General features: G+C 40.6%; 1 protein-coding gene across 2 annotated transcripts; it reads right to left on the bottom strand.

Moving 5' to 3' along the window:
- Positions 1–240: 240 nt before the first annotated feature.
- On the bottom strand, positions 241–81922 carry LOC104147831 (PI-PLC X domain-containing protein 3). Of its 2 annotated transcripts, XM_068925841.1 has the most exons (4): positions 81782–81922; positions 33967–34675; positions 6685–6821; positions 241–6487 (listed from the first exon to the last, which is right to left on the bottom strand). In XM_068925841.1, the coding sequence occupies exons 1-4, from the start codon at positions 81882–81884 to the stop codon at positions 6471–6473; spliced, it is 966 nt and encodes a 321-aa protein (XP_068781942.1). In that variant the 5' UTR covers positions 81885–81922; the 3' UTR covers positions 241–6470. The 2 variants fall into 2 exon arrangements, with proteins under 2 accessions (XP_068781942.1, XP_068781941.1); XM_068925840.1 differs by having other exon boundaries at positions 241–6821.
- Positions 81923–121896: the final 39974 nt, after the last annotated feature.

The raw sequence follows: 121896 nt of genomic DNA, 5'->3' as shown, positions 1-121896 counted from the left end.
CTGCGCCTGGGGCGGCATGAACACAATATCAGCGCTCTGCAGTATTCAAGGATCCCACAGCAACGATGCGGAAACAGTACTCCCTCCACAATGTCCTCATGGCGACAGTCCACGTAAACCTCTAACACAACAGCACAGCCTGAGTTTAATGTCTGACCGTAGCCCATTTTGCAAAACTATTTTTAAGACTCTTCCCCCGTGTAATGTCTTGAATGCAACAATGAAGCCATAAAACAGGAATATAGGTACCAGAGCTTTATTAGATGTTTCACTGGATACAAAGAAACTGCATTTTATATTACTTTCTTTTTTTATACATTAAATACACATTCTTGTCATAAAAATTCACATTTGTTATACAGAACTGTAGGCATTTTTTACACAACATTTATTAAAGTACCATTGAATAGATCCTAAAAAGAGAAGGTGCAGCTCTGTGAACCTTTGTGGGCAAAACACACAGGGAGCTCTATGTCCTCAGTGTTACATAATCATCCTTCCCACAGAAATGGAGTAAAGTCATTCAAATGCATTAATGCTCTTTTGGAATAATAAGGCTTCTATACAGAGAACCTGAACAGTGTCAGGAGGCAGTGCGGCAATAACATCATAATCATCACCTTGCGTGATTCTAAAACTACTCATGACTGAGGCAGTCAAAAACTTAACATCTGCCCTGACAAGCCCAGCTATTTCTTCTTTTAAGTTATATTTTTAAACAGGCATTCTTACTTTCAATAATAATAATTACACATAAAACCCAGGATTCTACTTTAAGGATTCCAGCTTCATAGCCAAACTGATTTGCCAGCTTCAAGCATTTCAGCTACTCTTGAAATCTTTGTAGATCAAATTGACTTTGGGGGGCCCCACACGGAGGGAAGAGACTAGAACATGTCATCTCACTAAAGAAAATAAGCCTAAGTACATCTCCCACTTGGACAATATTTATTGGCTTATCATCTAATCTGGTTTTAATTTGGAGTGGGAATGTTTGCAACTAAATTCTCATCAGCCAAGGTGAGGCCTAAGCAGTCACGCATACATAACTTGAGGAATGGAGGTAAACCATTATAGGATGTCAGATGTGGGAGTCTGCCCCCATCTCTTAGCTCTGTATTCAACGTAGTCTTATACAGAAGTTACAGATTTTGATGGTGTGCTGAAGACGACAAACTAACAATATTTTGAGCACAGTGTTGCTCACACCTCATAATAAAGGGATGAGTACGCAGAAGCACAGACTTAGATAAGGAGCAATGAGTAGAGCCAGTGGGCAGATGTTGTATTTTAACTAGACAAAGATAACAGAAGAGGGTCTGAAATCAGACTTTGGCTTTTCCTGAACCACTGCTCACATGGGACTGACGGAAGCCAACCTCACATCAAATACACCTTTGGACAGGCATGCTCTATCTGACCTTGTCCAACTGGCCAGGCATGAGGTAGACTCTTCCCACGTTCTGTACTTCTTTCGTAATTACCCTCTTGTCATCCAGCAGAGGCATCTCAGACGGAAACCAAGACGGGAGAGCTAGGCCTGGCTGTGAGAAAGGTAGAGGGGTCATATCCCTGGGCAATGCAGAGCACTAGCTCTTGCCAGCCTCTGGGAAATTATTATAATTTTTTTAATTAAAGCTGCCATGGCTCCTTAAAGCAGAATGCTGTACATGGGCAGGCCAGGCCGGGACACTAACCTCAGCCATCTGATTTTTACATAAGAAAAGAACCTGGATTGGAACAGAGTTCAGAGCTCTTCCTGTGAATTCACAGCTACATTCCAGCACGGGACATGAGCAATATTGCATAGCATCCAGGCACTTCTACAAAGCCAGAGTACCGCAATTATATCTCAATAGAGGAATTTTAGGCCCTTCATTACATGAACGCAACTCCCACTGGCATCAACAGGGGCTGTGTGTACACAGAACTGATCTCGCCTGATCACACAGGAAACCGGGTCTTTATCACCACATACAGTCAAGGTAGTTGATCATACAAACATACTATTCTTTATTTATCCATATATAAGTGAGCTCCAATTAAGATCAAGTTTAACTTCTTAATGCCAAAGGCAGCTGTACGAACAATCTTCAGCAACGTTTGAAATCTGAATTCATAATTATGGGATTTAAACAAGATTATGTGAATGCATTAAGGCAGGTTACATAACTGCCCTTTTCCTTTAGGATTAATTATTATTTCCTCGTACATTGTAGACAATCCATACTCCCATACATACACACATACACACACATACCTACAAAACAGCAGCACAGTAAAAACTAAATAGATCACTGAACTCCAACAAACTTGTAATCAATACATTGCACAAACTATACAGCATATTTTAACCTCATCATTGGGTAAACATATACAATTCAGAACAACTTCGACTGTATGGGACACAGAAGCTACCACTGAGATATGGCAAATACATGAGATATACTATTAGCTTTTGCTTCACTGAAAAGGAATTTAGAAGTTTAACAATGGTGTTAACTGAACTCCTGAAATCACCAAATAACCTATTCAGTCGCTAATGCCTAGTGCTCCCTATACCATATGTAGAATAAATAGCACTGGAGCGATGTCTTCAGGGGCACTCTACTTTTTTGAGGTTTCTCAATTAACTTCCAAATTTTTTAATTTGCTTTGCAACACAGCATATACTTACTATACAGTGACTCCCTCTCATCCCAGCGCAAAACTTTAGTAACTACCAAATTAGTGGAAAGGGTCTAGATTTCTATCAATATGACAGACAGACTTAGCCCAGCACACAGGATCGCACATTCCCTCTCACACACATAGGCGTATATATACACATGTATACTTCAAAAGAATGACTTGAAATGGCAGAACCAACAGAACTGTTAATGTAACCAAGAGCAAATAAATGCAAACAACTCACTGATTTTAAAGTTAGGCTCCTTTGGCCTGATCCTGATCTTTACCTTCTCATATAAGGTGGAAAACAGACTCCTGGGGCCAGCTGCTAAATTTTAGTTCAAATCAGTGTAAGCTGGATCAGTATCAAACATTACGGAAGAGATTCTCAGCTTTAATAAATTGAAATATGGAGCCACAGAGATTTACACCAGCTGAGAATCTGCTCTACTGCCATTCAGTTTGTGTTGCGCAATGCAGTTGCAATTTTTCAGGTATGACTGACAGAAAGCATCAAGTAATCACATAAAAATGTCTAGAAACTCGAAAAGACAGTAATACTTCAAGTGTGTACAATGAACATAACGAGGGGGGAAATGAACACAGGTGGAGAAAAAATATTAAGACAGAGAATAATATTACAGTATGACTAAACAGATGGTTATGAAGACCAGTAATGTGGATGGGTATTTTTCTGCTGTTGAACTGATTACAGTCATCTAATTTCTCATACAGGATTCCTCATAATACATGTGTAGAAACCTCCCCAGACAAATGAGGTCAGATAGCTAATCTGAACCAGTCCTGCAGAGCAATCCTGCAAGCACACTTCTGGTTGAAATCAACGAGAGTTTTAGCTGCATAGGGATGACCAAACTGGGCTCTAGAATGGCCCAGTTGTGCTGCATAGTCCTCTCCAGATTGTTCTCTTCTGGCAAGATTTCCCAGATTACATCAACTGAGAGTGTACCCCTATTAGGACAGTTCAATTTTAGTTTTGGTGCCTCAGAGATAAAATTGCCAGAAAAGTGTAGATAATACTTCCCTCCCTTTTTGTTTGAGTAATTAAGGCAAGTTTGTTTACCTGTCCCCTACAATAAATTGCTGTGCTTCTCCAACAGAAAGGAGATTGGCAGCTAAATAAAAACACAATTTTTCTAACTATTTTTGTTTAACATTTTGCTAAGATTTTTTTCCCCCATTAATGGAGAAACTACATGATTTGTCTATTATCCTTCTTCATAGAGGATTTTTTTTTGCTTTTATTTTCCAGCACCTAAATGACAATTAGAATATAACTGATGCTAAACAAACATTCCCTAAAAATGCCAATAAGCTCAAGATATGATATAGCATTACATATATATATATATACACACACACACACACAAACACACACACACACACACAGGCACACACTTTTTCTTAAATACAGTAAAACATTTGCTTTGAGCACACCTTCACCTAAGTGTGTAAGTGAAAAGCTTGGTGTGTTTAGTGTGTGCTTGAGCCAGCGGTTCCAGGAGGAACTCAGTGTTGTTGCTCTCAGACTCAACAGAATTTCAGTCAAAACCCCGAAAAAGAAATCATTTTTTGTCCACCCATGTTCAGTAATATTCAGATTATTTTGCCATCTTATAGGGAGCTTAAATGTTTTGACTATATTTAAGTAACTGAAGAACGACAGGAGAATCTAGAAGCAAACAAATCTAGCTAAGAAGAATGAAAAGATCTTTTCATGCCACATCTTCAACAAATAAGCAAACATTTTCAAGTTTCTATATAGGATACCCTAAATAGATGAAAAGGTACCGCTTCAGGAACTGTGCAAAATACACAAGTTTCCAGTCTGCACAAAGAAAACATATGCTCATGTTTCATTTATGTTTCATTTTGTGTGCCCGTTACATGAATTTTGCTTGGAGAGTATGTGGCAACTGAAAACCAAGTGCATCATCCCCATCCCCATCCCCTTCCCCCTCAAGGGGGAAGCCCAAGTCCTACTCCTTTTTCAGTGCAAAGATGGGGTGTGACTCCTGATGAATTTTGGGGCCACTTTGGGTCAAGTTTTTAATGCTGTAAAAAACCTAACTGGCTTGGATCACAGATTTCACTGAGGATGAATCTTACACTCCTAATCCCTACACAAAAAACTGCTACTGAAGGAGGCATCATAATGCTGTAACACCTGCACTGTTTTCTTTAACTAAGTTTATAATACCCTTGTCTAGAAACCACAATACCATTAAGCAAGTGTTGAATGGTTGTCTTCGTATCACGTACATACATGTAAATGTCTTTAGAGTTTACATACACACACACTTTTTCCAAGGCACCCTCCCTGTACAAAATAGCAGCAAGCGTTCATTTTATTCCACTTCTTCATAAAAAAGCCCCCCAAAACACAAAAAAAGAAAAACCCACCTCTTTGATAAGACCATTTTTGCTTGCATATGACCGGATGATCTTTGAGATGGTAGGCCTTATCAGCTGACCGAAAACAGCAAGGGATCATAAGATACCATTCTCTTCTCACTCAAGTAAGCGTTCTAGTAGTATCAATGGAAACTTAACCTTAGTCTTATCCTATAAAGCCTTGCAATACTTCAGGGAGCATTTTCCTTGTAAGACCTTACAGTATCTATCATTTTCCATAAGTGGAGTGTTTGGCTTTCAAAAGTTGTGTGCACACACACTGATATATCAAAGACATACGACTGCACTGTATCCTGTTAGGGGTCATACAGTGGCAACGCTCTCATTTTACAACTCACCACATTTTCCATATATTTGAGTTTTGTGTTCCATCAAAAGTAGGGTCATCAGAGATTCTGCCACCAGACCAGTGCCATGCAGTACATTTCCGACCTTTTGTTATGGTCTGTTATTTCTCATGAACAATGTAAGGAGTATAGTTTACTGTTGCTAGCTAGATATTGAACTACTCCACTCTTTAGTACAGCAATTGTTGACTGATGAAATTGGCACTGATTTTTTTCTTTGTAATTAGCAGAGAAGTTCTGCGTTCATAGCTGCCTTAAGGAGAACCTTAGACTGCACCTTTTTTTTTTTTGAAGCGTAGTTTTAATCCTGCAGAACGCACCTTTCCGCTATAAGACCAAATCCTGCCCACCTTACAGTGCACACAATTTTGTGATCCCAAGCCCAAGTCTTGCTAAACAAAGGAAGTTTTCATATTAAATTAACTGGACTTTGGATCAGACTCTTACATAAGATTAATCCTGAGAGGGAGTGGTGCTCCAAGCCAGCCTGACTTTGTTCCTGCTAAAACCATGGAAAATACACAACGGCAGCATTTAGTACAGAGTTAGGTTAGCACTACATAACTGCTGACTTTACACGGAGCAGAGACATTGGAAAACCCCATTGCAAAAATGAAAAGCAAGCAGGATTCAGGCTGTGCTCTGCGCAAGCTACATAATACATCACGTTTACTGTCCACTGATTATGTGAATGTTGGAGGCATGACTTTATATTTATTTTTCACAAAGGTATTTAAACCTGTGGCTCATTGATAAATACAATCGGTGACACCAACTGACAGATGAAGTGTAGTAACTCAAAATTTTAGGGCCGCAGTGGGGCCTTAGTCTCCCACCGTAATGCACGCACCTATGGGAATCCTGCTGTGGGCAGAGAGAGGGCAGTGTACATCTCACTGCTCTGAATGCAGCAAATTTCTTGGCACTGTTCATAACTGTAGAAGACATACGAATCACATTTGGTACCTCACGGAAAACATGTAAGTGGCCTTCTTTTATCAAACACTGTAAACATGTTTAGTTTTGCTCTTTACCTGAAACACAAATGTAAAAAATAATCATAATTGATTAAAACATTTCCCCTTTGCCCACCCACTAAAGCCCTAAACACCTCAGTGTTATAGGAAGATCAGTGTTTAACAAGATAATTCTTTAAAATGCAATCATTGTTTTTTAATTCTAAATAATGCAACAACAAACATATTATACTATCAAGTAGTGTCATCTTCACCTTCATCCAGGGCATAGTTGAGCTTTATGACTGTGCTGATAAAGTCACCGAGTTCTACAAAATCTGCAGTGATAATATTTACGCCACTTTCTCCTGGTTTCTGAGTTCGGACCCACTGCATCATTGCAGGAAGAGCTCTAAGGAGAAAACAGGAACAATAATTACTCATAAAGCATTGAGGCAAATGCATCGAGGTCAGATTTACCAAGAGTGACCTTAATTGATCTTACTTGGTTTCTAAGGGAACCTAGTGTGGAAGGACACAGGTTACCACTCAGGCCTTTGGAAAATCCTACTCTTTATAATTTTCATTATCTACAGAAAGAATATGTTGATTGCATTTCAGCTTCTCAGTAGAAAAGAATAAAAACAAACGTCATACAGTCCCACAGTGATTACTGATCTTGTCTTGGGGCAATGGAATGGACCAGATACCTTTTTGACATCATCCAGCCATATGATTTCATGGGAATTGTTCAAGGAAAAAGAAATCACAGAGAACTCGAGCCATTTGTAAAGTAAGTTTGACACATTCTAAGAAATTCTGAAAAAACATTTTTCGGGACAGAAGAGCAACTATGATTTCTGCAGTGTAAGTACAGCATATGCCGAATATAATTTATTTCTCAGTATCAATATCCCAGCTTTCAATTCTATTTCATCATAACACAGTGATTAGTAATTGAAATACAAAGCAGCGCAGTCATATTGACTTTTTTTCTTAAAACAGCATATTTTTATCATGACAGACTTCTAGCACTGGGATACTGGCATGTACAAGGTGTCTGCCTGTTTGGGTTTGTGAATATAAAGAAACCTTTTTGATACCATGAAAACAGAAAACAATTATCTAGAATCATCCACACAAGAAAAACCTACGGGAAAATAAAGGATTCTCTAGTTCTGCAGTAGAAAGTCAAGAAATAAGATACAACGTTCAGAAGATCGAAGTTAACAGCGCTCAAATAAAGTAAGGTACAGATTTTTCAAAGAAAGGGTAATTGACCATTGGAACAAATTCCCAGAGACTGTGATAAATTCTGCAGCATTTGGAGTCTTTAAATCAAGCCTCGCTGTCATTTTTAAAATACACTCTCATTTAACCACAAGTTGTTGAGTTAAATGCAAGAATCTATGGACTGGATAGCGCAGCAGTCAGTTTACGTGAATATCGTGCTCTTCCTTTGCCCTAAAATCTGTAAATCTGTGATTTTCTCTCGACCAGCACGTTGTATGGACATTTTCACAACAGCAAGATATATGTAAAAGGTTGGCCTGAGCCTATTCCCAAAAGCTTTGGGAAAACAAGTCTTAACAAAGAAGAACTTTTTCACTTTTAAGTGGCCAGAATCAGGTATTTTTTCTAAATAATTCAGTACTGAAAAAAATCCCAGTTATAACTAGACCCATGTGTAATATTACAGAAGAAAGCACAACACTAAGGTTTTGCTTCAGCAAAATGCTTGTCTGTGTGCTTAAGTCCATCATAAGATATAGGTCTAAGGCCAGCAAAGCATTTTACTTCAGGCATTGATTCAATGTGACTGAAGCATATGCATGTATCCATACCAGCTCATAAAACTGAGCTCAAGCGCTCTGCTGTATCACCCAACCAATGGCTTGAGATTAAAGCGTATGTAACCCTGAAAAGCTGCATTCCTTAGAACTATAATAGGCAGACGACGGGTGTTAAATATTTTATAATGCCTGGACTGTTCGAAAAGATTTGAGAGCAATCAGAACCAGGAAAGATCTTAGCAAAACTGTGGGGACCACCAAATTGGTGAAAGACAGCTTAGAGCAGCTGAAAACTCTACTGCATCGTCATACACAAAATATATTGCTGAACCCTGGAGAAAGACATGAGGGTGAACTTCTAAGATGGCAGTATGTTTCCTTTGTCTTTAATACCCTATTTAAACATAAAGAGTTTCAGGTTTAAGGATGAACTGATTGACCGTATTCAGGCGCAGATTCTTCCTTCCTTTTTTCAGCAGAAGTTGATAACCTTGATATTTTACTCCCCCTTGAGGCATAATTATCTTCTTTGGTGTCCTTTATTTGATCTGAATCTGATTCTGATGTAGTTCTGTCTTCAGACCATAGAGTTTACTCTCTATACATTTAAACATATACATTAAAACACTGTTTTCTTTTTCCTGCTGTGCTCTTATTAATCCAATCTTTCACAGATAGCCATGCTTCCTTTTGATTAATGCTGTTTTAAACTCAGTGTGCCCTGCCATGGAATTATCTCCAAATAGTCTTGGCTGTTAAACACAGATATTTACATTTCATTAATCCTTCAAGCAGAACTCAGTTGCACGACCCTTTGCCCGTACAAAAATTGTTAGATAAAGTCACAGATCTTTTGTTTAAGAGACTAGAGAACGTTCAAAGATAAGTTGCCCGTGAATCAGATTATCCAACAAAAGCTTATTTGCATAGCAAAGCCAAAGAACACAGCTCTAAAAATAAGTACATGAACAAAAAAGTCCACTGACCTTAAGGATTCAGTCTAGGCTATGCAACTCTGCTTACAAAAGAAATTCACAAAAAAAACACCATACACATCTTCCTCCCACAGTGCCACCTTGAAAGCTAGTGTATATGATGATTTTAAGACACCACGGATTGCTCAGTTTCAGCATAAATATCACACACACACTAACAGTAATTATTAGAATAAGCCTACTTTAACGTTCCTCCGGGTGTATTTGCGACAGCAACACAACCCTTGTTCACCCTTCCTTGTAATTTCCAGTCTCTGCATGCCCCAAACCAGTAATTGTTCTCATTAAGGGTTTTAGTCAGAAGAACACAGACCATGCTGTGCGACAGCCACCTACACGACTCCATGCTCATAGAAAGCCAGTAGATACCATGGTCTTAATGAATATTCTTGTGATCTTGATAAGCAGGATTTTGTGCATGAGCATATATGCAAGCCTCTCAGTCTGTAAATCCAGACAAATGGAGGATCCTGACAGCACCACTATGTCTGTGTTAAGGAGGTCTGGGATCTCCTGTGGGGGCTCTTGATGTCCACATTTAAGGGCTTCACTGAGGGTTTAGCACCGAGGGTTCTCATCCCAACACCAGAAGGGCTGAGAGCCATTTCAGCACAGGCTGCATTTGTAGACAGTCAAAGTTAGTGATCTCTACTTTTATGCAAAGGTAACTTCCGCAAATTACAGTGGTGTAGTCATACTGTAACTACATCCACAACTGCATTGTGCTAGTATAACAAGTTTTCATAATAAAACAGTATCACACTGGTGATAAGGACAGTGATGCCACTTCTGGAATTACCTATAGGACAGGCTCTAGCTCTCCTTATGGCACTAAGCAATCTTAAGCCTTCTAGCCTTCCCACGCCCGAGATGATCTGGCTGTAAAACGATGTGGTGAAAGCTTGATGAGTTAATCAGAAATCCTACTTGCCTCAGAGATATCAGAGGCAAGACTGTGAGATTTCAGTTCTGTGAATAAACGTTCTGAGGTGCATACAAGATGAAAAGTACTATGTTAGCACGAGTGTCACAAATTAATAGCCAAGTAGCTGAAAATTCTGACATATGCAGAATACTGGGAGCTCTTTAAAAATTATTTAATAAATAATTAGTCTGTTCTACCCCACAGCTGTGGAACCCAGGCCTTGCAACGGAATTACATGCCAGAATTGAAGTCTTCACAAAGAATACATTTCTAACTGTTAAGGGTCGTGAAAAACACCTTAAAACTTTTAACCAAGTACACAGGACAGTGCTGCTTGCCTCAGCCTGTAGCCACTTATGAGAAAAGGCATGTTGACAGCAAAATTTAAGTGAGGAGAAAAAGACAGAAGTCTCCTCCTCTCGTCTCATTAATTTACACACCCAGTCTCACTAACATTTTCACGTTACTTTAACTTCACTGACCTTGGGGGGCCTGGCCAGATTTTACACTGTGCCAGACCAGCATAAGTTTCTTTGCCAAGGCACAGCACTGACCTGCAAATAAGGATCCAAATTTGAGTCATTTTTCCTCTCCCTTGGCACTAGGGAAGCGCTAGCAGTTGGAGCAATATAAAGAAGAAAGTCACAAGTCTCAGAGCTTTTAGCAGTGGAGGAAGGTTACTCTGTGGGGAAGAGAAGAATCGCATGTTACCCGCACTAACTGTGGCCTGTGCTCATTAATCTTAGAGAAATATTTTTCTATTCTCACCTCTGTACCATGGCTGCCTCCTGGTCATTAGCTTCTCTCCTTAAGGAGGAACATATCATTTATTCATGCTTCGAGTTTCCTAGGAACAACAAGGTAACCATCTGCTGCTCCTCTCACTTCCACAAGGACAAGAGAACAAGAGAACAAAAGTGAGGTGAACAGGCTCGACGAGGAAGGGCCGGGTGAGACGGGCTGTAATCCAGCACCAACCCATCACCACAGCTTCTCAGCTCCATGGGGCAGACCTGTCTCCATTCCCCACGCTGCTCAGCAGCCTTGTCCAGAAGCACCCAAATAAGCTGAGAAGCCTATGCAAAACAGGGAGACTAGAGTACTGGAGAGTAAAGACATAACTGCATTGGACAATGCGATGTTGTACAGAGATATCTAACGTGGCTATATTTCTTCTGAGAGCAAAGCTTTTATCTCTAACTGGCACATCACTAGGTCAGTCTGACACATCAATCATTTCGGCGTGGCGTAGGTATCAAGATGACTTGCATCATGCAGTACAAACATGCCCTACATCGCTGTTTTCAGCTTTTTTTGTTGTTGTTGAAAAGCCACGTACTTTCTCACGTAGGGTTGCCACAGGGATTTTCATTTACAACCAAGTAAAATTGAGGCTCAGCTTTGACAGTTACTTTATTACCTCTATCTTCCCTGTTCTGCTTGTATGAACAGAAATGTGTGCAGACCTTTTTTCCAGCTTCGCTCTTCTTTAAGGAACCATGTTCTGATGTGTTTAAGAACTAAACGAAATACTGCCATAAACTACAAGACGTACAGCCATTTTCAAAGCTACTGGATATTCAAGGTCTCTCTCTCTCTCTCTCTCTCTCTCTTTCGGTCTATCAAAGATCTTAAGTGGACTCCCATGCTATTGAATTTTGTTTAAAAAATAATAATAATACATTCAATTAGCTTCAGTTGATGGAATAAAACTGAGAACTTCCATTCTGAGCTTTCATAAAGAAAATATTACTTAACTAATTGCATTAACATTTGCTTTAAAAAAAAAAAAGTGTTCTTAGGCTATTTTAGTTCAGAATGAGATTCTTCTTTTTTTTTAATGTCTGAGTCATCAAAGCCTGACAACGTGACAGAACATTAACGACAGCAGTATGCTAAGACAGGACCTCCCATGGCGAAACAGCCATTCCTCTCTGCAGAGCTTTCAAGGGAGGAGAAGGAGAAAAAGCAATGTTGTAAATATAAAACAAAAGAGCCGTTCACCGTTTGATAAAAGTTTGATCACTAAATGGCAGACAAGAGGTTTTCTTTCAGAGCATATGGAGCCAATGCAACCTAATCCAGAAAGGGAAACTGGTCTCATTTACAGAGTGCAAAGTAGTCTAGCATTACGTGCCCATTACCAGCAATGCCAGAGAGAACTGAAGCAGGTCCCCTTGCTCAGGTTAAGCGACACGTGGCATTTTTTTTCCCCCTCTCCAGCAAAGCACACTACCCTCCTTCCCTCAGTCTTCCTTAAAGAAGTGATACCATTCAAGAAGAACAGGACTCCTTTGCAGGAGGATGTACTCACACGAGCAGCAGTGCAGACTCTTGGGAACTCCTGCATTTGAAACCTTACAAAACCTTTTTCTGCCCATCCAATTCTATCCATGTTTGCACAAACTCTGATTAACTCTGGATCCATAATTCAGCACAAGCTGACTGTGGCCCTTCAAAGTTGCTGAGAATTCACTGCTCCAGTGGGAGCAGTGGATGTCTTGCGTATCACTGAATCATAAACATCACTACCGGAAAGAACCTTGACAAGTCATTCACGTCCACCCAGCCCATCCTAAGGCAGGATCAACTATACAAACATCAACTGTACAAACCATTCCTGGCAAATGTTCAACTTAATCAGCTTTTATAAACCTCCAGTGACGGAAATTTCATAATCTTCCTCTGTGTATTCAGAACATCCCTTCATAAATATCCTTATCCTTCCTCATTAGTTTCAACTGGAGCACCCAAAAATAGATGCTACCAGAATTAACGGCATTAAGGCATGCTATTCAAGAGTGTTCACCAAGCCCTCACTCTGCTGCCACTAAAGATTTACTACTAATAAATAAGCTTTCCTGCAAAACATGAAGCTTAGATACCATCCCACCGTATATCATTCTGCCATAATTTTTTTTGGTGGCAAAATCAGTTTAAAAGTTTCCCTTCCTTCATAGGCCAGCCATTTGTTTCTGTCTCACTGTCACCATTTACTGTCCTCTCTGCTGTGCTGATACACCTGTAGAAACAAGATAAAAAGCAGTACATAGAAACGGTCTGAATTAAAATAAACAAATCAACCTTTTTACTCTTCCCCGGTCCCAAACAGCCCCAGTTCGCTGAAGAGATTTGATTTACAGCAGGACCTCACAAATTGTTGAATTGGCACAGCCAGGGAACAAATGAACTGAAGTACAGAGATTTACATGACACAGGCATGGAAGGGATGGGAAGGAAGTCTTTAAATTAACTTCCTTATCACTCAAATCCTCTCTAGGCAGCAATCACGTGCATGGTCATAAAATTGGCACTAAAAAGGTCAGATTGACTAGAACCAGAGAATTTGGGCAATGCTGAGTGAAATTAGTAAATTTTATTGTTCATAGTTAGTCCCAAAGGGACACTGATGGGAATTAATTTTTCAGGATCCTGAATGGACATGTTTCACCGCCCCAAGAGTAGCCATGTTGCAAGTGCTATCTATATTAACATCCAACAGCCCTGAATTTATTCTTCTGAAATGCTTATCTATAATTCAGTTATCTCCAATTGCTATATAAAGTTTGGAAACACATCAAATGACACAGACTACAATTCTGGGGCCAGATGAATATTTTAACGTGATTGATCATAGCGCTGTACTCTGCAGAGTCACAAGGCACAAGATGTCTTTTGAGCTGTGGTTGGCTTTCTGGGTTTCTTTTTAAAAAGGAGGCAGAAAGGAGTAGAAAGCAGCCGTTTTGGCCCTCTTTTCAAGGAACATTTCAGCTGAATTTATTGAACCTGGACCTCTATGCTTGTACAAAAAGGTAACAGGATATTTAGTAGCAGCAAATGGATGGTAGAGGAGGTTACTGATTAATGTTCACCATCCTTTATTTATTCCTGATTCTGTTTTTGAGCCATTGCACCTACAGCATTATCTAATAGCATTAGAAATCCAGACAGCTGGTAAAGGACTCAGGAGACCCTGTATTATAAGAGAATTCACTAATGAGGCAACACTAATATTTCGGCTACTCTCTTGGTCAACATAGTGGGAAACTGAAGTGGAAAAGCCCAGAGCTACAAAAGTTTGAACCGCTACCACATGAAGTGGGGCTTTTAGCTTTTATGCCATGACTAAAGGATTTGTAACACATGCACTTATGCTAGTATGGACAAACACCCAATAGACCATGTATTAACAGGAAAACTACCGACTGCCAAGAGGATGGCAGTTTTCTAAACATGGCTATTTTTAGCGATCCAGCACATCAAGCCAGACAAACTCTTTAACTGTTTTTCTAATTTATTATCTCTGTGAAGATCACAGAGGGGTAAATCATCTCCCATCACAGGAGTGCTGTAAGTCTTAAGTTATGAAAACCAGGGACAGAGAATCATAATTATTTCTTAATTAACCTTCCAGCTGCGAGAGCTTAAATTGTTCAGATGTCATTCTTTTCAACATTTCATGGTTGAAACAGAGATAAGGCGGGACACTCATTTACTCAGGTGTCTGTACATGGTATAGTTTGTGTGCTTGAGACGGTCAGTTCTGGACCCACTTCCGAACAGAAGTGCTGAAGAAATGTTAAGAATTGCACAGAAATGGCAATAAGAACAGGTTACAGAAATAAGGACTGCAACTTTTTGCACTGCCCATTGCATGACTAAAGCCTCTGTCACCAGTCAAGGGAATAGCTATGGGTACGGGTTCCCCCTGCCCCCTTATCTTCTATTAAAAAAAAGCTGTGATTTATTTAACTCATTATACTTGATTCACTATACTGAAACCATTCAAATAAGGTGTTAGAGTTCACCACACACTGGGAACTGCTTTGTCACATGTGCATAATGTTTTTTGAATATTCTTTCTGCTTCATAACCCCAAATGTTCACCGACATTTGTTTTCAGTCCCCAGGCTCTCTATCATGTCCTGGTCTAAGTTGTCAAGCATTTTCTTGGCCAAGTTAGGGTTTTTTGTTCTTGTTGTTGTTGTTTGGGTTACACCATGGTTCCCTTTGCATAGAGTTAAACACAGAATTCTCTTTTGTTCACATTAGGCAAGTATTTCCATTTTACTGTGGCACCCACCTACAGAACTGATGTAGCTAAACAGAAATCTTGCCAGCTGACTCTAAGCTCCACAAATATATAACCCTAGCAATGCTGCTTAATGAAATGTGTCTTTTCACTCTTTCCAAGCTGCAAGAAATAAAGCGCTGATAAACCTCATTTGCACTGTTACAAATTAGGAATCACTTCGTTGAATCTTGCATGAGCAAACATCGCACAAAAAAGCAGACCCACATTGTCAGCAACAGCAAATCTCCATTCCCCAAATGTTTATTTCCCACTGAGCTTCCTTTCTGACACATCATTTTTTCAGTTCAAAGCTCTTGCCCGAGCCTGCAGCTGAGAAAGCTGTACTTAGTGGCAGCAGTCATCTTACACGAACTAAAGGCAAATGACTCTTAGGGCAGGAGGCTCTGAACAGCCAGGTGTCTTCTGAAAGACCCCTGCAGAGTAAAGTCCATCTTCATCGGCAGGGGAGAATAAATTCTTTCCTCCTGTGGCTACCAGGTAACCATGCAAAGTAACATAAAGCCATCTGTACTGTTAACACATGACTATATACATTAAAAATCCTGCCACTGCTTTCCTCGTCTTTATCATACTTTTAAAAGGAGTAAAACACAACGGGTTTTCTCCTAGCTTCCGAAGGGAGAAAGTTTAAGTTGGTTTATGCTGTATTAATGCTATTTTGGACGTTAATGAGGTGGAAGCCCAAACAGACAGTAGGCTTCAGTTGTCTGCTTTCTGGCAACTCCAGCTACTCACAACATGCTGTAAACGTGTCCCGAAAGCGTCGTTACCAGCATTCCCCGAGCCAGCCCCCCAGCTCCCATTGGAGCTTCCCACCTCCAGGCAGCCTAGGCACAACCTCGCTTCACTTATGAGATCTGACAAGCGCCTGGGGGGGGCAGAGCTGCAGGCAGCGATGGCCTCCCTGCTTGCAAGGTGCTTTGTGTATGACGCATCGTGTTCTTCCTCTCCAAAACACAGAGCATAAGTGTTCTCCCTTTTGCTAACAGATAGCAATACACCGGTGTGCCTTTGCAATTTCTGTGGTAGGATACTTAGTAGAAAATTGAGAACAAGAATAATACTGCCACGGTTAACCAGACAGGTAGGAGGAAAATTAAAAAAAAAAAAACACACAAATGCTGGCTTGAAACCTAATGAAATTACAATGAGCTAATTCTGGAAGCAGATTCTGCTGATGCCCTGGGTATCGGGCGACAGTCAGGGATACAGTGGAGGCGCCTGACATTACCACCCAGAACGAAATCAGAAGTGAGACGTCAGTGCAGGGTAGAACGACAGTGAAAGACGTGAGAATTACATCCAATGATCACAGGCTGACAGTGACCTCAAGAGGATGATCTGACATGGCACTTTCATGACTGAAAAAAATCTTTTTCTGTTTAAAAACTTCATATTAAAGAAATGTCTTACTTACAGCAAGTATGTGTTTCCGAAACTGCTGTCTTGAAAAATCCTGTCTTCTGGGTGTCCAGCCCCGACTCTGACAGAATAAAAAACTTTCTCCCTCCTCCCCTTGCCAACATGCGAGACAGGAAGGAAACGGAGTGACTGCATTTTGTACTAAGCCCAAAAGTTTTCTCAGCAATTTCCCAAAGTGTCATCTGGGACTAACTCTCATATTTTCTTATGGGTCTCCTGATAGATGGCAGTTTTACTGAAGCCTCACCGCTTGGAATTACATAATGTAAGAATCCCATATTTTTAGGAAGGAAAAAAAAAGAAAACACTGAAGTTATGGAAATGTGCCAGAGAAGATGAAACCTAAACAACAAAAATGAAATAAAATCAAGAAGATAGCTGAAAAGCCTCCAAACTAATTATTCTTAATATTTTTGTTCATTTCTATCCAAAATTTCAATTTTTTATTTTGGCAATAGTGTTCTTATTAATCATTTGATATCTTAAATATGTTAACAAAAATAGAAGAAATATAGTTAGATGCCATTTTGGCTTCAGAGCGCTTCTTTAAGCTTTAACATAGCAGACAACACTACGGAACAGTATAAAAGCGTATTAGAGTTGGTGCAGCTGCGCTCAATATTCACATTCAAGGAAACAAGCAATTAGAAGTACAAATGGCTTAATTCTTCTTTTTGAAATGAGAGAAGAAAGTATGCGTAAATATGAGCCCCTATATATAAACAGCATTGGCTTTACTGTGAAATAGAAGGATAAATTCTTATAATAGTTTTGGCCATCTACCTAGCAAGCCCAGCAGAGAATTCTGCAACTTTGATGACCCGGAGGAACTTAATGAAGACACTTAATGAAGGCGCCTCACTACGGCTCCACGTGCAGCAACCTTAGACTTAATTGGACCCTACCACACTGTGTAAGGGAAAGGACTTCGGGACTTGCTGTCACACTAGTCTCATCTCCTCCCAAGACTTCTGCCCCTCAACTTGACATAAGCCACCGTCAGGCTAAGGTTTTATTTCGTGTTAGCCTACTCTCCCCACACCCTGTCAACACATCCAAACCTCTCACCAAAATTTGTTACTGATATAAAATTGGGGCTAGCTAGCTGGGGTAATGATACCAGCTGGGGTTCAAAATTTCACAGAGGGAAAGGCCTGTGTCATATGCAGTAGGGATATAGGTTAAATAACTGGTTTGCTGAACGGGCTCCGCTGCTTTCCCAGCCATGTGCCCAAGAGACGGATAGCAGATCGCCTCGTTCTGCAAGGACATGAAGAACTGCAGCAGCTGCTTTCTGAAAGCCTAGTGACACAAACAGGAGCACAGACCACATACGAAAATACAACTTCAGAGGTACGGATTTACGGATTTACGGGTTGATTGCTCAGTTTAATCTGCAGTGAAGTTATAGCCAGTACTAGACTATTCTTGGTAGCCATGCAGGTAAAAGGAGTCAAGGTTGTCTCCATCAAACTCTGGCAAGGGCTTCATTCTCTCCCAGGGCTGCCCCATGCTCTGCCTGGGACCTTTCCAAGAGCTCTCCGGTTGAGGAATGCTTCCAGGGACTCCAGGTGCGGAGCTGCCCAATCACTCCCAATTCTCAGTTTTGCCCCTTTTGCTGGCAAGACAGGCTTTGCCCCTTGTCACATAACTCAAATTCTGGAGCATGACAAATTTCAATGATGCAAGAAAGAGATATTAAAAGGCAATGAGTACCAAAAAGGTTGTGGATGGAGGAAACTACTGAAATTGGATGTGAAGAACATTGAAATAGGGTCTACTGCAGAAGAGGAGGAGATTGTTACCAATATTTAGCCCTGCCCAGAATCTTGGAACACAGCCCACCGAGCAAAGAGATTCGGAAAAACCTCTTCTTAGTAACTGGAAAGAAGAACAAAAGGTACGTACTATTATCAGGGAAAGCAGAACAGCTAGGTGGAAGGCAAAGTTTATTTGAGAAATTTCTGGCTACCAGCAGTATCACTCCACTGTATGACCTGTAACAGAATTTCACACATGGTTGCACAGTTTCCCCTGAAATAGATACTAAAATAAATCTAAAGGACTTAATTAAATAGATAAAATATGTATTTTTCCAGTCTAATAGCGCAGCCTGCAAAATTAATGTTTTCGTCTTCCTAACTACTTGCAGATGCTTCAAAATTAAACTTAATCTCACCTATATTCGAATCCTTTGCTACTGAATACAAAGCAAAGCAATTTCCATTTCCTTTCCGACAGAACTAGACTAGGTGATTTTAATTTTTCGTTCCATCCAGTGGAGTTATAGCTAGAGTCTGCAGTGGCAGACAACCAGTCCAAGCGTACAAAACTGCATACAGCTGTTTACCACAATACCTTGCTCAAACATTCCACAATATGCTAGTAAGGGACACACAAACTACAGAGGAATTCACATTAAATTTAAAGTTGAAAAACCCACCCCCCAGCAAGGAAAATAACCAGACTTAAACCCTTCCAACTCAGCTGTCTTTCCAGAGAAAGTCACAGTAAAGAGATGGGTCTTGCAACATTTCCAGGAAGTTAATGCCTTTGGATTCTTCAGAGAGTGCAGAAATATGCTTCATTTGTGAAACATCAGTAAGTAGATCACAGCAAAGCAATCCACCCAGCAAGGTTGGAATGGAAAACTATGACAAAAATCACTGCCTTTAAAAAAAAAAAAAAAAAGGTACAGGGAAATAGTCATTTTTCATCATTTCTATCTGGACAGCAAGAAGCAGCAGAGACTAAAATAAGAGCTCCAGGCTGCACATCCAAGTAATAGAAATTGAGAATAACCACAGCTTTGATTTGAATGATGTCATGAACAAAAAATATAAGGAAGGGAGATAATGGTAGACAAAATAAAACGGGAACATATACAGTTTTTCAGTTAATTAAAAAAATTAAATGTCTAGTTAATGTTCAGCTTAGCCAATGAAATATTTTTTCTTATTTTTCACTTTAATTTTAAATTGTTTTAAATGAGGTGTCATTTTAAAAGAACATTATTTTGAAATTGTCAAAACATTTCAATATTTCTAAAACATTAAGTTAGAATATATGAAGATGAAATGTTTTCCTACATATTTGCCTCAAATATAATTACTCACCAAGTTTGACCCAATTTCACAAATAGTATGAGTGCTTCTCACAAAGCTGTTTTTCCAGCAAATTTCTGGTTATCTTCATCTGAAATAGCACCTCTTCTACTTTCTGCTGTTGTTTCCTTTGACTGTATCAGGAACCACTTTCTTGTGCAGACTGAACTTCCTCTACCTCATTCACCACCAAGCCTTCATATCCCAAGTTTGTTTTATCACTTAACTTGCAAGTTCTATATCAAATAGACAAACAGCACTGAAGACCCTTATTACATTGCTGACATTGCCACCTGAGGTGTTTTTCTAGACCACCTTTAAATACCTTATATACACAACAAGCAAAATGAAGAACTGACTCTCAGGCTGGGTCTTGGTTACAGGCTCTCACTGCCATGCTTGCTCACTCAGATCTATTAACACTACTGCACAGCTCTCTGGCATGTATCTGCCTAGGGTCAGCAACTGCAATTTTTCTTTTTGGGACACGAGTAAATGGTATGCGGCAGCCTCAGCCCAGCAGCGGTCACTCCGAATAGCAGGAAGAAAGGAAGCCAGAACAAAGGGCAGCCCAGCACCCCCAACCTCCAGCGAGTCTAGATTCTTCAAACACTGAGCAGCTCAACAACTGCTTAATCTCACAAAAGAGAGAGATTTAGCTCCTTATTATCCTTTTAAATTTTCTGGCTTCTAGCTCTGGCCTCACACAGCAAAATCAGCTTTGTTAATCAGCTGGATCTCAGAGGCAGAATCCTCCCAAATAGCGTCCAGGGCATTACTGCAAACCCCCACAAAGCATTTACCAGCATTAGCTTACCCTCAGCTGTTCATTCCTTCTGCTTGTTTTCCTCACAACCCAATATTAACCATCCCAAAGCATTCATACAGTAAACAGTGCAGCAATTACACCCAATACAGTATCCAGGAAATATCAGAGAATAGCCACTGCTCTTTCACAATGAGAAATGCTTGTTCTGGGTACAGCTGGAAGGACACTTACTGATCAGGCTACCTTCCTGCCAAGGCAGCCCCGATGGTCAGAAGTTACAAAGATCCGTCCCACTAACACAAACATGTCTGCCTCTGTCTTTCCAACAGCCACCCAGACTATGAATGAAAACTGCAAGGATGTCTTTTTTCCTAATAACCAGGAGATGGCTTCTAACGCGTCTGAAGAGCACAGGCTGTTCTTAGCCGAGCAAGAAAGAGGAAAGTTGTGCCTTGCTGTCCCGTACCTCCATCTCAGGTCACAAAGCAGGTTGCATGGTAAGGAAAGTGCACAGCTGCCTTTTGAAAGGTAGGTTAGCAGTCAGCCACTCTTCCCTAGAAACACAGGCCTGGGAGGAATCTGCTAATTAATTTTACCTGTTCCTCTTTCAAAAGCTGATAAAGCTCATCTTGAAAGCAGTCAGCTTTCTTGCTCCTGCTTTTCCAACCATAAGATCATTGCAAAACTTCACCGTTCTGATGGCAGGAAGCTCTACTCTCACTCACCTCCAGCCTAAATTTATCCAGTCAGTTTATAACTTTTGCTCTTGTGAGAACACTAGCCTTTGGCCTAAACTGTGCTTCTCCCTCCTCGGTATTTATGCCCCTCTGATATTTACAGACAGCAAGCACGTAGCCTCTCAGCCTTCATTGTGCTAGGATAAACAAGACAAGCTCTCTCGATGACTTCAGTAATTCATTCCCTGATTATCCTAGCAGTCCCTCTCTGCATCAGCTCCAATTTTGATCTGCTTTCCAGAACAAAGATGATCAGAATTGTACATGATATCCAAAAAGATATCCTACCAGCGCCTTGGTATGGTAACAGAATCTTTTTGTGCATCCTGGAAAACATACCGAGATGATACCTCTCTTTTTCCCAGATATGTTCCACCGAGGTTTCAGCTTTAGCCAGCCACTGGTCATACTGTGCCATCTATTTTGTCTGGCTTCTCCAGCTGATAAGAACCCACCTCTCCTGCTAGCGACAGATCAGTCTCTTAAAGGAATGCTACTATTACCTTCTCTTCAATCTGGTATTTCCAGTCCTTCTCAACTCCATTTCTGATCCTCAAATTCCATTTTATTTGGTAATTTCCTATTTAACACTTTACCAGCTACATTACTGAAATCCAGATGAGGTCAATTTTCTTGTAAAATTTCCATAAAATTACTTATAAAAACAAATCAAGATAGCTTGACACAATCCACCTTTGGCAAAACCTCATCAACGTTTATCTTACTTTCCATTAACCTCTGTATCGTTAATTATCACTTCCTTCCAATTATGCTCTACAGTCTTTGCCTTCTCCTGACAGCTGGTGGGGGCTCAGACCATTCCTCTGCCCTTTTTATATAGGAGTGTTACATTTGCTATTCTCCACTCTAAACCAGCTTCACAATTGTTTTCATAGGTCTACTTTAAAAGACATGCAATGCTTTAAAAGACATGTTAGTGCTTTAGGAATTCGGAGGTGGAGATTATACAGATTGGTCTCCTCTCTACTTGAATGTATTCATTTCTTATAGTTTTAATAAAACATCTACTCTACTGCTCTCTGGAGTCCCAAAGAAGGCTCCAAGAGGAATTCGGGCAATTCAAACATCGGTATCTCAGGCTGTAGTACGGCTCTTTCATACATCTTTCCAGGCTTCTGGCCTTGAGGGAGTAGGAATGCATCCAGTTGTGTGGAGGTCGTTCTCTAAAAGTTTGGTTAAAGCTGGAAACAGATCATTCAGCAAAGGAAGCTTGCTAATAAAGTCAAATTTTATTCTCATATTAAAGGTTGATTGATAAAAAAAATATTTACATGTAGTTTTTCTTACCTGCCGCATGAAAAATTAGCTTCCAAGCTCCACACGGAATAAACTAAGCAGAACTTACTATGATAATCAGCATTAATACAATTATTTTAGCAACTTCACACGGTGCTATTAAGGTAATGGTGCTATAGGTTATTTACTGTATTGTGCTATGGAATCTACTGAAATGACTGAAAATGGCTTACGTCACTCTGGTAGATATTTTTGCTGACCTTTGAGTCATCCTTTTTAACATTCTTTACTGGCAGATTTTGTAAGCACATGCTAACAGTCATCTTTTTTTAAATTCAACTATAGTCAACAATACTGTAGTGTCTAGATGATGATGGAATCAACATAACATGACTGAGAGCAAAAATCAGATCTCTCGTAAAGCTAAGTCATCTCCACTAGACTCTTCTATATTACATGTCACAAATTACTGACTCTAGATTACATCTACCATTATGCTGTCTGCCTGGGTTTCAAATCATTTTAAAATTTAAACAGGGCATTCAGGCCATTTCACTCTCAGCCACACAAATGAAGTTGAACTTTTGTACCACAAGAAAAAAAAAAAAACACACTCTGACTTATTTTTTCCTGGAAAAGGTCCTGGAAACATGCCACAGTATATTACTTAGATGATAGCCTTTCCCTGAAGAACTTTGTCCTTCTATAGGGTTTACTACTATGCACAGCGGATGAATTATTATTGTTAACAACACTGCTATTTTGCTTGAGCAGTAGTATTCACCCTATAGATGATGGGCAAGACTGCAATTTCCTATAGCCATAAGCCATATTAAAATGGAGATTTTGAATGAGAGCAAAGTACAGTAGTGTCTGCAGACTATCACCTGATCAACAATGATGTCCATGGGACAATAAGGGCTGGGCACTTTAGTGCTAGATGTTTACCATGGTTTTACACAGATCTAGTGAGAAACGAGAACTGCTCTTCTGTGATAAACTCCAGCATTTCAAAATGTGGCTTTGTTTCAAATTGGAAAGCAAATACAAAATGTTGGTATTTCTCATTAAATAAAGTTCAAATCTGTTTCTGAATACAAAAATGAAATGCTTTAAATATAGAAACAGCATTAAATATTACAATTAATACTGCAACAGAAATCTGAAGAAAAGATGGAATTACTAGAAATATAAAGCTGAAATATTTTGACAAAACAATAGTGTTAAAATAGACTTCTCTCTGGAGGAAAAATATTAAAAGATGGATTTCTGAAAAAGAGTAGACCTTAAGAAAGCTGCAGTTTTCAATTGAAAACTGTAGCAGTGGGAAAAAGAACAAACGATTTTGCAATTGCTTGGTTGAACCAAATTATGCAGACATGCACTTGCTGCCACATCTAACAAAACTAACTGCAGACCAAAATCTTAAAGAAGGAAATAAAATATTAACTAATATACCACCGATGTGATCTCAAATCAGCTTTAAAAACAAAAATGGCCAAGATTTTTCAAGTGCAAATAATGATTTGGAGAGTTCTTACTGGTTCTGAAATTCACAAGTTGGGTATTCAGCACTAAACGTGTTCAGTCATTGTAAGAAGTCTCACTTTTCCAGTAATGGTAACTTCCGAAATGATCTCATATTTTATTTAGTGACATCCCCACACTGATGAACTAGGGTTGCTATACCACAAATGAAGCAAACCACATCATAGACCATCAGGGAAAAAGTAGACTGAAAAATGCATTTTATAGATTGTAAAAATGTACCAAGGGATCGCAGAGGACACATCAACAATAAACTAAAATCCTTCTGGAGTAAAGCCAGGATAAATATTGGGTGGAGAGATGCCATAGCAAAGAGGTCACTACCTCCTCTTTCAGTGACACTGAGTTGTGCTGGATCACTCAGGGCCATCAGCACAAGAAAAAGCAGACCTGTCACATCAGCCATGAGTGTGAGAGTCACTCAGGTGGCTCACGCTCCTCTTGTGAGATGCAGGCTGAGTCACACAATTGCAATACAGCTGCGGCAGCCTGTTTCCTTCTGCAGACCCCTCATGCCAGAGGTGGCTGGTTGGCCTCGTCTGAGCAGCTGTCTTCCCATGAGGGGTCAGAAAACGGCGACGAGACCTTGCACTCCTCAACCCAGCACCAATTCAAATGGAGATCTGCTAGACAATACAGTCCACTACAGCCGTCAGTGTGACCCAACACAGGGACACCTTGTGCATCAGTGGACACATGATTTAAGAGATGACAAGAGTTGACAAGCAGAGGATTAGAGAAAAACACACATGCACACACACACATCCTGCTTTAAAAAAGCAAGCAATAACCTCCTAGCTAGCCACTGGGAGTCTGTGCCTGAGAACGGACATGCATACTCTGAGAAGAGCTGCTCAGTCTCCGAGCTGGCCAGCTGGTGTGGTCAGCACTGGTTGTCAGCAGGGCAGAAGCCCTGCAGAGAAGGTTGCTGAGAGCAACGGAGCCTTGTGGTCAGAGTTCATGCAGTGCATTCCCAGAGTTACTATGCAGTAAAGGAAAGTGCTGCCTGAGCTAGAAAATATTTTTCTAAGAGACAGCCTACCTATAGCTCTCATGAGAAACAGTTTGGAAGAAAAAAATCCAGATGTCGCTCATACGATTTACTATTCCCACAAACGTCCCTCAGACTGCAGAGCACAAAGAAAGCTTCCTACACAGAGGTTAACCGCTCTGTTGGATATCCATCTTTCCCACTGTAGTGTAGTGAGACAGCAATGGCATTGAAATACTGTGTTGGGGGAGAAGGAGCCAGCAGCAAATAAATGAGGTGAGGTGGACTGTTATTGACCAAACATTTTCTGAACTGAGATTAGCAACAGGCTGAAAAAGCTTACTGTTTATGGTGCTTAACAAGGAGGAGAGAGTGGTTTTCAGGGCACTTCAAGTGTCTTCATGATGACATTACCCACTCATCCATATCAGCTGACTTCTGTTCTTTAACTTCTATGTTAGGATGTTTAACAGATGGACAAAACTGGGGCCAGAGACTCACCACACCATGTAATAATCATACTCTTCAGAGAATAAGTACTAGCCTTAAATAACACACATTTACATTGGTACCTTCCAACAATGACCTTCAGGACTGTCTACCTAGTATCTGATGGCAGCCTGAAACAGCATTTCTGGACATGAAATACTCTTTCCCTTATTCTTCTCAGTGACAAAACACCTCAGCTTTTAACACCTGTGGTACCACTCTGGTTCCAGAACTCATTATTTGATCTGAAATAGTAGTAGAAATGAAGCTTGCTGGACTGACTACTTGCAACAGTTGAAAGGAAGAAAAGAAAACAAAGAAAAAAGAATGCAAGTGGAAGGGAGAAAGAAAGCTGTCGAAAGGATGAAATAATAGTGGTCCTGAACAGAAGCAGATTCTTCTTCTGAAACAGTAACTGTGCTAACAGCCTCGAACAACCAATGGCTCAGCTCAGTTACGGCAGCAGGTCCCATACAAGTCTCTCCGAAATATCCACTGAAACAGCTTGGGAAACAAGACAACGAATGAACTGGCTAAAATGTTCACTTCCTAGTTAATCAAGCAACACAGTACAGTATGACCTGTATGAATTATGTGCAGTGTGGCATTGTCTAAGAGATCTAATTTGAATGGGTCTCACTGGAACCAGAGACCTGGACTTCATCATATGACAGTCCCTGACGTTATAGTATATAAATCCAAGTAGGAAGGGAACAAAGGCCCATAGCTGTCCCCCATCACAGGCCAGTAGCAAAATTAAGGAGCTGTGTCACCCAAGATCTAGTTCAGTTTTTGATCTACTAAACAACAGTGCCTGCCAGCATAAGAACAAGCAATAATCGAAAGGGGCACTGCACTACTTGAAACACAAAACTAAGCAGGTTTTGCTATCACACAATGATATGAATGCTGGTAAGGTTTCTCCTTCATGCTATGGCTCAGAAAACAAATTTTCAGCGGGAAAATACCTGCCTATCACCATGGCTCCTACCTGACTCTCACCACTCAGTCTGCTTCATATCTTAATACAATTCTACGATATAATACATTCTAGATGGCAGTTGCTTAGCTACAAAAACTCTCAGATCAACAGCTACAATATTAAAATCTTGTCAAAGGTCAAATCCCATTGAATGATCATTCAGTGTCTTAAAAATATGTCTTTTACTATTTTTCTTAGTACCAGAAATAAATACCGAATGACATTTTACTATAATAGCTTGTGCTCTGTTGAAGCAACAGTACAACACAGGACAATACGTGCAATGCTATTATTACATTTATACACATCATCTTATTATAATCTCCCATTACATGAAGTTTATATCTTAGCCACAAAAAAATAATTCCTGGCAGAAAATGAAATAAAGAAGCTTTTGCCTACGAGTAAAGGTGCAAAGAAAAGTTCAGTAAAATGAGTTTAAACATTTCCAGACTTTCAGAACAGAAGATATCACAATACGCTTTATGTTGTATCAAAATAGTATCTTTCACAATGATTCTGGCTCCCCAGGAAAGAATTTCAAAGCTCAGACTGCAGACATTAGTGAATTCCTAAGAAGAAAACATCATCATTTCCGTTTTAATAGAAGGCAGTATGACAAACAGGCATTTTTCTAGCTTAATGCAAGTTCTGCCTCATATAGAACATGGTACATCCCCAAGACCTTCTGCCTGGCTGCCTTCTCTATTTACCAAGTGCTTTACCTTTCCAGCTGTTCCAGCTCTTTCTTTTGTACAAACATGGCAATAGGTTGCCAGGTTCCCATACTGCTTCCTTCCTCTGTACGTTATGTACTAACACGATTCTGGGTATATCCTGCATGCTTAACTGCTCATTCAGAACACAGGCTACTCGCTTATAAGCATGGGGAAGCATTTCATAAAATTAATTTCAGGCTTGGGTGTACCTCCAAGAAGACTCAGATCAGTCTGGCAGTCCACTTCATAGATGGCAGGCTCATCTTCCTCAATTGTAGCTGTTTTCTGGCGAGAAAGCCCTCTAACTCTTCCTCTCCCCTCCTAACCTCAGAGATGATTCAGATGTTTTATGATACATGTCAGTACCATCTCTCACCCAGTGTTACTGTGGGACATAAGTGCCCTACTCTCCTGATGTGCCCTTCAGACTCCCCTGTTAGCCCCATCTCTCCCTTCTTCCCTATCACAACAGAGCGTATAACCAGAAGTGACAGTTCTCCAGAGCAATAGATCCTGGCCGGGGGGATTTTCATAGCTAAGCCACACTTCTAACTGTATCCTCAACCTTTCTTCCTTAGAAGGCTGGTTCCTCACCCTGTGACACCCTGGGTGCCACCACAGCCTACTCATTCAACATTCACTCCCACATTTGCAGGCTACTACCCAAGGAGAAGACAGAAACTGGAGATATTCAGATGACTTCTCTAGAAAGACTGTGGATGTACTCTCTCTAGATGACGCCTCCAAAAACCTCCAGGGCCTTGGAGGAAGCTGTGAGTGGCTCAGATCCATCTGGAAGGATACAGCATGTATAAAGGTTTTTAAGAGCTGATAGGAAGTTTTTGACAACTTTCCATCCACATCTTATCACTCCAAGAACATAGAGCAGATGGACAGAGATGATTAAAAATTACAACTTCTAAACATGTAGTGACTGCATGTTAGTCAGTCCAGAACTACCCAGTTCTTTGCTTAGAAGTGACGCTTCTATAGATCTAGTTACTCACATAGTCCTGAACACAACGGTTTGCAGTATGCAAGCGCTAATACAACACAAACCTTGATGTTGCCATACCTGCTTAGTTTGTATTTGTCTGAGTTTGTCTTAAATGTCTTTGCGTTACAGAATGTCACTATCAGCTTGAAAGCCCTCTTGTGAATAAACCTGGAAAGGCTTCTTCATGCAGATCTCAGTGCTTGTCTTGTATCTTAGAAATGAAAAGGAGAAGGGCTAATCCATCAAGGAACCATTCCCTTCACAGGAAGCACAAAGCAGCTAGGCAGTCCCAGACCCTGTATGGACAAATACATTTCCCCGAGGGTCAGTATTTGTTACCATCTGTTGGCTGTAGAATTTCCATAGCAATCTAAGCAATGTCAGAAAGAACACCCAAATGACTTTATGACCCACTCGTAATTTCACTACAGCAGCTGCATGGATTGAAGCACGACATCTCTGAGACAAGTAGATGTGAGTGACAGCATACAGCAGCGGAGCTGCAGGAATTAAAATTTACTTTTCACAATGAAAAACACTTACTGCTTTCTATATGCGCAAACTCAATGCTGCTCAGAGAGTATGATGATGGGATCGCATGAAGTTATGAGTAGCCAGACAACATATACAGTAGTTGCAAATAAGTGTTTCAGCGCCTAACATAATCTACATTATGAGCATGCCACATACAGGAAAACACAGAACTGGTGACTGCCAAGTCAACTTTCCTTGTAGACTAAATCCCGCAGGCTGTTAGTATGTATTTAGATACATGCTTTTCCCTCACACAGTTATTAAAAATCCTGTGCTCTTGCATTTTGTGGTATTTTAATACTCTTCCAGGCTCAAGACCAGACAACGCCATGAGACACCACCAACTAACACTTCCCAGGGGAACACTATGCTGAAATCCTTGTCCACACAGATGCTCTCTGATGATGAAATGCCACTAAAATGTCTGCCAGTAAAATCAGACTGAACATCCACAAAGTCAAGGTCTCCCTGTGCACATTTGTGTAAAAATATAGCGATTGCCTCTTGTCTGGATGGACTAAAATAATAATTAGGATAGTTGACAGGAGAATGGAAATAGTAAGGCTTTACATCTCACGGTGTAATTTTAAAGTCCATAGTAATATCCTAGAATATTCAACAACAGTTTGCACCATGTGAAAGAAAGGATAGCAGCCTCCAAAGTCAAACGTAACGAGGAACAAGGGTGCTGGTACCATATACGTTGATGAGGGACCGAGCTTACACTTGCTTCTTGGCAGTGAAAGGCCTCACCCAGCACCTGCGCTGCGATGGCTACGCTCAGTCCCAACCCCTAACCAGCTCCTCTAAACTTGCTGCTCTCCTGCACTTCATAATGTAGATAGACAACAAGGCAGGCAGGCAGGATGCCTACCTAATTAGCAAAATATACTTAACATTTCTGCTGCTGTTTGTTTTTCCACATAAAATAATTTTAAAATGGCATCAGTACCAACTATGGATTAAGAAACATCACAAAATCCCACTCTTCCAGCATCACAGAAATTCTGAAAAACTAAGCCGGCTGAGATACGTCTTGGAGGAGGAGAGCTCCTTCACCCCAGTAAATGATTCAAAAATCTCATTCCTTGCAAGTTCTGGGATTATTTTTCCTTTAATATCCACCTATTTGCCAGCTAAATCTGACCCTGCTTCGTTTATGACTGCACCCAGCGATAGCTTTTCTCCAGACAGCTTCTCTGGCCTACTTACCACCCCTTTTGTTAATACTGTCTGTGTTTTGCCTCCACTTCAAAGCTTCTCATGTGCAGGATTTTTTTTTTTTTTTGGTTGCTAAGGGGGAAGCTTTAGTGTGGTGGGCAAGGACTTAGTCACATGTGAGCTGCCAGGAACATTATCCATAGAGACTAATTTGACAATAGGCTGGGTATCTGTTTATTTTCTATTCCTCAAAACCCTCAAAAAGTACTTCAACATTTCTGTGTCCTCTACATAATTCTGTATTATTCAACCTCAGAGACAACAAAGAGGAGAATATCATTATTGTCTCCAGTGTCATTGACCAGGCAGAGATAAAATTAGTGTTATCGCTGCAAATCAGAAAACAGACTAAATTAATATGAAGAACAGCTCTACACTCAAAAAGGTTGTTTCACAACCGTCTTTCAGATGTACTAAAGGCAGTTGCCTCACTGTGAAGCTAATTCAATAAGCAGAGGGAATGTAATTCATTTGGTGTGTATTGTTTGCTAATCAAAGAACGTTTCTTGGCATGTACACCGTGCATGACAGAATGTTAAGTCTGAAAACATACTGTTAGTCCTCAAAGTTTTCATCAAATCCACGACACACAACGCACGAGCATGTGACAAATTCTCCTCATTCCTACAGCGAAGCTAAAAGCCGTAGTATAAAGTTTTCTAACAGTGAGGTGGTGGCGCTAGGAAGAGCTTCTAAGAAATGGCTTTTTTCCTTTGTATTTGTGCAGGACAGAAAGCCGGATGACATTATAATTTCACCTTCTTTCAAATTATTATCCCACTGAGTATCATATGTGATAACAGCCGGAAAGCCAGTGAGCAATCATTATCAGTAAGAAACAGTCCTATCTGTATATATCTTCTGTTGAATTTAATCTTAGGAGGGTTTGGAACTCCTTTTATCTAGGTTACCATGGGCCTCCCATCTAGCACATCTGTCACCATGGTGTGGGGAACAAAGTTGGGAATAAAATCATTTTCCATTTCTGAAACGGGCTGATGAGCGTCACCAGCGAGCATCCGCTGCCCTCGGAGACTGCTCGGCTGCCACAAGGAGCAGCCTCGTGGACAGGCGATATTCCACTCACCACCTCACCGGGGCTGCGCAGGGAGATTTCACTACTTTCTTTCATGATGCAGCCCGCAAAGCAACAAGGAGGAGTATGGACTGCTGCACGGCGTCAGCTTTCAGTTTTCCTGGTCTGATGGACGCTGCAACTCAGAGAAACACTTTCCCCTCTCAGCAGGCCACTGCTCTTAAAAATCTTAAATAATTTCATGAGTAACAAAAACCTCAGAGATCAAAATCTGGTATGTCTCATTGGATCTAAAAGGATCCAAACTTCACTCTGTTTTCAGAACTAAGTTAAAACTGAAATGCAAATAAATCACTGTGTGGAGGGGAAAGAGAGAGACAACCAAGGGTTTTCTTTGAAAATGCCAAAAAGAACTATTTCTTAAATAAAATACGTAATTAGGGGCGGGGGGTAGACTTCTTTGATAAATAAAGCTTTATCCCACAGGCAGATCTTCCGGAACGATCCACGTTCAGATCTTCCAAAAATTCAATGAAGACCAAGTTTGCCAAAAAGAAAAAGGTGGGGGGAAGGGAAACCTGTCCCACTACAGTTACAAAACTGCTGCCAAAACCAACATGTTACATTCTCAGTGTGAAGCTGCTAGCCAGCATCTATTGATAACCAGTAAAATGGTATAAAAATCTATAAATCTATAAAGTGACTGCAAATAAAAGCATATGTTTTCTCTACCTGGACACAAGAACGGAATCTGAGCTATGTATTTATTATGAAAAGAACAAAAAAATGTTTTTACAAAAAAATTAGATGGTTCAAAGTAGCAAACAGTACAGCTGGAACATATGCCCTAGTTATTTTAGTATGGATTACATACTTTTACATTACTGAAATATGAATGCTGTGAAATTGGAGAGAATTTTGTAAATTCTAGCAATTGCTTGGCATCCTTGAATTGCTCATCTGTTTAATAGGATCTTCATCACATGAGGAATGATTTGGAGTATACTTGATGCTTACTTTCAGAGTAGCTATCTAAGCAAGCTCAATATATGAACTCAGTTACCCTGTAGATTAACATATATTCCAAGCCCATGTCTTCCTGCAGTGTATTTTTGTAGTGAGTAGCAGGCTTTCATAATGACACCGCACTTTGGAGGCAAAATACTAGTTCTGGAGATAGTTCTGAAAGTCTATGTCTTTTGTAATAGTTAAGAGCTAGGCAAAGAAAGAAAAAAGAAGTTTTTAGAATTTGTGAAAATCCCAGTTACAATTTCAAAAAACGATATTGCCAGGTATTCCTGCCCTATTATTTACTGACATTGCAAGTAAGTTGGTGAAAAACTCAAAATTTGCTGTAGACAAGAGATACACAGAGTTCAAAGGTTCAAGTCATTCAAAACTGAACCAAACACATCCAGAATCCTTTTGTAGTTTTTATCCCCCCACCCCCCCACACCCCCCAACAGCTCCAAGGAAGCACATTATGAGCTGGAGAGGAAAGAAGAAAGGGAAGGGGGAGGGTGTGACCAGCTAGTGTAAAAAAAAAGTAATTTCTCAGCTGTGCTACCTCATACTGTTAAGAACACACAGAGAGCTGTTTAGCAGAGAACACGATAGAAGAACAAGCTCTCCAAACCAGATGAGCTTTTAACAGTAAAATCCATAGTCAAAGTAGAATTTCAGTACAGGGAAGTGCTCTTCAGACCCACCAGTGAGGAAGATCCCCAGACAAATGGAGTCTATTAATACATAGGAGGAGGCTACATGAACAGCCAGAAGTACATTTGCACAGGCATTTCTGATTCATATTCAACTGCTTATAAAACCTTTTGTGTTGCTGTTTTATCATTTCAGGTGAAGTTTAACCCTGTTTTTTCTAGTCTACGCTCACTTGGGAAAGCCGTCATACAAAGGGTTAAGCACTTCTGAAAAAAGGCATGTTTTCTTTGCAGGGTGTAATGTCACAGTCATTGGGCCATTCATCATCTACCAGGAGATAGCATTCCCGATAGACCTTCCTGGCACAGGCACATCTATCCAGAGAACATTAACAGGCCATTGATCCCCATTATGAAATGTTCCACTTTGCAACTTTTGTTATTGTTGCTGTTGTTTAGAAAAAGATGTTATGCGTTGGCGTTAAATTTCAGGTTTCCCACAAAGTTGCCAAGAACATAATGCCTTTCAGCTGAAAATTTCCTCTGATTTTTCAAAGTCAAAATGTGTATCTTGCATGGACAGTGGTTTTTGTAACGTAATAACTAATGGCCTGTCAGCACAGTATTCCATCTACACAACCACTACAATGGTCTGCAGAGAGTCTTCCCTCAGGAAATCGGTATGATGCTGTTAGGAGGCAAATACACTCTAAGGGTGTCCTGACACCTTTAATATAGTGTGTGATGATATGTGGAGAAAGAAGTCATGTCTCCTTAAGCTACCCAGAGGTAATTAAGGATGGAGGTTCTGCACTGTCAGGCTTTGGTGAAGAGCCAAAACAAGTAATGATTGACCTAATACCTGAAACTTGCTGCATAAATCAAAACTTAAGTTCTAGATCTTTTAGATAGATTTGCCCACATCCAATAAGGTAACCTGAAGGAAGATGTTCAGTGCTCATGGTAAGAAACCAAATCTGAAACAAAAGAAAAAGCTGCATTCAGGAGAGCTTTAAAAAAATATATATATATATATATATAAAGCCAATCCTGTCAGATCTCATCAGGCTTTAGCCCCAGATTTTCTTTCAAGATACAAAAGCTTCCCCTTCAACATGCTTCTCTTTAAATACTTTCAGATTATGCCTAAATTCTCACTCTAACCCACAGTACCATGGAAGAAGGAAACACACCTGCTAGTTTCTCTTTGAAAAGAATTAGAAAAGCAGTGTTACCAACACAGATTCAGCACAGTAAAAACACACCTTACCTTCCAGAAACTTACCTTTCTGTGATTGTTTCTCTGAGACCACTAGCAACCCCCTTCACCACTGTACTAGCCTTTGGCGTCAGCACTACTTGAGATATAAAAAAGGAGCCCTTCTTTCTTCTTTCGGTGATTGATGCCTGGAGAAACTGAATCAGTTTTTCTGGGTCTGTTGTGTTTGCCCAGGGTGCTGGCATCATCTGACCTGGCCAAAGAAACGGTACCTCAAGAGCCACCGGACTGTGATAAAACACCAACACTTGGTGCTCCTTTTCCCAGAGGTACTGGAGGCTTACTTCGTGGGCAAATATAGCAGGACACATTTTGTTTCCGTATGTGTCTTTGAGCATTTGGACAAGCTTTTCATGATGATATTTCTGCATCCCATAGAAATGATTGAAGTCCAAGAAGACCACTTCTTTTGGGTGGTCAGTGAGAAATGCATTGATCTCTTCCAGGCCCTCACTGACTTTGGCACTGAATAAACCATGAGCAAAGTAGAGTTCATTGTCTGGGTCTCTGGGTTTAGTGGAAATTCTAAGATCAAAATATCGTATACCTGCCCCCAGCTGGCTAGTAAAGTTCATTGTCTGTGTAGCCAACCACTTCCTCATCAGTTTTTTAGCCACAGTCCCAAATACAGAGACAAAGTTCTGGACGGTTTCTGGCTGTTCAGGCCCAACTGGAGAGGCTTCATCGATGTAGAAGCTAAAGGAGTCATGAGACCCTGAAAAACACAACAAAAGAAAACAATCAACATTGTATTCATATATTAAAAGTTATTAATGATACTGATACTTTCTTAATAAACATAATATTCTGAGCTGCACAAACTCACCAACAGACTCCTCCCCCGACCTTTTACTCAATAATACTATGTTTGTCTGGCAGTATTTATTCCCCTAGCACTTCCCAGGAACTTGAATGAAAGGCAGTATCTATTTTAGAGCCTGAGGCACTCCTCCACTCTCTTTACCTCTTCCTTATGCCTTTAATCTAACTGAAGTCAGCAGGCTCTGAACCTCAAAATAAGCCAAGTGTAATGCCAGCAAAGCTGGTCACATAATAAGAAAGGACCCTAGCGCCAACACCAACAAAAAGAGAGAGGGAGAGAGGGAGAGAGGGAGAGAGGGAGAGAGGGAGAGAGGGAGAGAGGGAGAGAGGGAGAGAGGGAGAGAGGGAGAGAGGGAGAGAGGGAGAGAGGGAGAGAGGGAGAGACTCTGACCCTGCTGAACAACATCCCTGCCTCCAGCCCTTTATGGCCAGTTCAAATACTAAAATATTGGTTGAAAAATGCCAAGAACATGTAACCTTTCTGCTGAACTCCTCTTCAGCTCAAGTCTCATCTGGCCTGCAATGAGGCCACTAAACGTTGTGTGCCTTTTTAAATACACATCTGAAATCTTTGCATTCCATAGAGGAAACTACATAAGTTTAATAGATGCAGCCAAGAATAGCATTGATTTCCACTGCTTAAAACAGAGAAACACTATTGCATGCTTTTGACAAGAATGCGATATGCTGCTTAACATGCCTAGGTACAGAAGTTGCAATTTTTCACAATGCAACAGTCACATACAAATACATAAAACACTTCACTATGCAGAATTCCCTTTGCTTCAAGGTCTGTCCTTTTTTTTAAAAAAAAAAAAAGGAAATAAAAAAGAGAAAATGAAAATGCATACTTTTGACCAGCATGTAGACCTTTGGCATGAAAACAGCTGATAAAGCTAAGGGCATTTGCCATTATATGGTAAGCCTTCTGTAAGGGACTTTGTCTTGCTTTACTGACAGAACAACCTGAACTTAGGGGATGTTTATCATCCCTGTATACCATTAGCTTTCCAAATACCTCGTGGTAAAATCTGGCAGTAAATCTAGCACTTTATACAGCAAGACCGTCCAACTGCACTACTGCGTTTCCCCCATCCCAGCTGAGGTGGATACTTCTGGTCAAATTCCTTGCAGCAATGAGGTCCTGCACCTCCGACTAACTCATACAGCTTGCAAAGCTCTTTTGGGGCCAGCAGGATGTGTCTTTCTGAAACAGGATGTGTCTTTCTGCGGCACTGGGCCCTCAGTGGTCCAACTCCTAGCATCAAAATGAGTTCATAACACAAGTCCTGCCCTTCTAGTACTGATGATTTGTAGTGCTTTTGAAAACTGCTTCCCCAAGCATGATTTTTGTGGTAAGTAAGCATCACATTAATGAAATCCTGCTAGTCAGTCATTTCTGATGGTGATACTATTTTAACTGAGCTGGAACAAACCCTACAAACCGAAAGGGCAGTTATAAGATTTTCTTCTTAAACAATAAATGCAGTTACAACAAACCATCTTAAACTTTGGTTTGAATTTGGCTTTGTTTAATTTGAGAAACGTCTAACGTTTTTGCACACCCCTGCTTTTCCACCTTTGAACTGCATTTTACCCTAAATATTAGAAAAATTTTCAATTTTGATGATGCTTTCTACTGCTAAGTGTTGAAGCGATACTACAATCTTTGCAGAGCCCGATTAGATCATGGAGTATCTGGTTACCCAGTGATATCCCAGGGCATCAGATCTGCCTACCGAATTTTAATGATAAAACAAATGGTTAGAGCAGTGGCTTGTGTCTCAACAGCATTACAGGAAAAATCAATGGGATACATTAAAACGTTCTGCTCAGTGTAACCTGCACTAATCTAGAAATTAAAGTAAATCCAGTCTTGTTTAAAACAAGGCATAGTTATTGATATTGCCAAGGGATGGATCTTGCAAACCCTCACTGTGTGAATCCTTCATCCATTGAAGTCTCTTTGATTTCAGTAGGATTTTATGTCAGAATAAGGATATATGTATAAACATTATTAACCAATTGCAGCAGTGGGCCCAGGATGGTAGTAAGATTAATTAGACCTTTTATCCTTACTCACTAAATTTGCAGAAGAGGAAGTTAAACTTGATTACCACAGCCAATATGCAACACGGTGCCAACTGCAATTTTAAACTAATGAAGTCCAGAGAAGCAGCACAGTTCTTACAGCAGAAAACTAAGCTGAACACCTTGTCAGCAGATAGTTTTTAGCTATTGGTAATGCAAAACACAGAGAGAAGAGAGTGGGAGAGGGGGGAACACAGCATGGTTGAAAGCCATTGAACATTACAAGCAGGACAGTTTAGAAAAATAATTTTTCATTATTAAGGTCTTGAAGGGCAAAACAGCAGGCCACAGGCAATCTGGAGAGCATCAGAGAGAATTTTTTTCTGCAGACGCTCCTTCAAGTAGACAAGGTGCTCAGTAGGATCTGCCATGAATAAGGAAGAACTGGCTAGGGATGTGAAGGTCAATGGCAGCCTTAGCTAGAGTCACCATAAGGTGACAGAGTTAAAGATCCTAGGGAAAGTGAGGAAGGCAAGTAGCAGAATAAAGAGCCTGGACTTCAGGCAAGCAGTCTTAGCTTGTTCAGGAAATCAGTAAGCAGTATCCTGTGGGAAAATTACCTAAAGTGCAAAGGCAGTTAGGGAAAATGGCCCATCTCCCCCAGCGTACAAAGAAAACACGGAGTTAAGGCAGGAGGCAAGTTTGGCTGAATGGAGAACTTCTGACTGAGCTCAAACACAAAAAGGCAACGTACAAAAGGCGGAAGCAGGGACAGGCTACCTGGAAAATTAGAGGAGCATTGCCCCGGCATGCAGGGAGGGAGTCAGAAGTCCAAAATTTGACTGGAGTTGAAACTGGCAAGGGATGGGAAAAGCAACAAAAAGAGCTTCTGCAGATATGTCAGCAGCAAAATGAAGCAAGGAAAATGCTGACCCACTGCTGAATAGGGCAGGAGACCACATAATACAGGACAAGGAAATGATCAAAGTACTCAATGCCTTCCTTGCCTTAATCTTTATTGGCCAGGTCTGCTCTCAAGCACCCTAGTCATCTGCACCTCTTCCTGACTGCCACTTCTCACTACTAAAGGGTGACTTGAGTTTAGGGCTACTTATGTAGATTATAAACAAGTAGATGGAACCAGAAAGGATTCATCTGGACATGCAGAAGGAGCAGGCCAACTTCTCTGTGAGGCTGCCTTGTCTCATCCTTGATTGGTCATCATGACTGAAGGAGGTCATCCCTGTTTGGAAAAAGGCAAAAGTTACATCCATCTTCAAAATAGGAAAGCAGGATGATCCAGGGAACTACAGTCTATCAGAATCATTTCAATCCCAGGGAAGATTACAGCACAAGTCCTCAGAGAAGCCATCTCCACTTTATAAAGGACAAAAAGGTCACTGCGAACAGCCAACATGGATTTAGCAAGGGCAAATCATGCCTCACCAACTTGACTGCCATCTAGGACAAAATGACTGATTTGGAGGAGAGTTGTTATTTTTGTTTCCCTTTACTTCAGCAAGGCTTTTGACACAGACTCTCTTAACATCCTTATAAGCTAACTGGGGCGATAGGGACTAGAGCAAGTGCACTATAAGTTGTGTGAAAAACTGCCAGAGGATCATCAGGCTCAAAGTCTAACAGTCTAACTGGCAGTGATTACAAGTGACTCCTTGGGGATCAATCATGGGGCGAATTCTGTTTAACATCTTTATCAGTGACACACGTAATGGGATGGGGAGCCCTCTCGGCAAGTTTGCAGATGACACCAAGTTGGGAGAGAGAATAATACTCCGAAAGAAGAGCTGCTATTCAAAGAAACTTCAACACAGAGGAGGAGCTGGCTGACCTGAACCTTAAAAGGTTCAGAGAAGCCTTGGACCTGGGACAGAACAACCCCATTCAACAGCACAGGCTAGGGATCAACTGGCTGGAAAGCAGCTCAAGCAGCTCTACAGAAAAAGACCTGGAAGTCCTAATGCTCTAGTTAGGCACAAGCCAACAGTGTGCCCTTGCAGTAATGAAGGCAAAACATACAGCTCTGCATTATTGAGAGTGAAGCAGGCAGGTAAAGGTAAACAATTAGTCTATTGTATTCAGCATCTGTGAGGCTGCATCTGGAGTACTGCATCTAGCTTTTGGTTCTTCAGGGCCAAGGAAATACTGACAAACTGTAGTGAGCCCAGTAGAGAGCCCCCAAGATGCATACAGCTAGAGCACATCATGTGCAAAGAGAGCCTGAGAGAATGGGGTTTATTTGGCCTGGAGAAGAGAAGGCAAAGGGGGCTCCAGCTGCAGTCTTCAACTGCCTAGGGGATGGTCACTGAGAAGAGTTGGGCTCCATCTTCTCTGAGGTGCACAGACATAGCACAGGAGACAATAGTCACAAGCTGCAACAAGGGAAATTCCACTTGAACACAAGCGAAAAAAAAACATTCTTCCCCACAAGAGCAGTTAAGCATGGGAACAGGGGTCCAGAGGGGCTGGAGTCTGTATCCCTGATTCTCAAACCTCAGTTGGACAGCCCGATTTAACTTTGAGCTGGCTTCTGCTTTGAGCAGAGGCTTGGACCAGATGACTTCCAGAGCTCCTTTCCAACCTAAATTATTCTTTGTTTGCTCATCAATCCCCACCACCCTGCCCCAGGAAACAAAAGGTTTGTTTGTCTCTCAGCCTTAGAAGCAATTACCAAGATACACCAAAAGTGTTTGCACCGTGCATGAGCCAAATATTAAAGTGGTCAATTTCAACCACTGATACATTAAATTTTGATGAACTTAGATGTAGCCAAACACTATGTAGACATTCAGGAGTAAAACGTGTAGTATCGCCTAGACCGCAAGGAAAAGAGCTGCTAGTACTTTTACTGGGGAGAATAGTCTCCTGTTTTCCTTGCTGAATTCTGTTACTAGAACTATTGGGAATATACAGCCCACTACAGCTTCGCTATGGACATATTTACGGCTTCCCTAGAGGGCTAAACCCCCTATTTAAAAAATAATTGGACTCAGTGCTGAACAGAGTCCCTCAGGGAGAACGTGCTTCAGTTTAGAATTGTTTCTTCAGTTCCACAGAGATTTACGAAGAGGCACAGTGAAGGCACTGTTTTTGGTTTCTGAGCTTCAACATAGCATTCATAGAGAGGGCAAGTGTAGCTGGCCTTTGCACTGCTCTCCCCTTGCCTCACCAGTGGCTCTGATTTCGTAACAGAAGCGTGGTAAATACCAAGATAGAAGTACTGAAATGAACAGAGCTGCACAACATGCTCCTACCAGCAGCCATCACATTCTGAAGACTCACAAGTCACAGCAAAAACACAAACAGGTAGAAGCAAAGTTGCACGTTTTGAGGCATGGTTTGCTCTCCTCTCCCTCTCCCACAGCTTCTCTCGTTTTTGTGCTGGGAGTTATCCAACAATTACTGAAAATCACTGAAAGGGGACTCTTACTACTGGTTTGGGTGTCATTAAAAGCTTCACTTGCTGTTGTCCTCCAATATGTAGGAAAGGACATCCCTGGGTGACTATTGCTGAAAAGTCACAGACGGGGCAACCTAACCTTTTTTTGAAAACATCCTTGCCAATGAAGACTCTACAGTGATGGAGACCAGATCACAACAGATTTCTTGGACACCACAAAGGACAGCTAGGACAAGTTCCTTTGACCTCTGGTATATAGGAGACCAAAGCAGATGCTCTCACCATCCCATCTGGTCCAAACTCTTCCTTCCCCACCTCCTCCCTGAAAAAAATCCCCAAACCCACCTACACGCTATGAGTCTTTACCTAGCCAAATTGTGATTTCAAGAGCAAAGGCTGCGTGCACCTTGGTGCAACTTAATACTGTGTTTAACCTCCTTTTTAAGATGACTGAGCACTGTCCTCCTAGCCAAAGCCAGAGCACATCTAGGAACTCAAATGGTGCTGCCCATAGCAGTGTGATTCACAATTCGCGATCCAGTTATCTGCAGCATTTGAACTGCTTGGGTGATTCAAGCTTTGTTTGGTAAAAAAGATTACCCAAGAGAGGAAAACAAAAACAACTGAAAAGCATTAGGTGGAAAAAAACCAACCAAACAAAAAAGATTATAAATCATGCAGTGACCCAGCTCCCCCACAGATAACCGAGTGGCTGATCAGCTATTCATCCAGCGCTCATCATCGGTTGGACCTCCCTGCCACCAAACTGATAATCGCAAGGCTTAACTATCTGTGTACAAACAGCATGCCACTATCCAAGGCAATGGAAGGAGAGACATCAGAAAATGCAAACATCCAGAAAACTGACAAAGCCCAAACAGCGGGTTCAGAGTCCTTCGCAGAGTCCTGGCCAGCCAAACAACCATGCATTCTTGCAACTCGATCGCTGTGTGGAGATTACTATTTTTATTAAAAAAGAAAAAAAGAAAAAGAGTCAGACTTTCCTTTACAAGAGATTATAATATCAATATTTTTAATAGGTAAGCTATTACCTGGGATTTATAAAAGTAAATCATCTGATGGGAAAATAAGAAAATATTATTTTATAACCCTGCATGAAAAGATAATATTTGACTTTGTAGATACATAGCTCAGGTAAAACTGAATTGCCCCCTTCAAGTGGTGACAACAGAGCCACTATTTTACTTTTTATATATAAAGCCCTGAAGTTTCTATTGAAAAAGACATACAACAAAATAAATAAAGATATTTTAAAAATAAACTCATTAAGCTAACTTGAAATGTCTGGAAGATAACATGAACGTAAATCAATCCACTTTTTAAATTACATCTTTTTTCAGGTCACACACCACAAACAACCGTATATCCAGACAGTTAAATCTCTCAAAGTCAACAATTTAAACCTGTGAAGTAAGAATTTTAATTCTTTCCAAGTGTAACTACAGGGATGAACTAACTTTGGCTTTCTAATGGAAGATACAGTTCAAATCCAGAGCCCAATTCTAAGCACACTCAACTGTTTGAATAATTTTCATTATGTACACAGATGTCTGTGGGCAAAAAGACCCATTTTGCTTTAGCTTCTTCCAGAATAACAGAATTCCAAATTGCTTTGGAGATTCATGCAACACCAGGTAAATTGAAGTCCTTAAATATCTGGGAGCAAAAAGAGGTAGGCAGTGACAAAGGAGAAAATATATTCTCCTCATGCTTGAGAAGGTAAGCAAAAAACGCGACGGGTGTGACAAAGAACGAAGGTGTTGAAGCACCATTTTTTAGATTAATTTTTCGAAAATGTAGCTGCTGCTGCAAATACTGCACAATCAGAACATCCCCATCAGAAATCCTTTCTCCAGTCTCCCCATGCCTCCGGGCCACTCCTGTCAGCCCCAACATACTCTTCCTCCTCCTGTGGCCAATATCCTCTTCTGCCTTGGAGACCTTAGTGACAATACAGAAAAGGAAAAGGAGATATTTTCACCTTCCTACCCAGTTACCTCCTCGAACTGGTAGTCTGGTTACAGTAGAAATTAATCTAGAGGGCCTTTTTAGTTTAATTGGAAGTTTTTCTTATTTACTGTGGCTGTATGCATTCTCCTTAAAAATCTTAGGTCTCGGCCAAGGCGTTTTCCTAGGACAGAGCTGATTCACACACGAGCTTTTTCTCTGAGCATTCCCTTCTCTATTCAAACTTGGGCTGCAGAACTAGCTTAAAATTGATTTTAAACACATTTTCAGTATGCTGAGATTTTAACATTGTTTGTTGGCAACAGTGAACAGTCCTACATTGTGTTATAAACCTCTTCAAAAGTCCTATTCTATCAACCTCTGCCCGACACGATTTCTGAAACTCCTTCTACTGTGGGTAGACCTCTCTGCGTTTCTCAGCCACTATATCTTAGCTGGGGCACGTTAACTAACATTATTGAGCATTGGAGTGTCACAACACAAAGCAACAGACCCACCAGCTACTGTATCAGTGGCCGCAAGCCTCGAACTATACATGGCAGAGTACAAAACATTCAAAACCCAGCACAAAAAAGTGCTCTGTGATCAACATAATACAAAGAGAAAGTTTTTCCTTCCACTCTGTCCAAAGAGAAGGAAGTGAAAGATAGATGTTTCCACAGATCACTACAAATCATGAAAGACTGCTTGAAAAAACTCTCTGAACCTACTTATTTCTTATGTAGGGAGAAAGAAGAGCTGGTAAAGATGGTCTGCTGTCTACAGTCGCACCCCTACGTCTAGAAATGGCATCACGTATTTAGTGACCAACTGCTGGATCAGAAATGGGTCTATATTTTTGTTCCCATTCTAAGCAAGTTAAGTTTTCATGCACAAGAAATTGTTTCAGCAACAACTTACTATTGTTTCTCTGGCATGTCCCTATCAACTGTGAAATATTTATGAGGATCATGTTTTGGTTTTTTTGAACATCATGACAATCGTTTCCAAGGGCAGCCTTTGAATATTGATATTGCTAGGAATCTCCACAACCATGAAGAACAGCATGCTCTTGACCCGGCCAGAGGTGTTACCATTTTAAGCTTTAGGTTTTTTAAGAGACAGCTTGAGAACTATGACCAGTGCCTGCACTGGGGAATTTTTTCCAACATCTGGACCATGCCAAGCTGTTTCACATAGGAAAGAAGCAGTACTTGAGTGAGGATCTCTCTTCTAAAACCAAACCAGGCAGAAGACGGGGAAAGATCTACTTTGTTTTTAGGACAAAGATAACCGGTAGTTATCACAGCACTACATGCAAGCTGTGGCTAAAAATCTGATTAGGTTAATCATTATTCAATTCATACTAGCACACTTAGCGTGCAGAAAATGTGTCCACATTCGGCCTCTTCCAGCTCCCTCCTGCAGAAGCAAAGATCAGTTCCTTTCTTCTTAGAATGCTATGTCAATTAATGTCGTATTTCAAATTCTTAATGCTGTATTGTAAAGTAAAGAAATAGAAAAAGCAAACTGTAATTGTATTTCTAGCTCTCTAAACACTGAGAGCATGTGTCATAACTGTGGATGTCACAAGGCCAATTCTGCTAAAGAAACTATTCTTTAACAAAAAATTAACACCTGCTGCCCTCCTGCGAGCAGGCTTTCCCTCTCACTTGATAACTTCCTCACAGTCCTGTAATTATTTGTGTAGGAAGAGGCGTTGCAATGTTTTCTAAGACACTGCTTAGCCTCCCACCTTTTCCCAGTCAAACCACCTCCGGATAGATTTCAGCACAGACTTCGTGCCGACAGCATACAGAGACGACAGCATGGGGAACATTACTCAAAAGGCAGAGGCTTTCTGAGTGCCTCAAATGGTAAACTCAAAAAAGCTCACCATTAAGTGAATAATTAGTTTCACTGAACATAAGTTGTAAATGAGCCAGCCTTTACTTAGAAAAATGTAATATTAACATCAGTGGAAGCCTGAACAGGGGCTGCAAGATCCTGCCATATGCAGAGCACGGTAGACTAATTCCCATGTTTAATCAGCGCAGCGGAGAATTTGCACGACAGTAACACGGCGACAGCACGGCTTGCTCTCAGCAGCACTGCTCACAGCTTCCCCCATCTCCGCGACCGCGAAAGCCATACTCAGCTGCTCAGCAGAGCGCAAGCCAGGCGACCAGAACTCCTGCAGACATCTAAACTTAAAGAGCATGGGCAACATCTTTGCATTATAAATGTAGAAATTATAAATTTTGATCACGTTGAAGATCAAAAGAATCAGTCGGTGGTCTTTCCCCGCTACCTTTTTCAAACATGGTCTAAAGCTCTGGACTGTACACAGAGGCAGAGGAGGAAGGGGATGATACTGCCTGTCTGTACGCTAGCTGCAAAATAATAGCTGCCGGACGTGTGTGTCCTGTGCTGAACATTTTAAAAGGTGTAGGAATAACTTAAAACTATTAAAGCCTGCCCTACAGTAAGCAATTTAAGAAGCTATTTTTATTATGGATGTGAAATTGAAAGGCTGGCTTCACTATCATGCAAAAACGTAATAGGCAAAAACATAAACAGGATTCACGTAGCAAGAAATTCAGCTCAAACTGAAAGGAAAAAAAGTCAGTTCTTGTTTCTGACACCGCAAGATTAACTGCCAATTTTTTTGAAGGAATCAAGATTGACCAAGCATCTAAAACATAGAGTTTACGATCACCAGAAGTTATAAAAGCTTGACAGAAGAACGGACAAAACTCTGTGGCTTGCATGATGCAGGTCACACCCTGCAACAGACAGGCTTCCGTGACCTTATCGTTTATGAATGTAACCACACGTATGAGGACTGACTAGTACATTCTATAGCACAACCAACGAGCAGTCCATACACCCTTGTTTTTATGGACAGCTGTATCTGAGGACAGAGCACTTAATTCCTTGAAGCAAAATACCTGGGGCAGAGCCCTAGCTACTGTCTGCTCCACAAATGAGGATTCTTTCAAGTTTTTACTTCTTAGCGAACAGAGCAAACAAATCTACTGTTACTTTTTATTTTTGCCTTGAAAGCTCCCTGCCACTCGTTCAGATGCATCAGAAATTTCTATCACATCTGACATTCTAGTTAAATACTAGTCTCAGAAGTAAAGTACCATCTTAGCACTTTTTCTCTTAAATCAGGGAGTAGCATATAAAAACGTGAACATTTCACTGAGGAAAAAATAGCAAGAGGTATATCTGATTCTAAGCATAACATTACAGTGCCAGGAATAGTTTGGGGCATGTTTTATTCCAGCACCAGCTCAGTCAGGCTGAATATGTCATCAGCATCCAAGTCCTCTCCTGGGGCAATCAGCTACACTTGAATTGTGAACCAATAGCTTTGGGACTAGCAAGAAGCTGTGATGACCCCAGGCAGCTCTGCTGAGCACGCAAAATGGCATCGCCCTACAGTGTGTGCCTCCCAATCATAATTCTTGTTCATAACCCTAATGCTACCAGTGACAGGACAGCCTCGAAGGGCAGTGTGTGACTGGGGAGGTTACAAAGAGAACAGTCCCTTGATCCGTTCATATCCCTCCCTCTCCATGCACAGAGGAACATAAAGCACTACTTGTTATGTATGGCCACAAGTAATTTAATGTTCACACTCCAAAAAGAGGATCAAATCAGACAACCTCTGCTCCTTGTGCTTTTATTTATTTGATTTCTTTTCATGAACAACAGCCTTTAATACCCTTGGTAACAAGAGAGAAATTTTCCTTGAAATAATTGCTTCTGATTACATGGCTCTCACTCTTGCCAGTTATTACATCTTTTTGGCAACAAGAAGAATTTTGGATACTTGATTTCGCATTTTCCCCATCTCTTGCCTCTCCCCTCCTCTTAGATCTGCATTTTTTTTTTCTCTGGTATACATAGTACGGTCCATGGCTGCATTGAGGGCAGGTACTGGCCTCACTACAGTTCTCGCTTCATTGTGCTCTCTCTCTCTTTTTTTTTTTTTTTTTTTAATAATGCAATATTTTCTATTATACCTAAATACTGCTACTGCACAATTCCAGTGATCTCTTATATCTCATATATATTTTTTGCATCTTTACCCATTATTTTGAGGCTAAGAGAAAGAAAATCAGGTGGTATAACTGGACAAAATGAGGCTGCTTAAGAAAGCCAGTGGAAGACTGATGCCTTAAAACGTGCCTTCTGCAACTTTTAAGATCCCTATGAGAAAGCCACTCCAATCTGAAATGCACCACCACAAGAATTTTAAAGGCAAGACTTTTTCAACTGCTTGTACAAGCACCATACTCTGCTGCAAGGACACCTGTGATGTAGACTTTAAGGATTCCTCCTGCACTTTAATGAGTACACTGACAGCTACTTTATCAGCACTCCAGGATGGGCTGTCCTAAGGATAATATTGCTAGTTTTCTATTACCATGCAAGAAATCCAGGCTAGATTCATTTTCATTTTCTCAGTCACTGGGCCTGAAGAGCTGGGACAAATCTGAGCAGTTAATCCGATTCTTGTGGGCAAAAGCTGGGAAAGCAGGTGAAAGCACTATGTCGTCTTTCTTAAAGCATTTTTTCCTTCCAAAATCCAGAAAACAATCTTAAGCACTTGGAGCCTAAGCTTTATGAAGATATCATTTACGCATGTACAAATGGAGTACTGCTCTGCCATAGGTGGCCTCCTGCACTCAGTTTGCTTTGCTATAACTAAACAGAGTGCAAGAGAATGGGTAAGTGGAGCAGCATTACCAGGAGTAAACACCAACTCATTTTGCTGACCATAAACATGACCTGTCCTCCAAGTTGCAGTGACTGCCCCTCAGAGAAGGCTTAAAAAACTTCCAGATAGAGGTCTGGGATAATCTGCCATCCCATCCTTTCTTCCCCGCTAGCTTACAAACTGATTTTTAAACAAAAAAAGGCTAAACCCTAAAACATGAGGTTTAATATTCCTTCCAAAATGTTATTGCTTTTAATTATTACTCGGAGTAATCTTTCTATCCACTCAACTGACTGATTTCATTTCTGACCTTGAAGTAAAAGAGATATCACAAAAGAATAGAAGAGAAAACACAAAAAAACACTAGAGGCCTCAAGACAAGTCTCAATATCAACCAATATGCAAAAAACAGATGCATAGCAGTTGGATGCTATTTCAGGTGGTAGATCAAAAAAAAAAAAATCACATTGCCTTAGAGTTAAGCATTACCAGGGCTACTGCTGGAAGAATCTTAGCTAGGATTGTGAAATGAGTCAATCAGCTACATCACCTGGTGCACATCCTCTCTGGTCCAGAAACATAAGGATATTAATAATCACAGTTTCATTTTGCAAACAAAACAGCAACAAGTAAAATAACACCCAGAATACAACGGAATCAAACTGTCAATGCCTGTCTTTTACTCATTTCTTTTACCATCACTCTTCAGGCAATTTAAAGCCCTGCACAATCAATCAGCCTGCAGTCCTGCCAAACACTCTACGCCTAGCAAGCCAGTTCTTCCTTTATTATTTGTTGCAAACAGTGTGCCTGTTTGATTCAATATGGCCATCAAATAAGCCACTATACAATAGCAAGGAGTATAAGAAATGAATGAAACAAGTTATAAAATAACAGTATTCCATTTCCTAAATTTCCCCTTCACAGTCTACACCAGATTCCCAGTTGGTATTTATCAGTACAGCTTTAACAACCCGTTATGCCAATTTATACTGCTGCAGATCTGCCTGTGTTTACCATTTAGCATTAGGAAGTCAATGAAAAAGCACAGACTGTATTATTGATAAACTGAATGAACGCTCAGCTGATCTGCACTTTGTCCAGGCTCTGGATATGCTCATGACTTTACACTCAAGAATTAATTTAGCTATTTCACACTAACTCTACAGAAACATAACATTTCATAGTAATTTCCCCACATGTAATTGGATACTCTTGTTACCCTACCTCTAACACCTATCAGCTTTTTTTTTTAATCCCTCTGGCAACAGTCAACTTTGAAATAATGAAACTTGTAAATTAGTGAATGCATTTTAAAGACCTGTCAAAGCATCTGAATATAGAATACTTTCAGCATTGAACGTGCCCAGAAAATCATATTTTCTTGGAACACAGCAATGACTGCAGTGCACTCCACAGCAACTGTATTTTGGTTTTAACATGACACTTCCTCAGCTTAGAAGCCACAACACTGTTGTCTGCAATAACCTTACAGGTGGTGATATTGATAATGCCAACACTTAAAGTACTGTGCTGATTCCAGCATGAGTCCTTTCATTCTTCTTCTGAATTCCCCAGTAACTTATATGTCACCCTTTTCTTCTATACCAGCAGGTTTCTGCTTGAGTAGAGATTGCCCCCTATTACTTATACATGAATATCACAGTGCAAACTGCCTTGATACTCCCTTCCCCGTCGCCCTTCCCTTCTATCTCTATGCCATCCTGAATATCTATTTCAAGACACTTGCAAGAACTTGCTCAACGCTTGGATGGACCATTTCCAACTCAGTTTTGAGAGGACATGAGCTACTTGTGTGAAAGTAGACCCTTTGCTTTAAACCGTTAAGTTATTATTTAATAAATTGGCACTGACAGATGCTATCTTGTTTCTACAGTCCCACTCCACAACTAAACATAATAGCAGCTGTTCCACACTGCTATTATTGCCTTTTTTCAAGCAGGCTGTCAAAGCAGAGTCTATATCAGACAGAGGTTTTTTGTTTTTTTTTTTTTCCCCTCTGCCTTTCTTCTTCCAGTTATAGACATATGTATTAATTCAGGAATTTGACTAATTTTGAGTAACGGAGATCTGAAGAAGTGCTTCCTTGCTACTTCTTTCAGTAGAGTCTGCACTGGAGAAAAAGAATCCAGTAAGTGATTCGCAATTATCTAAAAGCGGATAAAGTTGGATTCAGACTTAGATCATCATATTTATTACATTTTCACAACCTGAATCACTCTCTAGGATGCAGATCTCCGGCTGGAGCCTCACCGATGCCATGGTGCACCCGGAGCCAAAGTTCCCAGGACTGCCTCCTCCCCTCAGACACACAGCTGTGACTAGGAGAGCTTTGTTTGCTTTGGGCTGGAGGACAAATTCAGTGCTTAGTTTTGATGGAGATCTCATCTCTCAGTTCTCTTTTCTGTAAAATGAGGATATTAATACTCTTCCTTCCATTAAAAGTCACCTAATAAGAAGCGCCAGAATTAGGTATTGTTGCTGAATTTTTAGTGTAGTTGAGGGAGAACCTGACGCAAGCAGATATTCAGTCAATGGCTTGACAACGTTTCTGTTAACACTAGTCACAGAACATAAGCATATTCTTCTCATCCACCAGAACGGTCATCTTGCTGCTGTGCCTATCACACTTAGGTGTCGTATTTGCCAGCATCTCCCATTAGCCAACAAGTCTCTTGTGTTGGACTTCACTCAGAAGAGAAATCCATTGCTGTCATAACCATATCAAGCTTGTCTGTAATCATGCTGTCATCTACCCTTTTCACAGAATCCTTCACCTGACGCCACCTGCCTTCCTGCCACCTGCCAGAAGGTATTTTGCACTGCAAAGAACCTGGGAGGCTGAAATCCAAAGAGACACTACACCATGGCAACACAAGAGTGACACTAAAAATTCCCCCAGTGGTGAATCACACATCATTGATGGTCACCTGAGAAACAAAGGGGAAAAAAGGATTCGGAGCAGTTAAGCAAACCTGGAAAAACCTGGAGGACCAGGCAACAGCCACCCCACTTCCAGAGCTCTACACAAGCCACCAGCTGCCCTCCCCTAACCACCAAGCAGGAGTTTGGGTTTTATGCATTTCCTCCCCCCACCCTGTAAGCCTGTGCATTACTGGCAGGCAGGCAGCAGCAGTGCGTTGTTGTCAGTTCACCAAGCCCAACACAGCCACAACGATAACTGCACAGTCTGTATTTCTTCCTTTGAGGCAGAGCACACAGTGCTCCAGATGGTGTTGATAGGAGGCCACTGTCCTCTCCCTCCTTGGTAACTCTACACCTGGATTGTCCCCTGCCTGACTAATACCACATAAAACACAAGAAGCCTTCTCACAGAAGTTAGGACTAGTAGATTATGCTGTGCTCATAACCGTAAAACATGAAGCCTTGCATACAGTGAAAATGTTTAGTATTTTAAGATGGAAGTATTAAAATAATTGCGTGCCATGTTATTTCTCACCTATGAAAAATGCCTAGTTTGCAATCTTTTGCTACTAACAGCACTGGCATATAAACAAAGAATAAATACGTTCTATCACAGGGTATGTTTTGAAATCCAAACATATTCATCAAAAACTAAAATTTGCACGAAGCTCCTAATTCTGTTTCTGTACTGGCAGTCAGCCATTTTGTACATTATGTTACTGACAAACTTTAATTAGCTCTAATTCACACATTATAATCACTGTCTAGAAAATTTGTGATGCATTTGTTATGAAGCAGATTTGCATCTTGATCAACACACAGTTGTTTTAATATTACAAAATTCACTAATGCAGCAAAAAAGAGCTCTTTTCATATCACAAACGCAGATTATTTATGACATTTATGTCTTCCAAATAAGTACTCACTTCCCCTCTGGTTTTTGAGAGACGTTTCCAAAATAATAGCTAAATGTATTAAAATTTCTCTTAACTGAACACAAGCTTAAAGAAGAAAAAAAGGAAGAAATCATTCCTTTAACATAGTGACTACTTTTTTTTTAAAATACATTTCATTAGCACACAAACTAACCTACTTCAGTTCTTTTGAAAAACCCTCTCTGCATATACTCATATCATTATGTTCCCAGACACTTTTGAAGAACTGACTCTTCGGAGTCTAACTACTCCTGAGAGTCAGTGTCATGTAGGCTCTTACAAGCCAGATACACAAACTGTTTTAGTCTGTGTAAGCACTGGCAGTGCTTAACTACAACGTGCAGTAGTTGCTATTGAAGAGGCAGAAATGCAAAATCTGAAATCAAAGATTTCTACCCTTTTTAATAATGACTTAGCTGCTGGTGTTACTAGGGTTCAGAACCTGTTACTACACAGTTCTTCAGCATCCACAGTTGATTTTGGCAGCACATTTACCAGCATTGTTCTGAGCAGCTTTAGTGCAGCCCAGTTATCAAGTGTGGCATTTCATGAATTTGCTGGACCTACTCAGTGAAGCATAATTTCCCCAAAGCAGTAAGAATAAAAAGCAGAGGTGCAGGTGAATGAAAGCCAAATAAATAATCAGTACAAAACCTTGGGAAGAAAAGCTTCTGAATTTGCCAGCTATTTGTCTGAACAGCTGTCTATGCAGCGATACAGAGCCACGTTAAACATGAACTGTTTCCTACATCCACAAATGAGCCTCCTTTGAAGAATTCCAGTAGTAAGAGAGTTCCACTATTTGCCTATAGAAAGCCAGATTTCACAGCACAGACCGATTTTCACCAGCCAAGCAGCAACAAAGAAGCACACGAGGGCACTGCACGGTGGACAGCAATGAAGCGTTCCAGGAACGCTAGTAGCAGGTACATCAGTGTGTATGACTCCAGAGGTAGATGCTCCACAAAGAGGAATAGGAGACACACATAGCAACTGATCTGTGCTAAAATCCATCCCTCTCCTCTGCACGTTCCAGTAATCGTGCTACAAAACAAGGGAAGGTCCTGCTGCACATCACCCAAAAACCTCTCATCTTGTGCAGCAAAAAGAGCAGCAGCTGAGGCAGAACTGGCCTCGCAATGTAGGAGGAAAACGAGTAGCGAGCAGAACAGCAGTCACCACCCTCAGGCCACCAGTTCACAGTTTTGCCAGTATGTGACCTTTTGTTTGCTATCAGATCATATCCTTAGCAGTCAAATCAGATGTTTGTCTATTCATTGGATCCTCTGAACATTCAAACCACCTGTTCACATACACAAAGGCTGTTTGGATCCTTCCTGCCCTCTATTGTGGCAGCTCAATAACTAAGACAGGGAGCTCCCAGCTGGGTATGAGCAAAGGAGTAACACTGCACAGCCAGAAGGGAAAGAGATGTCAGCACAGCGCATTTATATAGGGAGAAAATTAGAGACTGGAAACCTCAGCAAAAAGTCATCCCTTTTCTTGTGAGTGTCATAAAAGAAAGATGCTCAGAATAATTACTACAATAGGGATTTAAAATGTTAATTTGTACAGTACTCTGGGGAGCATGTAGTTCTGATTGACGTTTTGGCTGGAAAAGGAACCTTCCTTAGCAATCTCTGTTTGCTGAATTAAAGCACTAATAGAGGCAGTTTGATAAAAGTGATGTCACCCTATTGGAAAGCAAGCCAAAGGAAATAAATGCTTTTTATGACTTGGCCCCAGCAACGATGAAGTGATATTAAGACGTAGAGAAGATTTCCAGGATCTTGGTATGGGGTGGATTTGAATCGTTAGCACTAAAAATTAAGTGGAAGGAAATCTCTGTAGAATGGTAGCAGTGAAACTGTCCCCTTTGTAGTTGAATGCATGCTGTTCGCAGGAACTGCAACATATTGGATATTTCATCTCCTCACACAGGTGCACATCCATTAGCTGGCCCATGTTTATCACCCCCGACTCAACTGTAGCCACTTAAAATTAAGCCTCTCATCTCAACTGTCATCTAAATTCCAGAAGCAAGAGACAAAGAGAGGCTCCTCTAGTGGGTACTTCACCCTATCTGAATAGAGATGTCTAATAGAAATTGGGATGATTCACCTGTGGAGGTGATTCTTTTCCTTCACTCTTCAAATGAGACAAACAGCTCACTTTAGGCAGCTAAAATTAGGTGAGATGAATCCCACCATACATATCTCAGATATTAACGAACATATCCCTAAGGGGAGGGAAATATTATCCTTGTAAGTTAAGGTCTTGAGAGGCTGAAAGTCTTATCCTTTTAAAGAGTTTAAAGATTTTCTAGGTGGAATTTAGAAGTTTTAAGTCTATGACCCTGAGAACCCTTTCATATTCCTTGCCTGCCTGCCACAAAGCCTTACTTCTTACTGCAGACTTTCCCAAACAATTACAGTCATCTGGAAATGAACCAGTCTTAGTAGGGCTGAACAGCTCAGTGCCTAACAGGCATAAGCCCTGTTTGGATCCACAAACTGAAGGTGCCCTTCCTCTAAATCCCTTTGCAGCATGCCCAAGAGAACATCGCAGAGACCTGAAGGTGCTCAGTAACTGCAGACATTAAGCCACATGGCCCAGAAAAAGGGCACAGGCTAAGGGTTAGGGCATGCGTGTGGGGAGGGGGTAGGACACACTGCAGCTGGAGTGCTAGAAATATGATAATCCAGGCCCACAGTATTTCAAATTCAAAATGAAAAATCATCTTTTTTTTTTAACATACTCTCCCATATTCAGTCACATCTCAGTTTCCTTTCTGTCTCATCGAGGTGCAACTCTAGCAGTGACAGCTGTAATGGGACAGTGCAAGGAAGCCCTCATCAAGGAGCAACGTTGCCTTGCTCTAGATCTCAGTTAGAGAAACCTCTACAGAGACACATCACAGACAGCCCATATCTCTGCAAAGATCTAACCACGCAAGTACAAAAACAAGTGCATGAAGTAGAAGTAACAAGCAAAAGAGAAGAGCTGAAAGAAACACTAGAATAATTGTGAACAGCATAAAAAAAGGTCACAGCTCATCAGTTGCTTGCTAAGTGCTTCATACTTCTACATCATAAAAGAGCAGATTTTTCAGAAGAGACTGGAATGAGTCTTCCATTCTGAAGCAGCATTTCTCCCCTACAGAACTGAAGAGAAATGCATAAGAGAAAAGATGCCGGGGCCTGTGGGAAATGGTGACGCACATTCAAGAAAGGGACCCTTTACTCATGGAAGGTAGGCAAGAGTCAATACCTTCACGGCCCACCCAAGACTTGGCAGGCTGGGCTGAGCCAAGTTAGGGCATGAAACCAAGGATGAGCACTCTGTGTTTGATGTGAGGGGTAAGGCGGTCTGGGTAAGGACAAAAGAGAGGACAGCCTACAAGATCAGAGCCCTTGTTATGAGTCCTCCAAAAATACTTGCGGGAAAATGAACTGTTCTGTTTTAAGTGTGAGACATGAGTAGTGTAGAAAAAGGAAAATATGGAACAGCCGGCAGAGGAAAATAAAAACAAACGCTACCCAAACACTCTCTGTGAACTACATGATACAGACATCCTATGTCAAGGAACAGTGTATCATCGTACAACACTTTGTATTACACACACACAGTAGGGACAAACTAAAACTGCACAAGCAACTGTAATTCAAGCATTTTCTAATTTTGAGTGCTTGACTCTGTAGACATCTTTCTGGTATCGTTTTTACTTGTACTTACATACTATGGTTTGAACAGAAATCTAACATTTTTATAGTACTCTACCTCCTCACAGTATCAAGGACAACCAGATTTTTTAAAGTATTGCTCTATATTCCTCCGTGTCTCAGTTACCTTCATTCATCACAAAGATACAGTCATAACAAACACACAGACCTTAATATTTTTTCCACCGACTGTATGAGAAAAATGATGAGACAAATAGCTCTTGGAGTGCCAAGGAAAACCAGCCTTTGGGATACTCTCATCAAAAACCAGGCTAAACTCAAATTTAATATCCAGACACTGACAGTTTCATGCTCCACAGACTGAGCTGTGCAGACTGTGTTTATTCATAGACGGTGCTAGGATTAGATTAGTGTCAAGTTGTATTTTTATTCTTAGCTTGAAGACTGCTGTTTCCATTTCAGTCCTGAAGAACGGTTTACCTGAAAGTTTATCCGTTTTTTTCTAATTATTAATTATATATATAATAATTATTAATTCCACTGGTACTCATAAAAGATAACACATTTTTTACATGCCCGGCTCCTGATATTCTCAGGCTATCACAGCTACAAGGACACTATTTCAATATGGAAGATACTGAATTTGGTATTTGAATGGAGATTACTCAAAACAATGGAAAGGAAGCCAGATTACCATTTAATTTTCTAATTTATACAGGAACACATACATAATCCCCAGAAGATCTACTACCCCAAATCCTTTAAGTGTCACTCAGTGTTAACTGCACAATATAACTAGATAGAGAATTTCAGAATCAGTCAGAAACCATCTCTTTCATTCAGCTATTCAACTCAAAAGGAAATAAATGAAACAAAAAACATGCTCCAGACTAAAAGAAAACACTCCTGAAATAAAACCAAGTACTATACAGCAAACCCTAAAGTGCTGCCAAAATAATTTGATGACAATTAAAACAAGAAAAAATATGAAATCACTGTAACATGATGAAAATACCCACTGCCAGCAACATATTGACCTGGAAATGCTATGAAAACAGCCAGAAAAATAATATCTGATTGGACACCCTTGGACACAGATATAGAGCAAGATCCTTAATAAAATGTTATTTCTTGCACAGTGGGAGGCTAATAAAAACCCAGCCCTTTTCAGCTTACAATTTTTGGAATCCTGAGTAGTGTCTTTATTAAGCTAATCGTATTAACTCTTGATCAACAGGTAACAACCTCAGCTGCCAGCTCCTAACGGTACAGAAGACAGCACCTGGCAATCCACTGTTGTACTTCACCTTTTCCTCTGCCCAGGAAACAAATACTAATCTCAGAGTGCTCTAATAGTTAAGGCTCCTGTCATTAGGAGTAGACAGAAACCCCAGAAGCTCCGTGAACTGTCTTGCCCTGGAGGCGGCTTTTGCTCCAAGGCAAAGCCAGCAGCGCTGCTACTGACCTGTCCTTGCCTGGCTGCCTCCGCAACCCCACCCTGCACATGGGCACAATTTTTCCTTTTGACATGCTCAAGGCATTTGGCAAAGACAAACACATTAACATCCAGCTTATGGTCCAAGAGAAAGGAAAGATTTATTAGGAAAACTGTATGCCTATATGTAAAAAGGATTCCACAAGCAAATACGCTGATATGATGTGCATACCTTCATGGCACTGCACATCATCATTTTTAATTCGGTTTAAGGAATTCAAGAAAGGTCGGTTGCCTCTTGTGCTAGGGCTATATCACCTCATTCTATCATCAAACACAGTTTAATATTTTCCAGTGCAGTCCCTGAACATCCTTTTCTGAAGTCTCTTTTCTGAAGTACAGGGCTTGACATAAATTTCGTTGTCCTTGTTCCCCAAAACAATTATCTTTCACGGCACATTCCCTGACATACACTCTCCCCCCATCTCTTTCCACTCCCCCCAACCTTCTGTTAACAGGAAGGAGACAAGAGACAAGATGCTGTAACTACTATCAGGCACATCTCAGCTGAAGCCTATTATAGCATTTTGCCACAAAGCTAGCAGTTATTTTCTAATAATGCTTTTTTATGCATCTTTACCCAAGCAGGCTATAGCTTGTGTTAAAAGTGGTGCATAAGGTTGACAGAGGACTGTATGCTTTCTTAATAAGGCTGCATTCCTCTTACCAGAAGGCGATGAGCCTAGCAGGCACTGTTTTTGCAGAAAACATACAAAAGTATAATGCTTGAAGTGAAAGGTCAATCTGACCTTCACTTTGACAGATTTCAGACATTAAAGGTTAGCACACACAAAAGATGTTTGCTCCATCCCGAATATTGTTTTTCAAACACTCACTGTACTCACTGGTACAGAAGCAATGTTTCCGCATGAGTACTAGCGAGACCTAAAATAATATTTTAACTCGCTTTCCATAAATCAATGCAAACCTTTCAGAGGACACTTACGTTGATTTAAACATTGTTTAGATTGCAAGATTGCCAAAAGCTGGTTTCAAAGAGCCACAGCGCCCACGTGCTGCTGCTGCTCCAACCTGAGAGGACCCAGGGGAAGGCAGAGCAGGGAGCGACGGTGCTGCGCACCCCGGCCGAGCGGTCGGGGCTGCCGGGACAGCGGCACCAAAGAGCTGGCGCTCGACAGCAACCCGTAGCGCTGACGGGAGGTGCCTCCTGACCTCTGTGCACCCCCGCTGCGCGACACAGACCTTCTCATTAATGATGCATCATAATCTTCCTCAAATAGGGTCCGTCATCTTTCGACGGTGTGTCCAGTATTTAATTAATGAGGAGGAAGGGCCACTGTCAAAAGACTGAGTAGTAACACTGGGATTAGGATTGCAATGGACTGGAAACAAAGTAACCAGATTTCAAAACGTGAGTGGAGCCAAATAATCAGCGGTTTAGAGGGAGACCGCAGCTCTCCGTCACATTGAAAATTTCTGTATTGGCGTTGCTACTACAGAGTTGCTACATCTCTCTCAATGCCCCTCCTCTTCAGAAACAAACACATCAGAAGGAAACAAGAAGAAAGAATCAGTTTGCAGAGACAGGTGGATATTTAATTCCAGAAGCACAGAGAAATTGTGAATAGAGTATTTTTATCTAGGTAATATTTGTGAGCGAGAACACTGACAAGGACATATTGTGAACTGCAGACTCTAAAGAAAAATTCCTCCGCTAAAATAGAAGCACTATTTAATTACTTCACTGATTTCTCTTCAGGCAAAAGCATCTACTAAGTAAATAAAATATTTCAGTGTAGAGCTGTGATTTCTTATAGTTCTAGCTTTGGCCAGGTTGACAAATAAAACTAGCATAAACCTCAAAACCTGGGAGGCAAACAGTTATCTCATTAAAGTGCAGCACATTAACTTGCAGCCATCAGCTCTGCTGCATGCTGTGCTGCGAATAAATTAAATGTGAATTCAGAAGCATTCTGGCTGGCTGTGTCTGACAAGCTTTATTACCGTGCATACACGAGCGATTGCTTCCCAGTCTTACAGGAAAAAAAAAAGCATTAAGGAGGCAAAGGCAAAAGAGTCCAAGTTTATCTTCTCTGGCAGTGGAGTGCCTAAGCTCCTAACGCTCATATAAACGTTTTGATGATAAATACACAAACAGAACTGATCTTTTGGACAATGACCAGTGAGCCTGATATTTTGGTGAGCTACCATTAGTAGTTTCTCCTTGTGGCTGTATCTACCGAGTGGCTGTTACTTAGGCAAACGGAGTTCAAGCTCAGTTACAAGGAAACGTGATCTGACCACAAGTATGTTGGTTTGGGCTGTGTCAGGGACATATCACAGTGTCAGCCACTGAATAATGTATTTTCCTTGGGGCAGAAGGAAATATTTCTCCATGTTCTTCAGTCCTTTGCTACTCTTTCTCATGGTGTTAGTAAGCTCCTTTATCCTGGCACCATAAAGAGCCGGTAAGAGAAATGTTAGATATATTTCATCTATTTCAAATGAGACAACATTTGACTTCGGCAAACAGGGATTAAAATTTCCTTTTGACCACCCTTTACTAAGTTCTGTTATACTAATGAAAAACAGGGTTTGCGTCCATCATTCTCTATTCCTGGGTATGAACACACAATAGAAATCTTAAAATTTCACTTAGGCGAAACAATCAGACAATCAGACAGAAGTATGACAACCATCATCCTAGCTGTCTCAGCTATAAGCATGAATATGGGAGAACTACCAAAGCAGGCAGCCAAGACTGAAGCTGTAACTGTTCAGTGATCCAACATAAAGAAGGAATGCATAAATACACACTGACGAGTTTTATTCCTGTGCATAAAAGGTATCACTGTTCAAGCGGGCTCATATTAACATATTCATAATTGATCCAGCGTAGGAGTTCTTGAAGACCTTATGGCTGGATTAGCTCAATGGAAGTGGTATTACGTGAAGACAGTCAAAGAATAAGTAAGAACAGAATTTGGACAATTGACATAACCATAAACACAAGCTCACAAAACCATTTTCTTCGATTAAATCTAACACCTTGGCCTCTGGTAAAGTAAAACTCTATAGCTCTACATTTATTTAAACATGAAGGCACATTAAGTCGTACAAAGTCAGAAAGTCTCTGGGATAAAAGTACTTTGAAAATTCTAATTACTTCAAAATGATGAGGAATTAAAAATTAACCTTTTATTCATCAATATTTCAAAGCCCTATTAGTTTCCATTCAGTAGAGAATGTCCTTAGCTTGCATCCAAGAGTGTCTTACAGAATAATTACAGCAAAATTGGGGAGGAGAATAGGCATTAAATTTAAGAAAGTAGAAGGGCATGGAGTTTGCCACCATGCATATAGTTCCAAAGCCAGTGAACGTTTCACTGCCAAAAGTTTAATTCTACATCTGTATTACACACTTAGAAAAATCTACTTACCCCTAACCAACCCTGGCAAATGAGGTTCCTGCATCTATATTCTTCTGTCTAGACAAGTAAAACCTTCATTTCAAAAGTAGCATCACAGTGAAACGAAGTAAGACTTCTCCTTCAGTCCGACTGACAATATGGGCAGGTACAGAGATAGAATCAATTTCAACTTGATCTCACAAGGGAAAATATGCTCAGTGTAGCCTTCGCATGCTTCCGACCCGACACCTATTCTTCAGGGTATTGTCCTGGGAGAGGTCACTGCTCTCTCCACAACCATGACCGTTTCTGAAGCCCTTCAAACCCGCTAGGAGCAATACTACAACTGGAAACAAACTGTGGCACTGAGTGAATAACGGCAATCTGACTGCATCGAGTTATAATTCCAGTTTCATTTTAGAAGTGCTTTTAACTTTTACTCCAGACTCTCACCATGCCTCTTCGTTTCAAGAACAGAAACGAAATACCTTTGTGGGTGTCCAGAGGAAGTTATCACCGACCCTTGGCAATGATGACTCCTGGCCAAAGACAACTTGCTAATGGTTCTTAAGCACAGTAGCAAACAGAAATATTCAGCAGCCGCAGAGCAAGAGAGGGGGAGGAGAGTAGAGAGAGAAGATATTGAAAATAGCAACTCAGACATAGAAAATAAAAAAATCTTAAAAGACAGGAAGAAACAGCGTGACAAAACAGTTCATCTCTAGCAGAAGAGACCAGACAAGAACAGAAGAAAAGGGTGAGCAAGAGGACAGAAATGGAAACAGAGTCATAATAACCTTGCCTACGGTACAGCAGATTTTTCTACAAAGAAATGTGGAGGAGGTTTTGCATATAGGCATTTTTTATTTTGCTTCAGATGACCCACGTTTTATTCTATTGGTAAAATGTATATGGTCCAGGCAGGCCTTGTGAAATTGCTGTTAACAGCTGGAGTCCTAAAGGAACAGACTCTACACTGCTGTCCATACATAAACAGAGCTTGTAAGGGAGAAATGGCCCTTGACTTGTGACCCCAAGTCCTGTAATTTCATAATTTAAAAGGAAGCATCAACACTGCATTATTCCCAGGAAACATACCTTCAGACCAGGCTATAAAGATTACGTGTAATCTCACAAACATGTAAGCTCAAAGCATGCGTCTGCTATAACTGCCTGGTAACTACTTGCAACAGGAAGGTTAGTTACAGCATTCACCAACAGAAGGTCCCTGGAATTAAAGCCACCAGAACACAAATCCCATTTCTTAAAATTTGTTTTCCCCCAGCAATGTTTTCCAGACAGACCAACTAGAGTATGCAGAGGTATTGGGGGAAAAATAAACTACAAGAAAATAATTATTTATATTTTAAACACTTGGGGGATGTCTAGACATTACAGCAAAATGTCTATCCAAGGCTCTAGATAACAGAACCTGACATCTCAGGGGTACTTTCATTTACAAGAGGTAACGGTACTTTTATTTACAGGAGAGTTCATAAATTGCTTTGATAAATACACCCTTGTCAAACAGCAAAGCTAAGCAATCACTACTAAGTGTCTGAGCAGACATAACTTGGGTACGTTCTTTCTAAGAGCCCCCACAGGGGTTCGTGTCTGAAGAACCTAGAAGAACTCTGTTTTCAGAAGAGCTAGCCAGGTATCACTGCTTAACTGCTTCTGCACCATTTGGCACAGGATAATCACGTGCTGAACAGTGCAACACGTGTGTAGGACAGGGGAACAGAGAATTAGAGAGGAAGGTGACACCAGACACTTTCAAGAGAGGATCATTCAGCATTTGAGGGGATGCTACCAAAAAAGTCACACAGTCTTTTCTTTTTAAAAACGTTCTTCTTGTAGCTTATTCATCTCTTTTATCACTCAATTTGTACCATGTACTTTGTGTAGCTTGCAAAATAAATTTTCTCTAGTTTTATCCATTACAAATCTTCAGTAGGGAATAGCAATCTGAATGGGCAAACACAGAAAAATATATGGACATACATAAGCATATATATTGGGAAACAATGTAATGATTAATGTATGCCCCAATATAAAGTATCCACTAACCAAGTGATTTCTCCAGCACCATCTGAAACCTAGCTTTTCATCCTTTGCAGAGGGCAACCATTTTTCTGCGGGGGAAATGATTTGCCTTGACTTCAAAAGCAAGACGGCAAAACAATTGGGATTTGTCCCAGGACGACTTCTCAGTTCTTGAGACCTTTACTCTCACTCACTCATCAAAAAAGCCCAGCAAGCAGTGCAACACCAAGTGAGATCCTCTACACTGGTCACTTCTGTAAAGAACTCAGGAGTTTACTGAAGACCTCACTGTAGATCTTGGATGTGCTAGCCACAGGCAGTCTCTGCCCCTGACATTTTAAAACCTAAAACAAAGGCAACATATGGACAGACTAAAGAGCGCAAAGGGAGGAGGAAAAAAAAAAAAACAACACTGCTTAACACTGCAGGTGGCAACCATGAATCATGAGAAAATTCACTTTTCAAGTTCTTGTTCGTGCTTATGTCAGTTTTGCATACTTATTCCCAATGCAGGAAGAGTAATGCAGCTACTTTCAGGGACACCCTCAGCTCTCCTGCCTAAAGGGTTGTTCTAGCTCAGGACCTGATTCATAAAAGTGACATTCTACTGGTTTCTAGCAGGTGTTTGATCGTGTAACTGTAAAATTCAACAAGACTTTAAAATAATGCATCCCCTAACTACTCTCCTCAGCATGTGTGGTCTGTGCCCACGTATAATGCAGAGCAAGCCCAGGCTGTCTTTAATCCTCCAGTCCTTTGAGCGCGCACAGCAGGGAGACGCACAGCTTTGACCTACCTGCCACTGGGAGTCTGTTTTTCACGATACATTTCAAAGAACTAACTTTCAGAATTTAAGAAAGAAATCTCAGTTGCTAAAACACCTCTCTGGAGGGAGAAAGGTGAGGGAGCAGTCTTGAAGTTCTGGTATGAATGATACTAATACTTTCACTCAGGTTTGAGGAGATAATTTAGTTAAAAAGCTCTATGTTCAGATTGTTACAATATTTGATAAAGACAGTTTAGTCTATCAGGTTTTTTTTATAACTATTTCTCAACTCAGTGGCATAGCTAACGTACAACACAGAGCTAAGGACAGTGCATATTGCCAACTCCAACATACAAATTAAGCAGTGATGAACTTGGGGTAGAGAAGTCATATACTGCATTTTTAGAAGACCTCTGCACAAAGAATAATTAACTGAGAATATCTCTGTAGGTGAAAACCTAGCTCAACAGTTGGAAGACATCATGAACAATGAATTCAATATAAATGAATAAGTGTGAAGGACTTTTCTGTGTGGGACCTTAAAGAGTCACCTTGCTACTTGTACAGAATCCTTAAAAGGCTGTGACGGATCCTTGCAATCATTTGCTATATTCCAACCCTATTCATCACCCTCTCCAAGAATCTCTGTATGCAGTCAAATCAGGAAACCCAAACAGACAGAGACAGTCAGTATTCTGGTCTGTGTTAACTAGTTCAGGGGCAGTTATCATGGACATGATCACATAATGGCGCTCCATTCAAAACGCCTTGAAAACATAAGACACATGATGTCCTCAGGTAAGCCCACACACATTTATTTAAGGTTCAAATAGGTCAGCTTAGAGCAACATGCGCACCGAGTTCAGCACTGGCCTAATTCTAACTTCTTGAGAGTATGATCTGGTGAATTCAGAGTGCATTTGAAAATTCCACATTTAAATCTCAACCAACTCCCGTGAGAATAAATCTACATAAGAATGTTCCGTGAGCAAGAGCTGCAATAACCCCAGAATGGCAGGTATGTACTTATCGCTGTTAAATTCCAGAGAAAAATATTTGCATTCTATAAATCACTGCCTGACATTAAACACCTGGAAGCCTGAAAAACATATACAGATATCATTTCCTTACTGGGAATCTGGTGCTTTGTATCATGAACAAGGAATTAAAAACATTTTCATGAACATTAGCTTTAGCTTTTGCTGATCAGCTAGTGAAAAGGCTTAGCACCTTTGTGTGGTGCACGCGCGCGCACACACGCACACACACACACACACACACACACACAGAGGTATATGTATACACATACACAATTTTTCTTGTTATCTTGTTACATAGTTGTTCATGCTTCCAGTCCTTACACTTTACAGACTTTAAGAAGTTCAGGTTGAACATTCTGCAAGCAAAAAGACATTATCTTCACAAGTATTCTGAGACACTCAGGTCAAGTCTGGATGCCTCGCCTGATGCATACAAACCTGACACATTCAAGTGAAGAGCTGACTGGGGGCTTTATGGTTTCTGTGTTTGGTATAAATATGACCGACAGAGAACTGAGTAAAGGTACATACTCCAAGCATACAGATTCACTCTTCACATAACGTAGCTTAGTTCACAATTCGCTTTGAAGGAGCAAAATCAACTCTGACAATAATAACGTCTGCATTTTGGGACCTACTTATCAGTAAGACTCATCAGTCATCAGTCTGTTCTCCTATGAGTAGTCCTTACAGCACGCAGTGGTAAGCACACTCCTGCAGATTAGTTTTACATGCACATAATTGCCTCCCAGAAGGAAGGCTATATGTGTGTTCAGGAAGGTTCACTGGATCAGTGCATTCAATAAATATCTTCTTATACTTTTAATCTACTATTTCCCAATTTTTTTTCAACTACCGAACCATGATCACAGATATATCGTACCTATTCACAAATTGACATTTTGTTTGGAGGATATAAGCTTGTTTTCAGAATTTGAGCTTTCATAAAACATCTTGAGCACACAACTCTAAGCAACTGTGATACTTGAAGGACTAAACTTTAACCAGAAAAACTGAATACAAGTTACTAAATACAATGCATTTTTCATTCCTGAAAACACTGAGCATTATTTTCTGCTAGCCTCCCCCAAGACATTCTATGCCTGTAAATTCATTCTAAACCATCCATACTGGAGATATTAATCTGCTGGAGCTGGAGGGAAAACACACCCAAAGAAAAACCCTTACCAAATATTTTCTTTTCTGTCAAAAAGGAGGAAAAGGCAACAGACAGACTACCTAACTCCAATACTACAAAATCAGAGTTTGATTTCTAAAAGATTGAAGATGAAATTTTGCAAATAATGCCAAAAGACAGTAGGACTAAAGAAAGCAAAAATGCGACAAGTGAACTGAATTGAACTATTTGTGGTATAAGTCAACCGAATAAGTCTAATGAGTATGAAGGAAGTAATAAAATGAGAAAAAATGGTTGAAGATACAGCTTCAGTCACAATTAAACATTCTTGATTAACGGTGCTACATTCATCACTCCTTGTTGAATCTAGAAAGCAAAACTGTGTCAGCCCAGGTATTCTCTGCATTTTGTCTACAGTGAGCTTTTTCAGAAAATATCGTCCGTTTATGACTCCTAAATGCTTCTAAAAGACTAAGACTCGCTTCCTTTGGGCACCGACAAGTCAGTCAGTCATTTAGCCAGTCAGGTAAAACTACTACTGAAGTGAACAGCAAAAGCGGCATCAAGATGCATCACTCTTTTCATAACCTTGCTAGGAGTAGCCTCCACACTTTCCAGATCCTGAAGATAATAGACAAAGCATTATTTTTGTCGGACCACTGATTCTAAACTAACAACACATGCTGTCCATTACATGGAGTATTTTCTGTTACTGAAATCAATAAAAGTTAACATTAATTTTTTACGTGTGATCACCTATCAATCTAAGCTTACACATTTTACTGTTCAAGAATGCCTGCAAGGTATTATTTCAGAGGAAAGTAATCTTACATAGTAGGTTTACACAACAGAAATACCTGAGGGAATTAACAGATCACATCTGCAGATTCACATCAAAAGCATATTAGAACACGATATAGGCTGTTCAACAAAAAGTGCCTACAACAACCAGCTACAAAGGACTGGATTTACAACTCTGGAAGCCAAAATCTATATAGTTCTCAAGTATTTCCATCTCATCTTGGCTCTTTGTCAAGAGCTTCCATCCTATAAATTAAATTCTACTTCTGATTTAAGTCCACACTTACAGAAAACTAGAATATGCAGCAAAACTTTTATATATATATTACAGATGTCATAGAACGAGAAGCTTACAACTAGGAATCTGCTCATTTTGAAACAGCTTTAAAATAGAAACTTAATATGGAGAGTTTCGGTAGAGTAAAGCATTCTGCACAGGGGTGTTCAGCTCCCCACAAACAAATTGTTTATAAGAAGTGCCCTATTTGTAAAACAATGCAAAAGTCAGAAATCTTCAGGACCTAGAAAAACTTAGAAAATAAAGAGCTACTTCAACCCTAGAGACTTTCAGAAGAGAACAGGTGAATGCTTTTCATGATCTTGAAAAAGCGTGCATCACCAAAACATCTAGAAGATTCACAAATATTTCACTGAAATAAAAGCAAACTTTATGCCATTTTTTAGTAGTCAGAAACTACAAGAATATTCAGGGAAAAAAGCCAATCTGCTTGCCCTGTTCTTGCTCTTTCCTAAGAGTCTACATGTAGCTACTAGTGGAGAGCAAAATGATGGTGAAATGGGCAACTGGTCCAAAACAGTACAGTTATTTTTATGATGCTTTAAACAATGTCTTGGTTTGAAATAACTTCTTCAGTTTTGATATATCTTGTCATTATTGAATTAATACATTTAAACTGCCACAACATCAAAGTGAAACTTTATATCTCAAGTCAGAAAATCTGTATTTTTCCATCCCCAAATAAAGTGTTCCTTTTTTCTTGGCTTTTGACAATTGCTAATGAAGAATAAAAACAAAAAAAGTTATTTTCCAAGTTCCTTCCCTGACAATATAGAATTTCCTGGGATAAAGGGAACAACAGTCTTACAGGATTTCCTATTGGGTTCATTGACCTCTGAGGCCATAACAGAGAGTGACTCTTTATGCTGGACTGCTGCAAGCCACAGAAGAGGCTCCTGTTCAGGTCACAGAAAAATCCCACGTGATGCATTCTGCAGCAACCCTGCAACTTCATGTTGACGTGGGTCATTTTTTCTGGAAAGAGCTCTAATCTTGCTTTAACAGATTTCGCTTCTTCATGCATCAGTCATGCCAGCAGCCTCACTGGTAAAAATGTACCATTTAATTCGAAGCTGAATATATATGGAGTAAAAATGGCATTTATATTTCATGTCTTGACTACCCCCAGAGCATGCTGCGATAGTTATGTTCCTACTGGTGAACCATCCTGAGAAAACATTGCTCATATTCTTTAATCAGATTCAGAAACATTTTCATACTCTGTCGGAAGAGACGGTTCCACCAAAAATATGAATCTCATAGGGTCTCTTTAATATCAAACTTTTTCTGCTCTTGATACAGCAAATGGCTTCCTCAGGATTTCGTTATTTCTAATATCACCATAAAATATGTTATTAAAAGTTTTTAAAGGGCAGCTCATTCTCAAGGAATAACTTAGGGGACATCATCTTCAACCGAACCCTGAATCTGACTATACTGGGGCACAGTACATACACGGGAGCAGCAAAGAATTCAACTTCTTTCCCTCCAACTGCCATCTGCCCCCTCCTCTCTTTGGCTGGGATAAGCAACTCCTCACTATTTAATCTTCTGGATGCTTTAAAATTCTACTCTGACATATTATACAGTAATACACTCTTCTGAAGCAGCCAGATTATTATGATTATGGAGTACAGCACAGTAAGAAACACAGTCTTTTAACATATGTGGCAATGTCATTCTGTGTAAGTCAAATATCCTTTGGAAGGTATAATGTCTTTACAAGGGTAAAATGTGGATGATGTTAGGGAGGAAAGGGCTGTTTAGGCAGTATAACAAATACTCCGCTAATTGCTTGGGTTTTGTCTATTTTTTCCCCCCTTCTTCTTTCTTTTGCAGATTCCAGAAAAGCTCAGGAAATTACCATCACTCTCTAAGAGAAGAGGGTAACTTAATATCATACAGGCTCCCTGCTAGGCATCATAGCATTTTAATACATGCATTCAGAAAGAGTGTAAATTAAAACCAAGAGGAATTCTTTTTAGGTAAATAGTTTTGCAAGATAAGCTTTAGAAAGGAAGACACTAGTCCTTCTTTCCCCACATCACTGAACCTCTAGCTTGGCCTTCATCTTCTGTAACACAGAACATGACTAGCACCCCAGGACCACACATGGAGAGGTCTTTGCCAAATTTTCTCTCTGCCTGGATCTTGCAGAGGTTCTTCCACGTGATTAAGGTTGAGATGCTGGCAGAGCAGCAAGGACAGTGTAGGCAGGAGCCAAAAATAATGATTCAGCCTGCCTAGCTCAAGCACGATGGGAAACAAGCTATACACAGCATGGCTGTCAATAAACTGTCCTGTTATAGTGTTTGGCCAGGTGTTCCCCATAGCTCAAGGACAGCTAACCTGCAAGTATTACCATACCTGGGAGACCAGTATTACTTTTAAGTGTTAACATATCTCTCTCATCTGCCCTACTTTAGTTTTTCTTCCAAGACAGAACATGGTTTGATGCCAGCGAAGCATTAAGGCATGAATTTACATCTCAGCTGAATTACAGCAATGACAAGTTAAGGCTAAACTATGGTTGTCATCCTCCAGCTTCTAAGAGTTGTTCCTCAAGGTGCAAGTAGTCCTATCAATAGGCCTACTGATGCAAAAAACTCACCGGTGAGAGAAAAGAGTGCAGAATTTGGTTCTTGATGACGACTGACTGATGCACAGTTATAAGGCTGCAATTCAACGATCTAGGTTCTGCTATACGCCAACTGTCTACAGAGGAGCTCCAGGGTTACAGATCTTGGCTCTTCACCAGACCGAGCTACTCAACATAAAACTTCACTGAAGAGGACCATCACTTCTTCACAGAGTTTAAGATGCCACCTGCAGAAGAAGAGCTCAAAGCCGTGTAAGAGAATTCAACCGTCCAGTACTCGCCCGGGCCTTTTACACAGCATGGCAAAAACAACCTTCCAAAGGTGCTAGCAGCATGAATTTTTACAAGGCAGGCTACAGTGATTCATTCACATTTTGCACCAGCAGCTCTCTAATGAATTTAGAGTACCTACTCCAATCTTGTCCTTGACGAAGAATTATAAACAATCTTAATTGCTATTCTCTAAATTAGTCCTCCTAAATATTTTCTGCCAGAAGGTGACCGCAGTTTGACAGAAATCAATGAGACATGGATCAAGGCGCTGCACAGAGCTCCCCGCGTGGCTGCTGACCAGCGCTCCCTGGAATCACTCTGATGCTGTCCACGGGCAGTGTCACTTCCTAGGAGGGCAGACGGCTGAGGCTGGCAAAAAGAGCTGAGATCCAAAGACAGCGATGAGTGGTGGCGAAGCTGTGCCATGCTGCAGCTTCAAAAGGATTGCATATGTTTGATTCCCCAAGAGCGCTCAAGCGCTTATACATGGGCTATCTTGATGTATAGTCCATTACCATAACTGGGGTTGGTTGAAGAATTACTACATTTTAGCTGAGGTTTCCTGAAGATAAGTAGGAGAGGGGAGCAGGGAGGAGGAAGGGTTTCTGAGGTCAGCCAGAGCCCCAACTTGTTAACAAGGACTTCCTATTTTACAGCAAGCCAGTCTTTCCAACCCAAGTTTAAAGGAGCTCAGAGGAATCATGCCTCATTTCTTCTCTTTGAATTGAGTAGCATGTTAACCCATCATCGATATTTTTTCCTCATGATAACTGTAAAATCACCCCTTGTTGATTCCCCCTCATTTCCAGAGTTATACCCAGAGGCTGTCCTAGCATTTTTACCACTTCATTTCCTCTCCCCACACTTCAATACCATAAAGGGTTTTGTCGCATTTCTTACAGCTTCCATTTCTGTCTGTCTTTCTAACAACGAGTACAATACACCATCTGCGGCCACATCAGACTACTACAGCCACAATTTAGAGCACAGTGCTTCTGAACGTGCAGCTGAAAACTGCAATGGCTATTTCTTCCCTGAGGCCTTGCACATGAAAATCACAGTCATCATTCCCCTCTGGATCTCTTCCTGAACTATCAGTTCTAAATTTCTTTTCTGCCAAATAGGCAGCTTTCAAACAATTCTATGGTTCAGCCTCAGCTTATTAGTGTGTTTTTTTTAATCAAATGTTTGTTTCACTGTGGTCCAATAAGTGCTACTATTTTCCTCCTGTGTTCCTTTCCATTTTTATTACTTCCATATTTCAACAGTGAGGACCCAATTTTACCAATGCAGTGCTGTCTCCATTTGAAAGACTTTCAAACTGACTGGATGCAGGCACTACTGCCAAGATTAAAACCTGTTTACTGTTGTCCTGCTGCGTATTGTAAAAAAATATTCTGAGCTTTGGCCAAAGTCTTTCATCAGCTCCCCCAAAATACTCGAATCTTACTTCTCTAAGGTCAACATTAATTCTCTGTCAAGGGTAGCAAGCAAGAAGCATGTAACAGTAGGCACAGTCCTACTGGCAAACATCATATTAGGTGCTCAGCAATTTCATATCGTGATCTAAATTTGGTAGCTATAAAAATAACTTCCACCAATTGTTTTCATTTTAAATATCCTAGCTTGGCATTCACGGAGTATTTCAACAACACAAGGTAAATTGGTCTTACTACAGCATCTCGAGAATACAGCCACATTCTGCCAGGACTTCACATAAGCCTTTTTTCTATATGATTTATCATGGAATTTACTTAAACTTCTTTCTAATAAATTTTGCTGCTTTCATATTTTTTAAAGGCAGGCCTTGGCTGCAAAGCTATACAGAAAGTTCTCTCCAAACAGGGATCCCAAAGGCAAAATGTAACAGAAATGTAATACCACAGTGATGTACATTTTCAGAACCCACATATGAATTTAGCAGCTGCTGAAGTGCCTGGGTATATTATTTTATTTCACAGTAAAATGTCGCTCTGCTATTGTAAATTTCACTTTTTTCCTAAAAGCACTGTAATAGCTATGCATCCTCTTTCAGAGCACAGATTTTCCTTTGCTTTTGCTCGAGTCTTAGCAGCGAAATCCGTCAGCAAACTGCTCCTGCGATGTGTTCTAGGTGCTTTTTGAAGCAATGCTTTGCAAGAAGATGGAGATAAATGTGGTAGCGTTCACCTTCTGATCTGTTGATAGGCACTTGGGTTTAGGAGCAAGTATTTTGACTCAGCATTCTCAGAAACTCAGTTTCTTCACCATGCTTTAGAGAAGGCATATGACGGTACCTAGGCTGATAAAAAAATATGTAACAAGTGAGAGCACAGTGGATCTCTATATTCTCTGTTTTATAACCCTTTCCTCTGTATGAATTTACAAGAGATGGTAGCAGGTATTTACAGTTGTCTTATGCGGTTACCTATGTAGTAGAGTCTGTCAGTGTCCGTTTCCCTAGCTCATTCAAAACACAACAGACCAAGGGCCTGATTTAGCACCATCAGTCGTCAAAGTGTGTCTGTCTGTTGACTTCAAATTGCAGTAGGTTAAGATCACAAATCCATCTTTTCTCATCTAGTCTTTCCTTAATCTATACATAGGTCATAATCAAAGACAATGGAAGTTCTGGATAAGGCTAAATTTTAAAGCTGTTTTTCCAGCTCTTTGAAGATAGATTATGTTTTCTTTCACGCAGCTATTTCATAAAGATTCAGCTAAAGATTGGAAGCAACTAGCTTCGGCTGGTACTCATCTTTTTGACAAATAAGTTGCACTTGGTATTTTAGAGGGCCATATTTAAGTCCATCATCTAATCAGCATTGCTTTCTTCATCTGCTCAGAGCAATTTAAACATCAAGAGCTAACCAAAATAGACTCAGTTCCACATAGCACAGTTACATACACTGCACAAAAGTAAAAATACAGTGTTACTGCTCCGATTTAGTGACACTTCATACAGATCTGCACTTACACATGGTACAAAGTAGTGGAAAATTAGACCCAGCCATCTCAGACATTAAAGCTGAAACTGCTCCTGGCAGGTGGTGAATTCTACTATCCAGCAAAACATCCAAAAATATTTACCTGTGAACTGGGTTGAACTAATGCAAAATGCTTATTTCAAGCATACTAATGTTTGCTTCCTTCCCTCTAAATGGCATTTCTTGGCTTGTTCATATATTGGTGGATATTTTGAAAATGCATTCATCTGCGTCCTAGATTAAGAGTGCTCATGGTTTATTATCTAAGAGTGGGAAACATGATTGCCCCTCCCCACGTATTTTTGAATGCGATTTGTATGTTGGAAGAACATGCCTCCATATTTCTAATGGCTTTATATATTCTCTAACAAAGTATTTTCAGTCAATATCTCACACTTAAAACAGAGCTGAAATGACACATGAAGGAAAATTCTGTGTAAAATGGATTGCATTTAGGTTATTTTCTTCTGTGTTCCAAGAACATCTGGGGAAGTAAATGCCAAAAAAAGATAAAATCCACAGTTCTGAAAATGATCCTGGTGGCTTATTATTGACTCAAAGTTATTTGAGAAGTAGGCTGGGCTGGAAAGAGACCACAGAAAAAGTTAGTTCCTGTAGGGTAGGTGGTACAATGCATGACATAGATTAAGAAAGATATATTCAAACTCCAAAGCAGAAAAATGGTGATTGATATGAACTGGAAACAGCCAGCAACTATTCAGCAAGGCTGCCACGAATGCTGGGAGAACAAGGTGGACATCCTCCAGCCTTTCCCTTGCAACTCAGCAGCAGTGAGCAAAAGATTCATGGGAAAGATTCACGAGCCTCCGACCCAGTCTCCTTTTCTGTCTAAGGGACAGGGGCACCGAAAAATCATTGAAGAAAATACTCCATTAAGGGCTATAACAAAACAATAATCTGGACACAGCCTTTTGGCTCAAAAAAATGCATAAGCCACAGGCCAAAAGAGTACGAGGGAAAATATCATTTTATTCTCATCTCGTTCTTAAGCTCTTTCCTTGGCACAGGCCACAGAAAATGCCGAAGGCAGAACGCCAAGCTTGCTGCACGCTCGATCTCATTCAGCATGGCAGTTCTTACCTTGGCCTTGGATCTCCATCCTCACATCCCGCAACTCGTAACACTGGCTCTGTTTAACCCTTGTTAAGGTTATTTGTCCACATACCAATATGGCACTCCTGCACAAACTGAAGTCACTTTCAAAGAGCAGAGATTACTCATGATTTTGTAAAGGCTGCAGCCTCAAAGGAAACTGTAATAGTGTAGCAAGTGTACTACAAATTGAAATCGTAAAACGTGTTGGCAAATCTTTCAATGACTTGCTGTGATCTCTGCAGAGCAGAAGGACTTGACAGGACCAGATGCATACTGGGACAAAAAACCAAAATATTTCTCCCCAGTACCACTACAACACTATCCCAAGCTCTCAAACAATTTAATGCCTGGTTTTATCAGCTCATATTCACATGGTTTCCAGCCAAGAGAGGCTGCATCATTAACAGCCAGTTCATTAAAAGAGACCACAGAAATCCCAGTTTTCTCCATATTCCGAACTGTGATTTCTAAAGGGATTCCTGCCTCTTACTCATTAGAAATAATGGTATTCATTTGTACATGCACTGTTCACATCCTTCACAGTGTCCCTTGGCTTTCTTCCCCTATACTACTGCTATATTCAAAAACTGTTGAGGCTGGCTTGATTTATATTTATTTATTGTCAAGTTATAAAATATGCTTCTCAAAACATTCACTGGGCACATGCACTAAATAACACTTCACTAACGGCATGTGTCCAAGTCCCTCTCACAGCAAAAGCCTGCACAACCAGATAAGCCTTGAAGCATGACTAGGAGATCAAAATACCCATGTTTCCTGCTCCCCAGCTCTGACAGGACTTATCTGAGAACAACTTCTACACTAGAAAGTGTGAAGGTTGTCAATTTTGCATCATAAGTAGAAAAAGACAGAACCCCAGTTGAGCAGTGCTTTGTAGATTCAAGTTCATAAAAAGCATCTCCATGCCACTGGAAAAGCCTCCATTTCAACCTTGAAGATGGTGACAGAACTATACCAAATAGGGGGAAAAGTTGAAATATAAAAAATGTTCCCCGAAACAGAAAATTCCAGCTTTGAATTCACATACATACATGACCTAAACAGTCCTGAATTTAAAGCTGCAGCTGGTTAACCAAAAGGATATCCTGACTCCGAGGCCAGCCTCAGTACCTGTTGTCTTCTTGAGATTAGCAACCCTGACCCACAGACAAAGAAAACATGGCAGAGGTTTCTAATAGCTTTTGCAAGATCACACAGTAGCTTCACAAAAAATAAAAATGACTAAAAAGGTGCATTTCTCTTCTACCCTTTAATTATGGGCAGAATGACAAACACGAGAAGACAACTCCAGTTTTCTTCAGTTCAGAAGATATACAAACACGTCACTTGGCTTTAGTTAGAACATCCTAACTAGTCGGAAGCTGTTTTTTGAAGAATCCAAACTTTTAACAAAAGGATTTAGCAAAAACAACAAATTAAAACACTTCGAGACATGTTAATCACACAGTCTGATTGCACAGCACTACATGTAATTCAGGTAACTAAACATTTTTCCTACTCTCACTTAAAAGGCATTTAGTAACCATTTGCAGTCATAAAACCAAGTTGCATGGCTGCCAAAATAAAGACACACGCCAAAATTTTAATAAGATTTAAAAAACAATCTTCCACCAAAACATTAATGCATCGCAGATGATAACAGGACAACAACGTAAACCAGAAAATATGCTTTTCACTCCACTGTGCTTTCCTTTGTAAAAAGGTGCTATCAACTTTATTTAAAGGTTAGGATAGTTCAGTGCACTTTCTCCTGGCTTTTTTAAATTATGAGATAAATTGATAATCCCATAAAATTCCTGGATAGGCTTTTGCTTTTGTAGCAGCACTACATGTCATATATTTCCAATCATCTGAAATATCCTACTAAGCATCATGCGCAGAGGGGAGCTAAGCCTGAAACCACAGCAAAGGAAACCTGTTTTTTCTTCCCTCCCATTCTCCCATCTTCCAACTACTGCTGGAAATATTTTATTTCACAGCTCAAATGCTAAGCTGAAGCATTTAAGCATAAGGTATGAAAGCCAAACACACAAAAGATTAGATGAAGCAAAGATTAAGCATTATTTAATAAGAACAGACACATTTAAAAGGGTGACAATGAATCCAAAAACTGCCCCTGTGATTTGTTTTAAATTACATCATGACGAAAACCATGAGATGGTTTTAATCTGGAGAGAAAAAGATAGAATCCATGCTTCTAAAAGAAGAAAATAAAATAAATTCTATTTCACATTGAAAAAAACAACTTTCAAGTGGTTATGACATTTTGCTACATTGCAGTAGGAACACTACATAATAAGGATTCTTTTAGGATACTTGGACCTGATCTGATGAAATATCGAGCACCTTCAGTTTCCACCGGAGCTGACAGCACTCAGCACCCTTCAGCATTCAGGCCCCCACTGTCTGTCAGGTACGGTTCTCTTAGGGGGAAAACTTAATCAGCTTTGCCTCAAGCATTTCAGGCAGATGACAATTATTTAAGGAAGGACTGCTATGGCTACCGTAAACTCCAATTCGGTATTTTTGTTGTTTAGCTATTCTTCCACGTAGCCAAGAGTAGAAAAAAATTTAAAACTTCAGATCATCCAACAACTTCTTAGCACAAACTATTACTTTGCTACCTATATATACCCAATAAGAAAACAGAACCCTTACTATAAAAATATGAAATATGACCTTGAGTTGTCTAGCTGTGAAAAGATATGCAGCACCACAACAGGTTTCTATCACCAGCATATACATGAAAATATACATACGCAAACTATTCATCACTGAAATGCCCCAGAGGAAATCACCACTGATCCCAATTTCTGACTGGCAGCTTGAGGAAGGAAAATAAGTGTTTCACTGCATTTGTTTACACTGATTTATCCCTAGCATTTCAGTTTTTCCATACATTTATTAGTTGATACTGTACAGCTATTTAAATATTGAAAAAGATCAGATGAAACCAAGGTCAAAGGAAAAATCCTTCAACCTTCACAAAGTTTAGCTTAAAATCCAGACTTTCAGATTTTGAATTATACTCCTTGCAAGGTCCCATGAACTTTATGCTAAGCAGTGCACAAGCGGATCTGTCCACAAATTGAGCTCCTATAACTTGGACCTCCTTAGAAGAAAGGACAAGATGGGCTTAGACTAAGCCTGTTCTCCCTCAAATGGCTGCTCTTCGAAGAGCAGAATTGTTAAACACAAGTTTGTCTGCTAAATCTGAAAAGCATTTACTAAATACACATAATCAATATCTAATTAAGTAGCTAAAATTTTAATTAATATCTCTGTGCCTAGCAGTAGAAAAGACTGCTTTTTTCCTTTAAATACAGAAAGCCCTCCATGAAAATTTACAGTTGTATTTTCATAACTGTCTGCCTTGTATATGTATTTTTAATTACCTGCTCATTTAATTTTAGTGTACCTGAACACCTGCAAAGCAATGATCACTTTGTATAAAAGACACAGTACAAGCTGCACTATTGTAAAAACTGTAGAAAGTTACCAAACATAAAACATTCATGTATTAAAAAGCAAGGGCAGTTTGGATACACAGACAGAACGGCAAAAATGTTTTCAACCAAGAGATTAAATGAAATAGGAAGTCAATGAGGTGGAGAGAAAGGAATAATTCCAGAGGGCAATAAAGCCACTTCCTCTGCTCCACCTGCCTGCCAAGACAGCAAGATGCTAGGAGGGGTCAGGGCAGAGGCCAGCTCTCCTGAACTAAGCCAGAGAAGAGAGGGTGGACAGAGACTGGTGCACTAAATACGTCGCTCCTGTTGGGAAACCAAGCAAAAGTGGCCTCAAATCATGTCTTGTAGTAAGTGGGCAACTAACTGAAGGGCCTGAACTGTTTGATTTTTAAGGCAGAACGAGGAACCAGATAGATTCATTCTGTGCAAGCTAGAAACATGCCCTGGTAGGAGAAATTAATGGCGAACGCCACAGAAAAATAAGTTAGACCAATAATTCTGAGAGGGTTGGAAATAACATATTAGCATGTATAGGGCCTCTGAGAGGCTGTTTTACAGGTAAGGCTGATGTAAAGAGAAGCCCATAACAAAGGAAGAAGATAGAGTTACCAAGAAAAAAAAAAAAGTTGTGAGAGTCAATTAAAGATCCTTGTTCATTTTCTCACCTGAAAACAAGGCAAAAAAGCATGTATTTCAGGGAGAAAAACACTGAAATAAGGTGCAGGGTGCACTGGAAAAAGAAACTGCTCTTTCAAATATTTATGTGTAGGTCAAAAGCTAAATGGGCAACCTTCATTTTAAGCTTATTTATAAGTTTACCTGCATTATACGTTTAAGGTCCTAAGCGGAGCTAATTGTGTACCGAATGAGATCCCAGAAAGCAAAGTGGAGGTACTCTGTTGACCACTAGTGGACAGTTAAGCATGAAACAGGATTCAGGTGCTTCCCACGTACAATTACTCTTCATCCTAAGAACACCCATGTTATTGGCTATTCACGTTTAAAATTCAAGAGCTTCTTAAAGAGTGAAAGTGTTGTGTATGGGAACTGACAAGGAAGTATATTTAGCTATTTTTAAGACGAAAGAAGTTTCCCATGGGGCTGAGAATGAGAAGTGTCCACCCAAGAAGTAATCACTTGAACATTTGCAAGATATTACAATAGACGATAGGAATTTAAAATATCATTTGAAACAGAGCTGTTATGCTACTTCAGCAGCGCTGACATTCACAGAATGGCTAAAATATTCCAGCTACAATAACATAAATGGTTTTCTCAAGTCTCCAGGTACCATCTCCCATATCTTAATGCATTTACTAAAAATGTTTGACATTTGATCCTCTCTTTTTGCAAGCCTATTCTCTATGAGGTCTTGTTTTTTCTTTTCAAAGCACAACGATGGTGGGAGAGTGGGAAAGAGAAATTTCAGGTCTTAGAGCCTCTTCCTAAATATGGGTAGCATAAAACAAATTCCACCTGCCAACAGCTCCTTCTCATTTAAAATGAGCCAACTTTAGCTCTGCTTTGTCTAAGTAATTGCTTTCTGGCAGCTGGACAAAGGACATTATAGGTCAAGACAGGAAAAAAAAAATCCCTTCCAAGAGGCAGAAGAAGTTAGTCAGATCCAATGCACTCCTCATAAGGAGCTACATTAAGCAAACACAGCTGCCAAACTGGTGCCGCCACAAAAATAATTTTCACTCAGAATTGTATTGCTCACAGTGAATCCTCAGGTGATACGAGCACACATGTTGACAGCAAAGAAAGAACAAAACTCTGATACGAAGCAAAACCCAGGAGAGCCTCTGCCCTCAAAATGATACATACAAAGAATATTTGGGGTCTAAAATTCATTCAGAAGATGTTATCTACATGACATGAACTACAGAGATGCCCCTAACACATGCCAAAATTGCTCATATGGCAGATCTTATCATGGCACCGGTTTTGGTGGAAAGATTAGCAGAGGAAAACATTACTGCATTGCATACAGTTCATGTCCTCAACCTAGATAAGAAGGGGTCATCAACAGATCAGAATGAATGGACTCTATAATTCACTTTCTATAACCAATTTGGGGACATAAAGTTTTCGTTATATAAACCTGTATTAGCTATGGAAAACTACTTTTCTTTCTGGCCAAGAAGGCACAGGCATTCAACAAAACTACACTTTACCAACTACCAAAAGAACTCTGCCCTCCGCACCCCCAAAAACAATACTCCACCTTTTTTTTTTTCATCGGACTGTTATGTCTTTAGCCGGGTAGATCTTTTAACACAAAAGGCAGTTTACAAACGCTGGGAGACACACACCTTGGGCAGAAACCAAAGGAATGTCTCTTTACATTGTTCTCATTGTCATAGCAATATAAGATTAAATACGCTTGGTATTATTTTCTGGTACTTAAGTGATTATTTTGTTTCCAAACACTGTATATACATGAATTTGCACTGAGGAAACTTCCTCCACTTGAGGAAAATCTGTCATTTGCAATGCAGGAGAAAAGACATACAAACGGCATGAAAGAAGAAAACATCATCATTATAAGGAACCCTTCTCATATATTTGGAACAAATCCAGATAGAAAAGTTTATTATTGGCAAAACTGACAGAAGTTATATTGGAGACCTCTGCCTCAGATACAGGATTTCTGATTTTAGGAAATCAAAAATACTTGGCTAGAATTACCGAGGATGAAATGAGTGAATCAATTCACTGGGATACTGACAAAGTCTGGCACATAGAAATGTAAGTGCTGGTAAGCAGTATAAATTTGTGCCTGCATTAGGTTAACAAACGACCAAAAAAACACCCACATGATGTGTGCTCAATCATACTATTAAATGTAATACAAACACTACCTTAAATTGTACTGTTTAAACACTAGCATGACTGAATACTGCTCCTTGTGTTTCTCTTTTTCAACAGCTACAATTATATGCATGTCTGTGCAAATACAGTGCATCATCTCAGCTCCAAGCATTCCTTCTAAACAGTGAGAACTGCACTGATGTTTTCTAATAAAAAACATTTTATTCTTGAATACACTGGAATGTCCTCTGTATTGGATCAGTGATGAGGCATCCATTTGGAAAAATTATTACAACATTTTCAAGCTAACAGTTTATTTTCTATAATATAATTTTCTATAACGTTAGTGTCGGAATGTTACTCAAGCTCCTGAACTAAATTCTATTCTACTTCTGATGAATTAAGTTCAAAATCAGTACTCTAACTGTTGCAAGAGAAGTTTAGGCACTGCTGGAAAGAAATAAGAACATACTCTCAACTTTTTTGTTACCAAAAAAAAAAGAAATTGCAAATAAAATGCTATTTACAAGACATATCAGCAATTTTGTAAACACATTAAGCATTAGTTTCCAAATCAGATAAAAACTACGCAAGTTAAAGCTACAGAGATCTGACACAAGAAGCTTCCAAAGCTCGTAGGCGCACACATAGCATTAAATGCGCACATGCGAACCAATGGGATGAGATTACAAAGAAACATTACAAATGTCCAAAAGGTTGTTTCTTCTTGAAAGAAGAAATCAATTCAATGTTTGCCCTTGCACTAATACTGTGTATTTCCACGTTACACGTTGAACATGATAATAAATCGATTACCCAAAGATAATACTACTTTAACTGCACTGATACCCAAATGTCCCACAAAGAAATACGCTTAGTCTACGTGCCAGGCTTCCTAATGGACAAATTTATATGAAATACGTTCCCTCCCTCAATAAAGCTCTATTTGCTAAAGCTGGCATTTTAAAAGTGACATAGTCAAATAAATGGGGTTTATGATAATTCATACCAACAGAAGGACACATTTCAAAGGTCTTAATCCTATGCCACTGGAATCAGAGAAGTTTTGCTGCCGATGCAGGACTGTTTGCATCATCGTTACATGAGCAAAACCCTTCTTCTAACATAAAGGGGCATTTTCTTCCCTTAAAGACTGCAGAATTGGCCCAGTGCTTAATGTTATACTGGGATTAAGTGGCAGTAACAGTCTAGGGTAGGTTAGTTTTTAAAACAGTTTAGACATGTTAACAAAGCGTGAAAGCTTATATTATTACTGCTTAAGCTGTAGGAAAGCTCTCAGCAGAAGTCCATCGTGAAAGCAGCCATGTATTTTACAGAAAAAGCTATGAGAAAAAAATAACTCAGAGATTTTGCTGAGACAGATGCAGTCTTAAGATGCTAGTGACATCAATCAAGAAGCCTGTTAACTCTAATGCCTATCAAAGGCAATAACATGCATTTGAAAGCCAGTAAGTTCAATGACGATCTCCTCAAAACCAATAAATCATCTCTCAAAGAATAAATTTAACCTGTAAAAGCCTCTATGTATTGCAAATAGAGTCATTTCTCATCATAGGCAGCATTCTGTAAGAATATTATACATCTTGTGGGTTAAGGAAAACTTATTAACATCAAAAGCTGTCTACAGCTCCAACATGGTTTGACGTAACAGTCTCTTATGGGTTCCTATGCCTTGGGGGAAACATCATTTTAAATACGATATATTCAATTAAGAGTAAAAAAAAACCAGCATAGCAAGTAAAACATTAGACATATCACATTGTGAAGACAATAGGAGACTATGAAAGAGATGAATAAATGCTTTAAAACGGACATACCTATGTTTAAACAAAACAGATACAGAAGACATGCTAGTAAATAGTAGCTGTAGTTTTATTAACCTTAAAATGTCTTTGGCTAGTGTTATAATAATCGTTGCAACACTAACAGCTGCTATACAAAACTTGCAGGAAATGAACATTTCTCATAAGGGGCCTAAGAAATGTTACAGTTTTAGCATCTTTGAAATCTCCTTCCCACATATAAAAGGGAATGGGAAGCAGCAAAAGAGGACTTGCAAAACAAGGTGACCTCCTCAAATCAGGGATCAGCCAAACCAATTAATGTTCCAGATTTCAACACATATTTTGCCTATGTTAAGTCTGCAGTTATAGTTAATTCCTTACTCGTAAAAGAAAGTCCAAGAAAGAATAATTAACTAGCTAATTGTAGAGCCAGAGCATTGTGAACTGTCATTTCTTATCTTATTTAAAACAACGTTGACAAAGTATGTTCTCTAAATACTACAAGACATAAAGTCTCATACCAGTATAGTACGTTTACCCTCACGGAAGTGGACAACCCTGCATCCTTCCCCGATTTCCCCCCACAGCACAGAGCTAAGATTTTCAAACCTTATGATAGAAGTTAACCAAGAAATATAAACTAGACGGCATTTTGCTCTTACATTTGGTCCAGGGAACGAATTATTATGCCAGCAAAGCAGCACATAAGCACGTTACTTCCCTAAGTTAAAAGAAAAAAAAGAAAAAAAAAGAAAAAAAAAAAAGAAAGCCGGTGCTTTCTGTTAACCAGCAAGTTAGCTCCAGTTTCCAGCTGCAAGCAGGGCGTACCGCAGCCATCCCTCTCTGAGCATCCGATGCGCTCGTCCGCATTTGGGCAGCGCACGGCACCAGGATGCGCTGTCTCCGGAGGGAAGCGGCAGCGCGCAGCCCAGGCCGGTGCGCCCCGTTGCAGAGGGGCCCGCAGCGGCGCCAACCGGGCCCGGGGCCCCCGCGGGGGCAGCGCCCGCCGCCCGGCACCTCGCCCCGCCGCGGCGCCACCTGCCGCGGGGGCTGCCGCGGGGAGCGGAGGGCGAGCTGCCCCCGCCGCCGCCGCCGTCGGGCCCCGACCCACCTGTTGGAGCGGAGCGGGCGGCGGCCCCGGCGCAGCCAGGAGCGCCCGGACCAGGCGCTGCCCGCGGGGCGCAGCGTCCGGCCCCCGCCGCTCGCCCCCTCGCCGCGCCGCGCCGCGGAGCGGAGCGGAGGGATGGGGCGGCCGCGCCGGCCCTACCTGGGATGGCCAGGTTGGTGAGCGGGGCGCTGCGGATGCTGTCGGGCAGAGCTGCCATCCAGTCGGCGAAGCGCAGCTCGCTCTTCCCTTGCGACGAAGCCATGCCGCCGCCGCCGTGCCCAGCCGCTCTCCCGCCGCCGCCGCCGCCGCCGCCGCTCGCTGCCGCCCGCCCCCCCGGCCCGGCGCCGCCTCTGCGCCCGCCCGGCGCCGCCCGCGGGAGGCCGCGCACGCCCCGCGCCTCGACACCGCCCCCGCGGGGGGCTCCCCCCGCAGCCGCCCCGCGGCGGGCGCTGACCCAAGTTTGCCAAGTTGCCGTCCGCGCGTCCAAATCCACGTCCGTGGGGGGCTGCCGGCGCTGCGGCCGGAGGGCGGCGGAGCCGGAGCGGGCAGGGCGGGCGCGGGGCAGCCCCGGCCGGGCGGGCACCACCCGGCCTCTGCCAGCGCCCTCGGCCGGGCCGAGCCGCGGCTCTTGCCCCCGGCCGCGCCTGGTGCACGTTTCTCTTCTCTTTGCGATGGCAGTAGCCGTGCTCGCTCTTCCCAACCTGACGGGCTTTGTTTCAAGACGCAGATTACAAGTTGGCGTTAACCAAGCATTTATATTTCTGCCTCTGAAACAGTGAATTAATGAACCTGATCAAGCTCCGTCAGCCATCCGGAAACGGTGGAACAATTGTGATCTTCAGACTTCAACGTGACTTTTTTTTAAGGTTGTTGACTTCGAGAGAAGTTCATTTTGATACATCAGAACCAGTGCCTGAAAAGAGCCATGCGCAAACCGGGCTCAATTATGAGTTCACCTTGAATTCCTAGCAGACCAGACTGTGGTCTTTTAGTTTATATTACTCCACGTTTTCTGTAACAGCTGACTTTTTAAAAACAAAAATGCAGGAGACAGTTACAATTTTTTTTTCTCTTTCAGTCTGAATTCCCAGAGCAAGTAAAAAGACAAGCTCTGCCCTCAGCCACAAAATAAAGGAGGAATTTCTTGGAAAATGACTAAATATTTTAAAGATACTTTAAATAAAGGAAATATGCTGACTCATTTATTGCAATAGAAATAGCTCTTAAGGTGGAATTTGAACGGAGAAATACGAACAGATGATTGACCTCGGGAGAGATGTTGAATTGGAATTCGGTACTGCATGAAAAAGGGGGAGGAGTGAACAAACTGTGAGACCGGTATAATTTCTCCGGTATTAGCTCCCTGCCTGTTAGTATGCTAATCCATTCTTTGCAAAAGCATTGATATTAGTACATATTTTTTTTAAGACCAAAAAAAAAAAAAAAGCCGAAGTCCGCATCACAGATGTAAAGACAGAAAACCTAGTAATGACCTGAAGATGGAAGGCATTCAGGTCTCTCAGTAATGCTTTCTGCTTTACTGCAGAACTGTAAATGTTGTTCTTTGCTTCCAAAAGTAATTACAGCTTTTGTGTCTCTTAATTTTTTGATATCCAAAGTAAGATTTCTTAGAGATCTCAATTTTCAGACATGGATAGTCTACTTTTTGAAAGCCAGTTCCCTTCTAACATGTGTCTCAGACTAACCACGTTTGAAGACGTTTGCCTTTGTTTCTAATACGCTGTAACTTCTAAGAAGGCAGACTTCAATAATTTGGAAGGAAGCAGGATAGGAGAGGAAGCTTATACGGAACAGAAAGAAGGAAACATTTCTCTAGCAGCTTAAAGAAACACTTATGTGGAAGTTTTGACTTAAAATAAAAAGGTAGCTTTTTGAAGCTTTTCAGTGGTTTTAAATTTCAGAATAAGGAATTGTCCATGTATCGACTTGGGAAGAGTTTAATAAAAGCCAGAGCAAACTCCTCTCTGATTCTGACTGAAGAGCAACTTATTTTGGCGTAGCTTAAGCCTGCCATTTAACCATTTTCAATCAACTGAAACAATGGTAGGCTGTAAATCAAAGTCAGAGCATCCCTACAGTCTTTTGCTCCTATTTAGAGGGAAGGAGTTAGATTACTGAAACCCCCACGCATAACAAGCCTGAGGTGTCAAAGAAAGCAGATTCCAGGTATCCAATACTTTAAAAGTTTGAGAGGGACCAGATAAAATGAAAATGAAAGGCAGTGCCAAGACACTGAAAAATACCACCCTTGCTCTTCAAATGACAATTATGTTGAGCTCACTGAAGATGGCAGGAAGAGAAGAAAAATAGAAATCATACTATCCGTTTATCACATATTGTGTTCTCTCCAGTCTGGGACTATAACCACATTGATGAATAGTGACAACATCTCTGCTTCTGCTCAACCTATTCTGTAGAAAAACAAAGTAATTTAGCCAGTAGGCTTATGTCACTTCAGCACTCAAAAATAATTTCATTGTGAAAAAAGGTTCTCTATTGTTTTCATTCTCGAAAAAATTAGCATTTTAATGGTAAACATTCACAGTTAAACTTTGTCATTTAGCAGTCAGATACTTTGTCTTTTCACATGTCCTTGGCATCTATTTTAATCATGTGAACAACAAAGGAGTAACAGGATCTTTTCCTCTACATTTAGAGGTTACTCTAAACCCTGTGTTAATAAATTCAAAATGAGGTTTTGAACACAAAAAGCATTAGCAGTTTTTATATATTTGAAGATTTTGGTGGATTCAGCTTCTGAGATTTGGTGTTTTCCTCCCTCTTACAGCCTGCTTCCATTAATTGGAGGTTTCCAGCGCAAATCCTGGCCACCATCCCACCATTGCAGCTCTCATGCTTTCAAATGATGCCCTCAGTCAAATCCATGAAGCAAAGTCCTGCCAGTGGTTTGCAGCTGAGTTCCCAATTATCTTATTACCTGAGAACCCAGTGAATCCAAGTTACTCTCAACTTCATTATTCTTCATGGCTAGCAAGAGTCAAAAGTCATTTTATCTGTAAGACAAGTGCATATAACCCTAGCAAGTCAAAGGAAGTAGAATGGTTGAAGGAGAAAAGATCATTTTTAAAGTCACCATAAAGATGAATAGAGGAGGTGAAAAGTCTTTTTATTGTCATTTCATACTTCATCACGCTAGTTTGACAATCTCACCTTGCGTTCATTGAGCAATCTGTGTTTGGCAGTACTCATGCTGTCAAAACAGCCTACAAAATTTAAAATAAAAAAGCCTTGTAAAAATAGGGTAAATAGTCTTTTCTTGATTCTATAGAAAAGATTATCTGTGTTTCTTTCAACCAAAAGAAAATATGGTTTATTCTGCACTGTTATTTGTCATTCTCTGCCATGAAAAACTGACCATCCTTGCTAGTGCTGGTATTGAGACTGAAAAGAAGCGGCATTTGTTCTAGGCAGCTGATGGCATGGATTTTATTGATAAAAGAGCAGCGTTATTCCTGCTCTGTAGTTGTTGTGAACTACAGAATCTCTGAACCAGATGGGTAAATATCCGATAAACACTTATACTTGCATTCTTTATAAGCAAAACAGAGCTACTGAAATAACATACAAAGGTCCCAAGAAAAGTGCATGTCTTACTGTGAATAACAATTGGATCCAAAATACATATTACATCCACTGTTAAAATGGAATAAAATAATAAAAATGTATGGAAAGGCAGTTTGTTATATTTAACCAAAATCCAGAAAACTGAAATAAAACCACTAAAAGATGAATGATAATATATGTATCCAAAACTCAAATGGAAGTCAATGTCCCCATAGCTACCCCTCTCTGAAAATGTTTCTAAGGTTTCGGGAAGGGAGCGTTTGTTTTGTTTTCTCACTCTGTCATTATCAGCTATTTAGTATTTAGGAAAAGCCACGTGAAACAAGAAAATGACTAAAAATGCAAAACATTTCCAAATGAAAGCTCTTCAGATATCACCCACGTTATGTGGCATCTGAAATGTTGATTTAAATGTGCAGCACTGGCTACATTTTTACCTGGTTAAATCCAAACAAGGCTGGTAAGGTTGGAATTATTGCACAGACTATAGTGCAATTACCAAGTGCAGTGATGGCAGAATATGAAAAGCCCTATTTTTTAGCCAATTTTAGAAGATCACAGAAAGGGATGAAACTTCGAAGCAGGGAAGGACAAGAGAGAAATCATTTTTTATTTCTAAGCAGAGTTTATAATGTTTCAAAATTTTCTATAGATGCTTGTGAACATTTTCTCATTAACAAGTGTCTCTTACTGAAAGACCCCATGTTTAGCCTGCTAAAGAACTAGCAGAGAAAACTTGATTCATACATATCGATTTCAGCAAGTTCTCAAGAATGAAAACTGGTTTTGTACAAAAATATTGTTTAGTTTAGCAGGGGAGTGACCAGAGGCAATGCAGGCTCCAGTGCTGATCATAACCTATGTAGCCAACCAAAAGCACTGAAGCGGTTCCCAGAAGGCTTTTTGAACAGGAAAATCTCTACTTTCGGTTGAAAAAAAAAGGGGGGGGGGATTGAAAGCTCCAAATCAATCTCTGCTCCTCTCTCTCCCCTCACAATTTTAAAGCTTTCCAACAACAGCAAAAAGAATGAAGTTTTCAAGGCAGTCATATATTCCAAAGGATTCTATTTAATTTTGTCAAAAAAACCCACCTCTTCGTGTGAACTGAAAATTTTGGCCAGTCAAACTTGGAAATCTCTACTGAAAAGAGATGTGATAACAGAAAACACTCCAGAATAAGAAGAATCCAGATTATCTGAATGCTAGCATCCTACCTTTGGGGTTGTACTTAGCATAGACAAAATGGGGATGTTCAAGTCAGGGTAAAGACTGTTAAAAGTGCAAGACAGAACCAAGTCAAGAAAAAAATATGATGCTCATTTGACAATATTTATTATGTCATTGCATTGAGGTAAGAAAAATATCTATACATAGAAAAATCAGTGAAGGTAGTAGGAATGAAATGCATGAGATTATTAGTGGTGGATAGCATTTGCAGGATTTTACAGTGGACCACCAAAGATACAATCAGATTGTAAATGTCAGCCATTTACAATATAGCTCAGATGTCCTAGACAGGGTATTCAGCAACTGAGGGAAAAAGGAATGTTATTTCTAAATAGATGGTCTAAAAATAGAGTATTTCTTAAAGTATGGAAATTAAATACTATAAAAAGTGACTGATATTTTCTGATTGTTTCTTTACCATCAAGATACTCTGAATGGCATCTTGCAATTAATCTGGGCTGTGACTGCACATATGCACCATTATGTAGTTCCCACTTCCCTGCTGTAAGATCAGTTTTAAAAAAGCAAATACCATGCGATTGAGAAGATGAAGTACCATTCATCTTCTGTAGTAGATATTTAAAAGAGGCTACAGGAAGTGGAAACTACATCAAATAGGGAAATAATGACAACAAATAAATGTATAATGACTGTCTAAGCAATTAATATTGAGCAATAACAAACAAAATATTTCTATTTCTCTGCCTGTTAAAAAATAGTTCAAAATCAGTGAAGATAATGAAAACACTCCACTGAATTCAGTGGTATTTGGTCTCCCTGGATGAAAAACTAGTATCAGTTGGCAAGAGCAGATATTATGTAAATAGTTGATGCATCTACTGTACCTATATCCTCAGCCTTTAGGGGTGAAAAGTCTTTCCTATTTTTAACCTGCTTGATTCTGAGGAGTATGACGAATGATACAGAAACTTTCCAGCAGGAGCTGCAGAGCATTAACGATGGTCAGCTCCATTCTTGTCAACTGGAATCATGTTTCATAAACGATGCATTTCTGCATCTTGGATTAGGCTTTCCAGACAGACTCTTGCTATTTGCATGGTAATGAAGCACTCCCCAAAGGTGCTGAAAATAGTCAGCGGGACTAATGAGATTTTAGCACGCACTTAAATCGGTATGCTAGCCACATTTCCTAGGCTCCAGTGCATGTCTGGGGGGATGAGAGATAATGTTTCTTTTTAATTACACCCACCCTGTGATTAGTATGAGCAGCACAGTCATTCCATCTTGTGATTTGCAGGCCAGGTAGTGCAGGATGCAGGGCACTGTCTCAACCCCAACGAAATGGGTGATGAGTCTGGCTTCTGTAGAGGAAGAGATAGGCACTGGTGCTGGAGAAACAAAGAAGACTAAGTCTGGGAAGTCAGCCTTTTCCGTAGTGAAACCCATTCCACTTTGTGATGTTAAGAAATGCTACACAGTAGTTGCTCAGAGGTAATGTCCTATGCAACAACATAAAAACATACCTGAAACCAAGGATATTTGTTCTTCTAGCCTAAGAGAATGAGGTGGGAGAGAGAGAGGGATAGAACAAAAGAATGAAAAAAAAAAAAAAGGAGGTAAAAAAGACAGAGAAAGAATCCGTCAAGGCAGTGGGGGAAGTTGATATACACGGCTGATTCCTGGAGATCAGCTACCTGGTGGTATCAACGTCCCTACAGATTATTGCAAGGCTAGATGATGTTAACACAACAAAGGAAGCAAGAAAATATATGTCATACTCGCCTGTCCTGACAATTCCCCAGGCAGACAGACTCCAGGGACACCTGTGGGCAAGCGCATCCTGTCAGCAGACAGCAGGGTTTTAGGTAGCCTCTGAACTATGAAGAGGTTAAATCCCACAGGCAAATCACACGTCACAGCGATCCTAAACACCTTGTTCTTCTACATATCTTCCAGGATAGGTGGGGGGAAGAGAGCTGTAGACTGGGGGAAGAGCATCTTTTGTAAGTCATGCAGTGTTATGTAGGCTTGGAAACCACTGAGCACAGCTGTCTCGGCCAAATGCTAGGTAACTAACAGCTGGGCACAAGGCAACTGCATTACCTGGAAACCTGCTCTAAACTGCACATTTGGCTAATTGCTTGCAGCCAAGTAACAAAGTGATGAGACTTCAACAGGTCAAACTAAACAGGCAACCAAGCCAGTCTAATTAAAGAAAGGAATTGATTTATAGAGGATTTATAGAGAGGAAGTCTGGAGAAAGGAAGATTCTCCCTTGGTGGAGGAGGATCAGGTTAGAGGTCTTTTGTCCAAACTTGACATCCATAAATCCATGGGCCCTGATGGGATGCACCCACGAGTGCTGAGGAAGCTGGCGGATGTTATCGCTAGGCCACTCTCCATCATCTTGGAAAGGTCCTGGAGATCAGGAGAGGTGCCCGAGGACTGGAGGAAAGCCAGTGTCACCCCAGTCTTCAAAAAGGGCAAGGAGGAGGAGCCAGGAAACTCCAGGCCTGTCAGCCTCACCTCCATCCCCGGAAAGGTGGTGGAACAGCTCCTCCTGGAGGTCATCACTAAGCATGTGGAGGACAAGAAGGTGATCAGGAGTAGTCAGCACGGATTCACCAAAGGGAAATCATGCTTGACCAATCTGATAGCCTTCTATGATGGAATGAGTGGCTGGGTAGATGAGGGGAGAGCGGTGGATGTTGTCTACCTGGACTTCAGCAAGGCTTTTGACACCGTCTCCCATCACATCCTCCTAGGTAAGCTCAGGAAGTGTGGGCTAGACGAGTGGACGGTGAGGTGGATTGAGAACTGGCTGGATGGCAGAGCTCGGAGGGTTGTGGTCAGTGGTGCAGAGTCTAGTTGGAGGCCTGTAGCTAGTGGTGTCCCCCAGGGGTCAGTCCTGGGTCCAGTCTTGTTCAATGACCTCGATGACCAGCGGAGGGCTGCAAAGATGATGAGGGGACTGCAGCATCTCTCCTATGAAGAAAGGCTGAGAGAGCTGGGCCTGTTTAGCCTGGAGAAGAGAAGACTGAGAGGCGATCTGATCACTGTGTACAAGTATCTGAAGGGGGGGGTGTCAAGAGGATGGGGCCAGACTCTTCTCCGTGGTGCCCAGCGACAGGACAAGAGGCAACGGGCATAAACTGAACCACAGGAAGTTCCACCTGAACCTGAGGAAAAACTCCTTTCCTGTGAGGGTGACAGAGCACTGGCAGAGGTTGCCCAGAGAGGTGGTGGAGTCTCCTTCCCTGGGGATATTCAAAACCCATCTGGATGCGATCCTGGGCAATGGGCTCTAGAGGTCCCTGCTTGAGCAGGGAGGTGGCCTAGATGATCTCCAGAGATCCCTTCCAACCTAAACCATTCTGTGATTCTGTGATATCAGCCCTGGAAAGGATACAGCACAGTGAGGACTTGCAGACCAGGAAAAACTAAATATGGCATGCAAAACTAGATGCCCACTAGCTGGGCTAGGGTATGAAATAAATGTAAGATATTAAGATGCACAATAAAAAGTGATGATCAGTAGGAGAACAACTGATACAATGCAGTGCAGACAGTCAAATAATTGCAAGGGGAACATGCGCTCACAACTTTTGGATCCAGATGCAGACACCAGGTCTGCTGATGATCATGGTGTTAGTAGGATATGATATTTACCCGATAGTATGACTTCTCATACTGCTTAATAAAGGACCACATGTAGGGAGGTCAAGCAAAGCTTTGTGGAAATGCAAGTCTAACTGATGCTGGGCCCCAAGAAAGGTAGAAAACCAGACAGATTTGGGAACAGCCAGCTGTGGTCAGCAACCAAGTAGGTGGCACCCTGAAACGCTGATAGGGGCCGGGGACCAGAGTAGCAGACCTCAAAGCCCGGAGAAACTGGATTATAAATTCAGTTTGCTCACAAGGGACCCATGATGTCGCTGACATACCCTTTAGGGGAAGCCTGCCTCTCAGTGCTACTGAGAGCAGCCAGAGAGGGAAGCAGAGAGAGCCTACAGTGCTGAACGTGAGAGGCCAGGCTGTGGGGTGCAGCTCAGTCACTAGCTCTCCATCCTCAGAGATGATGGGATGGAAGAGCTGGTCCCACCTTTCCTTCGGAGAGCGTGACCCTCTGCAATACAACTCCTCCCATGATTCCTGCGTACTCAGCTCTGTTTCTGATTTGAATTGCTGCCTAGCCCTTGACTTATCTGGCAAATTAAATTATGCACCTAACATCTTAGTTGCCTGAACCATGCAGTACCTAATGAACCATTCCATAAAGGTCATAAATATTTTTAACTAAAGTTTGGAAATAAAGCATCTGTTTCCAAAAGTTTTTTTTTTGCCTGTAGGATTGGTTCTAATTGTTGCACATCATGACTTGCTACCAGAAAGAAAAGTTGTTAAAAACAGTTTCATTAAATGCAGTGCAGCTCTGGATTATAAAGATGAAATTAAGTTTGAAAATGCAATGATTTGTGTGACACTGAGTGAATAAAAGATATGAGGAATCCCTAATAAAAATACAATCCCCTTAGAATTAAAATTCATTATTTTTGCAATATAGCCAGTAGGCTATACAACATTAGCCTAATTCCCTTGGGAAAGATCAGGGTTAAGAAAGCTGTGGGATACTTCTCCCTACATAACCTGCAAGCAATATAAAATAACTCAAAGGATGAAAGTGCTGTTTTGTCCTAATCAGCTTCATCCTGCTTCTTGAGCATGTGAGAAACTCTGCAAACTGCCCTTAAACTCGTTCCAACTTCCGCACACCCTTAGCAACTTGTATACAAGTTACAGTAGATCAAATTTAGTAACTCATTTTGCTTGAAGTCATGCTGTCATGTGGACCATACTGGGGCCTGGTTTTCAGGGTGGCCCTCAGTGAAGGATCAGGCCTGTGAACTTCATTTCCAGGGCCAAATACTGCCAGCATGTCTCACAAAGCTCTGCTGGACCCCTGGAGGGCTGATGAATGCAGCTTTAATAATGTGCTCCTCACAGTCTGTGAATGTTTCAAAAGTGCTTTCTCATTCTAGTCATTTTAAAATATTTTTCATTTGAGGCAATAGTCTAGAAATCAGAATAAGGCCTTGATTCAGTGAAGCACCTAAGTATGCTCTTAGCCTAACAAAGGGAACTTCAGCACGAGCTTTTCTGATTCAAGGCCTGAGAGGCTAGCTACATTTTCCTGACACCCAGAGGACTATTGGATTTTTCCTGCCTGTTAGGAAAAAACATGTGAAAATCAAATCAAAATCTTCCCTTCAGAAGTATCCTTTGGCATCAATTAAATTGTATACGGGAGCAGGGAAGAAAGATCTCTTCAGCACAGTGGTAGGAGAGATGGGGTTGACTCGCTTGGTTCATTTTAGATGAACTTTCTTCTGCAGCTGGAGACAAAAGGTCACGTTGCTGCTTTTCCCCGGCAGGAACCGCAGCAGCACGAGCACCCGCTCAGGAGCAGCTGCTGGGCCAGGCAGGCTGTTCATGGCTTCCCCTCTGACACCCAGTATAAGCATTCAGGATCATCTTTTTTTTTTTTTTTTTAATGGGAAGAAGGCTCTCCCATCAAAACTGGAATATAAACTCAAAATGTTATTTGCAAATCCAAGGAGTCAATCCTACAAAGAAATAAAGCCCTGATGTTTCATACAGCTCAGAGCAGCTCATTTCTTTTGCCTTCCTGAACTCAGGATACAATCACTTTGCCATCTCTTGCAGTTGTTCTATTTTTTTCTGAGATCCACTCTTTTCATTAAAAGTTTTCAGGGCAATAGGGAAAAACAATCCTTTACAGCAATATTTCAAGTTGTTTCTCTGGATCAGCCGCTTTTGATAGTTATTTTTCTTAAGGGTTTTGCAGGTTAGAACGTGACAGTACTGTAATGTGCAACATCTACTTCTCCTCATGTCAGCTCCCAACACTGCAAAGGTCAATGGGGGCTCACATGAACAAGACAACTAAAAGCAAATGAATTCAAGTTCCAAAGGCCACACTGTCTGCAGTAACTTGCACACAGACACATACAGACTTAACTGAAATATGTCTTTTTTGTGTACAAAGCAATAGAGTTCCAATTTCTGCTGCTGTGGAAAGCTGAAACCTAGTCTAGCTAGTGCTGCAGTTGTACTTTCACCTAAGAGGAGTTTCTGGATGTTTTCTGTGCGGTAATTATAGCTTTGTAAAGCCTGCTTATCTCAGGATGAAATTAAAATAATGGCAGAAGGCAACTCACTGGTGTGAGGCTGGGAATTTAACTGCTAGTCAGCCGTGTTATAGAAAAAGCACCTCAGGTGCTGGGTTTGAAACTGAGGCCGGTTCTTGGAAAACTCAGGGAAGTGCACGCTTTTGTCCACGGCAACAGCAAGGTAAAATGAGGGAAGCACAGAGGAACTTGGAGAAGAGGGAGAAGCTGGAGAGAAACAGCTTGGGTTTTGGTGTTATTACTCTCCAAACAAATGAAAGGTCCTTTCTAAACAGAGCACAGTGGCAGAGCTTAACAAAATATCTAGACTTAATTAGTGTAATTTCAAGTACTAGCTTAAATTTGAAGACTTCTAAGTATTCTTCTATTTAACTGTGTTCTTTCTGGGTTAACATGTGGTAAGATGTAGTTCTGTATAACAGATTTATACAAATGTACCTATATGAGCGTATCAGAATCAGACAGTACCTGTTCGTGAATGGAAGAAAATGTATATTGATTCAGGGCATTACTATTTGGTTAAACTATCTGAATGAAAATGACATGGCATATTCATCAGCAGCTAAACTGTAAAGATAGACTGATAATGTTTCTCACTGTTATGTTAAACATATGCCATCTGAAAAATAGGAGTGTTGATGTGTTATTCCACTAGCCATATGAAGTGAAAAAGCCAGCAAAACTCAGTCCCATTTTTAGAATTTCATTTTTGGAAGAATTTTCCATTGCTGAAAGAGAAATGACAACAGGAGGTTTCTGTATGTTCTGGATGATAAACAACTTGAATCAAACACAGACTGAGGAGTTACAGCAGGTAAAGTCTTTGCCCCTTTGAAGTCAATAGGAGGTTTGCCACCAAATGCAAGAGCACCAGCCTTCAAGACTACTGTTTTGACTGTCGTGGGGATGTGGCAAAGCTTTTCAAGTCACACTGTTGGCTAAACAGCTGCTCTGTTGTGGAAAGAAAATGAAGTTTGAGCTACTTGTTCAGTGCAAAAGAGAAAAATATACTGGTAAAAAATTATGATCTACTGTATCACTCTTCTTCCCTAGAAACAAGCTTAGGATCCCAGGCTGAAAACTTTCTTGACCTGTGTGGAGAAAGACATCCTTAGTTCCCCAAACTAAGGACATCCAAGGGGCAAAAGCGATACTTTTAAACACTGCTACCTTCAGGAAAAAGTAATGTTGATAAATGTCTTTCAGACATACACACTTGAAGTTAGAAGTCAGGCTAGGAAAGGATGCGTCACTAACACTAGAGGGGTTTCAAGCCTTCTTGAAGAAGAGTATCTGATAGCCACCGCTCCAGATCTGTTGTCCAACACTTCTGGCGATAAACGACCGGCTATTTTCTTTGCTAGGAGGAGCTCAGCAACTTTCAGTAAGTTAGAAAAGTTCAGCTGAGATTGGTTTGAAATGCCACCTTTATCTGCTGCACAAAGAGGAGCTGCAAGACAGTGAATAATAAATAGCAGAGCAAAGGATTTCAGATTTTGGGTGTGTGACAGCAGTGGATAACTGTTTTACTGACCAAGAAATAAAACCTTAGGGAAAAAAATCCTTACAAAAGTACATTAGAATAACCTGAGCATCCTTTTACTGTGCATCCACTCCTTGAAAAAAGAAAGTCTTATCAGATATAGAAAGAACTTCTGGCATTTCTTCTACATGCAATTCCTAAAGAAAATATTTAAAAATAAAAAATATAAAAAGGCAGTGCATGTCTCTGTTAAAAATGCATGTGTCAATCAGAGACAAGAGTGTAAGAGAAAGGAGAAAGAATAGTATTTTCCTTTAAATTCTCCTTGCAGTCCCCTTACAGCACAGTACCTACAGAACACTTTACAATGGTTAGGAAGGTGTATAGACAGCAGTGCTTACTACCCTAACGAGAAATGCCTCACCATTAGCTTTTCCATGTTCCTCGTGTTCACTTCTTGTCCTACAGCAATTTCTTTCCTATAGTAGTAAATTCTCTAGTTCAGGTTTTTCTCACAGTGATATGCTAATTGGGACCTCTACTTGCTAATATAATACAATGCAATAACAGGAATCAATAATTAGCATACTGGTATTCAGGTGGTTAAAATGTACGTGTGAAATCCTGGGCCTCTTTTTGATTTGGTGTTTCTACCACTCACCTCCCTGGCCTGCGGCTCATGAGGTTGGCCTTGCACAGCATCAAAGGGAAGGAACTGCCCCAAATTATTATTGTTTGACAGTTACTATTGTTTGACATTTCTTTCTCCCAAAGAGAGGTATTCTGGTCAATACTACAAAGCCTGTCCTTATTTGCTTGATTTTGAGGGCAAAACGTCTCAGGAGGGTAAACGTCAAGAACTTAAAATGTGACCTTTAAAATATTTGTGAGGAGTAAATATCGTTGCTGGTGTTTTTGTCTGCTAAAGCTTCGGAGGTTTAAGATACTCAAAAGTTATGAGGAGTGCCTAGGGACAGGGGTAGGTTCTTTCCTTATTGTTTACATAAATCAAAATAAATAAATGATAAGTAGAGAAATAATTATGAGGTTTGTAAATCAGCTACAATACTGGTAATAGACTCTAGATGTTTAGATACCTCTAAACATCTTAATACCTCTCAAGAGTAAAATTTCCAAGGATTTGTTTCCCTGTAGTGATGAACTGTGTTTCCAACACTATGCAATACAAAGATTTGGTATGCTATGCTGATTTGGGACTTGCATGGGTTTTGCAAAGGACAAAAGATGAGAAAGCTACCCAAGAAGTTTGTCTTATTTTAGAAAAGGGCAAAATAACTGCATGTTACATATATATATATTATATATATACACATATATATATATGTATATAGAAATAGTATATTTATAGAAAAGGAGCTCTGTGGACACTGCTTTCAACCAAGGGATAAGAACACATCAGAACAGAGAAGGGGCTGCCTCATTCCTTCCTGCTGGTTTGACAGACTCGTGGCAGCAGCAGGTGATCAGTCCCTCCAACCAGCCTCTTTGCAATTTCCTTAAGGGAAAGAAGCTGAAAGGAAAGCTGAGAGAGACTGAGGAACGTGTTCCCAGATTTTTCCATTGTTCCCTAAACATATTTTCTTAGCTAACTAAGAACAACTGAAGTATGCATTCTGTGATTCCTCACATAGAGGGAATAAATGAACTTGACAAATTCTTTTATGGTCTTCTTGATGGAAGAAGTAACTTCTCAAGTCCAATTTTCACTTTTACTGTCAGGCTTTTGGTAACAAAAATACTTCTTTTTCTTCAAAGCACCATAAACATTAGGGTGAGCAGCAGGCACTGCTCTGCAAGTTTAAAAACCCTCCAAAAAGTTTATTGAGTTGTTATGCCCTAAATCCAGATTGTGTCTAATTATTCTCCTCCATCACACAATAAGCTGTAATCCTGTGCTTCCAATAATCACCCTAAGAAGGAAGAAAATGCAGTATTTGTTCCCTAGGAAAGCTGTTACAGATGTACATTATGCAGTTTCCTTTTCACTTTTGTTAAATTAAAGCAATATTTAAATATCCTGAATACAAACCACTTATTTTGTTTTCCTCTTGTTACAAGGCCTAAAGGAAAAGCAGGAGATGGTCTTATTTCCTTAGCAACAGTGTCAGGTGTGATTTATACTACCATGCATCCCGACAGCTGTCTCCAGGCAACAAACTGAACTGTAATGCCAACTGTTGTGCATGCAATATATGGCAAATTTGAGGGGAAAAGAGGTGGAAACCAGATACCTATCCCTAACATCAAACAGGAGACAAGACTAAATAAATGTGAGATTATAATGAAAGTGGAAATTAATCAAATAATCTAATCACCTCAGCTGAATATGCCAAATGTTCAAATATGTAAAGCATAACCTGTTTTAAATCAGTCACATTTAGATGACAAGATGTAGATTTGTGTTAATACTTTTCCAGGGCTTTATCTTAGCTTATAAAAGTGGTACCACTAAATCTTCTACTCCTGAGCTGTCTTAGCAGTAATTCTCATGGAAAGGAGAACAATTGCACAGCAAAGAATTATTTTGATAATTATTCATTGTTAAAGTAGTTGCAAAAATTTGCCAAACTTCAGCACAGGGCATTTCAGCACTATTTCCTATTTGAAGTAAAGACATTTGCATCTTGGATTTTATCATGTGGGCAAACACTGGCTTTTAAAACAACAACTGTAGACCTGCTGAGGCTTGCCAAGTGCAATCATGAGAGAGAGAGAGAGCACTATTTTCCTGAAAAAATTACTGTTTTAGTTAAGGTGAAATTTGCTTCAGGAGCTGAAGATTCACCAGAAAAAGCTGCTGTTTGTGCATCCATCTCTTTGAGCAAACCCTTTTCAGGTGCAGAGCTAACACCTACAGGTTACACAAAGCAAGCAGGCACTCTCTTGTGTCAACATTTTACACCTCAGATGAGGCTGCTTGCTGCAGCGAGGCACCATGGGGACCTGAATAAGGCTGTTCACCACCAGGATGGCCCAGCAAGGGCCTTGCCAAGGTCTCTGTGCAGAAGGTGGAAGCAAGACCACATCCCTCACGGTAGCTCCCAGAGCCTCTGTCCACTGTTAGACTGCTCCTCATTTTTCTGCAGGATTGCACTCTGAATTTGCAGAGACAGCATGGGTTTATAAAAGACATCGGAGAGCCAGGTAGTTGGAATTTGATTTGTATCACTGATGTGTCTGGGAGTGCCTGTCAAGGTTTTCATCTATCGAAGCTAACCACAGTGCCTTTTGCAAGCATTAATGTATTTCCCATCATTCTTTAAGACATTAACTTTTCTCTCCTTAAAGTTCTAAGAGATTTTTACTCTAAAGCCAACTTTTCCAATTTGAATAAATAAGACAATAGGAGCCTGGCCTCTTTCTAGCAAAAGCATCCAGACCATTCTGATTTTTTTTTTTTTTTTTTTTACTAGCACAGATTTGCAACGAATGGCTTCCATCTCCCATACATTCCTTAGTATTTCTCATCCTTTGAGAAATGTAGCAGTGAAATCTTATTGCAGAACTTTTCCTATTTATTAGCATACCACCCCTAAGCTTATATTTTTGTCCCAATTTGGAAAGTTGTCTTTTGTAGAGTCTCTCTAGGATAGCTCTTATTTCAAACTTTTTATGATCAGCTGCTGAAATTTGCATCCACTGGAAGCTGCTCCTTAATTTAAAAAGAAAATAAAACTATTAGGCATTCTGCCAAAAGATTTTTTTTTCCTCCAAGTGGTAAACACTTGCAATGATGTAAGCCTGTATTTATACAAAATATCAGATCAGAAATTTTTAGAATTTGTTACCTGATTCCAGATGTACCCTTCTGCGGATACTAGTTCTGTAGCTCAGGTCTCACTGTAATTTTGAATGTTAAAAACAAAATACCGTTTATCTTTGAGAGCAAATGCAGTACCAAAATCAGGCTTGTTCACCTCTCCCCTACTGTAACCAAACACGAGCAAACACAGATTTTAGTTCAAACAGCAATCCCTCAGACATTCACTAAATGCTAACTGGCCTATTACAACAAAAGGGTTAAGCATCCATTTAATTTCATTTATGAGTTACAAAAGAACTTAAACCATGTGAACAGTATCACCAAATCTGTGGGACTAATTGCATGCCTAATGGTATCAAAAGGATCACAGATCTTTTTCATTTGGGATCCAGCTTCTGATTCGGTTTTATGGCATGCACCTGTCTTTTGATAGCTGCAGAGAAGCAAGCTGCCTCCCCTGTGGGAAGTGGCACAAGGTACTAATAAAGGAGAAGCTGAACGCTGCCACCTTCTAAAACACAAGCAAATTCTACCTGTGCTCTGCTAAATGGCCTTTAGATCCTTCCAGAAAAGTGAAAAACCTGAATCTCTTTCTTCTACGTATGTGCATACATATATATGCATCTACACTGGTATAAAACCTCTACAAAAGGAGAACCAGACCTGTAGAAAATACAAACCCATTTCAGTTGCTTTAATGCTCACCTATTTATGGTTATTTGTATGTATGTTTTAATATGAGGCTTGAAAGGATCTCAATGGAAATAAACATGTAGTTTATGCTTTCCCTGGCTTTTAGGCTTGAAAGAGTAAAAAATTGTTCCAAGACACCTAAACGTTTTTGATTTTGATACCCTTTCCGTACAGAAGTGCCTCAAGTATGAGCGAGAAGTGCAAATGTTTCGTTATTTGTCAGCAGTCTATCCTTTTGATTAGCCATTATGGCTCGTGTGCGCTTGTTTGCCTCTGGCAAGCTAGGTCTCTTTATATGGCATGATTTTATTTAGGCTTGTTACTTTAGTTAAAGGAAGCAGCCTGTTAGAGAGATTGTTAGAGAGAAGTATTTGTCTTAATCTTTTACCCTTTGGCTTGTTTGTAAAGGCAGAGTTCTTCAGCTTCCTAGTGATGCTGCTCCTAGGTTTTCAGTGTATGTTTAATCCGCACAGAGAAACAGACAGACTATAGGATAATAATGGACCAATTTCAACACTGCCTTATATCACATCTAGTAAAATTAATTAAATTCAGAGATGAAACCAGCTGCTAGGGGGTCTGCATATTGCAAATCCCTTTAAGAACAATCTTTTTTTCACCAGTTCTCTGCAACACCACCCCTGTTCTAGGAGTAAATGTATGTCTGTGAGTAAGGAGATGCAAAAATGAGTAAATCCATCATCTCAGACGACTGAAATTAAGGTGATCCCAGACACATCCATTGGATTTGTATGGAAATTCTGGTATGCGGGGCTGGACAGCAGCACCTGGGATCCTGAGCAAAGGTGCAGCGATTGCAGATTGACAGGTAACGGATATTTAGTCAAAAAATGCACATTCTCCATATTCCCCTCTTTCTTTCTCCTCCTCAAAACTCCTGAAACAAACTTAAGATCCACTAGACAATCCTTCTCTCCCCACAAATCCACAAAACAACAATTTGCCACAAGAAGAGAAGACGACACCAAGAGAAGACTGCAGTCCTAGGTCTCTTCTCTTCATTGGACCAAAAAGATCAGATCAGATGATGCCAGACAAACTCTCTTCCTCTGTCAACAGGAGGGGCCAGACCCTACGTGTTCAGTTTCTTGAAATAATAGATAAAAAGCATTTTGCTGTATTACAAACTGCTTTTTGAAATACAGGTGATGCCTTTTGAACAGAAAAACAGTATGCAATTAACCAGGGATGCACAATGCAAAGGTCAGATTTCTAATTGAGAGAGGATTTTTCCCCCATAGTCAGTGACTTACAATGAATGAGGCTAATGAATTTCTATCTTCCATCTCCGTGGGAACATAGAAATTACTGAGTGACTTACTGCACCTCAGGAAAGAAACAGTAAACATACCACACTGCTAAACCCTTTGAAGCAGCTCATCACTAGATTCTTTGTATCTTGAATTCTACACTTTTCCTTCCTTTCTTATTGCTTTCTGTTTATTCTATAAATAGAAAAGTATCTATAAAATATCTATGATTGGCATTTCTGAGATGCGGTCTCAAGGTCTGGTACATATCTTCTAGCAGAAGTTAGGTACATAGCCAGATTTGGGGTTTTTTTTTTTTTGGCTTTTTCTTTGGCTCCTTGTGAACAAATTTCCCTAAATGACATATATGTTCTTCCCTGATAATTTTTCTCTAGCCTATTTGGTTGGAGAAAGTGTCTTAAAAATAAGCCTCTAGAGTCTGGAATAAGGCTTCTGGGTGGCTAAAAGGGTAGTTTTCTATGCCTATATTATAAAGCATAAACATATATGTTAGCCCTAAAGCTTCAAGTTCACAATTGACATGCAAAACCCATCTGTGAGAAGATTCTACTTCTTTTCACAGTATCTAGCAGGGTCATTTCTTAAGAATAAAATTCCTATAGAAAGCCTTAATCAGTAAAGGATCACAATGGTTCTATTTAAAATTTCCCTAAGCAGCAATAAAATATTATTAATCCCTGCCTCCTTTCTCATCCCACATCACTAACAGCCATCATAAACACAGCAGACTAAGCTATTTGTCTGTGCTTTAACACATGCAGGAATAATTTTCTGTTTGATTCTTCAATCAAATCTGCAGACTTTCTGTCAGTTGCCTCCTTTATTCTCAACCCACACAGTCAGTAAAATTGTCATTTTTTAAAAGCAAATATTTTACCCTTCCAGTTACATTTTCATTTAAAAAAATAAATCAATAGGGTTTGTAACTGATAACCAGATTACGGTTGCTTTTAAGATGCTGATATCTTTCCCATGAGATCATCTGACAGCACAATAAAATACATCTATTTATTACGAGCATAACTCACGTATTCAATAGGCCTATGCAACTCTTAAATGGAATTTACAAGAGTCTATAAATGAGATTTAGGATTTTAACCGGCCAGTTTGACTTTCCTTCTTCTGAAGTTCCAGCTGCTCGATTTTTTATAATGGTTCTCTATTCCTGAAGAGAGTTTTTGAGAATGACTCAAGACTTATTTTCTATACATACACACACACACAAACACACACACATACACGTAACCATATAGCCAAGCAAGAAACTTCTTTTCACGTCTTCCTTCACAGAAACTAGTAGGCAAATCACTTTTTGTCTCTGTTTCTGTTTCATCTATGACAACATTTAGCCCAACACAAACACGAACACTGATCCTTGCTTTAAAGAATTATCTCAAATATTCTGCAATCCGCTAACAAGCAAAGGCAAAGAGCGTGACTAAATAAATATATCAAATAGTGTCTCAGCACTATCTATCTCTCAGCATAGGGCCATTATACTTTTTACAATACAGCAAAAATATTGTTTCATTCTGGAGTTTGAACTGAAAAGCATATGATTTGCCCTGTCCACTGGGAAATACTGAGTATTATTATGTTTCATGAGGAGTACAATTACTGCCCAAGTGTTTCTGGGGCTATGCTTTATACTAAGAGAACAAAAACATGCAAACAAAAACTGACTAAGGTAGGAGTCGTGATGTTCCTGCTGGGAGAAAGCCAGCTGGGCCGTGCCCACAGGCGCCTCTGCGGCACCACTGGCTGGGGGCGTTCGCCGGAGAGCCACGGGCTCGTGGGTGCCAAGAGGTTCAGCAGCTCTTCCCCGCCGGCCCCTCACGGAGCTGACACTGATCTTGCCGCCCTGGTACCTGAGAGGTGGAAAAAACACCCCAGAGGGGACGAACTCCCTCTTTTCAGGTATTTGCGCCATTCTGCAGGATGCGTTTCTGCCCCTGTTTCAGGGCTGGGCAGAAGGCGACCCATAAACTGTGGCCAGGGAGTTTGTGCTTGCTGCCCCTGTCATTGCTAAGGGTCACAAAAGGTAGGGGATCTGATCGCTCCAGTGATGAGCTGGTTGGTTTAACCTAATGGTTAACATTTAAATCCAAAGGATAAAACCATTAAGAAGTGGCGTGGAGACTCTCTCACACAGCTGAGCTAGGGCAGTGGCATGCTCCAAAGGCTCTTTATGGAGAAGGAGGGTCTCTCCAAAGCAGTGACAGGCCCACGTCTCCAGTCTGGCTATAGAAAAGAAAGAATTGGCTGGAAAAACTCCAGACTGATAGTAACACAGCTATAATTGACTTATATTCTACTTTAAGAGCAGAGGGATGTGCAGCGCTGGCACACAGCTCTCTCTGGCCCAGCGACAGTAGGGCACAACCACATGCAGTGGCTGCTCCAAGGTGAATGTGCAGAAACTAATGTGTTGACTGATAGCAATGTTAGTCTGCTCTTGACAGAGGCCAGGATTTTCAAGCATTTATGCTGCTCAGAGCGGGAAAAGCAGCCAAAACTAGCTTGAATTCCATTATTGATACATGAGCAACTAGACAGCAGGTGCTGGTGTGCACCTAGATGTGATATTTATTGCATACCAGCATAAAAACATAAACAACAAATCAGTTCAGTATCCTCATTCCAAAGGGGGCCAATATTGCAGCGACTGCATTCTCCCCTGGAAATGTGAACACAGAATGGAGGAAAGAGAGCCCGACACTTCAATGAGCTAAAACACATTTCAGTATGCTTTTCAATTTGGGTACGTATAAGCTCTGTCAGATGAAATAAAACAGCTGCACACAGCCTTCTACCGATGCAACTATAATGACAGGTTAATAAGCTTAAATCCCTATCACTCACACATACACAAAGACGGATAGTGATGTCAAATTTCAGTTGTTGATCCTGATTTTTAAGAAAGTTTTAGGGGTTCTGACATTACCATGGAAAGCAATCTCTGTACCCCGCAGCTGGCACCAAATTACCAACTGACTATCCCAAATGAAAGTTTCAGGCAACAGTGGCATAGGACTACCTAACGCTCAGGTATTGCCCAAGATCCCAGCCTTCATCCAGGTTTTGTGTGCCCTTCAAGTGAGTCCAGGGGGCTTCTCAGTGAGCTCACAGCTTCTTTGGCTGGGAGATGCAGCTTTTGCCTCCCCTGAAGAAAGGTTATTCTCTAATTAGCCATTACAATACGTTTGCTGTAGCTGAAGAGGCATGTCTTTTGTTATTCACTGGCATACTGTAATAGAAGCGAGTGAACAGTTTTGTTACTGGTGAAATGGCAACCTGGTATCAGAGCTGAAAGACAAATCTGGCTGTACCCATGGAGAGAGTGTGCTTACGTTATGATCCACACACCAGCACATCTGGCACACTAACGTTCTGTATGGAGCCAGTCATTTATATTTAGACCTACCATTCAGTTGTATGTGAAGCCTAACTTCACTGTCAATGAATATTTTGTGTATACTTAGATAACACAACAGCATGAAGGCAAGACAGCAGATGTGTACAAATGTATTTCAAAAGTTTTCCTATGGCAGTTTAAAACACACATGTTCACCGGGTGTTTCAACTTACCTTAAGATTTGCTAGGGATTTTTATTATTCTTAAAGACATAAGTCTGAATTCATTTTTGTGTGTGTTTTAGTGTTGCCACATTTTTAAATGGGGATACTCAAGTGGTAACCTTATACTTGTGGTTATCTTTTGCAAAGAGTTCTTAAAGCAAAAGTTCTTAGGGAGGCTGAACCAGGAAATTCACAATCACACCAAAATGTGACTTCTGAACCCCCCCCTACTCTGTGAGCTCCTTGACAGGGACAAGTAACAGAGGTCTCCACATTGCACTGAACTGTGCTACTGCTGCTGCACTGCAGAGCATTCAGTGTTAACAATGAAAGGAAGTACTAAACTCTTGTCTTCTCCTATTATACTTAATGGAAAGATGTGGCACTTTAAATGGATAAAGATAGAAAAAATATCATTGAAATTCTGATGTTTGCTACCTTTTCCTTTTCTCCCCTATGCTTGATTCTGTTTTCATGACCATAGATACGAAATGCTATACAAGAGATGACTATAGAAACCTAATCAAAATCAGGTCAATTCCATTACACTTGGAGCAGAGCTTCAATGTCACAAAAGGACAGAAAGCTGCCCTTTGGAAAGTGGCAGATTTCCCTGGAGTGACAGACAACTCTAATGCAAGAGACCCCATAACCTTGGAGTTAAGCCACTTACATGCAACTCCCCAGCTAGAACAGGCGCAGTCAGAGCACACTCTCTCGGTAAAAATCCCTAGCTATATGTATTAAAGCAATCCCAGTGCTGCTCCCTGGCCCATATCAGCCCATGTGATGCTGCACCTCAGGAGAAGGCAAACGCAATATTACTACCAGCTTTTCCTCTCCATCCCTCCTCAGTCCGTAGTTGCACAGCCACTGGCCTCATACTTTCACTGAATTGGTTTAATCAGAGATGAAGGTTAAAGATTCTTCAGTTTTAGTACTGCTTGTTTCTAGCAATTTTGTATCATTTTAGACTGGGACCTGGAATGATTTCTAATGATGATGAACCTAGCACTGCCTGTGGGCTTTGCACATTCGGCTGAGGCACGTTTAGCTGCTGCAGTTCCCAAAGTCCTTTTCTTGCTATGCTCTGGGCTGGGCAAAGGGAGTCCCCTGACATTAGATATGTCTGTGAAAATGGACATGCACTCAAGCTCCATTAGCACCTTTTTTTTTTTTTGCAACTTCCAATGCTTGTTTTTCCTGCTACATCTGCTTTCCGTCTCCTTTGCAGTGTCTGGTGCATTTCACTGCTACTTAGCATGGCAAATACACACCCCACCACGCTGTCTTGTGAGTTTCTACCGTTTCATAACGCACAAATTATGCCAGATAGATTGATTCAAAAGCCTGATCTAGACAGTTTTATCAGGGTGAATTCATGTAAAACATCATACTAGCACCACAGAAGAGGTCTTTATTAATGTTGTCGTGCATTTTAATCCTATTCTCCTTTTATTTTCTCAAAGAAAAGTTGTATTCACATTGTGAGAGCTATAATTGCATGTGAATTTCCAACTGCTGTAGTTCTTTCAGTAGACTTTCTAATTCTTCTTGATAACACAAGGATATACACAATATATTCACGAGATTAAATAAGAGTAAATCACCATGTTAAGCTACATAATCGTTTACAATTCAATTGTTGCTAACACAAATGTAAACAGTGTATGCCTTGTCTACCAGAATCTTTGTGTTTGTGATACGTCAGAGCAACATTTAGATGGAAATTGGAAGTCAGCTAAAATACTGCAATAGAATTTAAGAGTAGTTTTATTTGTTAAATTGCCTTCAATTTGCTGGACACAAAAGAAAAAATAAGCTTATCAAACCATGTTCTACATTAAAAACTGATTTATTAAGAAATATAATGAATTGAATAGATTGTTTCTGCTGACTGTGTCCTTCAAGATTTTAGAACCAATAAATTTCACTTTCACACTTCATTTTTATTCATAAACTAGAAAAGGAAAACAAGCTTGTCTACTTTTTATGCTCCCAAATGGCTTTTCATTTGTGAGGGAAATCATCTTTGGTAGATCTGTTTGAGGAAAATGGACTAGTGTCTGCAGATACAAAACAGGTTATTTCAATCAAAAGTTGGTTTTCGCTTCAGACAATTTTTTTTTTCCCGGATGCATAGCCAATGACATTATTTCAAGATTTTGACATGCTTTAAAACTTTGGAAGCAAACATGCACTGCTTGGGCATTATTTTCTTGGTGGGGTTGGATTTTTTTATTTTTTGGTGCAGGAGAGATATAAGTATATACCATATGCTAAAGCAGAAGATAGGTCAGCAATAAATTCAGGAATCACAGGTACCCACTCCTTTTGTACATGTCTGGCTATAGGGAGAACAAAAAGGGGATAAGATGATAATATATTTAGACCTCAACATTTTATGAGATCAATTTTGAAATTAGAATACCAAAATGGTCTTTATTTTTAATGTATGCTTTTGCTTGCTGATGGTCATGTGATGGTTTCATAACGGAAAGGTTGCTACCTCTTACACAGCTTACATTACTAAATTTACAGGAAGGATCTATACTGATACAATCCTTTTATAGTAGTGCTGTTGTCTGTACTAGAGAACAGTGCAAAATTAGATTCTTGGTTTCGATTAGTACAAAACTTAACATTACTTAGCCCAAAACACAGAACTAGACTAAATGACTAGTGAGAGACAAGACGGTCAGGAGTTTAGGATCACAGAAACAGGCTTTTTCTGCATCTTAGCATGAGCCTGTGCTTTGCTCCCTGGGGCCATCCAGTGCCTCCATCTGCTCAGGCAGAAAGGAAAACTCTGCAGAGCCCTTTTATAGTTCCCTTTCTTCCACCAGAGTAAGCTAACTCTGTCCCCACAGTGCTATGAGGCACATTACAAAAAAAGATGTTGACAGCTAAGAGTATTATTCATAAAACTTTTTGATTATTAAAGTTATTAGAAATAAACTCTTCATATCTGGACTCTTGATACTGTCTAGAATCTGAGAAGACATCAAGATTCTTTGGTAGGAGCTACTGCCAAATTTATGAGACACTCAAATTCTGTTGAAATTAGTGGTAGTCTGGGTGCCTTACCAGTGCTGTGGATCTGATCTGACCCATAGATTCCTTTAAAGATCTTGGCCTTGCCAGGGCAACACTGAATAGTAAGTTCTTGTGTGTGGCATAAACATACACAACTGGTGATGCCATCAGGGAACAATTCCCACTCTTTGTAGACTAGCCACCGGGAATGAGCTATATATATGGTTTTTATACTGAATGCGAATTCAGGAGGCCAATACATAAATGACTGTCATGATCCATTAAAATTCTGTTCCTTTTTGCACAGTATTACATTTTCCAACATGTTACTATACTGTCATATCATATTCTTAAACAAAAAATACCTAACATACCACTTGTAAATACACTGCGCAGAAGCAAATTAATGTGCTGAACAGTTATGTGCTCTTTCTCACAGTGCTATCTGCGCTCAAACTGCAGCAAAGACAGGGATTCAGCGCTCTCATTGCAAGTAGCTATTATCCTGTCTTTTCCTCCTAGTTTTATCTTAGCACATTTCACTTCTGCAAGTTACAACTTTTCAATCTGTAAATCAGTTCTCTTGATAGCAAGTACAGTGAAGACAGCGAAGAGCCCACTGCAGATAGCTACACAGCACTCTTATTAGGTTAACCCCTCTGCAATAGGAGGGCTTAAATCAGACATTGGCCCTTTTCAGTCCAAATGTCATTTCCAAGAATAATTTCCCTTGTTGCTTAGCAACTTCTCTTAATCTTTCCTTTCTCTCATTCATATCAATATCTAATCCCCTGGCCAGATTCCTAACCCAAGGCACACTTCCTCCTGTTTGCTATTCAGTGTACTGGTTATAACTCTCAGTGAATTCACTGGGACCCATTTTCATTGCTTTCTTCCTGGAGTAGCTGCTATTATAGTTGGTTTGCCCAAGGAATACATAAGGCAGAAGATGTGCAGGCAATGAGGAAACAGATCTACTCTTGCTCATATATGCAGGGGGACAGCGATGTAACTCATTTCATCTTTGCAGTCCTTGAGGCGCCCCATTGTGGCCAGGTGCATTTGGCTGGATGCACCAGTATCTGTGTTACAGCACTTGTGTGGCAGAGGGTGCCTCCACTCCATATGTAAGCAGTAAGCAGCTGAGAAAATCTTCACACCAGCATGGAGGGATAAACTTTAAGCTCCTACAGAACTCCTGCTTTTGTTTAGGAAAGCCTTTGAAAACTTTGTCTGAAATGTGGCAGAACAACCAGCATGGCTAAGGAGGAAGATGCTTGGATTTCAGAGGAATTACAGCAATAAAGCATATGCACTCTGTCTCTGTGAGAGGATATGCAGGCTAGCACTCAAAATATAAGGCACAGTCTTGCATAACTGAAATATAACCTCTCTTCTGTTAACTAATTTTGGACCCTTGCTGTTTATACTCACTTGTGCACAATCCTGAATAACTGAAATATCAAAATAAAATCCCATCAAGTACTTGGTTATATTCAGGAATTCATACAAGACAAGATAAAAGCCATTGTTCTTGTACATACCCCAGTATTCATAAACATGTACAGTCCAGACTGGAAACTGCTAGTCAAAAATGGGAAAGAGAAACAACAGTTTTCAACTCAGCTAGAGATATCAAATCATTACCAGGTTCTCAGCAAGTCAACTGCCAAGAAACCTGTCTATGAAGAAGCAAAATGCAACTACAGAAGATGTAACCTGAGAGGCATCCTTGTGGCATGAAGTAAGCATCAACTAAGAGAGGTTCTTCAATTACACCAAAATTATGAAACAACCATTATCAATACCAGATTATAAACCCTTCCTGCGTGTTATTCTAGATTGCTATGACAATAGGATTATGTGTGTTGTCTCCTTGGAGGAGGAAAGAAATACACAAATTTTGAGTTTTCGCTTTAACTGCAGGAACTGGATAGAATTATGAACACATCTGGAAAACCTCCACTAATTATGATATACGCTGGGACCAATACAATATCAAAAAAAGCGAGATTAGAGAAGAAGCTCATCTCTGTTTTCCCTATTAGTGAGATAGGAACAGGAAGAAAAGAGACACACATCACTAGCCACATTAATAGAAAGAAACAGTCTTTCTTTTTGCATAACCTTAAATAATACAGTTATTTGAAAGACTAGATGACCCATATTTCCTATGTTGCAGCAATAATTATTAGAAATGGAAGCAAGCAGAGCAATAAGGATGGTATTTAAAAATATACAGGAATATGCAAAGAAGACAAATGTAACATAGACACTAACTCAGCAAATCATGAAAAAAATTGACCTACAATGACAGAAAACGTGAAAAGAAATAGTATTCCAATTGCTAGCACTCACAGTGGGAAGTAAAAAGAATGGGAAATTTCTCATTTACAAGACGACATTTAATATAATTGGCAATACAGAAATCTAGTGGGAGGATGTGCATGTCTGGAATGTTAAAAACATTGGTTATACGCTGGTTAAGAGGAATAAAGCAGGTAACAGGTAGGTGGAAGAATGACACCATGTATCACGGGCACCATTCTCACCTTAGGGTGAAAGAAAAAAAATAGGTAGCAGCTTGAAAGCTGACCATACCACCTATGAGTTGTTTTGGTTTTCTTTTTTTAGTTCTTCTTTTTAACATGTTTAACGTATATGGATAAACTGAACACAGTAAATCAATTCGAACAGTATATGTGATAAGACTGTCATTTCTGCCAGGCTGTTATATCGGTATTTGGATCTTTGGCTTGGATACTACTTGGCACACTACAGGATTCCATCCTTATCTATTCATCCCTTCAGACTACTAACTGATGCTTTTATTTTTTTAAATTTCTTGCAATTTTCAAAAGCTTCAATTTAGCATTAAAAGATCATTTAAAAATTTGAGGGTTTTTTCCTCCCTGAAGTTTCATTTACATTCCTGCTTATAAGTCTTTCAAGGTCTGAAAGTTTAACCTCTTCCAGTTCCTTCTGAAAACTATAAAATAAGATTTATGGAATAATAAAAATTCAGTGACAACAAAAAGGAGACAGTTCTTTTCTTGTATCTGAGGAAAGTTTTAGGCAACTTCATCTGAAAGAAAAATTCTGGAGAAGGAATAAGAATGAACACTGTATTCCTTTAAGAAAAGTTTTAGACAGTCAAAAAGCTACAGTTGAGACTGAGGTTGAGCAAAGGTTCCTATTGGATAAATGAAGACAAGGCAGAAGCTAGATATATTAAAAAGAGTCAAGAGGGAAGAGGTAAAGAAAATACAATGTCTAGCTCATAGAGTATAGGAAAGTGTAATAAGAAAAGTTAGCAATGTTAGAGAACAATCCATTACAGGCAGAGCAGAGAACAAAGCAACTTTCATTTAAGTGTTTTAAGAAGAGAAAAAATCAAGGCAAGATAGGCACCTGTTTACTGAACGGTAGTGTCTACCTCATTATTGACAGTTTTTCTATAATTGTTTACTGTTCTGTGTCCGGAAAAAGGCAAAATGAGGTATTAGATGAATTATTTTCATGACAATGATGAAGTGCTTCCTAGGCCAGCAGTAACCAGAGAAGGACACCAAAATATATATAGGGGATAAACATTTGAGTCTACAGGGCCAGATAACTGCTACACAAGTCACAGAGAAATTTACTGAGGAAAAATCTAGCCCTTGATTTTCTATTTAAAATAAGTTTTTGAAAAGACCAGACAAAATACCTGATGACTTAAAGAGCTGTAACGTTGTCCACACTTCAGCAGGAGCACACATGATGACAGATGGTGGGTTAATTTGATAGCAATCTCAGGCAAAATAGTGGGAAATCAGATAATCAATTGTAGGAGATTCAGCCCACAGAAAATAAGCTATCTTACATCTGCCATAGCAACACGTTTGCTACTGCTGCTCTTTATTCTGCCCAAACAGTGAAGGCTTTTGCACTGCAGACAAGAAAAAGATACTGCTAACCTCACAGGTTAAGGCCTATTTGGCCTCACCCCTGTTTTCCGCTTTTTTCATGCTTCTTGCCTTCCTCCTGCTTTTTTTTCCAGAGTCAACACTCTCAGTAAGAGACTCAGAAAACTCAGAAAACTGAGTCATACTAGAGTTTACTCTTTACAGTTCCCCACTTCTTCGGTAGGATGTTCTATTTTTTCTCTTTTTTCCATGCATTTTCCGCAGCAACGTGTTCTAGTACTTAGCAGCACCCAGAGCTGCTGCGTGAGGCACTTCCCAAAGCAACTTCCAAACTACCTGCTGCCCCGACTCTTCTCTGCCACCTGCCATATTGGTCTTTCAATTGTAGCTGGAGAAGCACATAATTCATTGAACCTTCCTTGGCTGTTATTAGGTAGAGTCTATCTAGTCTGTCATATAAGTTCAATTAATAAAAAATTAGAGGATGAGAATAAGTAACTTGAGTTAATGTGATTTTATGGAAAACAAGTTTTATCAGACAAAGCTGATTTCATTTTTTGAATGGCTAAAGGTAATTGCTCTGAAGCATCGACTTCGGTAACATATACTTGACTTTGTTCCATGCATGACTGAAAAATGAGTGCTCTAAAACCCAAGTACACAAACTGGGTATTGGGAATACTGGGAATTGATATGTTTCTTATAAGAAAATAGGGAGAACCTACCCTAAATTTTGAAAAAACACCATCAGCAATAGTTTCTAGAGCTCCAGTGCACAGCAATTTGCTCATAACCTAAGCAATGAGTAAGGCATGAAACAAACTCCATGATATTTAACATTTGTATGGTAACAGCAAAAGATTGCAAATAAGGCACCAAGCATTGGAGAAATGAGCAGATAGCAGATATGCACTGCTGAATCCTCACAGAGATAGTCCCCAAGCTGAGCCAATTCAATCACAGGAGAAGAAATATTCACTTGATTCAACTATACATGCAAATGCAGACTCTACCAACCTTGCATATTCAGTATCAGCTCTGTTGTGCCCAGGGATCCAGTCAGTTTTCGAAGACTGCTCACGCTGATGCATCTAGAGGAAGGAGAGCACATTGGATAGTCAAGGTGTATAGGAAAAACAGCAATAAAAGAATTATTGGAAGCACTCATTAAAACATCTTAAATTAGCTTCTTAGCTTATAAGAGGGAACCATTACTTAAAATGAAAAGTTATGAGATACACAAAAGCGTGGTCAGATGACATGAGTGTCTCACACGGTAAGAGTCAGGCATTGAATAGAAATCAGTAGAAACAGAAGAGAGGGTTAATAAGGGTTTCAAAATATAACCTTGGGTTAAAAAAAGAAATGGCCAAAGAGACAAAACTCACAGGGAGATAAGGCTTGAAAAGAATGCATGCTTCATCAAATTCAGTATGCCACCATTTAAGCAAATAGGTGTGGCCCAGAGTTGTCTGTGGACTGTCTCCTAAAGCGGGATGGGATCACAGGGAATGGAGGCTGGCAAGGACCACAGGCGGTCTCTACTCCAGCCTTCTGCTCAGAGCAGCGTCAGCTCAGAGGTCAGACCAGGTTGCTCAGGGCTTTATCCAGTCTGGTCTTGAAAGCCTCCAAGGATGGAGACCGCACAGCTGCTCTAGGCAACCTGCTCCACTATCCCTGTGGGGGAAAGGTGTCCCTTATACCCACTCAAACATTTCTGCTTTCAATTTATGCCCGTCATCTTTCGTCCTCCCACCATGCACTGCTGCAAAGAGTGCACTGCTTTGTTTTTTCATTACCCTCCTCTCCTTGCAGGGCAAGTGCCCCAGCCCTGAACATGCCACTGGCCCTTCGCTGGATGCACTCCAGCTGATCAACCTCTTCTTCAGGTTTTGTTGTACAGTAAATGGCTACAAAGGCTCTACCCATTGATTTTCCATTAGAGATCTGTAATTAAAATAGAAAACTACCCATCTGATGGTATTAGGAGGTACAATTTTGTTCATTTTTTATATGAATTCATAACAGCTCAATTCAACTAAACAGTATCAATAAGGCATTCAGAGTTCTCATTTCAGGCTGCTGACAGTGGTATCTGTTTCTTGGAAAAATGACTTTTAATCATGAAAAAGTTCATATTGCTCCCGATCAGGGATTGAAATAATTTTGACTGGATTTGATTCTCACTGAGTTTTCTGGATCAGGACCTAAACTCAAAAAGTGTTCACAAAGGAATGGGAAGGATCTGCTTTCTAATTTGATTTGAGAAGTTGATCAGTTAAGCTGGCCAAGTACTGCAGAGGAAAATAAGAAAAAAAAACCTATTCATGAATATTCATTTAAGAATTTACATGAATTTCCCCACCTGCAACGAGGTCTCATTGAATTTATTTCTGTGAACATTCCATTTAATGATTTTACTCTATAAGCCTGCACAGAAAGCACTACTTTAAGTGAACACTGTGGAAATTTAAATTGAGTTTGAATTCCTATACCTTTGGCTTGACAGCCTGAGTCTAAGACTTATACTTAACTGCCATGTAACATACATCCATAAATCCATGGGCCCTGATGGGATGCACCCACGAGTGCTGAGGGAGCTGGCGGATGTTATTGCTAGGCCACTCTCCATCATCTTGGAAAGGTCCTGGAGATCAGGAGAGGTGCCCGAGGACTGGAAGAAAGCCAGTGTCACCCCAGTCTTCAAAAAGGGCAAGGAGGAGGAGCCAGGAAACTCCAGGCCTGTCAGCCTCACCTCCATCCCCGGAAAGGTGATGGAACAGCTCCTCCTGGAGGTCATCACTAAGCATGTGGAGGACAAGAAGGTGATCAGGAGTAGTCAGCACGGATTCACCAAAGGGAAATCATGCTTGACCAATCTGATAGCCTTCTATGACGGAATGACTGGCTGGGTAGATGAGGGGAGAGCGGTGGATGTTGTCTACCTGGACTTCAGCAAGGCTTTTGACACTGTCTCCCATCACATCCTCCTAGGTAAGCTCAGGAAGTGTGGGCTAGACGAGTGGACAATGAGGTGGATTGAGAACTGGCTGGATGGCAGAGCTCGGAGGGTTGTGGTGAATGGCGCAGAGTCAAGTTGGAGGCCTGTGGCTAGTGGTGTCCCCCAGGGGTCGGTCCTGGGTCCAGTCTTGTTCAATATATTCATCAATAACCTTGAGGAAGGGACAGAGTGCACCCCCAGCAAGTTTGTTGATGATACTAAACTGGGGGGAGAGGCTAACACACCAGAAGACTGTGCTGCCATTCAGAGGGACCTGGACAGGCTGGAGAGCTGGGTGGAGAGGAACCTCCTGAAGTTCAACAAAGGCAAGTGCAAGGTCCTGCACCTAGGGAGGAATAATCCCATGCAGCAGTACAGGCTGGGGGTTGACCTGCTGGAAAGCAGCTCCGCAGAGAAGGACCTGGGAGTGCTGGTGGACAACAAGTTAAACATGAGCCAGCAGTGTGCCCTTGTGGCCAAGAAGGCCAATGGTATGCTGGGGTGCATTAGGCAGAGTGTTGCCAGCAGGTCGAGGGAGGTGATCCTGCCCCTCCACTCAGCCCTGGTGAGGCCTCACCTGGAGTACTGTGTCCAGTTCTGGGCTCCCCAGTCCAAGAGAGACATGGCACTCCTGGAGAGAGTCCAGCGGAGGGCTACCAAGATGATTAGAGGGCTGGAGCACCTCTCCTAGGAAGAAAGACTGCAAGAGCTGGGCCTGTTCAGCCTGGAGAAGAGAAGACTGAGAGGCGATCTGATCACTGTGTACAAGTATCTGAAGGGGGGGGTGTCAAGAGGATGGGGCCAGACTCTTCTCCGTGGTGCCCAGCGACAGGACAAGAGGCAACGGGCAGAAACTGAACCACAGGAAGTTCCACCTGAACCTGAGGAAAAACTCCTTTCCTGTGAGGGTGACAGAGCACTGGCAGAGGTTGCCCAGAGAGGTGGTGGAGTCTCCTTCCCTGGAGATATTCAAAACCCGTCTGGATGCGATCCTGGGCAACATGCTCTAGGTGACCCTGCTTGAGCAGGGAGGTTGGACTAGATGATCTCCAGAGGTCCCTTCCAACCTAAACGATTCTGTGATTCTGTGATACGTGTCCAATTAAAACAGCTCACGATCATTATTTTTGAAGACTAGCTACTCTTCAAAGCAATTATTTCAAAAATGCATTTAATAGTAAATCAAATAGTACATCAAATCTCACTCCATTTCTGGACAGCAGAGAGCAAAAAAATTTGTTGTAGGAGACATTAAATTCAAGTTATATGTCATCTTCTCCTAGTCACATATGCAAGTGTGTCTCTCTCGAAATTACAGTTTCCCTTCACCTCTACTTTTTATGCCCAACCTAAAACATTGCCTTTAATGTGCACTGCTTTTTTTAAAAGATGTTTCAGCTTAAAATAGTTCATAAGCATCAAAATCTCTTGGTTTTGCAGTACTGAAAACAACAGAAATATTAAAATAGATACATTATCTTCCAAGAATATATCCTCTAAAATGAGAATCAGATTCAATCAGAATGAATAAACCATGACAGATATACTCTATGTTGTGCTCAAAGAAAGTGGTCCTCTTCCTGTTGAAAGGGACTTCATTAACTAATTGCCCAGTAACAACCAGAACATGCTGCTCCTGGGGATTAATGACCAGAAGGGTTTGATTGTTTCTCTGCATACCTTGGCCCATTAACTCTCAGCTAGCCCGTAGTTATTCATCCTCAGGAAATTACATTGTTCTTATTAGCATATTAAACTGCAAATGAGAGCACAGCCTTCAGATTTATGGATTGCCTAATTTCATTGGCTAATTTAGAAATATTTAGTGTGTACAGAAAAAGGAATGAATGCAACGTATATCAAATTAACTGGGAATAATCCCTAAATTTTCTATTCACTTGATAATCACAACAGATTTACCTGCAGTAACATGACTGATTTCATTTCATACCGCTGTGTCTTGCTATCTGTAACAATATTTTCACTTTGTCGGGATTTATCATGTTCTGTACAGAGGTATATTCCTAATTTTGCAACTTTGGATCTCACTGATTTCAAAATAGCAATTTCAAAATAGCAATTCACAAAATTACAAAAACTTTGAAGAAGGGAAGGAATGGGTAGCATTGCTCTGCTGCCTTGCTTTCGCACATAGGATCAACTCCCATTAGTGCTAACGAGAACCGTGTCTTCAGAGCTCCACAGCGGCAATGGAACAGCAAGTCCTCACAGCAAACCTCCTTCTTTCCTCGGGGAACAACCATTAGCAGAGGGCAAACCCTCTTTCTTTACCGAATATGTTCTTCCAACATCATTTTCCACAACATAAAATGTGATAGAACTGCTTTATTAAATCCCAGCTAGACTAAGTAATTTCTTATGATACGATTTTCTAAGACAAAATAAAAGGAGTTGAACATCTCCCTTGACTTTAGAGGCACTTCTAATGCTACTATACATAAAATTAGATCTAACAGTTTTGTTTTGCTTCACAGTTTGCCGTGTGCAGCCTGACACATCCTCCCTGGCTATGTCTCCTGCCTGTGTTCCCGCGACCAGGAAGGTCTGTGCAGGCAGCAGCTCTCCTTTCCCAGCTCGCAGCTCCCCTGCGCCTCCCAGCACCATCTGTTCTGCACAGAGCAGCCACAGCAGGGTATGAGCACGTGTGTCCACATGACCCACTGGCCTGAGCATGACTGTGGGGTGATATGCCATTTGAGCAGCATTTTTTCCTCAGCTTAACAGAGTCTTCAGGATCAGAAGTAAACTATTATTTTCGGTTTAACGGCAGCATGGACTGATACTGGTAGCGGTAGTTTGGTGACATTTGTAAGCATAGTATCGCACCATCATGGTAGCTTTTCAGATAAGCATAGGTAAAATCTGTCATGTTAGGATGTGTGTCTGGGTTAGGACTAGTGTTATTTTGTAGAAAACATGGTCTTGGCATTTAAGCAAGAAACAGTTTCAACAGCATCAAATGTGCTGCGTAAAAAAAGCAGCACTACTTTTCCCCGCAGTGCATTTCACTAAGGCCAATTCTTTGGTTTTGTTGCCTCTGTCTAACCAAAAAGTCCCTCAAATTCTGCCTTAGAAACAAGATGAGAACTCTTCAAAGCGTAACTGACAGTCAGGATTAATTATCTACTTGTCACACACAGCTGTTAGCAGTAGTTTTGATTTTCTGATACCCTCGTGCCTGGGAGACAGATTACTTATGTATCTGTTATAATGCCAACACAGAAAGATGTTGGGAGTTTTCAGCCGTTCTTAGGCTGGGTATGAACGAGTTTTCTGGAAGGATGTTAATATCTTTGATCTTTTTTCTGCTTTCAACATATTTCATCATAAAACAAAGAAGAAATGTGGGGCTATGTAAGAAGTGTAGCAGGTTTTGATCTGACATGGTCAAAATGAGTAATATTTCATCAGTGTATCAGTTGCTAATCTCTCCAGTGGTGGTGGTACAATTTTCTTCCATGGTGTCTGGAAATGTCCAGGTGATATTTTTTCAGCAATGTACTGTCTCAAGGCCTTCAATCGTCAGTTAGAGATAAGGCACAGTATAGAGACAGACTGAAGGAGAAACTTTTGGTCAGATACCCTTGGCCTTATTCATTATATAATTAACCTAATAATTAGTTAAAAATTACTATGTGGGTTTATGTATTTTGGGGTTGGATGAAAAACTGTAGACCTTCCTGGAACTGTAAAGCTCAGAAGGTAAGCAAGGGATCCTTTTGCCACCCGCTGAACTAGAGCCATCAGTAAAGACAAGTTATCTATGTCATAGATTAAGAATAATGAGAATGGGCAGCAATGTCATAGATTAAGAATAATGAGAATGGGCAGCAGACATCTCCACCTTAGAAATATTAGCACATCAAGTGAGGATACTAATAACTGGAACAAAGTACCAAGAAACGTAGATGGTTAGCCATCACTTGGTCTCTCCAAATCAAGACTGGATAGCTTTCTCAAAGATAAATCTTAGTTCAACGGGTCCAGGTGAAACGTTATAGCACATGGCATACGGGTCAGACTAAATAATGAGTGTACTCTTCCAGGCTTAATATCTATTACTCAGCAGATCAGAACAGTGAATGAAAGATTTTGTATTCAGTAAGAACTACAAGCAGGAATTGAGGTAGGCAGGGGATATAAGTCCCTGACCTTCTACTGGGCCAGGTTGAATCACTGCTCCTTTAAAATAAAATGCCACAACTTATTTCTATAGCAAGTGCACAGTGCCTTGATTTCACAGCTCATCTGGAAGACCATATTGAACGCAGCAGGGTGCTTTCTAACACATGATCGCAGTGTTGGTCCAGCATTCAACGAGCACAAAGAGGGCTGCTCACAAAGTTACAAACTCTGTTAAATGTGCCACTGCATACGTGTACTGGCCTTCAGAGATCTTGTTGAGCTTCCCAAGCTCTAGAGATGCATAGCAAAGTGGGACATGATGGTTTAGTCTTCAAAATCAGTCCTGTGTTTGAGCTCTCCCTCTTTAGAGAACAAGTTGGATTAGATGCCTCGGGACAGCCCCAAAGTGAAAGCCTTTTTCCCTAGGAAACTTTCTGCTTCTCTTCACTCAGATTTATTTTTCTTGTTTTATTTGAGACTATGCATAGAAACAGTATGTAACTTTCTTTCGTAGCTCATGATTTCATATCCTATATCTGAAAATTAAATGTGGCATGAAGTTTACTTTTTGTCCTAATGTGAAATTGGATCAAGTAAAAGCAATTTCTATACTCTTAGCACAGAGAGTGCCTTAAAAATGGGTGAAAAAGGCTTCATTCAGTTAAAAAATAACCATCAGATTTGTACCTTGACTCACAATGGTTTTATTACCATCTGATAACACTGATGATATTGAATTACAGAAGGATCACCGTATCAAGAAACAAAATCATGAGCTTTTTCTCTTCCACTAATGTATTGTTTAAATCTTGGCTCACTGACTCAATAAAAAGAAATAGGCTCTACACAGCCGCGCTTAAGAGAACTTCTGCCTTAAAACATTGGCTGTGAGCAAACTTCGGCCTCTTCAGGGACCTTCTTGGAAGAATCCCATGGGATCAGGCCCTAGAAGAAAGAGGGGTCCGAGAGCGCTTGTTAATAGTCAAGGCTCACCTCCTCCAAGCTCAAGATCGATGCACCCCAGTGAACAAGAAGTCAAGCAAAGCGGGCACGAGACCTGCATGGATGAACAAGGAGCTCCTGGCAAAACTCAAACAGAAGAAGGAAGCGTACAGAAGTTGAAAGCAGGGACAGATAACACAGGAGGAATAAAGGGACATCATCTGAGTATGCAGGGATGTGACTTTAATAACAGTGTTCAGTGACACGTGTAAATAAAAAAAAAAACTATTGAGAAATATAGGTCTTGAATACTTTGTTCTTTTTTTTTTTTTCAATTTTCCCCTCATTTGAATGTGGTAGTATTGCTCGGAAATCTCTGGAAAAATATCGAGAGATTATTATTATTATTTATCCTCAGGCTAGCGAGGTAGATTGCCTGCTTGGGAGGGTGCATAGCCTCCTCCCCTGTGACATCTGTCTGCATTTAGTGGGGCCATGGGGAATGAGGTGATGGACAGGGTGACAGACATGGAAGAGATGATCCCTCAGGTGCTGGGCCACCCAGCTTCTTATGACCTGAAAGAGTGCCACTTTAACATGATTCTAACAGTGTCTGCAGCCACAGTACATTAGCCCGTGTTCCCCTAAAACCAACAAACTTGAAACAGAGCTGAAGAGAGGTTAAGGAAAGAGCTGTGAAGTGTTACCCAGACAGGCCATTGGTATTTCAACAGCTGCTGGTGTCCCCTGTAAAAGAGCCCTGAAACCACTCTGATTCTTAAAAGTCCCCTGAAAGAGCCTCCTTGCGGTGGGTGCTAAATAGCATTAACACATGAAAATTTGCTGAATAAGTAAAAGAGGGTCACCTGGCAAAACCTGCCTCTGTAAAGCTGATGCTGTATTGCCTGATGCAGGGGACCTCAGGGAAGCCTGAACCTCAGCAATCTGCTCTACAGCAGGAGATAAATGCTTCACATGAGCCCTTAGTGCTAGCAGCCCCACACACCTGGAAAACAAACCTCTCTGGAAGCAGCATTCTTCTCTGCACTTCACATTCCCTTGGAAAGTACATAGAGAAACTGCTGAACCACCATGGTTTCAAGTAAATAAACTCACTGCCATAGTTTATAGTTAGCATAAAGCAGAATGATAAAATATAATGAAAAAATGAGACCTTCCCCAGATCAATTAATTGTTTCTGACACAACACTATGGAGTGATTTTTCAGTATGCAGGAATAAAGTAGGGCAGGATGAACAGCCAACTGCGAGAGCTTTTATACATCAATAAAGTAAAACGATCTAGGTGGAAAACAAAATTACACACACACAGATTTGTCCGAGAAAACTACTCTCAAGCTATTTTTCTGAAGCCTCAATGGTCGAATGACCAAACTTTCAGATAAGTACTTAGGTGCTTGACTTTACATGCTTGGCGCAGCTCTACTGAAGGAAAAGGATTAGCCACAAGTAACAGCTCAAGCAGGTGCAAGATGAGCTCCCAGACAGGAACGCTGCTATTATTTTGATGGAAACTGTTACCATGGTTTCTGCAAAAAATATTCCAGGTAATTGCTGGACCACCTGATTACAGCTCACCCTATTTAGACGAAATTCTCTCCTGCTGCTAGTATTGGTACAACGAAAATCCTTGCCACGGCCACTGTGCCTTCCACTGGAGAATTTCAGACAGTTGGCAGGCAGCAACAAACTGAACTTGCCTGTGTTGTGCCCCTTCACAGAAGAGGTGAAGATGCCCAGCAGCAAAGCCGTGTGACATAGCCTGACCCAGTGCCTGGCCCGGCTGTTAACCTCTGTGTCCCGGCACCAGGGAAACCTCTGCAGCAGGGGAGTGGGGGAACTGACTCAGCTGCTGGTGGGACCTTGCTGGCAGGGTATGGGACTGCGAGCTCGCGCACGGATGCCATGGGCAGGAGGGGACCGCAGGAGCTCTCCTTCCTGGCAGCTGTGTGCCAGAGGCGCAGCTCAAGATACAGTGAAAACCAGACCCTAGAAACTACTGACTTGCCACTGTACGATGCAAAATCACAGATTTAAACCCTCTCAACCCCCTCCTCGGCTGCAACTCAGGTTTGCAGACACCCCAGATCCCTGTGCATCCCAGCTGTCCCCAGCAAATCTCCCTACTAACCCCAAGAGCCTGCCCAGAGCCCATCACCCCAAAGCAGGGGCTTCCATGAAGAAATCTCACGTGACCTCACCATGAGTCATGGCCGTTGGTCCCGTTTGGTTTCACACACTTTTATTATTCCCATCGGATCTGTAGTCATGCCGTATTAATGGGACCTGAAACCTAGAAAGGTTTAAATCCAAACTAGAATATTTCTAAAACAAAAACATCTTCTGCAATTACATCTTCCCTCTATGGAAAACATTAAAGAATGACCCATCCACGGCTGAAGTACTGTGGAAACCCCTCAGAAACTGTTGAGATGGAAGTTCTGTAAAAACTTACATAAAATCTAAATGCCTGATTAGAATACAGAAGGGAGAAGTTAACACCTTTCGTTAGAGCCTCTGAAGAAGCACAGTATGAATTGCTTTATGTGATGCCTTCTAAAATTTATTCCCTATTACTTGTAAAACTGATGTGATCTAGGAAATGAACAATCTATTCAGTACAGCAGGGTAAAGATTAATTTTATTACTATGGTACAAAAATAAAGTACAAGCCCATTGTTTCTGATGTAAAACATTCAAACTTTGTAGATTCCAGGGCCTGATTCAAATGAGAAATATTTTTGCAGCCACATAATTTGTAAAGACCATAAACCTCTCACAGTGCCATCTTCATAGCCTGCTTTGGCCTAGCACAGGGTGCTATATGATTTTTGTTAAGTGAATGATAACGAGGAGTCAGGATATTCAATAGGACCAGCAAAAACCGCCCCCCCCCACCCCACACGTGCTACATAAGGCAGCACCTAGGCAGAGACCTTGGAGTGCAGTGTGTTGGTGGAAAGGGCAGGTGGTGCATCGGACTCCAAGCAGGTGGTCTGTGGAGGCAGCCTACGCTCCCCTCTGGGTCAGGAGGGCCACCCGGAGTTGTGGCGGCACTTGGCAGTATCTAACCAGTGAGAGAGTGGATTGCCATCCCACATGTAATTTGTGGGGCACGCTGCCGTCACCCTCGTTCAGTCAGTCACCAGTGTGCTGGGGAAGGCCAAGGAAACTATCCTTCCTGACGCCCCAAACCACCGGCAAAAGCTGAAACACAAGGTAACTACAATACAAACATGGTGTAAGTAGAGTAATCCAGTGTCTCTTTGAAAACCCTTTGAAAACCCTTTGGACATAATCTGATACACCCAAGATCTCGTAAGACAAACCTCATCCCTTTTCTCTAAGGATTCTTCCATAAATCTATTCTATCCCTCGTGTGAGAAG

This window comes from Struthio camelus, chromosome W (assembly GCF_040807025.1).
Source record: "Struthio camelus isolate bStrCam1 chromosome W, bStrCam1.hap1, whole genome shotgun sequence".
NCBI lineage: Eukaryota > Metazoa > Chordata > Aves > Struthioniformes > Struthionidae > Struthio > Struthio camelus.
The sequence above is the reverse complement of the archived record's forward strand: the minus strand, read 5'-3'. Positions and strand labels throughout refer to the sequence as shown.

Coding starts and splice junctions, on each gene's coding strand:
- LOC104147831 (XM_068925840.1), bottom strand. CDS start 81,884: ATGGCTTCGTCGCAAGGGAAGAGCGAGCTGCGCTTCGCCGACTGGATG. Junction 34,676..81,781: donor CACCAACCTGGCCATCCCAG/GTAGGGCCGGCG, acceptor TGTGTTTTTCAG/GGTCTCATGACTCCTTTAGC. Junction 6,822..33,966: donor AGAGAAACAATCACAGAAAG/GTAAGTTTCTGG, acceptor TTTTCTCCTTAG/AGCTCTTCCTGCAATGATGC.